At 41.8% G+C, this 115,022-nt stretch overlaps 2 protein-coding genes across 11 annotated transcripts; one reads left to right on the plus strand and one right to left on the minus strand.

Annotated features, from left to right (window-relative positions):
- The first annotated feature begins 44,162 nt into the window (after positions 1-44,162).
- Positions 44,163-107,284, plus strand: AP1S2 (adaptor related protein complex 1 subunit sigma 2). Of its 9 annotated transcripts, XR_004643823.1 has the most exons (7): positions 44,163-44,320; positions 45,672-45,850; positions 51,047-51,155; positions 51,964-52,101; positions 64,349-64,440; positions 80,744-80,752; positions 82,453-85,587. XR_004643823.1 is itself a non-coding variant. In XM_034756328.1 (6 exons), exons 2-5 carry the CDS (start codon positions 45,672-45,674, stop codon positions 64,391-64,393), a joined length of 471 nt encoding a protein of 156 aa, XP_034612219.1. In that variant the 5' UTR covers positions 44,163-44,320; the 3' UTR covers positions 64,394-64,440; positions 82,453-85,587. The 9 variants fall into 9 exon arrangements, 8 of the variants coding, with proteins under 8 accessions (XP_034612219.1, XP_034612195.1, XP_034612227.1 ...); XM_034756328.1 differs by lacking the exon at positions 80,744-80,752; XM_034756304.1 differs by lacking the exon at positions 64,349-64,440.
- ZRSR2 (zinc finger CCCH-type, RNA binding motif and serine/arginine rich 2) lies at positions 85,678-114,275 on the minus strand. Of its 2 annotated transcripts, none has more exons than XM_034756292.1 (12): positions 114,256-114,275; positions 111,624-111,703; positions 111,049-111,124; positions 110,220-110,328; positions 106,857-106,943; positions 103,533-103,571; positions 101,695-101,810; positions 99,336-99,549; positions 95,044-95,099; positions 94,662-94,771; positions 92,984-93,467; positions 85,678-86,078 (listed from the first exon to the last, which is right to left on the minus strand). In XM_034756292.1, the coding sequence occupies exons 1-12, from the start codon at positions 114,258-114,260 to the stop codon at positions 86,075-86,077; spliced, it is 1,380 nt and encodes a 459-aa protein (XP_034612183.1). In that variant the 5' UTR covers positions 114,261-114,275; the 3' UTR covers positions 85,678-86,074. The 2 variants fall into 2 exon arrangements, with proteins under 2 accessions (XP_034612183.1, XP_034612175.1); XM_034756284.1 differs by lacking the exon at positions 114,256-114,275 and adding an exon at positions 113,361-113,479.
- Positions 114,276-115,022: the final 747 nt, after the last annotated feature.

Raw genomic sequence — 115,022 nt, forward strand, 5'->3', positions numbered from 1 at the left:
AGGCTATAGAGGGCACTGGTGCAAGAATAGGTTAGGCGCTCCCTTCACAATTTAAAAAAAAAAAAAAAAAAAAAAAACCACCACACACCACCATCGAAGATTTTGTTTACCTTTACCACCTTGGAAAAAGAGAGCATACTCATCTTATCCATAGACACAAACACAATATGCAGACTATCCACACCCAGAAAAATTCTGTTTATACATTTATACAAAATACTCACTGGCAGTGATGTAGTGCTAAATTTTATAGTGCAGGAGCCGTGCAGAAATGATCTCATGTTGATAATTCTGTCATGCATGAAATAATCTCCAAAATGTATCTTGTGTGTGATGTCATCATAAGCTAAAGCATCCCTATTCAAAGCCTAATTTTTTACCAGTAAAATGTATGTAATTAAAAATCTGCACAATAGCAATTGAGACATCACACATTAGTAATAAATACATATACCACATCCACATAAAACATGCACAACTCATCTTTCATATGCCAAACTTTAAGCTAAGTAGCAAGGCACATCCAGAGCACACATGTTGTTAGGCAAAAAGCCCAAAGCCTTCAGTCACAATTGTGTTAGTCCAGTTTAAAGTTGGCACAGCTCTACTGGAACTAAATGAAAGGAGTTACACTTCTGTAAAATGGGAATAATGTAATAGGGAATCAAGCCCCAAATCTTTATACCTAACCCCACAATTTTGCCCATGGAAAAACTTGCAATTTGAGCACAAACATTTGCTTTTCATTCACCAACCATGTGGCTGGGCACCAAATGCCAAGAAGTGTTATCACAATGTGACAGAGGCCCATTGGTGGTTCACTACTCTGTCAGCAACTCTTGTCAGGCCTGACATACTCACAACAGCTAACACATTGGTTTCATAATCTGTAACTAAAAAGGTGTCATGTGAATTATTATATACAAACTGATCACAAATTTCCAGGACTAGTTTTTTGTGCAAATTGGGTGTGTACAAAGAATTATAACTAAGTGCTAGAATTATGTTCTTAAAATGTGTTCGGCAAGCAATAAATAAGTCCAGTCCACCCTAGATGAAGGAATGCGTATTTGCTTTTCTGACCAGCGTGGCCATCAGGCAGCAACAATGAAGGCAAATTTACATATAAGATAAACAAAGCTATCAAGCAGGAGAAAGGACAAAATGATGTTACACCCCAACAGCAGGGCAAAGAAACTTGGTCTGGGCTTACTTTTCAAAGAACACATTTCAGAGGTTTGCGGGGCCATAAGAAGGGGAGAGATCCCCACAGTTATCCATTACTGGGCATCCCTTTGATAATCTGTGTCACTTGTCTCTGGATCCTTTCCAGTTTCTCTACATCTTTTCTATACATTGGTGACCAAAATTGGACACAGTATTCCAACTGAGGCCTAACCAGAGCTGAGTAGAGTGGTACTGTCACCTCCCGTGACTTGCCTCTGTTAATGCAACCTAAAATTGCATTTGCTTTTTTTGCAACTGCATCGCATTGCTGACTCACGTTGGGGTTGTAATCCACCACAACTCCCAGGCCTTCTCAGCAGTGCTGCTGCCAAGCCAGTTATCCTCCATTCTGTATTTGTACATTTGGTTTTTCTTCCCCAATTGAAGCAACTTACATTTGCCTTTGTGAAATTTCATTTTGTAGCTCTCCAATTTATCAAGATCCCTTTGAATTTTAGCTTCTTCACAGTGTTTGCAATCCCCACCCCCAGCTTTGTGTCATCTGCATGCTCTCTATTACTACATTCAGGTTATTAATGAAGATGTTAAATAACATTGGACCCAGGACAGATCTCTGTGCAAACCCACTTGAGACCTCCTTCCAATCTGACATCATTCCATTAATAGCTACTCTTTGTTTGCGGTTATTTAATCAATTATGTATCCACTTAGTGATAGTTCCGCCAACCCCACATTTCTCCACCTCGTCATGTGGGACTGTGTCAAAAGCCTTGCTAGAGTCCAGGTATATTATGTTCCCCACTTTCCCCCTGGCAATTTCTCACTTGCAATGTTATATTACCTTACACACAGCACTCATTACATGGTTCATACTGAGGTACTAAAAAACAATGCCAAGCAGAGTACACTACAACAACACACATTACTGTGGCTCACTACTGAAATGGTCTTTCAAAGCCTTCTTGAGCCATATATCTCCCTGTTGAGCTGCTCTTATTGCCCTAGTATCTGGCTGCTCAAAATCAGCAGCCAGGCATTTCCCCACCATGCTCCACCCCTGCAGAAACTTCCCCCTTTGCTTCACAGATAGTATGAAGTGCACAGCAGGCAGCTATAATAGAGATATTTTTTTCACTAAAGTTTAATTGCGTGAATAGACAGCACCAGTGCCCTTTCAGACGGCCAAAGGTACATTCAACAGTCATTCTGCACCTGCTGAGCCTCTATTTGAAGTGCTCCTTGCTGCTCTCGAAGTGGCTGGTGTATGGCTTCATGAGCCAGGGAAGTAAGGGATAAGTTGGATCTCGCAGGATCACTATTGGTATTTCAACATACCTAATGGTAATCCGCTCATTTGGAAAGAAAGTCCCTGCTTGCATCTTTCTGAACAGGCCTGTGTTTTTAAAGATGCATGCCTCATGCACCTTCCATGACCAGCCCATGTTGATAAAACATCCCCGGTGATCCACCAGTGCTTGCAATACCATAAAAAAGTAGCCCTTTCAGTTTTGGCAAGGTGGTCTGGTGCCAAAAGAGGGATATGAATGCCACCTATCACCCACTGCAGTTCAGGAACCCCCATTGGTGTAAAACCATTCAGAATGTCCTGCAGGTTGCCAAGAATCACAGTCCTTTGTAGCAGGACAATTAATGGCCCTGAACACTTGCATCCCTTTCCATTCTGCTGAAAGAGTGTTCCTCCAAGCCCTCCGCTCGTTATTCACAGCACCAGAGCAGTGCGGGATCACTTGGAATGTGTCCTCCCATATTCTCTTGCTTCTTCTTATGTGGCTGAGCTGCTCCTCTGGTGTGGATGGAGGGATCCTCAAGGCCACATTTCTAGCTGCAAAAGAGAATGCACAGAGGTCCTATTATGAGTGTTTTCACTCCCCTTGATCCACACAAGTTACAAACACTACCTTCTCACTTCCCCTTGGGATTCATAGAGCACAGCGGCAGTCCCAGCCACGGTGAGTACAGCCCTGGGGGAAGGGGGCTATTTGGGACAATGAGGGGGGAGCACATGGGCATCAGTATATGCGGATAGGGCAATTTAATTAAATACTGGCACCATTTTCCACAGGTGGTGGTGATTTTAGCTGAGATCTCACTTCTAAGGGTAGTGGAGCCTGAAAGGAAACAGCTCCTGCATGCATCTGGCTGCAGACCAGGTCTGTATGCTGCTAACCTGTGTTCTGCAATGGTGCCTGCTGAAGTAATTGCTGACTGGCATGGGAAAGTGTCCTACCACGATGGGAGGAATAAGGCAGTCTTCCCCAGAAACCTTTGGCAAGGGATTGCAGACTGCCTCCAGGAAAGTTTCCTTTAAATCTCTATGGAGAATTCATGGGACATCCTGGGGCATATAAACAAACTATTCCACAGGACCCCCTCTGCCTAGCTGCACAGAGGAATAAGAAGCAGAGAGCAACTGTATCTTCATTGGTTATTTCACTACCTCTTCTAGCATGATCAAAAAATAGTAAACAAACAGATGTGTCCCTGCAATATCAAAGCAACCTGCATAATTACCAGAGATTCCTTTCTCTGCATCAGACTTGTCGGTGCTGGACTGCTGGGAGTGGCTCAACTGCTCCAGCATCAGAAAGAAGTCCTGGCTTGCTGTGCCATTGGATCCCCTGGTTGCCGGTCCCCCATACTCCTCCTCCTCTTCCTTGTTCAACACTTCCTCCTCACTGTACAGGCCTGTGACTCCAACTTCCCCAAAGTATCCACAGGTCTCTTGGTGGTGGTGGTGGAGGAGGAGTCTCCCCCAAGGACAGCATGCAGCTCCTTGTACAAGCAGCATGCCTCTGGCTCTGCACCAGAGCAACTATTTGCCTCCTTTGCCTTCTAGTATGCCTGCTGCAGCTCCTTGATTTTCACGTGGCACTGCTGCATGTCCCTGTTGTAGCCCTTCTCCCCCATGCTCCAAGGGATCTGCTCATATATGTTGACATTTCTATGGCTGGTTCAGAGCCTGAAGAATCTCTTCTCCCCATAGGCCCAGGAGATCCACTACCTTCTGTGTACTCAGGTCAGGAGTGCGTTTGCTATGTGGCACTAGTATGGTCAGCTAGGCAGTTGCTAAGTGAGCTCTCCACACCAACCAAACCGGAAATGGAATTTCAAAAATTTGCAGGGCTTTAAAAGAGGAGGGGTGCGTATCTGTATACCTGGTCACAGGGCAGCAGAGTTCAAAATGATGACCAGAGCGGTCACAATGGGGCATCGTGGAACACCTCTTGGAGGCCACTAATTTCAACGTAAGTAAGGCAGTGTCTACACGGATACTGTGTCAACCTAACTACGCCAACCTAAGCACTATACCTCTCATGGAGGTGGAGTTATTAAGTCAGCATAGCGGACGAGTTACCTGGGTGGGAGCAACATTTTAGTGTAGATGCTTACAGAGTTAGATTGATGTAAGCTGCCTTGTGTCGACCTAACTCTGTAGTGTAGACCAGGCCCAAGTATCTTGGGCATCTGGCCCTTAGACACTACAGTGATGGGCATCTCTAAAAATAGAGAATTACTGGAACTAAGAAAATGCTGTATACAGGTTTGGACTCACCCAGCAGCGCCTCCTACTGGTTGCTTCAGGGAATCAGCTTGTCCAGCATCCAGAGCGCCCTCTGCAGGCCAGTGATCTACCTCTCCTCTGGCCCCATGCCCTTCCCAGGACCCAGTGCCCCTGTTACTGGGATGCTGCCCCCTGGCAGTACTCCACAGATCTGGGACTCCCCTCTCTGGGGAACCCCCACCCATTATCCCCACCTCACCTCAGTACCAGGCCACTGCCAGTCACTATCAAGTCCTCACTCCCTGGGGCAGATTGCAGTATCAGCCACTCATCACTGGCAAGCAGGGTTTGGACCTGCTGCTTCTGCCTACCCAGGGCTGTCCCTTTGCAACCCCAGTACCTAGCTGGCCTTACTCTAGGCCTGCAGCCTGGGGTTTTTCCCAGGCCAGAGCTCCCCAGCTCATTTAGCCTTCCTCCAGCCCTGCTTCCCTCAGGTACCTCTCAGCTCCAGCCAGCCCCTCTCTCTCTCTAAAACAGAGAGAGAACTGACTGGCTTTCTGGCTGCCCTGGCCTTTATAGGACCAGCTGAGCCTTAATTGGGGCGTGGCCTCAGATGAGCCTGACTTCCCACTTAGCCAGGGAGCTGCTTGCCCCAGCCTCAGCCCTCTCATGGGCTGTTTTTAGCTCCTGCAGGCACAAGCGGGGTGACTACCCTGCTACATGCTGTTACCAGCCTTTTGTTTGTCTAATAAATATTTCAAAAGAATGACAATATCAAAATAGTCACAGAACACCCAGTCCACATTTTTTCCTAACAATGAGTAAAAGTGATCCAAAAGAAATGCGTATACACCACTGAACACAGGGCTATTCAGGAGAATGGAGGTAGATTGAAGACAATGACTATATCTCACCTCTCTGGCTTTGTCTTTGCTACATTTTATCATGTTAGAACACAATGGTGTAGAGTTGAGTTAGCTAATACATTGTTAACATGATGTGTCAGTCCAGTTTGGCAAGGACAAGTGAGCATTGGGTCAGCTAGTCCTACTTAAGCCCTGGTCCCGGTTATATTTTTGCTTCATCAATGCTGAATCCTGAAGGCCAAGTTTACAAAAAGCAACGTATGCTATAAAATGTGATGTTTTCATATGCCCTTTCTGGCAAGAAATTTTAATGTCTATAATATTCCAGCAACTTCTGAGAACAAGATGTCATACTACTTCATGTTTAACTATTCACATAATAGCAATTCACATGGCCTTGAATATTCTTCTAGAATGTTGTTGTGCTCTTTATTTGGTAACTTATTATACAGTATCTCAGTAAGCAATTAGGACAAAGCTGGCCATCTCAGCGTAATCTTCTAGCAGGACTTCAGTGCTAGGAGAATAGAGAAACTACAACTGTCCCTGCACATCGGGGTTCCAGTCTTGGTCCCTGAATACAAAGCAGCAGTCTGCACTTGCTACCGAGACAGGGCTGCCTTCCCAAGACTACTTCCTCCTCCTCATCAGTAAAACAAAGTCTGTGCTTTTCTCTCCAAGACGGAATGGAAGTGAAGCCCTCAGATGGCTGAACACAACCACAGCTTGGATCCTTTCCTTTTCAGAGCAGAGGGAAGGGATTACGCCCCCTTCCCCAGCTAATTCCTGACCCATATGCAGGTCTCAGCAGTGGCACTGGAACCCTTTTAATAGTGGCACTGCTGAAAGCCAGCCCCCTTACCCCTGTCTGTGCCCCTCCTCCCAGCTGGGGCAGGAAGCAGTGCCATGTCTCCGGGAGGGGGGGGGATCCAGACAGGGATAAGGGGGCAAAGGCTGGGGGTGGGCACAGGGCCAGGAACTGAGCCCTGGGCATGAGGCCCACAGCCGGGACCCCGCATATGGGGCCGTAGCAGAGACCTGGCCATGGGGCCAGTGGCTGGACCCCATGATTGGGGGGCTGGGTAGGGGGCTTGGGCATGGGGCCAGTGAGCTGGGCCAGTGCCCCAAGAGTAGAGCCCCAGTGTGGGGCCAGTGGCCAGGAAATGGGGCCAGACACTGGGACCCGAGCCCAGGGCCAGGGAGCAGAGTCCCAGGCATGGGGCCAGTGGCCAGGAGGCCAGGACCTAGGACTGGTGGCTGTGGATGGAGGCCTGGGACTGGGGCCAGCATGGGGCCTCTATTCATTTGGGAAGCAAAGACCCACAGTGAGATGATTCTAGGAGGGCAATCCTTCCCCGGTTTGTTGCTTAGCGAGGTAAGATAGCTAACAAATCTCAAGCTTCTGAATATAAACTGATTTACTGTTGGTGTCAGGAAGAAGTTTTCTTCCACCTGCCCTCCATAGACAACACAGTCTAATTAGATTGGTTCGTTATGTGCACACACACACACACACATTCATGTTCTGTGGTGTAAAAGGTACCGGCCATTGTTAGATGTATAGTGAGTTAGATTAACTAATAATCTGATCCAATATGGTCACGTCTTTGTTGATTAATGGCCTTGGCGAGACATGTTATTTGTATCATATCATAGTTGTGTAGGCCACTATACATGGGACAGCAAAACTCTTATTAAAGCATAACTGTAGGTGCTTGCATTATTATAGAGCACCACAGAAAGTTAGCTTTGTTTAACTAAGCCCCATTTACCCGTCATTTCCCACATATAATTCCAAAGCAAGAACTAGACTAATATGTAATTCAACACAATTGAAGTAGTTTGGTACCCTCCTACTTTAGATTGCCACACTACCAGAGTTCTGATCAGCAGAAGCGTTGGAACTGGATACCCTCAATTTAAAAAGGGAGATGGGGTGGAGGGGAAGTGTTTTCTGTCAAAGGGCTTCACCTAGGGAATAAGTTTTCCTCCCTTATTCTGACCCTCAGGACAGTCTCCAAGGTGCATTGGCTTCTGGGAAGGGTGGGGGCTTGATGGGAGTTAGTTCTTCATGATGGTGGTCAGGTAGGGAGTTGTGTGATTGGTATAGGGCTCTGTTCTATTGATTATTGGGGGTAGCTGCTGTTTAATTCCATTTATGTTTTTGTAACAGGTAGTGGGGTGCCTAGAGCCTTGGCAAAATAAACATTCATAAGAACTGATGACAGTCTGAATACACAAATCCAACAGCTACAATTGCAAAGTCATACAAAAACAATGTTGAGGGGCAATGCAGAGTTCCTTGGTGCATAATGTATTACAGCTGTTCAACTTGCAACAGCCCAAGTGAAGGCCCAATAAGGTTAGAGACATCTGCTGAAAAGCAGCACTTCTCTATTAGAATATGGATCACTGAAGTAAAGCCTGCTCTAAACCAACTAATAAACATGGATGCAGATATTTTCACTACTGATGCACAGAATACGATTACTTCCCCACTGTTTAGGCATCCCAGGATATTGGCCTTGAACCTAATTTATATTTTTCCAAGGTAGAGTTAACCAATAGGGACGCCAAGGCCCAGGGTGTAAACAACTGTATTTCTGCCTGTTTATGCAAGATTGCCTATATTAGTGTAACTGCCTTCAAGTAGCCCCGAGTGAGAAAAAGCTGAATTTCATAACTGATGGCAACTGATGTATCCAGCTTCATTAAGACAGCCATGGTTTTTCATTTCAGCAAAGGTTCAATCAACAAATAAAGCCCTAATCAAAATTGAGCTTGAAATTAAGGATTGGCTGACCATCCCTTGACATTACGGTACTGTAATAAAAGAAACTGAAGATGATCCATATTGGGGGAAAGGCATCCAAATATTAAGGACAAATAGACAATGGTCATTAAGATTTTTGTATCTCAGCAGTTGCAAATTAGAGAGCTTTATTCAGCTTCAGTTGCCACCTTTCTTTGCCCAGTTCTTATCTCATTTCCTGTTATTAAAAGGGAAGAAAGATACTGTACATTAGGGTAACAAGTAGCTTTTCTAGAAATGTATATGAACATTTTTCTTTTAATGCACAGACAATATGTGAGAGTGCCTTCAGTCAAATACTTCATAGTTTATGGTTTTCAACCCATTCCTAGCAAACTAGTATTTATAACAAGTGCTTAGAAAGATCACCATGGCACTACAGTACTATTTAATGTTATTTTCATAGACTATTCAAGGCTCTTTGCCATTGTCATTTATTAAATGTTTCCCAGCCAAATTTGTAAAAATAATGAACAAATGGAAAGTTCTTTCTACTCAGACTTCAGAGTGCAGTATAGCCAGCTTCTCTGTGAAGATAGCTGGTGCCTTTACTGCCCTCTGCTGGTACATACCAAAAGTGCTCCCTCTTCAAAATAGCTATAATATTTTTGTACGCAGTGTAATTGTAGCCTTGTCAGTCCCAGGTCAGTTTTGTTACTGGCAGTCCAAACCCTGATGAATGCCACAGCCTGAACAATAGTTTAAAGGGAAAAAAAGATGTGCAAATATTAGTACAATCAAGAATTACATATCTTAATTAAAGGAAGTCAGGACTGAGTAGATTCCCAACTAAATCACCAAATAAAGACCCCCTTGCTTGGAGGCCTTTTAGCAGGTCCCAGCCGCTGCCCACATACTCCACCACATTGCAGAGCCAGTACCGACCTCCCGCATTACCCTGGGGGAGGGGTAAGGGCATGGTAGCCCCACGGTTAAGTCAATATGGTTGCGCTCAGCCACAAGGCTGCATAGTCAAATGGCCAGAGTCAACGGGACCATCCCTTGTCTGCAGGGAAGCACGGCCCACTGGCCAGAGTCAATGGAAAGGGGGTTTGGTGGGCTTCCCCCTCCCAAAAGGGGGGCAGCTGGGTAGGAGGACCCAGGCCCTCCCTGCTCCACCAGGTCCCAGCCCAGGGCCCTGGTAGTGGCAATGGGGTTTGCCAGAAAGCTGGTGGGGAATCCACCTGCAACACACCATCTGCTTCAGGGACATTGACTAGTCCCTCCCTGGGCTGCTTCCTACCATGGCTCCTGTAGCTGAAGTCAGGGTGCCTTCGGGGTCTCAGGGTGCCTTGGGTGGCGATTGCAGTCTCTCTAGGGCATCTGCTGCTCCTGTGCCAGATGTGCCCGTTATTTTGGGGTATGCTCATTTATTAGAGTTACATTTCTGGGGGGGGGGGGGGTCTGTAATTCTATCAATGTACTGCTTGTGTCACTTGAGTTTTCATATGGAGCTCTACTTCTCCCTTCTGCAAGTTCCCGCCCAATGGAGCTATCCTGCAGGAACTAGGTTCCCCAGGGCTGGGTTCCTCCAGCCCCAGAACCAGATGAACACACACACACACACACACACACAAAGTCTGAGTGGACCAGGTCACTCAGGACTCTCAACCTGACCCCTTATATGTCCCTGGATTCAGCGGACTGGGTCAAGCAGCACTTTCAAACTACCACCCTTATATGCCACATGTACTGCACCGGAATAGAGTAAGCCTGAGCAGGCTGGGTTGAACAGCGCTTTCAGGCTGCCACCCTTATATGCCCCTGGACTCAACAGTCTGGGTCAAGCTGCACTTCCAAGCTGCCACCCTCTTATGCCCCACTTTCACGTTACAATTGTACTGGTAGTGTCCCACTTGATGAGCAAACCCCACAGTATTTTTGGGCACTACAGGGATCTTTAGCTTAGGTAAGAGGAGCGTTGCTGCAGAGTAAATGGGAAAGCAAAACACACAAAAGAGTAAAGTTCACACAGAGAGAGAGAGAGAGAGGGAAGCAACCAGCTTAACCATAAAAGTTATTTATTGAATAATAATGATAACCACACAAGGAACCTAAACAAACATAACAGCTACATTATTAAAGATCACAAAAGTCATATATAGGAAACTATACCTGATCAAACAAATCAGGGTTAGAAAGTTATACCTGAGGCAGAAAAGAAAACAGAGAGAGAGAGCGAGGTCTCACCACTCCATGAAGCTTGAACTGGCTGGGGTTCCCAGGTGATGGTGTCAAGTATCAGGGGGTAGCCGTGTTAGTCTGTATCTACAAAAACAACAAGGAGTCTGGTGGCACCTTAAAGACTAACAGATTTATTTGGGCATAAGCTTTCGTGAGTAAAAACCTCACTTCTTCAGATGCATAGAGTGAAAGTTACAGATGCAGGCATTATATACTGACACATGGAGAGCAGGGAGTTACTTCGCAAGACAACTCCCTGCTCTCCATGTGTCAGTATATAATGCCTGCATCTGTAACTTTCACTCTATGCATCTGAAGAAGTGAGGTTTTTACTCACGAAAGCTTATGCCCAAATAAATCAGGTGATGGTGGTAGCTCAGGGTCCTGAGTGCTGGATACAGGCAGAGACCCCAGCACGATCAGCCAGGAGAAGCTGAAATCCCAGTGGAACTGATGCAGAGTTTGGATCCAAGCATCAGAACACTTACTGGAGTGTGAGTAGGATTTTTTGTATGGAAACAACAATGGTTCAAGGGAGAACACTAGATTTGTTTATGGGTAAAGTGATGACTCAAGGGTTTTCTTTAGGCTAGACAATAGGAGCTGATCACTTTTGGCTATGGGCGGTGTTCCTTCCAGGGAGCTCACATTGCAATCAGGCAGCTTCAGTATTTTGGATATCAATCAAGGATTCATTATTAGAATTGGTCTGATAACTGCTGAGCTGGGTGTGTGCAGGTGTAGGTTCATTAACATCTGGACTAGAGATCCCCCAAGATAAAGTGCTTCCCTGCTTTTCTGGTCCCAGAGTTCAGTGCAGTTCTTGCCTTGGAATCTCTGTTCTCCATTCTGTATGCTAATGGAGATGCCTCCCTGTCCCATCCTTGATGCAGATGAGGCTAGGGGAGGTGCCTTAATCCTACCACCCTTGTCAGGAGGGGTTTAGGTGTGTCTCCCACCGCCTTTTCATTGCTTTCTGTAAGTCTTTTCTATTATCAGTTTTGGTTCAAGCAGAGGCTGGGGGCGGGGTGTCCTTTATGAGTCAGACAGGCTGGATACTGCGCCCTGGTTCCCCAAGAACACATACTTGACTGAGATCACTCCCTCATCCAGGTACCTGGCTGCTCCTCAACTGGAGCTGGCGAGGCGCATCCTTCCTCCTCAGCGGTCCACCCGGACTGAGTTAGGCTGCTCCCTTTTATACTGCTGCAGCATTTGGAGTATGCCCAGCAGGGTCGAGGAGGCGTGGCTTCTGCTGCTAAGAAAACTGCCTTAACGCCTTCTGCTCCAGTGCGGGGCCAGTACACCCAGTCACAGGTCCCCATTACCTTAGTATCTGAGCACCTTAGTACTAGTCAGTGGTACTAGGGGTTGACATTTAATATAAGCTTCCTGTTGATATTTGCAGACTGGGTAGGAGTAAGCTCTCCTTAAAATCAAATACCAGCAGTGTTTTTGCATGCCTTTATATGTGTACATGCATGTTTATACAATACAATTCCAACTGGGTTGTTCTGTTCCTGGGGGTCATGCATGATTCTGTGTGTTAGTTATATGTTAAATTTTTACATAGTAGATTCCAGCGCTTGGCTGATTTTGCTACCTCTAGAATTATACAAACAATGCTCAGCCTGAAGTAAATGTCTCAATCCGCTGTACATTAAAAATAATGGATGCATATATAAAAGGTTAACACATTGCAGACATTCATTGAAAATGAAAAGTGGATATAATGGCATTTATAAAACCTTTAACCATAAATATACATAGCATAGCTCAGAATAAATAGGAAATTGCTTTTAGCTGCAGGAACTGTACAGAACTTTTGTTGTTACTCTAGAGCTCCTATTGTGATTTTACATGCATTTGCTCTTGAAAGGAGTGTTTTTGAGAACAGCAATTGGTGTACTCCACCTCACATAAAAGCCCCATCAATCTTGACTCAAAGTGAGAAGAAATACTGGGCAGAATAAGCAAGGGCTGTGCGTGAGCTATGCAATGTTGAATTAATGGATAAAACTTTCATAAATGCCATTATATATACACAAGGCTTTGGTAATTTTATGAGTTGCCCAAAGCAAAAATTCTGAGCTTGAATTATTCACTCAGGGCAGCATGAATTCTCTTCTCCCCTGGGAATCAATTTTCTGAGGTTTCCTCTTGGTTGTGCCATCTTCCATCAGTCCATTGTTCTCTACACTGTTTGAGGTTGGATTGCTATTCTATAGACACCGTGTTGCCCAGTAACCCTTGACAAGATCTCTTAACAAGCATCAGGGTGACTGATTCTCCACATGCTTTCCTCATTTCTAATGTGGATTTGCCATGGGAGACTGTGAATTTGCACAATTTTCAGTCAGATTTTGCTAGATTACTGTCAGACACAGAGCTGTCATCTACTTATCATTCATTATGCTCTAAACAAATTTGAAATGGAGGCATATGCCAAATTCTCCCAGACTGATCAGTTATGACTGTAAGCAAGTCAGTTCAGAGACTCAGAGGGGGCAGGACAAGTCAACATATGGCTGTCTGATATTCATTCATTTTTCAAAACATTGAGCCAGATTCAGTTATATGCTCTGGTTGCTTTGTTCTGCTTTGGCAAAATAGGAGTTGAAAACCTAGTTCAACCAGCTACTTAAACCAGGTTTATTGCTGTTTTGCATCAGTGGAGTGATTTTTTTGCATCAGTGGAGTGATTTAAATAGCTTTGGATTCTTTTTCTGGTTTACCAATTGAATTCCAACTGGGGACTGGACCTGTCCCTGATGTGTATTGAAGGCAGCCATCTTGATACATTCCTTACTCCTATCAAATCATCTGAACTAACCTAGTTAGCTAAAAACTGTTGTTTTTTCTATCCCCCCCTGTGGCTATACTTTTTAGTCACAATTTACTATCCATTTTTCTATTTTAGCTAGAGACAAGCCCAAGCCACGAAGCTTGCTGTTGGATCTGAATTTCACTAACATTATAGGTTGTTTAAATATGAACTTTTGCTTTGGGCCCCTATCTAATTTTAAAATGTAAGACAACCAACACTAAATTGCTGTTGCTACCTGTTTACTTCTAGGCCTTGTTTTTGTTAAACCACCTGTACCAACACACCTAGGGATATCTACAATGCCTATTAGATCCCTGCTCTCCTCCAGGAGATACCACCTGCTCTCCAAGCTACTATCCTCCTTATCCAAATCAACCCTAAAATAGGAATAAGTAATACTAATCAGGGTCTTGCATCAGTTAGGCAGTATGTTTCATGCTTTTCCTTATAGGTATGACTCATACTTCTCGGTAGCTGTACCAAAGGACAAAACACCCATAGGTGAGGTAAACTGTGTTTGCACAATCATCTTCCTCTGGGTACATTGCCAGGGGAGGATAGTAGACAGATCTTCACCTGCTTTTGGAGCTGTGCTAGCCAGACATAGAACCTATAGTGTGGCCTATAAGATCTAGATGATTTCAACAAACTAACTTTGCATTCTAATTTGTTGTTAAAAATTTCGTTGACAGCTGATTCCAGGAGGGAGAGGGATAGCCTGTTCCCCTGCAAGTGACATCACTTGAAACCTTGGCTCCCTCTGCTTCAGCCACTTCTGGGCTGGGGAGAAAGCCCCTGTAACAGGGTTCCACTCACCATGCTGGTGCCTCCTGCTGGTCGGCCTGGGGATTAGCGCCGCAGGTTGGTACCCCCTCTCCTGATGGTGCTTAGCCTGCTCCCACTTCTGCTACTGGACCCACATCACTCCAAGGACAGCAGCATCATTTTCATGACACAGCCCTCTAGCTGTGTCACAATCTGTGCTCCCCTCTTCTGGAGGTGAGTGCTGTAGTCCAATTGTCCCGCCACTTCCCAGTGGCAACTGTAGCCAATTGCCTGTCCACTTCCCCGTGGCCCCAGCACCCTCTTTGTCCTTGCCTCAGGGCCTCAGCCTGCAAATCCCAGCAGCCAGTCAGGAGCCCTCTCTAGCTCCCCTGGTTCCCTGCTAGCAGTATTGCTCTGTCCGGGGTGCTCGCTTTTTTCTTTCTGTCTGCCAGGCACCCACTCCTCCATCCTTAAGCTCCAGGGAGTAACTGGCCCTGCTCTGCCCTGCAGCTCTTCTTATATGGGCCTTCCCATATAAGGGAGTCCAGGGCTCTGATTGGCTGCTTCTCTCAGCCCCTCTCCTATTGGCTGCTTTCTGTGTAGGGCTCTCAACCCCTTAGAGGCCGGTGTGGGGCCAATGCCCCATCAGAGCCCCCTTCCCCTTGTGGGTTACATTGCTTGGTGGGGAGCCCTTTAGTTATGCAAAACCTTAGCTTACACATTTCACCTCCTGTTGCAGGTTGTGGCTCCACCCCCACTGATGACATGTGACTTTGGTTTTTAACATGTTAATGGCAGCCCTCCCACCCACTGACTTCTATCAAAAAAATAATAATAATCAAGACATTAATTTAGGAGAAAGAAACAAGTAGCCTTAATCAGACTAAGCCAATTATTAACAACTTAGTTGATCTGATATTCTTTACCTGTTTTAAAAATCCCATACACCAAAAGTATATTTTAATTAATTGCATTTTATATTTTTGGATAGTTTGACTGAGTAAGAGCAGCAGGAAATCAAAAAGGTTATATGCAGGAATTGTCTTCTGTTAATTGAGACATAATGAACTCTTTCTTCATGTCTTCCCAGTCAGTCTCTGAGGCTTTGTCCAGTAGATTAGAAATGGATTGAGAACCCTAAGCAAAAACCAATTAGACTTAGCAACATTGCTTCCACAGCAGTTTGTTAAAGAAACTATTAGAGAATGTAATGATGGAATCTGAGACTTCATCAGTCACTAGTTATTTCAATTCAAAGGACAGAGGACATTTTAGTTAATAAACTAGATAACTTCTACCCTTATGAATCACTTTCAGGAAGAGAGTATATAAGAGTAATGAGCTATGATAGAGCTATTAGTGCATAGCTAATGAGTCTCCAGTGTGATTGATATGTGTATTTTCTACACATGAATGGACAAACTAGGAAATTGCTTTTGATTAGTCCAAACGGAAGAATGTAGATGGACACAGGAATGGCATTAAAGCAGTGGTCCCCAAACTTTTCAGGGTCGCAACCCTCCTTACCCCTGTCTGTGCCCTGCCTCCCCCAGAGCCGGGAGCAGGACTGCAGATCCCGGGGGGGGGGGCAGGCTGAGGCTGCGGCTGCAGCTGGGGGCAGGGCTGGAGCTGGGTGCGGAGCCATGGCCGAGCTGGGGGCAGGGGCTGTGGTCGGAGCAGAGCTGGGAGTGGAGCAGGGCTGAGTGGCGCTCCCTTCCTGCCACCCTGGGGCTGACCCATGCCCCGCTCCGAATGTTCCTATGCACCCCCCTATACGGGCATGCCCCACAGTTTGGGGACCTTTGCATTAAAGGTTGGTGTAGTGGGGTTATCTATTCAGTCAGCAGACCTAGTGGCCAGGGACCAGGGGTGCACCATTTGTATAGTGGGGGTGCTGAGAGCCATTGAACCAAACTGTAAACCACGTATATGACAGAAACCACTTCAAGTCAGGGGGTATGGCAGCACCCCCTGCACCCCTAGTTCCAGCACCTATGCCAGGGACTGCTGCTCTAGTCTCTCTTTTAGTTCAATGTGTCCAGTACCCCCTGAATGGGTTCAGTTGGGTCGGCTTCCTTGTCAGGAACCCCCTGTCCCAGGGCTAGGTGTAGGGGAATCTGGGGTGGGTAGGGGCTCTCTCCCTTCTCTGGGTCCCAGTGGGAGAGCACAGGAAGGCCTATACTTGGCCCACCTCCCGCTCACCTTCCCCTGGGCCACATCATACCTCACCCAATGCTTCAGTTTGGGGTGTGGCTGCTGTTCATTTATAGTCCTTTGCTCCAAACCTCAGCATTTCAGGGCTGATGCAGGCAACCCTATAGTGTCCTGCACATGGTCCTTCCTATCCCTGGAGCGGTGTTTCAAAAGACGGGGAGAAAGACTTACAGACAGACCTGCTTGGTAAGAGCCGCTGCTGTCATCGTCGTCGTCATCGTCATCATCTCAGGACACCACTCCTCCAAGAAATACTTTCTCTCTCTCCTCCCCCTGCCCAGGCTACCGGAACTCTCTATACCACTCCTTTCCCCACAAGCATGATCAGCAGTGCCTGAGGGGCAGATCTTTCCTGACCCAGTATGGCTCCAGCCTTTCTCTGCCTTAGTCTGAGCATGGGTTTGTAAGTCCCCTCACATTAGGCTACAACTTTGTTAACTCTTAGACTAATGTTGTGGGACAGCTGCTCCCTCAAACTACCAGGCATTAATTGGGTTTGGTGCGGTGTCAACTAGCCTTAAGCCAGACACCTACACGAAAGGAGAGTCAGCTGCCTTAGCCCAACCTTTCTGAAGGAAAGACAAGCATCAGTTCAGCTGCTGACTCTTCCCACCAGGGCAGACAGGGCTACAGATGAAGGGTGTCTCAGTCTCAGCAAAGTTATGACCTTCTCAACCTCTCTGGCTGCTGAGTTCCATGCCACATGTGCAAGGATTTACCCCAATAGGTGGTCTCCAAAGCATTTTCCCCACACTGGCTGCAACAACAGTTGTTCATTATTATACTACCTTTTTGTTGTTGCTATCTCTGTCCTTATCATTCCACCAAGCAACCTCCTGGTGCTGTGAGAAGAAGGGGGTGGGGGAAGACACATGACATCTTGCCAATCTTCCCCCTGTTGGAAAAATTCCTTCCTGAACTCCAAAAAGGCAATCTGGTCAGACCCACAGCATGCCTGCAGCCCAGCTCCACTGGTGATAACCTGCAGAGCAGGACAGCATTTGAAAGTCTGAGATGGATCTTCAGTGACAAAGCAGCCACTCAGCTTCCCTGCCTTGCCCTACTTGGCCAATAGGTGGCCACTGGAGGCACAGGCTCCCCTGCCCGGCCTGGGCTCCATGTGCATTCTGGATAGGGGAAGAACGAAGGGTGGATATATCCATGTATGATGGTAAGAGTCTACTACAGACTACCTAACCAGGAAGAAGAGGTGGATGAGGCTTTTTTTAAACAACTAACAAAATCATCCAAAGCACATGACTTGGTGGTGATGGGGGACTTCAACTGCTCAGACATCTGTTGGGAAAATAACACAACAGGGCACAGATTATCCAACAAATTGTTGGAATGTATTGGAGACAATTTTTTATTTCAGAAGGTGGAGAAAACTACTAGGGGATTGGCTGTTCTAGATTTGATTTTGACAAATAGGGAGGAACTGGTTGAGATTTTGAAAGTGGAAGGCAGCTTGGGTGAAAGTGATCATGAAATGATAGAGTTCGTGATTCTAAAGAATGGTAGGAGGGAAAACAGCAAAATAAAGACAATGGATGTCAAGGCAGACTAGCAAACCCAGGGAGTTGGTAGGTAAGATCCCATGGGAAGCAAGTCTTATATGCTGAGTCCTATGCAATTACACGTTACATCTACAGTATTACTAGGTGAGTTTACATGATTACCATTTTTACAATAGATGCCTAAGGAATGAATAAAGATGACACATTTAAACTATGTGGGTGATTTGAATATAAAAAATAAAAGCCATTAATTTTTAAAAATGGGAGTCTCATCTTTCTTTTATGCCTCCATTTTAGTTCACTGTTTATTGAAAGAACTAGATTCTGCTATCCCCCTATTTACAGCTTGTTAAAGTGCTGCTTTATATACAAACAACTGCAGACAAAAACACGGCCTATATAACCAGAGAAAGAACAGATTTAGGTGACAAGAGTTCGCCTACTTTTATGTGATTAAGTCATTCTGTTATCATGTTACCACTGCCCCCATATTTTGCAATAACTGAAATTAATTTGTGTCAGTTCTGCAGTAGTAATTTACCAAGATGTGTGACATGTTCCCCCCAGGGCGCCACCTGGAACTGGGGTACCACTGAGCCCCTTGTCCCACCAGCCTGGGCTCCCTCTCACACGGTACTGCTGTGACAAGCTGCAAAGCCCTCCAGCCTGCACTTTCACCAGCATTCATACAGATAGGAACACATCCAGGTTCAGTTACATGGAGGCTATCTGTCCAGCCCCCGTAATGAACCAACAATAGAAAGGCTACAGCAAGGCAACTCCGAGCTCCCCAGGCACGCAGCCCCTCTGGAGTATAAACCCAAAATTAAGCTGTCTTGCGCTGCACAGGGAACTGTACAGCATAAGCTCATAAAGTTGGCCCCCTCCCTCAATGTGGAGAGGAATATGCAACAGTCTTTGCCCTTTGAGCTAAGATTCCCATACACTTCACTCCAACTCACTGGTTTAGATAACACAAAAACAAGTTTACTAACTACAAAGGATAGATTTTAAGTAATTATAAATGATAGCAAACAGATCGAAGCAGATTACCTAGCAAATAAACAAAAATAGAAGCAGGATGCAGATTCTTAAATGGCAAGTTGCATTTGCTTTACAGTTTGGAATCCCCATGTGTTTCATTCACAGGCTAGAAATCTCTTCAGCCCGGGTCCAGCATGTCTCCCAATTCAGTCTTTGTTCCTCAGGTGATTCCAGGAGTCTTCTGGGGAGTGAAGAACCCCAGATGATGTCACTCCCTGCCTGATATAGTTTTTGCATATGGCGGGAACTCTTTGTTCCCAAAACTTGGTTCCCAGATCAGTCTGTGGAAAAATACTGACATCCCAAGATGGAGTCCAGAGACATGTGGTCTGGTCACACATCCTTAGAGAGTCATAGCAGCCATTACTTGGAGGCTATCTGTAGCATTCTCAGAAAGGCTCCTCAGGTGGGAGATAAGCTTCTCTTAAGGCCTATTGTTTTTTCCTAATGGCCCATTGCCCTGAATAGGCCCTTCCCAACCAGCTATCTAGACTGAAGGTATCTTGTCTAGTGGGTGTTACCCAGGTGTAACTACATTTGAAATACAGATACATAGTAGGGATGTAAATATTATTTAAAAAGTTAACCATTTAAATGATTAAAATTATATCATTTAAATGGTTAACAGTTTAAAGGGAGAGGGGCTGGGACCACTCCTGCTGGTGCAGCTTGGGCTGGGACCACTACGGCTGGCTGGCATGGCTGAGGCTGGGGCCGCTCTGGCTGGCCGGTGCAGGGCTGCTGGGGTTGGCAGGCTGGACGGCACAGAGCTGCTGGGGTCAGTCAGCCAGCTGGCTGGTGCACGGCTGCTGGGGTTGGCTAGCTGGCCCACCTGGGGGGTTAATGGTTAAGGCAGGTTAACCAGTAAGACTAATGCTTGCCAGCTAACAGGTTAATATTTTACATCCCTAATATGTAGTCAATATTCATAACTTTAGATACAAAAATGATACATGTATACAAATAGGATACTCATTCAGCAAATCATTACTTTCCAATGATACCTCACATGACTTCTCTTGCATAAAATGCATCATAATTATGCTGTAACATATCATAATAATATCACTATGAAGAATATGGGGTGCAGTATCACAACATGTACTAAGGTTTTGTCAGAATTTGTAAATAATCAGAAGTATTTTGCATTGACAATGATTCTGGATTGGGAACTAATTAAAAATTTTACTACATGGTTATTAATAACCCCGTATAAGCAACCTTGCTGGTCACTGAATTTTGAGTAAGTTAGACCCATCTTAATATAATGTTGGGACAAGTATTAAAAAGGAGGCTTTCAAAAAGGAGTGAGGCTGATTTTTGAAGTACTTGTTCTCCTTACAAGATCTAAAGAGCATTGGAAAGGGCTTTCCAGTGGTGTTGAGCCAGATAGTTCCAGATCACATAATTTATTGTTTCTTTTTTAAACTGTAAGCAAGCCAATAAAAAAAAAAAAAAAGGGAAAAAGAATCCACTGTATGTTTAGATTGCTTTACCATAGTGGCTCTCAAACTTTTTTACTGGTAACCCCTTTCACATAGCAAATCTCTGAGTGCAACCCCCCTTATAAATTAAAAACACTTTTTTATATATTTAACACCATTGTAAATGCTGGATGCAAAGTGAGGTTTGGGGTGGAGGTTGACAGCTTGCTACCCCACATTAATAACCTTGCGACCCCCTGAGGGGGCCCAACCCCCAGTTTGAGAACCCCGGCTTGACCATAACAAGTTAAAGCAGCTCAGAAATTGACAAAAATTAAGTCACTTATTTCTCAAACCTAGCCACAAGATGGCATCTCACTATCACAGAACGTTTAGCAAGGGGAAATATATTTTTGAAAGAGAACTAGGCAATTACCAATATAAATATAACTAAAGTCAAAGCAATGGAGATTGTTTTAATGGCAATAGTGTCCTAATGTTTTTAATTGCCACCCTTTCAAAAACTGAAATTGCAGTCTGAACACACCATTAATATAACGAGGGTACTTTGAGGATTTTTAGGCATTTTGATCATTAGAAACTATTTGCTGACTTTGTGGTAATGGATTGCTTTAAAGTAAAAAGTTGGCAATGACTTCCTAATATTTTAGTATTATATAATTCTCAATGACTGAAAAAGTATCTTCAGATCCAATATAAAATGAATTAGGCAGATTTATGTGCAAAATTTCCAGGCATTAACTGGCAGTGAAATGTAAAGTAGAACTAGAGATCAATTTATTGTTTTGTAATTATATTATTGTGGTACCAGGTTTCACTGGCTTTTGAATTGATGTAATAGGGAAGATCAGCTGTTTTTAATTAAAGTCTATCTTGATTAGACCTGACCAAAAAGATGGAATTTCCCTCCTGGGAAATTAAAAAAAAAAAAAAACTTGGGAAGACTTTGTCTTTATTAGGGATGAAAAAAAATCAAAATTTTTAATTTTTTTCGGCCATGCAAAACTTGGTTTCAGGAGAAGCAAAACAGATGTTTTCATCTTGATCCTACCTGCCCAACTCCCCACACAGCTGCCTCCACATGCTACTTGACTCCCCAGGGATCAGGCAGCCCAGGAGGCAGCTGCCAAAGGGTTGGGTAAGTGATTCCCTGAGCAGTTTCCTCAGGGAACAGGCTGCCTGGGGAGTCAGAGAGCCTAGACTGGCAGGAAACCAGGGTGGCTAGCTTGGTTTTCATCATAAGTTTTGACAGAACTGACATTCGCTCAGAATGTTTTGGTATGTTTTCTGATGGAAAAGTGTTCCGAGAAAAATTTTTTGACCGGCTCTAATATTTTGATAAATATCTGGGGACTTATATATACTTTAAACCAAACATTGTTTAAAATATAAGGCCTCTAGTCGTTTTATTCCTATCATAGTTATACAGCACCTCGAGGATCCCAAAGCACATTATTAACTATGGACTAAATGTAGTGGTGCGATTCCATGATTATTTAATTTGGGCTAGGACTTAGGCAGATTCTGTGTGGTGACTCTGTACAGCATGGGCTGTTTTGGTCTGCCAGCTTGGGAACTATAAGGTCTCTGTGTGTCGTGCTGAATCAATAAAGAATCCCCTTTGTGTTTACTACACCTGAATGCTGTCTCTTCTCTATCATGAGAGGTACTGTTGCAATCCCTGTCGGGACTTGGTGGGAGTGTGGGGAAGCAGATTGCACCAACCTAAAGGATGGTGCAGCATGTGTACCCCCCTGCACACTGGGTCACTTGGGGAAGGATTGTGCCTCTGTGAGTAAGTCCTTCCTCACACTACTCCTGTAATGGTGCAGGTCTGCACTGCCCCTGGCTCACGCTAAATGCCCCAGTTGGCATCGCTTCGCCACCACTGAACTGCAGTCCCTTCCAAGCTGAAACACAACTTTTTTTTCCCCCCCAATAGCACACTGCACAACAGTCTAGGACAGCAAGTATACTGCATCCAAGTGAAACTGCAGGGAGAATTTAGCCACGCAGGCTGTAATCATCCAAACTGGAACAAAAACAGGATTAACAGGTCTACTTTTTCAGAATGTAACATGAGATCTTTAATGACCATCAGAGGTCAGGAACTCAATTTAATGGCTCATCAGAAAGTCAGCAACTTAATCCCCAATAAAATCCTGGGGTATTGGTTCACCTACTGCATCATCGGCATTGGTTCCTGTAATAGCTCTGTTTTGCTGAAGTCTCTCATTGAAGTACTGGACATATTTCATGCTGCAATTAGCTTCTGAGATCTAAGAAACTAAAAGCACAGGGTGCTATGGCTGCAGCCTTCTTCAAATGCAGCTTGTAGAAGTGCTGCATCATAGTTTTCCCAAACCAGGGCCCTTTTTTAGCTGCATAAGGGACTTCTTGTTCCAAAAAAATACAGTGAATGATGTGTGCAACTCCTATTATTACTAATGGAAGGTGGATAATGTTTCCAAAAAAATACATCTGTTTTTGGGCTGAATAGTCACAATATGTGCAACATAAGAAGGGTGGTTCCGTGGTTAGAAAATATCAGGGGAAAATAATCAAAACAGTCCTTTCCTTTCTTACTGTCAATTCTTAAACATTTTTATCTGTTCCATTAAAAAAGGGTTCTCCGTTGTTTGCAGTAGGACAGTAATGACGTGCAAGTTAACCAAAACAATTACCTGTTTGAGAGCTATTGCTGTTAGAGAACTGCCCAAATGATATTGTTATAGAGACTGTCCTAGATGCAATTCCACATTAGAACACACCTAGGGTGACATTACTGACAGTGTAATCTCAGTAACTACAATGACTATACTTTATGACAAGTTTCACATCTGAGAATATCCTTCGATAGTTTACAATACTGGATCAAGATCTTTCTCATAAACACTGCTAAGAGAACTATATTCAGAATTATTAACTTTTTTACTTATAATAGTGTGGCAATTTCTCAATATGCTTCCTCTGCATTGTGTGTTTTTATTTTAATATTAGGATTGTCTTGCACTATAGTTAAAGCCTAAAACACTCAGTTCATCCATGATGCTGGGGAAAATCCTGCCATGGAAAATAAAGCCTCTTAATGGAAAATCTGTGGTATTTTAATAGCACTGCCTTTGTCACCAGGCTTTCCCTGAGCTTCTTACAGACCACCGCCAGCATCTTGACAATACAGGGGCATGCACTTCTTTCTGGCCCACCCCTTTGCCCAAGTATTTTATGTCAGGTTCTTTTTGGTCCCTGTTCTGCTTCTTACCATAGTTCAGAAGTTTGTTTTCCCTGCCTTTGGGTATAATCTGCACTGGATACCCCAAGAGGAGACCAAAAGTATCTCAAAGGAATGTTTGTTATAAAATCCAGATTAATAAATTCACAGCTAGTCTATGGTCTAGGTGACAGTCTAACAAAGAGGTAAATTGTGCTATTTAAGCAGAACCCAGGATAAGGAGAGCCTGAGTGCACTGCCCCAGGAGGAGCATCAGGAGCCATTCTGCCTCAAGCTGGTGCAAAGAGACAATAAGATGCCATTGGATCAGGCCCTAAGAGAGTTTTATAAGGGATCCTGTTGAATCAAACGTAAATGGCTAGATTAACTAGCCATAGGAATGGTTAGTTAACGTCTGCGCTCTGTTTAACATTACAAATGCTGTACTTTGTAAGCTCAGGAGACACTGTGCTAGAGGAGGGGTTTCTCAAAAGAGGTACTCCCCAGAATCATTCTACCAAAAGGCATTTTATTTAGCCGAGCTTCCCCTACCCCCCTGAGAGGAATCCTCCAAAACATTTTCCCTTGCAGACATTTTTCAGACTCCTTTCCCCAGAGGGTTTCCTCTGATCCCCTTAATAGAGGATTTTATTGATGATACAATTTTAATGTTTACAAAGTACAATCTCATTTTGTTTGATTTGTGCCACATCTTTTCTTTTAGCTAGGCTCACCTTCCCCAAGAGGAGGGCGGTATACTTGACATGTGCATATTGTCTTTTGCTGCTCTGGACTACACTAGATACTGGTTGTGTGTGTGTGTGAAACTCATTTTACTGTAAGTTTATCTTCTTGGTGCATAATACCAGACAACATTCCCATTGCCTGAATAACCGTGCAGTCATTATGAAGGCAGTAAGAACTGAATTGCTAGCTCTGTGAGTAATTACTGTTAGATTTTGCCTCTTAAGATTGCAAAAAGGATATTGTATTATTATATACAATTATCTTCACTTAGCTACTATCTGACTGTTGGCCAAGCTATTAATGTACCATTATGCTTCATATGGAATGCTATTATTTTCAGCTGAGCCGGAAATAAGCAGACACTGAGGCCATAAATTACAGTGTTATCTTCGTTGCCATGCATCTCTTTTTATATGTAGCCATCTTCCTTGTCAAGGGTGAAATATACTTCAGTGCAAACTAGTAAGTTGATATCTGTTGATTCACTGGTTTGCAATACTTACCTTGAGTCTTCATCTCCCTCGCCCTTAAGTGTGAACATAACACAGCAGGTTGTTGGAAGGTTCTGGACATCTGCATTCCCCCTAAACATGATCCGTCTTTTACTAACAGCAAATCCCTACAAGTGGGTGTGACAGAGCATCATCCTGCTCCTGTCTCTTTTCTAGACACAAACGGGTTGGAGACCATCTACTGGTCAAACATATTGTGCAATTTATTTACTGCATTCTTCCTACCAGCTTTACAAATGTGTACAGCTCTGTAATTACAAGCCTACGATCCTTAACTCACACTGCTAAGAAGCAGGGCGACAGAAGATATCTTTCCCCCTAAGCAATCTTTCCTGGCCGTGACTGTCAAAAGCCTGCTAGTCTCTCTCCTCCCACCTGACCACTTCCTTCTTGTCCCTTTTCCACTTTCTGGGCTAATTAGCCCTTTGGGCTCTCCTCAGCCCATCCCAATCTATCAATTAAGCACAGCTTTGCCCCACAGGTTTACTCCAGAGAGATTTAATTGGTGATCCAGTGATGAGTGCGCTGTGGGATACATGTTGCAAAGTCATCATCTATATGGGTAGGGCAGAAGCAACAATACAGTGGGGACCAAAGATACAGTTTCACTCCTGATGTTGGAGTTTCAGAAACAGAGGAAGAGGTTGAAATTGCTTTCAGTTTAAGCTGACGTGTCAGTTTTCACATATACTATTTTTGGGGTGTATATATGTAATTTTATTAGAGTTTGGTGTAGCTCTCCCATTTAGGGTGGCAAGTGTGAAAAATAGGGATACTTTTTAGGGGGGGATATAGTTGCTTATATAGGACAAAGCCCCTAATATTGGGATGTCTGGTCACCCTATCTCCCCTATACATGTGTGTTACAGCAGCTGCCAGTCATTGTTTCCCAGGGGCTCCCACTTACTCTCAAAACTTACTAGTCTGAGCCTGCTGCACAACACAGTTGCCATTTGATCAGAAACACACACCTGAGACAGCTAGCAAATTTCCCTATTCTGGTCTAGTCAGCAGGATTAGCCCCATTGTATGATATAGGTATTGTTTTTATTATTAGTTAGTTATTCATTATTAGTATTGCAGTAGTGCCCAAGCCCAGAGTTCCTAGTAAGGATGAAGGACCCTTGAATTCGCTGCTGTCCAGACATGTAGGCAGGCACAGTCCCTACCCTGAAGAGTTTGCCATCTTGTATTTGTGTGTATAAACTTAGTGCCAGTGAAAGATGCCAGTTTGACAGTCCCGAACAGTAAAGTTCCCTCTCCACAGAGTACATGAAGCATGATGCCAGCTTTTCAATGCTGACATGGCAGCATGGCTCATGTCACATCTGGAAGAACCACTGCTGGGAGCAAGAGGTCAGTCCTATTTTCAAGCCTATTCTGAGAGTGGCAATAAGCACTCCAATGGTGGAAGGTGGTTTTGGGATGTGACCTGGACTAGGAACACTGACTCATTTCACACATGCCTCGAAAAACCATCAGGGGGTAACAACTTTTTGTCATTACTACCCTGGGCTGAATTTGAATTGGCAGCTCAGATCTGAAATGCTCCATATCCTATAACCAGTCTCCTACATCTTCCAGTCTTCCAAAATGATCCTCCGGGATTGCACTAGACTTCCATTTCAAATCTTTCTGTGCGACTTAGTCCAACGTTCCCTTATTTAATCTTTTTTTTAGAAAATGCATAAAATGATTTGCCACTTTTCTCTCCACTACTACACAAGGGAGACACACGACACAATGCCTTCAATTTTCAATTTTTCTTTCTGATTGGACTATTCACAGAGAGTAAAATTTACCCTCATGCAGTGGGGCAGCACAAGGCATATGAACCAAGTACACCTTATTTTGAAATCTTAAATGGAATTTAGATGGTGCACAGACTTTGTGCTGGCTTCTGCCTGGGACTGAATTTAATCCCTAGAACGTCTTTCATCAAGCTCTCAAAATGACTATCTGCATTGCCCCTTCTAGACTTGTAGCAGTCAGTAGCTCAGTGGTTTAAGCATTGGTCTGCTTAAACCCAGGGTTGTGAGCTCAGCCTTTGAGGGGGGCCACTTAGGGATCTGGGGCAAAATCAGTACTTGGTCCTCCTAGTAAAGGCAGGGGGCTGGACTTGGTGACCTTTCAAGGTCCCTTCCAGTTCTAGGAGACAGGATATCTCTATTAATTTAATATTACTGCATAATAGAGCTCAGTTTTGTAATAACCTCACTGCCCTGGCACAAAGCAACTGCACACTAGCCATGATATCTTCTTTACCAGGGAAAATTGACCATCAGGTGAGGAAACATGCACCTGGTCTTCCTTGCCATTAGAGAGCTTTAAAGAATGGAATAAAACTTAGGAATTCTTTCCATTTCACGGTCTCCCTTACCACAGTCAAAGCTCTCCTTTCATTGCCCTCCACGCACTAGCCTATCAAACTTGGTAGGAAGCAAGTCCCATTAAGAAGACTGCATTCCCCATCTGACCGCATGATTCTGCCCTGTGCTACTAGGCCTTGACCAATGCATCATTAGTGGAAGAAAGTCAGAAACAGACTCAATTATTTGGTCAAATATGGGAGGCCAGTACTTCAAAACTACAAAGTAGGCTGTTGAGAAGGCTCAGTCCTTTGGCAATGACCCCTTTCCCTGCAGACTACTTGCTGAGTTGAACCTAAGACTCTTATTACAGATTCATGAATAATTTTAATCTATCTTGGCAGCTTCCATAAGCACTGCAGTCATCTGGAAGAAAAAATCCTCAGCAGTCAGTGTAAAGTAATACAGCCATGCTTTGTATTTGTCTCTCATAGATCAGGATACCTGGTGGAAAAAGAGAGTTTGCATTTTTTATATATTAAAGTTCATCAGAAAAATGTTATAGTTACAGAAAAATGTTTAGTGTATAATGCTAAATAAGATGCAATAACTGTTCTCAATATTATGTCTAGCAGAAAACTAACAAAAAAGTATTTATCTGAAATGTGACTAGTCCTTGTTGTATTCTAAGGGTAATCAAAGGTTTACTAATAAAGTTTCAGAAGTTAACAGCATTTTAGCAAGAAAACCTGGCAATCAGACACTCATTTATTTCTTCATTTAATCTTTTCCCCTAGACGTGGGTTTTTCATTGAACACTTAGAAGCAGTGTTTGTTGTGGACAAAGGGCTATCAGATGGCAAACCAGATCCAAGAGTTTTATTTCCCTAGGACATTATGGTGCAAGATGGTATCAGGGATCACAAGTAACACTTCTTGGGATAGGTACTTGAAGCACTACCGTCTGCTATCTAATACTACCGTCTGATATCTAATACTGCTTTCCTAATGTTACTTTTCCCTGTAAGAAATCGTTGTAGATACAAGTGAGGTTACACTGTCACAGTTAGGGAGGAAAGTGTCCATGAGAGCGTGAATGCAAGGGAGATGTATTAAAATGTGTAATCTCTGTTTTAAAATGTGGTCCAATCCACAAAAAAAGTTTGGTAACCTATCAAATAAGAAAAAAAAAATCCTTAGGATGCAAACCTTTTAAAATGTCAACCCTTATTTTTATACCTTGCACAATAAGATCCTGGCACGTAACTAGGGCTCTGAGGTGCTACAATAATACAAAATAAATGTAATAATAAATTGTTATTTGTAATTGGTGGAGTTTAGTCCCACTTTGACACATTTCTGAAATGAGCTGTAGGTAAAGATATCTTATAATTCACCCCACAAAAATGAAAATAAATGACAAGTTTTTGTCACTGAATGAATAGATTATACACTCTTGAGAGCAGCTGAAATAAGGTGTATCAAAGAGCTCTATGTGCAATCACCATAGAAATATCTATGTAGTCAGAAGTAGATAAAACAAAAACCTGCAACATACTTAAAAAGAGCCCTCTGCCTGAAACAGAGCAACGGAAGAGGGAGTATTTAAATCAGCTTCTATTTATTTACAAGTGTTGGCAACAGATGGTTGCCAGCATTTCATCAATACGTCTGCTTCAAAGCAGCAAACTAAAAAGCTGTAACAAACAGCACAGTTTATACAATGACTCTCCTCCTCCAGCCCACTCCCGTGTGCCTTACCAGAAACAAGTGGTGTAATTCGTCAGAGAGTGAAGCAGTGCGAAAAGGAAAGAGATGCAGTTATGTAACCCTTCTGCCCATCAGAGTTGGCAGCAACAAAGGCCGGGTTCAGTTTCTGGGGGTTCCGTTTCAATAACACAATGCAAAACCGGCTCGAGTCCCCACGCAGTGACCTGGGACAATTACATACCACCCCCCGGGCGTCTCTAAGAGGCAATACTTCCCCTGTCACAAGCACAGAGTCTAAGTGTAGCAAAAGTGTAATAAAGAAGGGAAACAATGTGACACTATGTTGGGGAAACACCACAAAAAGGATTCATAACACAAACTATGAGCAAAAGACCCACCCCAAAGTAAGTTTGGCAGTGTCCTTTTCCCCTCAGGGTCATAAGTCCAGCAACCCAACAGTTGCCCCACCCACAGTTTCTGTTCTTGGTCAGTGCAGCCCCCAGAGTTCAGAAGTTCATCTGCAGAGTTTACCTCCCAGCCTGGGTGGAAGTGGGGGGAGGTATGAGGGCATCTTACATGCTCCGCTGCTCGGGTGGATGGCCGCTGGCCATACCTCTCCGCAGGGTTCTGCTGCAGTCTTCACTTTCAGCTGCCCTGCTGGCCGCTCCTCTCCGCTAGCCATCCTGCTAGCCACTCACCAATATGTCTTCAGCCCCCCCCCCACCCCACTTAACACAGCTCTCAGTGATTTCAGCTCTTAGTAACTTCAGCTCTTTAGTGAGTTCAGCTGTTAGCAAGGGGGCCCCAGTGCTGGCACACTCAGAACCGCTTGCCCAAAGTAGGTCTAATGCTTAAAGACCTAGGAATCAGTGATTTCAGCTTTGCAGCATGTAACAAGACTTCTAATGGAGTCAAAATTAGCTCTGTTATTACACAGTGGAGAGAGAAGGAGTCGACATGTTTAGGGCCCACACTACCAGACACACATACCTGTCCCCAGCCTCTCTCAGTTCACTGGGCTTTGGAACCCATTTCCCTTGCCTAGCAAGTGATACTTAGTTGAGGGCAAGTCCCTCTGTCATAAAATGCCAAGTACAGTTCTACTGTCCTTGATTCCATAACCAGGATAAGGATAACAACACTTTATTACTCCTGCCCCGATAACAAAGAGACTGGGGGTCCCACAGCAGTCAAAATGATCATTTGGGCAGGCAGTCCCTTCATGCTAGGCAGGGTGGCTGTGCCCATGCAAACAAGATCAGCCCCTGAAGTCCTTTTCCACAACTCACTACCAGATGTCAGGGTAGAGCTCATTCTGACTGCTTACAGTTATAAAACACGGAAAACACCATGCTCTTCCACAAACCAGAAAGCAAGAATATCCTGAACACGATCAACAGCTTCTCCTCAGTGATGTCTCCTCTCAGTGCTGGTTTTGTGCATAACAAATAGTTTGGGGAGGATTTCTCTCTCCCCCAAATACAGAGCCTATCCTACAGTAACAGGGAGTGTATAAATACCTACTGTAGCTAGAAAGAGTCCCTCTTCTGCCTCTTTTTGTAAGGCAGTATGTTTAGAAGATAAACCAAATTAGCCTATATATGTCTCCTTTTATACCCATTTATTTTCAAGTAATACACAAACTGAGTAATCTAAGTCCATCCTTCAGGTGAATTTGGATTTCAGTATGGATGCCTGTGGCACACTTACTTTTGACAATTGTCTTGGCTAAAGAAAATACATAAATAGAACTGGTGACCTCATATTATTTTAATTTTACCAGACTGGAGGCCTCATACCTCACATGTTCATCCTCAGAGTTAGATCAGTTGCCATATGGGAGTGATAGGCTTGGGAACTTTCCTTTGAAGTTATTCAAGTTAATTCAGCTCCCTGCTCCCATAAACACTAAATTAACTCATACATTTAAATTTAAAGAGAAAGATTCAGTCCCTGTATGCACCTGGGAGACACTGCTTTTGAGGACAAAGTGGAGATAGAAGAAAAAGTCAATTATATCATCATAAGTGAGAGAGACAATGTAATGAACAAACAGCTGTTTGAAAATGGAAACAGATGAATGTTTGCTTTGAACCTCTCTTATCTATTAATCTTCTGTAAATATTTAATTTGGAATTGATTGTCCTGTTCCAATGTTAGCATGTGGCAAGCAATAGATCAATCTCTCATTAGTTCAGTCCTGCAAGTCAATCTAGGGCCAGAGTATCACTCACATCACAATCTGCCATAGCCTACACAGCCTGCTTGGGGTCAGATGCCTCCATTCAGCAAGGTATTTAGGCATCTGCCTAACTTTAAGCATATGCTTTGCATTGGTTTCAATGGCATTGCTTAGTGCTAGAAGTTATACATATGCTTCAGTACTCTGCTTCATAGGTGCCATCGTCAGTAGCTGTGCATCATAATAAAAGAGGGAATCTTAAACTGAGCTAAAATATAATTGAAGCAAGTTCAGATGATTTGTGAAAAAACAAGCTATTGAGGGAAAGGTAGCAAGGTTGGTTTTATTCTGCTTTTCGTGTATGTTTGATAAATCCTCATTAACACACTAGATAAAATAGGGTACTTCACTACTTGGTGACTGGGAGTGTAATTAAAAGCAGATATGTTGTGAGAGTAGACCCAGCACAGACCCAGTTTTAGGTTAAAAAAGGAATTTGTTTGTACAGGTTTAGGAAGAGACTGCCTGACTAGCTCAGCACTTCCCAGAAGAAACTGCCTGAACACGTTCAGAGCCAGAGGGAGGTGCACAAGAGGTCATGCTCTGGTCAGATTCTAAGACACCCCAAACGGTAGACAAATAGATTTTCATTGTGAATCTTTCCACTGGAGTGATATGGGAAGGAGCCAGTGCCTTGCCACTTTATGGAAGAGCTCTGACATATAACAGTATCTCTGTAGCTATCTGCAAGAAGCAGAACTATAGGCTCTAGCTACAATGTATTTTGCTGCTTTCATTAGAAGTGTTAATAATGTATACTTTTAAGATATACCAATATATATTACCATTAATAATGTAACTTCCACAACGGATAGGGGAAGTAATAATCTCTTTTGTGCTTTAATGTAACATACCAGTGCTCTGCTCCCACCTGCCACTCCAAAGACTAAATTGTGGAACCTACACTGGTTTGAAAGAAGAAAAATTTCCATGGACAATATTGTCAACCCCGAGTGTTCAGAAACCATGAGTTAGACCCAAAAAAGCATGAGATTGGCTTTAAATATCATGTGATTAAAAGAAAAGAATAAATTTCCTTTTTATTTGCCTTTTAGTTTATGGGCCTTTACAGTTCACTCAGATCACATTTTAAGGTTTTTCTCTGCAACCCTATGGTCTTGAAATGTAGCTTTTATTTTTTGCTTTAAGAAAGGCAACAAATGTCATGAGACTTGCATTAATTGCAAGAGTTGGCAACACTGCGATCTGGATCATTTAATAACAACAAAAGACAAAGCACATAGTCCATTTTACTTTGCAAGAGCCCATCAGCCAAAAATATCCCCGACTGACACTTTCAGCATAATGGCCAGCATGTTGCAGAACTCTTTTAATGAACAAACCTGTTCCATTGCCATTAATTGCATAGCTTATATAAATGCCTTCTATGTCTCAGTACCCCTCATTCTTGGGACTCTCTGTTCCCTAACTGATGGCCGCCCTTTTTTGGACTAGATGGCGGGAAATTTTGTTTAAAGAAAAATCATAATACCTGGTGTCTAGGTTTTCTCCTGTGATTGCCCCCTTCCAACAACCACTTTTTGCTGCCTGTATTGCATTGAACAGAGCACTCAGCCACAGAATGTCAGAGTAATTTTGGATGTCTGTTCTCTCTGACAGTCACAGGAGAATATGATAGTTTCTTGGTCAAGAATTTGAAATAGATGTCCCCAACGGATTACTGCTTCCTCAACTATGGGAGCCAGAAAGACCTCTGTGGAGGCACACCTTGGCTTGAGTATACCCAAAGGCATTTTTGTATTTATGTTCTCATTTTAAACATAAAAAATATGTAGAAAGAATTAATTTTGTAACTCAAATGCTGCTAATATTGTTATCCTTGTTTGATAGTTTAGCACCATCTGTTCATCCAAATTAAAAGTTTCTGGCAAATCATCTCAGGGAAAGTGGCTTTTTTGTTTCTCCATGCAGCAGACAAACTCTTAGTGTTACACAGATCTGGTTGGGCAAAGAAATATGTTTTTAAATTGATTGGTTTAAATCTGTGTTGTCTGAAAAAAAATGACTTCTTAATGTAGTGACAGCTGGGCTGGCTCCCTCTGGCATGTTTTCAGTTCACATTATATTGAACCTGGATCATTTGTTTTATAACTGGCTGTAGCACAACAAACAGATCCTTCTAATCTCAGGTAGGCACAAATTGCACATAAATTATATTTGTGTCCATGGGGATACCTTTCCAATGTTTTTAAAATCATGCCCAAAAAGAAATATAAAATGGCCACATGCTACTCCTCCATTGAGACATATACAATTATAAATGTGCATCAACTGGAATAGTTGTGTATTCCAAGATGCTATTTTTAGGCTGTTTTTATTAAGAGTTGAGAAAACTACTCTGCTTATTAATCTCTATTTCTTATTGAAATAACTGTATTCCACTTATTGAAACCATAACTAGAAAATTAAGATTCTATTCTTAATTTGTATTACAGTTACACCTAGCGGCCCCAACCAAAATAGTGTCCCTATTGTACTAGGCAGTATGCAAACACAAACAGAGAGATGGTCCCTGCCCTGAAAAGCTTACAGTCTAAATAGAGAAATCAGATAAAGGGTGAAACAAAGGTACAGCGAGATGAAGTGATTTGCCCAAGGTCATTCAGCAAAAAAACAGACAGCAGATCTGAGTTCCAGTGCAGTACTCTAGCTACACTGCCTAACAATAGTTATCTAAGTATTTCTGAAGCACATGGCATGTAAGGGGCATGATATAAAATGGGTAGTATCATGGGTTATGCTACTTTCTTCTGTTTCACAGGAGGAGCACCTGCATGGTGCTAGTCACTACAGTGGTGAATATGTACCATGTAGCCCCAAATATGTATTTGAAAAAGACTTTTTAAATAATCAGTTTGGCAGGAATTGAAGAAATGTTGATGCTGTCCAAGGCTAGAACAATGGAGCCAGAGCAATACACAAACTTCCCCACATGGCTCAGGTATGCTCCTCGTTCCTGACCTACAGCCCTTAAGCTGTTCTAATGTCCCGCCCTGCAGGAAGTACTTTAACTTACTTCCAGGGAGAGAAGAACTAGCTGAAGTTGGATGGATTCGTTTTTTTATACCAAGTGGAGAGCAATAACTGTCAGAGGGTTTCTCAGAAGTACTCTCTGTCTATGGCTAGTCCCAAGGCTCTGGGCATTCTGTGCTGAAGGAGGAGGGAAGAGAACCATTACTCTTCTAAGTGCTGGGTTGTTGTGGTTTTTTTGCTGCAATAAAGCTATTAAATTTTAATAAGCAATCATGTCTTTGGAATTAATGAGCAACTCAGGTTATAAAAGTCTCTTAGTTTACCAATCATTCCTGTTCCCTATAACAAAACACAACAAAATGCTATTAGGGACCTCAGACTTGGCATTGCAACAGCAATAAAGTGCCAGATACCAGGATGTTGGTTGTTTTCCTTATTAATTTTTATACAAGACCCACATTCCCAGTCCAATCTAATAAATTCTAACTAATTAAAAAAATTAACATAAAGCATACCTTGCAAAACAAGCAACTTCATCTTTAATTTGTGCAAGCCTCCTTCCTCCCTCTCCATGGCCTGTTATCTTCTTTCCCTGCATCACATCATGCTGGATGAAATCTAGACAGCAAAATCCCCTGGCCCTGGAACCCCAGCTGTTGTCCTTCTCCCTGTGAAGGACCATGTACACTTATGGAACCAGATGCAAATGTTACATAATAATGTGAAATGAGAACTAGAGAATCCATGTTTTTTGTTGATTGTACGTTTTGAATTGTTTAGAAAAGTGTGGCCATTATTGTTTTATGGAGCTGGAAGATGCAGCCTGCTTAGTCCTTACTAGCTTCGTTGGAGGGGGCCATAAGTGTTGCTAACACTTATGACTACATATATACTCTTTTTAGTTCCTGCCCAGTAGTCTTCAACCTTCAACCAGAAGAATATACCCTGAAGGCTTGCTTTGTGTTTTACAAGGGGAAAAGTATATTAGGGTTACAAAAATAAATACTATGGAGAAAGCAGGCACATTAATAAAAGAGAGGGATAAAACTAATGTCTTAAAAATACGAGAGGTTCTGAACTCATTTTTAAAAATCCATCTTGTTAAAGCTGGCTATGACTATGTCTACACTGCAGCTGGCAGCGTGTCTCCCAGCACACATAGACAGACATGCGCTAGCACCGCTAGGGGTCTAAGGGGTATATAGCCAGAGGGGTGGCAGCTTGGGCTAGCTACCTGAGTACAAATCCACCCCCTGGGTACGTACTCAAGTGACTAACCCCAAGCTGCTGCCTTTGCTATCCCTGCTACGCTGTTATTTTTAGCGCGCTAGCTTGAGCAGAGCTAGCATATCTGTCTACCCAGCACACTCCCAGCTGCACTGCAGACATACTCTGAAAGATGGTAAACAAAGGGTAATGATAAATAAGCAAAGTGAAATGTCATGTCTAAAATTAGATTGTGCCATGTCTAAAATTAGATTGTGAGCTTTTGGGGCCAGGACCTGGGTTTTAATTCTACAAAAGTCCTAGCACACTGCTATGTAAGTACTTATAAAAAATAATTACTGAGTTATGGAAAGAGTCAGTAGCTGGTTATTGCTGGGTTCGGTATTAGGCCTGATCTTAATTAATATCTTTACTATTAATTAGAAGTGGGTGTCAGCATCTCATTATGAAATCTTGCAGGTAATACTAAATTGGGAGGATTTGCAAATATCAGTCAAGATAGAGAAATAATACAATGAGACCTAAAGAGAAGAGAAGTAAGGATAGGAAATAGAACAAAAAGATGATTCATCTTGAAAAATGCAAGCTAGTATAGTCAAAGAAACAGACATCCAGTGGGTGAGAGAAGGCAGGGATAGTACCATTGAAAGAAATCATGAACAGACCGGACAGCAAATCTGACATTAATTTGGAGTATGACCTGGGAGCTAAAAAAGTCAAGGAAATTTTGAGGCCTGATCTTAGTAACACTAAAATGTGTGCATAATTTTAAGCTTGTGAATAATACTCAATGAACTAGTAACGTGCTTGAGATAAAGCATGTGCTTAAGTGTTTGTAGGACCAGGCCCTTGGTCTGCACACGCAGATAAGTCACTGAGCAGACAGATAATAGATCTTCTTTATATGGCTCTGGTGTGACACTGGAATAGTGTGTTCACTTCTGAGCTCTGTATTACCAGAAGATGCTAATACATTGGAAGCTGTTCAAAGAAAAGCAACAAAATCGACCAAGGAGTTGGATTGATGATTTTAGAGGAAAGATCAAAAATGAGAAAGCTGTATTGCTTGCTTAAGCAATGACTAAGGAGAAAATACAAATATTTGAAGGGTATATATGGCAAGGATGGAGAGAAATTATGTAGTGTATAGACAGTAAAAAGAGTAATGGGATTTAATTTAGGAAAGAGACAATTTAGGCTCAATATCAGAACATTTTCCTGAACAGTGAGATATATTAGACTAGAACAGTCTCCCAAAGAAAGGGGCTAAACCCTATTCGGCGGGACTTCTAAAACTAGAATGGCCAAAATATTATAAAATGTATTGTAGGGAATAATCCTGTACTGGCAAAAGGTGTACTGGGTGATTTAACAAACCGGTATATAACTTCGCTCTTTCTTTTACTCATCAAAAATAAATAAATCCTGGACTCATGGAAAGACAAGTTCAAATGAAGACATGATGAATGCAAAATAAACATTTACATATTTTGGAGACATGTGCCTTAGATAGTGTCTCTGGCCTAAATCCACAAAGTTACTTAGTTACCTAAGCCCCAGCTTTAGGCACCTAAGTCCCAGGAATCATGCTAGAGTCTACTGCAATCCACATAATGCTGTTAGGCTGCTGCCTAACCCTGTTGTTGTCTAGACTCTTTCGGTGCCTACATTTTCCAGGTAGAAGTTCCCCAGGTACCTATGTTTCTGCCTCTTGGCATGTGCACTGCTGCTTCTCTCTAGGCCTCTGCGCACCCATCTGCTGCCTAAGCCTCAGCATGATCCACAAACCAGGGGAAGATAGGCGGAGGAGTGCCTATTTGCCTGATCTGATAGTCATGCTCAGAGCATGCTAAGGGATCAAACCTTGTTCAAAAATTAATCTGTGGGGGGAGAACAGGAGGTAACATTATAACTTTTAGCCCAATGGTTAGCACATCACCTGGGATGTGGGAGACCCAGGTTCAATTTCCCCTTCTGCTTGCAGGGGAGAAAGGATTTGAACAGGTAGTTCTCACAAGGCTGCACTAATTCATGGGTCATTTTGGTCACTTTCACGGTCATAGGATTTTAAAAATTGTTAATTTCATGATTTCGACTATTTAAATGTGAAATTTCACAGTGTTGTAATTGTAGGGATTCCGACCCAAAAAGGAGTTGTGGGGGGGTTGCAAGGTTCTTTTAGGAAGAGTTGCAGTACTGCTACCCTTACTTCTGCACAGCTGCCAGCGGCGGCACTGCCTTCAGAGCTGAGTGGTGGCTGCTGGATGGGAGCCCAGCTCGGAAGGCAGAGCCACTGCCAGCAGCAGCAGCGCAGAAGTGAGGATGGCATAGTATGGTATTGCCACCCTTACTTCTGTGCTGCTGCCTGCAGAGCTGGGCCCTCAGCCAGATGCCGCCACTGTCCGGACAACCAGCTTTGAAGGCAGCAGCGCAGAAGTAAGGGTGGCATGGTATGGCGTTGCCACCCTTACTTCTGCGCTGCTGCTGGTGGGATGCTATCTTCAGCGTTGGGCACCCGGCCAACAGCCACCGCTTTCCGGCCGCCAAGCTCTGAAGACAGAGCAGATGTAAGGGTGGCAATACTGTGACCCTCCCACCCCTAAAATCACCTTGTGACCCTCCCTCCAACTCCCTTTTGGGTCAGGAGCCCCAATTTGAGAAATGCTGGTCTCCCCTGTGAAATCTGTATAGTACAGGGTAAAAGCACACAAAAGACCAGATTTCACGGTGGGAGACCAGATTTCATGGTCGATGACGTGTTTTTCATGGCTGTGAATTTGGTAAAACCGTAACTATGGGATATTCTGACATGGGGCTCCCTCCATCTCTCCTGTTAGAGTTGTTCAACTTTGAATAATGACTTACTGGGCCAGGGAGTGAGAATGACTGTATAACCGGTGGTTAGAGCACCCACTCAGGCAGTGGGTGACCCAGGATCTAGTCTGTGGTTCACAAACTGATTGCCAACCTCAGGGCAGACTGTTACAAACCAGGGCACAAACCCCGAACTGGTTGTGTGTTCTATAATTAGATTTCACCAACCTAGGAGTAAGTGTGAACTCCTAAAGCACTAAAACAGCCTTACCATGGAGTCACAGACAGTCCCTCTGGGTACTCTGCTCTATATCTTGCCACTCAAGCAAGCCTGTCTTTATGATAGATAGTCCCTTAAACCAAAAATCACAACAATATTCAGGTTACGACCAATCACTTACCCCAAGTCAATTATACCCTAGATCTCTCCTCAAACACAACACTTTGGCCAACCCTGTAATAAACTAGCTAAAGATTTATTAACTAGGAAAAAGAAATTAGAGTTATTTACGAGGTTAAAGCAGGTAAACATACACACACAAATGAGTTAGGGCAGGTCTACACTAAAAGCGCTACATTGGCGCAGCTGTGCTGCTGTAGCCTATCTGGTGAAGACACTGTATGTCAATGGCAGAGCGCTCTCCCATCAGCATAATTACTCCACCTCCACAAGATGTGGAAACTATGCATCTCCCACTGACATAGCGTCGGTGTTGACCGCACTTAGGTCGCTGTAACTTGTGTCGGTCAAGGGCGTGTCTTTTTCACACCCCTGAGCGATGTTAGTTAGATCTGTAGACCTGCCTTAAGTCTTAGTTTTCAAAAGGTGATAATAACTGCTATATATGCAAGCTCTATATGTACTCTAAGGCTAACCCAAAAATCACCTTGTACTCCTGGAGGAATTCTGTGCCAAAAAATTGAAAATTCTGCACACAATATTTTAAAATTCTGCATATTTTATTTGTCAAAATAACACAATATAATCACACCAGTTTCAATTATTTTGATAATTTATTTCAAAATACTTGTCAGCAAGTATGTCTGTAACAATGCAGACAACAAAAAAGATTCAGGAATTTTTTTTTGGCAAATAGATTACTTACTAGGTATATTAATACAGAACTTTGAGTAATAATTCATTTAAACTACAACACAGAAATGTATTTCCTGCACCCCTCAGAAGCAGTGCAAAGGCTTGGGGAAGTCAGGGGTATTGGAGGACCTGAGAGAGAGGGAAGAAATTGCTGGGAAGGGCCCTGGGAGTGAACCTGGAGGGTTGTTGGGTGTGGGTGGGAGAAGTATGGAACAGGGTTTTTTTCTTGGGGAGGGGAGAGAAGATTGTTAGGGAATTGGGGATTCCTGGCTGACTCTTAGCCTCTCCCATTCAGTCAGGCACATCTGCCCCATTCCCCATGTGTCAGTGCCCTCCTCCAACCCCCTATCCCCATGTGTCCTTGTAGCCCCACTCAGCCACTCCTCCTCCCTCATCCCCATGTGTCCCTGTGCCCCCACTCATCCATCCTCTCTCCCCCTTTCCCCATGTGTCCCTGCACCCCCACTCAGCTACCCCTTCCCCATCCCCATGTTGCCCTGCACCCCCACTCCCATTCAGCCCCTGCCCCAGTCTATCCCCTCCACTAGCCCTTCTGAACCTCAGTTTATGTGACTGCCCCAGCAGTCTGTCCCCCCATATCCCATGCCTCCTTACCTGGCCCCACGGGGAGGGGACCATGAGGAATACAGCCTCTCCTTCTCTCTTACTGCGGCTGGCTGAATCAGCTACCCACTGTTCTGGCACCACAGCAGCCCTGGTGGTGCACTGCCTCTCAAGCAAAAGGTATTTTCTGCAGAGAAAAAAAATCTGCGGGGGAACTGAATTCTATGCATGTGCAATTGTGCAGAATTCCCCCAAGAGTAAATTTGGTGAACTCTTGCTTATGTTCCAAATTCCAAGCAGCACAGTGATAAAGTGCTTTCTAGTTAGTGTTTTTATTCCCTTCCCCCAGAGTTCAAATTGATGGGACAAGTGTTAGTGCCTGTTTCCTCTTCATGAATATGGGGGGAGGGAGGGGAGGAAAGGGCAACCAACAAATTCTTTGTCCTTTGATATTTCACAATCGCACATTTGGTTTCAAAAGGCCTTCTTGTGAAACCACTTCACATTCATTAATGTTTTTTTCCTGTTTGGTGAGTTACACAATTGCAGAGGTTTACAATGCAAACACTCAATATAGCTTCATACTACGTGCTAAAGATGTTATAAGTCAGATCAATAATGCAGCATCCTACAAGCATTTCATCAAGTCTAAACACATTCTTATCACACTAAATACATTCTTATCAACTTAACATCTATTTTAACAATGCTAACAAACAGGTAAGCCAGGATGGTTTCCAGCTATGCATTTGTCAGTGTTCATTGAGGCTTAGGGACCTTGGCATGAGCTGGCATCTAGTCTGCCAGCATCACAGGACTCTCTCAATCTCTCCTGTTGAAGCTGTTCCACTTTGAATAACAACTCAGTCATAAGGCCAGAGTTGAGAATGACTGTATAGCTGGTGGTTAGAGCACCCACTGGGGAGGTGGGTGACATAGAGTTCAGTCCCCCTGCTCCAATGACCCCTTCATTATTTATAAAAGGTGACTGTGAAACAGCTTCAGCAGGTAAGATTCAGTAAATCCCACATCAGCACACCCATAACTTAATGGTTTGAGCACATGCCTCCATCAAGCAGAAGGGAGAACTGAACCTGGGTCTCCCACCTCTCAAGTAAGTGCTTTAATCAATAGGCTAAAAGTTATAAGGTCACCACTTCCTCTTTTGACCATTTTGTGTGGAATGAGCAGGTGTCTCACTCATTCTCACTAGAAACAATTTAGGTACCTAAACTGCCTGACTCCAGGAGAGGGGTTCCTAGCTCCGGATTGCAAACAGAAATAGGGACACTCCCTGCAGCCTGGATTTAGGCACCAAACTCCTTAGAAGGCTTAGGACACACTGCTCTCTTTAGTATCTCCCACTCGTAAGTGTAGACAGCTTCCTGTCTAGCATGCTCGTGTAACCCACACACCTTCTGTCCCATCCAGTGGCACCGAGACCGCTTAGAGAGAGAGAGAGGAAATGAGTCTGCTCTACAGCCTTAGCTAACAGTCAGTTGGCTTTTAGCTCATGCAGTAGAGCAGGGGTGACCAACCTGTGACTCCAGAGCCGCATGCGGCTCTTCAGAAGTTAATATGCGGGTATTATGTATAAGCACCAACTTCAGGGCTGGAGCTACAGGCACCAACTTTCCGATGTGCTGGGGGGTGCTCACTGCTCAACCCCTGGCTCTGCCGCAGGCCCTGACCCCACTCCACCCCTTCCTGCCCCCTCCCCTGAGTCTGCCGTGCCCTCGCTCCTCCCCCTAGAGCCTCTTGCATGCCACGAAACAGCTGACCGGGAGGTGGAGGGAGGGGGAGGCGCTGATTGGCAAGGGTTCCAGTGGGCGGGAGGCACTGGGAGCGGGGGGAAAGGGGGAGCTGATGTGGGGGCTGCTGATGTATTACTGTGGCTCTTTGGTAATGTACATTGGTAAATTCTGGCTCCTTCTCCAACTCAGGTTGGCCATCCCTACAGTAGAGGCTCATGCACTAAGCTCCAGAAGTCCCTGATTTGATCCCACCCACCAACAACTGGGGTCTGTCAGCGTTACACTTGCTTTTGTGGATTGCATTTTTGGGTGCCTATTTCTCCCCATTCATTGTATAGGGAGTCTAGGTGCCTAACTCAGGCTTTGTGGATCCCAGTGTTGCTCCAATGATTTTCTAGGCACCTAAAAATTAGACATTGTGATGCTGGGCATTGCAATGCCTAGGTCCCTTTGTGGATATTGACCTCTCTCTTCTTTGGTTTAATCTTCAAGTTTGTAATCAACTTTTCCATTCAGTTTAGTTCCACACATTCTTCCCTCTCCCTATGTTAGGTTCTAGTCTTACAATTGCCACCTGGGCTATAAAAAGAAAACGTATATTTGCAATTTTCCTCAAGTACTTTTGATTAAAACATCTTTTGAAATGGCAGGAAACATTTCCAAATACTGTTTTCAGTATTTGGAAGTTCTGCAGTTCTGCTGCTACAAATGTTTTCTCTCCAAAAGCATATAATTTATTAAAATAAAGTATGTTAATAGTAAAAAGCTATACAAAAACTGACACTTTCCAAAGTGATTGAAGCTACTGGTAAGGGAGTGAGCGATGTGTAGTGGTTAGAGCATAAAATTGGATTCTAATCCCTAGTTCTGCTAATAATTTACTGTTGGCCAAATTATTCACACCTTTGTGTGGCTTTCTCCATTTAATATTGGGGGGAAATAATTATTAACGCCATTGGAGTGTTGAAATTTAAGTTGTTTCTTAAAGCACTTTGAGTTGCTTGGATAGAAGTTGCTTTAGAAGGGCAGTAGGTACATGTAACATTGACTATAGACTATAGTTTAAGACTAAATCCATCCTCTATTTTATCATACCCATTTTTGCTTTCTCACATTCCTTCTATACTGAAATTTTCCATGTAGGCTCTCAGCCCAAAGGTGCATAAAAGGGGGGAAGGGGTGAGAAAAATAATTTGAGCTGTTTGAGCTATGTGAGTGTGGAAAAAACACTTCCTCCATATACTCTAATCAGAAATTTTGCACTCTGACATAATTCAAACCTCTGACCAGAGGACCTTGGGATTACTTTGTGAAGCTCATTGACACTCAAAAAAAAGGTGACTTTTAAGAAAATCTGTTGAGTAAGTTTAAAATTATGCATGTCTAAATTCAGCAGTTTTGCACATGGACACAATGTATTTCCAGTTTTGTAGACTCACTGTAGCTATTTATTAAAAAACAAAACAAACAAACAAAAAACAGTACCCCATTGATTTCAGTGGAATATATTATCTCCAAGAAAATTCATTTCAAGGAATTTAGTTAATATTTCTGGAGGAAAAAAACTAGGGATAAAAGATATGGGGACAGTGCATTTTAGGGAGTGATACAAAGGAGAACGGCGTGCTGTGCCTCAGGAAGGAGACTGAAATGGAGGCACTTGCACTATAAAATATACAAGATGCATAGCGTGGATGGTGTAGAGTTGTAGAGACAACTGTAACTCTTAGAAATGTCTGACTTTATGAGTAGATGCTCTCGCAAACTTTAATGTGGCATTAACACTAGTGTGTGCATTTTAATTAAAAGTGCAAGGCATTAGACTCAGCTGCTCACCAAGGAAGTCTTTGTTCTCTACAACTAAACCTTGTACCACGAGCGGGGTAATAACTATATCCCCTCTTCAGTGACTGTGACTGTGCCCGCCCCCAAGGGAACAACTGGAAACCACCGACTGCCATTCGCCACCCTGATACAGCCGCTGAAATACCCTGGCCTGGGGGCAGAGGAAACACGTGTCTCACACGCTGCCCCACGGCCATTAACACTGGTCTCCCTCGGGGCCGGGCCTGCCCGACCCTCCCCATCCGAGCGTGACGTGCTTTAGGGAACACCCCTGGGATTCATATGTGTTTAGATTACACTAGGGAACGCTACCAGGTGCGCATGCGCAGTGAGCAATTCTAGCATTCAATCACTTCCGGCTTTGTGGGCGGGTTAGAGGGGTTTATCGTCAAGCTGCTGATTTACTGAGGCCATTCTCCGATCTGTGTCTCCCTCGGTGATTGGCTACTGCAAAAAAACGCTATGTGTGTTTGATTTTCTGGTTGGCTGCCGTAATCCCTACTTCACCCCTATTGTGGATCTGTCATGCTGATTGGCTCCTTTCATTTGCCAGTGTGCCTGGCCCGCTGATTGACTGCTGCACGGCTACCACACGAGCTGCTTATATGTCCCGCTCGCTGATTGACTGGTCCAACCGTTTGGCCCCTCCCCCCAAGCCGGGTGCGCGCAGCCCCTGCGCCGCCTGTGTTCGCCGAGCTAATAAAGTTTTGTGGAAGAAAAGCGGCGCCTCCTCTCGCTCCTGCCCCGCCCTCTCGGAGCCGCTCGCCGCGCCCGGCCCCTCCCTCCCGGCTCGGGCCCTGGGGCGGTTGTTTCTCGCCCAGCTGCTCGCGCGCCAAGAGCTCGAGCCGGAGCCTCCCGGCGGCTCCTCCGCCCGCCCCGCTCGCCGCTGCTGCCTCCTCCTGCGGGCACGGTAAGCGGCTCCGAGTCCGGCCGGGGCGGGGGGCTGCTCGGGGAGAGTCCCCGGGGTATAGACCCTCCCTTCCCGGCCGAGACCGGGCTCCGCGCCGCTCCCTCCGCTGCGCAAACGCGTGTGGCCGCCGTGATTTAACGGGACCCGGGAGGGTGGCACCCGGGACTGCGCTGTGCGCGCGACGGTTAAACTGCTGCTCTGCCCCCGGGGAACGGACTCTAAACACCGGGGGGGGGGGGTGATGTCGCCTGCCTGCCGCGGGCTCCCCGGTCCGGCCGGGCGAGGCTGTGGCGGAGGCAGCGCTCTGCCCCCGGGCGGCTCCGTGGCTGGCGCTGCCCGGCCTCGGGTTGGGTTCCCTGCCGCCGCCCGTGAGGAGCCGGTGCATCCCGAGGCTGCCGCCTGCTCTCCCGCCCCGCCGTGCTGTCGAGCCGGCCAAGTGCCGGAGCTCTTGGGGTGGGGGCAGATCCGGGTCAGGGCTGAGACCCTTAGCGAAGCAGACCCGCCTGAAAGGCTAATTGGGCTTCGCCGGAGCTCCCGCTTGTTCTTCAAGCTCAATGGACATTTGAGCCTCCCCCCCCCCCAAAAAAAAAATGCAGGAAAAGGTGCTTAACATAAGTGCTTTCTCAAACTCAGTAGTAATATCTCTGTGGGGGAGGGACAGCAGCGCTTGGCCAATCTCTTCATCTTTATTCCCGTTTCCCCATCTGTAAAATGGGGGAAAGACTTGCCACCTCCCTGGGAGTTAGGAAACTTAATCTGTGTCTTTAAAGTGCTTTGACATACTCTGGAATAAATTAATATAAGTACAAAAAGTATTCTTAATGCAATACCTATAATCCAGTTGGCAGTGAATTTGGTATCAGAAATCATGGGTTTTGACATTAAGGGGCTGAAGGTGCAGTTTCTTAATTTGTCTACAGTAGACCAGCTATGTTGGTGACAATAAGTATCAGCGAAAGGTGCCAGTGTACTAGTGCTGAGCATAGTTTAGCTGAAAACATAGACTAATGCGTTCAGCATCTGGTGGTGTTAACCTCTGTTTCTGAAATTCCTGAACACTGTTTCTTTGTCTACACGTTAATCTTCTGTAGCCCACTGTTTCACTCATTGTGGACATCTGTTATCAGCAGTGCTTCTTTTTTCTAGTGTAGAACGTGCCTTAGTTAAGACAGTGGTTACACCTTTAAAAGTATTTTGTAGATATACTAGCTTTTGGATGGCTGTCATTGACACTTCTCATTTCTTTTCCTACTTTAAAACATTTTTCAACTAATAAAACTAATTTTAAAATATTTGCATTTGATACAGCTGAAGGACAAATTCATTACAGTTTTATTTGTTAATTCAACAGATGCAGTTTATGTTGCTTTTTAGTCGTCAAGGGAAGCTCAGACTTCAGAAGTGGTATGTCCCGTTGTCTGACAAAGAGAAGAAGAAAATCACAAGGGAACTTGTTCAGACAGTGCTGGCCCGTAAACCGAAAATGTGCAGCTTCCTGGAGTGGAGAGACCTGAAGATTGTCTACAAAAGGTGGTTCTGTCTCACTAAGCTTGTAATTACTAGACATCAAAAAAGATGTAATGAATAGCAAAGAAAATAATGAAAGTGAAATGTTTTCTCCCTTATGATGATGAAAACAGGCTGGTTTTGGGCTTTTTTTCTTAAATCTTATTTAATAACTTAGTAGGAAGCATCCATGTGTAAAGAGCCACTCATGCATTTAGAAATGTGCTGAAGAACAAAGGATAGATTTTCCTAAACTTAAGAAAGAATGATTCTTTCCGGTTCTGTGTTCAGCTGCCTAAGTAAAAGGATGAATACAAATATGAAAAATAATGTATGATTTAATGGCTATTTAGTATGACTAAATTCTATAAACATGTTTACCTCAAGCAGTGGGTAACTATAAATTGGTTACAAATATAATTTGGGCTCAAAGGCAGCAGATATATGAATAAGAAAAGAATTTTGCTGGCCATACAAAAAAGTATTTTTTCACTTTGAGAAATCAAGATCAGTTTTCTGTGGGTGAAAGTACTGTTTATTTTCTTAGTCAGAAATCTCTTTGTACCTGTTTACTTGCAAAATGCTAAGGTTGTGCAGCTGAAATGTTTTGATTCTGCTGACCTTTTAAATGTAATACAAAACAGCTGTGAAATTGCTTTTCTCCTACTAAAAGCTAATTTTATAAAAGGAGTTTAAAAAAATTGCAAGTTAATTGATGTCCGGGAAAGTAATTTAATTTTTCCTTTGTTTTATTTCCTTGTTTTTCTTCAAGTTTGGGTAGTCATGGTCATCACACAGCTGAGGGAACACCACTAAGAGGACTGGATTTAAGTAGTGATAAAAAAACACTTAGTGTGATAGTGCCTTTGGGCTTGGAGAAAGTGCATTCTTCCAAAGATAACGATGAAACCCATAAGGAATAGGAGCAAGCTCTGGTGGCCCAAGAGTCCAAGAGCAGCCTTGGAAACAATCCTTCATATTCAGGGAGTTCTTGTAGTCTTTGTCCTGGGCAGGCAGCCAAAAGAGAACCAGACAATCTACAGAAACTGACAAACCTTGGCAGGGGTCACAATCCTTCTTAGCAAGAGGTGCTTCATCTTGGTTGCAAGTTTGAGGATGCTACAGAGAATCCTGAGCCAATCCTCTACCAAGGTCTGCCTAATCTATCCCATAGTTTGGGGACAGTTTGATTCACATTGGGTGAAAATCATGACTTGTTAAAAAACATAAAACGTTTAACATTTTTTAGTTTCGTGTTGCTGGTTCTTCGTTTTTCTTATTTCATAATCTAAATTGCTGAAATGCATGCTTTATACTTACTTATTCTAGAACTACCTAATTGTGAGAATTTCAGATATTAGAGCAAGGTAGTAGGTTCACTTAAATCAAAGCGAATTTTAAGCAATCAATTTTAATGTTTTTGCCTTTGTACTCCTAAAGAGAGGTTGTTTAACTGATTGACAATACTTAAAACATGTTAATTTGCAACTAAATACAGTCTTTACACCAGGGATCTCAAATTCAAATGACCGCAAGGGTCACATGAGGACTAGTACATTGGCCCAAGGGCTGCATTACTGACACCTCCCCTCCGCCGCCCTGGGCCCTGCCCCCACTCCACCCCTTCCATGAGGCCCCTTCCTTGCCCTCATTCCAGTCCCTTCCCCAAAATCCCCACCCCAACTCTGCCCCCTCCCTGCCCTCAGGGGGTGCAGGTGGGGTGTGGCGGGGGCTCAGGGCAGGAAGTTGGAGTGTGGGGTGCAGGAGGAGTGAGGGGTACAGCAGGGGGCTCTGTGCAGGAGGGGTGCAGGGTACAGCAGGGGGTCGGGGTGCAGGAGGGGTGCGGCATGGGGCTCAGGGCAGTGGGTTGGGGTGCAGGAAGGGTGCGGGGTGCAGCAGGGGGTTTAGGGCACAAGGTCGGGGCTCGGTGCGGGAGGGGACTCGGTGCGGGAGGGGACTCGGTGCAGGAGGGGTGCAGCATCGGGCTCAGGGCAGTGGGTTGGGGTGCAGGAGGGGTGCAGGGTGAGGCAGGGGGTTCAGGGCAGGGGGTCGGAGTGTAGGGTGCAGGAGGGCTGCAGGATATGGCAGGGGGTTGGGGTGCAGGAGAGGTGTGGGGGTCGGGGTGCAGGAGGGGTGCGGCATGGGGCTCAGGGCAGTGGGTTGGGGTGCAGGAAGGGTGCGGGGTGCGGCAGGGGGTTTAGGGCACAAGGTCGGGGCTCGGTGCGGGAGGGGACTCGGTGCGGGAGGGGTGCAGCATCGGGCTCAGGGCAGTGGGTTGGGGTGCAGGAGGGGTTTGGGGGGGCAGGATCTGGCCTGGCGCGTACTGGGGGCAGGGCAGGCTCCCTGCCTGCCTGTCTGCCCCCACGCTGCTCCGGGAAGAGTCTGGAACGTGGGGAAGGGGGGCAGAGGGTTCCCTGTTCCCGGCCAATGGGAGCTGCTGGGGGCGGTGCCTGAAGCAACTCACAGCCCCTCTGCCCCCCCTTCCCCATGTTCCAGCCTCTTCCTGGAGCGTTGTGGGGGCAAGGCAGGCAGGCAGGCAGGGAGCCTGCCCTGCCCCCGGTGCACGTCCAGCCGGAGCCGCTCTAGGTAAACACTGGGGGAGGGTGGGGGGCTGCCAGGGGCTCGCGGGCCGCAGAAAAATGTTTGAGACCCCTGTTTTACTAAATTTGGTGCTGCTTTTTGCAAACTTAGGAGGAAACGTTATATCTATACACATTTATTTAAGCAGTTATATAGCTTACTTTACATTTATTCAGATGCTTAATTTTTTATTTTGTATTATGTTAGTAAACAATGAATAATGCGTTTATTTGCAAGATTAATTTTTTTACTTGTTCGTTTTGAGCTCTTTGGATAGGAACTCAAATGCAATTAAAATGCAAGCAAAATTTTAAAGATTTTAATTAGTAAACTAAAGCTACCTTAAATATGCTGGATACATTAAAACAAAATTAATCAAAACCTGCTTAAAACTAATTGATTTATTAAACAAAGTGTTACCTGCAGTTAGTGAATTGAACTAGTTGTTTCTGGTCACCGTGTCCTTCAGGATTTTAGAAATAGCAGATCTCAGCCTCTCACATTTAGTTTTTATTCATAGTTTGGAAGAGAAAACAAGCTTTACTGCTTTTCAACGTTCGAATGCTTTTTAACTTTGAATTAACTAATCATTGAACTTAAAATAGTTAAATAACCTGAAATGAAGAAATTATTTTCTCTGCATCTGCAAAAGAGGCTACTGCTGTCAAAGCTGAATTAGTTTTTCAACAGACTCTGGTTCCAGGTGTGTAGCCAACGATGTCTACCAGTTCAGTGGTTTGACTTTCTTTAAAACTTTGGCAGTAAACATATACTGCTTAAGCCCCAGGGCCTCATTAACATCGTTTTGTTATGAGAGCAATACAAACTCAAATACAAATTTGGTAAGCTTATAGCTTGTGCCATATATACATTGAAATACTCAATGTTCACAAATCAAGAAAGCTGAAATGCTTTGATCAAGGCTGTAGCCCTTCATCATGGTTTGTAGTGGCAGGACATCCTCTGAATGAAGTGTTTTAAGAGGAAAATCTGAAAATATATTTTCACATATGTCAGTGAGAAAAAACACAGAAATAAACTCTTGCACATTCTCATCTCCAGAGGACCCACTCTAGACTTGACAAGAGATTTAGCTTGCCCGTCTCAGGGCTTGTTTTGGATATTTTGAGGTCCAAGATAGGAGAACCAATATGACTGCCTTCAAGCATTGGGGCCTGATGAGGGCATGTGCCTTTGTTTATTCCTTCAAAAGATTACAGATGTGGCCCTTACAACTGTGGTTGAATCTGGTGTAGGTGCTTGCTGTTCATTGCTTGGATATGGAAGTGTGTTTCTTCAAGAGGTCAGGCTTGCTCCTGTTTTGATTATTTGATTATTGCTGAATGTTTTGAAGGACAATGCTCTTTTCCCAGCCAGCATATCATTATAGGTACCTTTGCCTTCAGTTTGTGTTAGGGAGTTGCAACTTAGAAGCTTTTGTACTTAAATATATTTAAATTTTCCCCTCCAAACTGCATGTTGTAGAACTTGAACATGCATTCTAGTTAACGCTTGCTTTAACCTAGTTGAAAATACTAGACCAGCAGGGTTTCTAACCTTAAATTTGCCTTTAAATGTGGTTATGAAGGACAAACAGTCTTCTAAGAAGAAAGGTCCAGGTGATATAATTTTTGCATTGTTGAAAAGTAATTTGATGTATTAAAACGGAATCTCAAAGGGTTGCGTGTAGTTTTAAAATCTGTATTTAGTTGTGGACGCTGTATTGTGACCAAGTGTTATGGAGTGGAAGTTCATTTGTTTTTGTTTTTTTGTTTAGTGACACAAAAGCTGTTTTGTCTGAAACAGGTCAAATTGTTTGTTTAATTATATTTAAGGCCTGTCCTTTTAAGAGCTTATTACTCATTTAACTTGAAATGAAGGTCTGCTATTGTCATGAGATTCAAATTATCCTTCAGCATTGGAAGGGAAACAATTTAGCTGAACATAGCAATAATCAGCTGACATTAAAATGAATGTGGAGAAAGTCATGTGCCTTGAGTAACAGAATAGAAGTATTCAGACAGATTTGCTTTGAGTGCTAGTAATTAGAGTAAGCGTCAAATGGTTGTGCTAGAAAAACACAGATATTTTTCTCTTTCCAGACTGATGTTTTAATGTTAATGTTTTATTTATAATTTAGATTTTCAAATCTTATCTATTGGATGCTTTCTGTACTCTTTTAAAAACCAAGCCAGTAGAAAGTGATTTACCCAACAACTGTGTATAAAAGACATAATTTGTTTTGTAATGCATTAAAAAAATCCTCTGAGTTACTGTTTTTCTTTCTGTTGAATCAGGTTTGACAAAACAAGCTTAAAAAAAAAGAAAAAATTGAAAAGGCCATTTCAATTTTCTAACAAGCTCAGTTTGATGTGAGAGAAGCCAATGGTTAAAAAGGCCATAGAAATTGAAATATTATTTGATCCATGGAGGTGATTGCTCTTAGTTCTTTTTAAGGAACAGCAGTCATACTATGTGGGCAAGCTTGCAGTGCTGCTGCCTCTAATCTGTTACTTCTGAGGATACACAGATCTTAGTTTCCAGGACTGAGAACAATCTGTCACCTTTCAGGAGCACTAATTTAACTGACATGGGGGCTGGTGTTTTTATAATAACATAAAGATAATTTTGTTGTTGCAGATATGCAAGCCTTTATTTCTGCTGTGCTATTGAAGATCAGGACAATGAACTGATAACTCTGGAAATAATTCATCGTTATGTGGAACTACTTGACAAGTATTTTGGCAGTGTAAGTTAGTGACTCTGATTTTGGTTTCAGTTTTTTACAGAATTCCATTATGTATTTTTGTTAATATAGTAAGTGCATCATCTTCTTGCTTAGTGTACAAGATATTTTAAAAGTGATATGTTTTCTGCTGGACATGGATATCTGATATATCTATATCTGGCAAATCTTACATCACTTGTTCTTCCAAACCAACCTGGTAACTAACCTATCTTCACAACACCTTTGTCAGGGGAGGAGGTGGTTGTATGTCCTGTTCCTCTCTCCCCCCAGGCTCCTTCCCAATCTACTTTCCTTCAGCTGCAATTTCAGGAAAAGTTCTGTGCAGCCCCAGTCTAGAGCATACTCAGTGCAGATAGAATTATAGTTAGCTATGTTGAAATTCAAGCAAATCTCTACTAGCAGATGCGAACTGTGGTTTTTCAGATGCATGTGATTTGGCCCAGTTTGGGTGGATTCTCATGGGGACAGTGAAAGGCGCATCCCTGACACAAAGGCCTCCCTCCTGCCAAATTTCAAGTCCCTGCTCCAAAGCATGGGGGTACCAGAGCTTGTCAGAGAAACAGTCTCCAGAATTTTTTAACGTGGGCAAGATGCATTTCTCATTAGCCTCATTCTCAGAAGTGATGGAACCACTTTGGCTGAAATTCTCCACAAAAAATTCAGCCTTAAGAAAATGCCTGAAATGGAAATTTTCAGTTAGTTTGGCAAAGTTATGAGTAAGTGAAAGAAGAATCTAATAATAGGAAGTGTTGGGCAGCCTTAATAAGGCATGCTACCCCCCCATCACAACATTTACTCTGCTTTTCAGGTGTGTGAACTTGATATCATCTTCAATTTTGAAAAGGCTTATTTTATTCTGGATGAGTTCCTGTTGGGAGGGGAAGTTCAGGAGACCTCCAAGAAAAACGTTCTCAAAGCCATTGAGCAGGCAGATCTGTTACAGGAGGTAAGCAAATGGTACTTCTCCTGCCTAAGCGCCAGCATGCTGTACTCTGGCTAATGAAGGCTCTCACTTTTCTAATATGGTAGAAAGCGCTTTTTAGCATGCTTAGCATGTAATCTCCTGTTAGTTTTTCTGTTTGTGTAGTATATGTACTACCACAGTATTATCTTTCAGCTTTTTTATTCTTTTCACCTTGTATTTAGTACACACGTATGTAAAGCTTCTTTTTAAAGCTTTAGATTTATTTAGAGATTGTCCCTATGTTGTATGTGTTTTGCTAGAATTGCAAGCTACCTAATATTTATAGATGTTGCTCTTTTTAATTTATCCATATCTCTTCCTTAGATTTCTTTGTTGCACTTTAATAATCTTGATAATTATCACTATTTTTTTGTCATACCTGATGCATGTGTGCTTCTTTACTGTTTCACTGCTCAAATCCAGAAGCTAGACTCTCTTCTTTGAGCCTCTTTCAGGTATAGTTAATATTAACTATTCTAAAGGCATTATGTCTTAATGTTGTAGTTTAATTTATTTTAAAATATAAATGTTAGAATAATAGTCAGTAGTCATAGAAATGTATAGAATGAAGTAGAAAAGACATTCAAAACTTCACCATTATTCAGTTATTGAAATAAAAATATTTCCACTGTTCATTTCTGACTTTGGAGAGCCATTAAAGTATGAACTCAGATCTTAAACCCAGAGTTTAGAAAGCAATTTTTTTTAATTGTACCGCAAAATCCCTAGTAATAAAGTAAATTTAAAAAAGCCCTCTTGTCTCTACCAGCCCCTGTGTATTTTATTATTTACTAACGATGTTCTCAAGGTTATAACATTGAACTAGCAGTTCAAACCCTGCCAATGACACCTAGTAAGATCGTGGGAAAGTCACTTAACTTCTCTGTGCACCAATTTGTGACAGGAATGTACAATTTGCCCATCTCATATGCATGTTAAAGTTTAAGGCTTGTAAAATGTTTAGAGGTCACTGGTAAAATATGCTATATAAATGCAAAATAGTATTTGAGCTTTGTCCTATGAACATTTTAATGGGTTATTATTTTGTCTTGTGAGAGATCTGTTTCTGTTGATCTATCATGTGAGCACTCCATATTTCTGAGGTTCTCCTTCTGCCATCCTTGCTATTGCCCTAGGAACATCTTATTGCTAAATTATAGGATTGAAAAATCATCCCATCCTTTATTCTCTACTCTCATAGTTTAGTTGCATTTTGTAATCCTATTACTTGAGGTGAAAGTAAGAGGATGACATACCAGCTAAGACTCATTTATAGATAGAGGTGCTAATAAACTGTGATGTATCCTTTTTTGGTTTGGGAAGCTTAATTATTCCTATATTCAAAGGATGCTCTGAAACCTTCCTCTCGTCACTCCTTTATTGTGGTAAGAGGGGAATTTCCTAATGAGGTGGATATTACAGGCCTACTGACATTTTAGCTGTTTGGTACTCTACTAATGCTATATATTGTTATGGCATACAGAAAATGTTCCATGGGTTTTTTCATCTAAAGCTTTTGCTTTCCTAGAATCAAAGAATTGCAGAAGTTACAAATGGGAAGTGACCTAGTAAATAATCGGTCTCCCTGCAAATGCATGATTGTTCCCTACAATGTCAGCATTTTGCAGCATTTTGTCCAGTCTAGTTTTAAAAATTACAAGCAATGAGACTTCCTTTGGGAGGCTGTTTTATTGTATCCTACAGTCAGAAATAATTCCTAATATTCTGCCTAAAATTTACCTTTAATTTCATTCTACTACCCCTAGATTATTTTGACACTAAAAATAAATAATACAAAATAAAAAAATTGCCTCCCTTTTTCATTTTTTACAATGGGAAATTTTCTCCTTCCCTCCATTTTCTTTTTAAATGTGGACTTTGCTTCTTTGAAATAGTGTTTTATTTATTTATTGAATCCCCCCCCCCCCCCAAGCCTTCTGATTTCTTTTATGATCTCTGGGTTAACTATTTTCCTGATTGTGACCAATAAGTAACAAAAATCTGTATCCTTGTTGCTTTTGAAGTTTATTTTACATTGTGATGGTGGAAATGTAATTGAGATTTTTGTCACCGTTTGATAGATTAATGATGTCATTTAAATATAAAATGGCACTCTTTATATGACTGCTTTTTTTACTTCAGTGGGAGTTCAGTTTAAGGACTTCAGGATTTTAAAGAGGTTTAACACAAAATTATATATTTTAGTGTAGGATCTTTCCTTTCATGCTAGTTGATGCAAAGTGAATCCAGGGTCTGACAATGAAGAATACTGAAATGTTGAATTCATGTGTCACCATTGGAGGATCTTTTTATTTCAGTGAATTTCTGTTTCTCTGAATAGTTCAGAAAAAGTCCACAAGAATAGAATACATTCTTCAGTTCTACCAATCCCAAGTTTTTTCAAACATCAGTATGCTTTTTTCTCACCAGATCCGCTCCTCATATGCACATTATATCTCAAAGCTAAAGATTTTCTTTGAGCCCTAAATGGATTGTTACTTGACAGTCATTTAAAAAAAAATTAAGTACTGTATTTTTAATACATTAAATGTAATGCATGTATCATTAACTGGTTAGTGTTTCTAACACATTTTGATGATGATTAGCTGTTCAGAAATGTTTATCACACAAAGGAACATCATTTTACAGATTTTAAGTGGGAGGAAGCAGTGGCTGTTGTGAGTAATATTAAAAGGAAAACATGCACAGGCAAGAGTTGTTTGAAGAGTGAATTGGCCTCTTATAGGCTTGTCCGTTTGTATGCCCCTGGCAGTTTTCCAGGAGATGCTTTATACTGTAGAGCACCTTTTTTAGAGTGTCATGTACTTAACCTTTCCGTGCTGTTATAATCACTTACAAACATTCAGGGCTTGTCTACACTTAAAATGCTGCAGCTGTGCCTCTGTAGTGCTTCAGTGAAGACAGGAGGGCTTCTCTCATCAGTGTAGGTACTCCACCTCCCTGAGAGGCAGTAGCAAAGTTGATGGGAGAATTCTCCCATCGACCTATTGCTGTGTACACCAGGGGATAGGCTGGATTAAGTGCATTGCTCAGGGATGTGGATTTTTCACATCCAAGAGCAACATAGTTATACTAATGTAATTTCCTAGTATAGAGCAGTCCTCAGTTCAGTTAGCGCTCATCTCACTAATGTACTGATTTTGGAGACTTACATGCTGTGGTTTCATGTGTACTTGATGCTCATTTTTCTTCAGTGTTCTTAGCTCCCTTCACACTGACAACACATTGAGTGTTGGCCACTAAAGTTATCAGTGATACACAGCTCACCCTCATCTTTGAAAGAGCTGCAACCCTGACGGTAGTTTGACATTCTATGTGTGGAGGTGCAGAGGGGCACATTCTTTTCCATTTGAAAAGAATACATTTTTTGTCATATTATGGAACTGCGAAATAAAATTTTTCAGGTCTTGATGTGATCAATTAACCACTTTACATTATAAGTATATTTACAAGAGCCAGTTTTCCATGCCACTTTCAACTATTCTTTTTTTCTCAGGTTGGCATTGAAATTAGTATGGTATTCCAGAAAATCTGTGGCAATTTCTAATCTCTGTATGCACTTTTTTCTTCTGTGTGGATACTGCTTTTTTCATTTTATATTTTATCTTTGTTTCCTGATGTAAGCATCAATTCAGCAAAGCATTTAAGCACAATCTTAAGTAAATCCTGGTTTAGTAGAGCACTTAAGCATTGGGGTTCACTTTAAGTTAAGGAAGTGTTTAAATGCTTTGCTGAATCAGGGCCTTATTTGATAATCCACTGCCTGTTTTATTGCAGTTACCAGTCTATTTAGTAACTCAAAACAGTTACTGAGGCATACTTTTGTTAAAAGACAACATTTTGCTCTTGAGGTCATAGCTCAACTCTTTGCCTGTGGTGACTTTTTTCTTCCATAAGCATAAAATGCTATGGCGTTTGTGCGCATTTATGCATCTCATATTGAACAGCTGAAAAGTAATTTTACTTTTCCTTATGCATCATAGTTTTGTGGATGAGTAAAGGTCATGTGGCCAATTTCATGATTGTTTACAATTCCAGCTAAAACTGCTAATGGTTTTTAATAATACTTGACATTGTAACACATAAATAACACAAACAATATAGTTTGCATTGTTATTGTAGCATGATGATACCAGGATTTGAGAGACAAGGTTGGTAAGTTTACATCTTTTATTGGACCAACTTCTGTTGGTGGAAGAGACAAGCTTTGGAGCTCCACAGACCTCTCTTTCAGGTTTGAAAAAGGTTAATTGCCTATTTCATTTTAAGAAGTTTCTTGCAATGTGTGTTAATCTTATTCTTAACAATCTGTCCAACCTTGTATTTAGCTGTGATATTCTGGCTACCTTTTCCAGATCTGAAGATGAGCTCTGTGAAGCTCAAAAGCTTGTCTCCCACCAACAGAAGTTGGTCCAATAAAAGATATTGCCTCACCCACCTTGTATCTCTGAGTATAGTACAGAACAATAATAAAGTATCAGTTTTTCACTTAGGACTATAGGAATTGCCATTCAGTAATTCAATGATGGCCATTAGTATGAGATACTGTCTCCGACTAATACTGTGCAAACCTACATAATAGTCCCAATACAAGTATAGTTTCAGATACTATTATATACATTTAATAATATATAAAGAATAAATCTCATTAAACAAAACCGTTACCATCAGTGTTTACTAAACAAAGAACATAACTGTTAAAGGCTTGCCAGCTGGTGAGATTTTTTTGTTTTTTTTTCCTAGTAACCACATTTCAAAATAGTTTTGTAATCTTTTTTTTTTTTTTTTTGTAGGTGAACTTTTCTTTCACTAGAATTTCCCAAATCTTGTTCAACCCACGTATTATCACTGGAGCATATTTATTCCTCCAGGGGTCTTCAGCAGAACAGTTGGGATATTTCACTGTAAATATTGATGTTTATGTTCAGTGGAAATTCCAACAGTCTGGACAAAAGATCTGTTGGTAAATCACAATTGGTTACTTTTTGTTTCCATATTTTTATTCATATAATTGTCTAATCCTTTACTAAATATTACTAAAGTATGTGCTTCATTAAAATCAACAATTAGTTGTATTTTTTATCTTTTTAAAATATCTTGCATCCTAATTTCAGTTAGTGACTTCTTGTCCCTGTATATGAGGAAGAATAAGTGTATTTTCAATGTTATTCCTCTGTCTACTTTTTTGAAGGTAAATACTTTTTTTGTGGGGGGGGGGGGAGGGGTATTAAAAACCTGCTCCCCCACTGAGATAAGCAGCTTGCGTGTGGAAGTGGAGGCTATTTTGGAACTGCCATGAGAATTTCCTATCAGAGGAAGAACTTCTCGACTGGAAGCTGTCAGTTTGAAAGAGCAGCTATATGTAGACTGTAGGATTGTGTATGGTTCTAAAGGCTGTAATATGCCTTTAGTAGTATATAACCGATGTGCATATAAATAATGCTAGCAAAAGCAATTTTTAAAAATAAAAATCCCCAAACATTTTAACCTGTATAAGGGATCTCCACAAATGGGTGAGAACATAATTTTTCACCATCTCTATTAGAAGACCACCTCTGTAAGCAGCTGCTTTTGTTTGTCCCCCTTGATTGCTTAAGATAGTTCTACTGTGTCCTAGTAAACAGAGGCTGAAAAACTCAGCCACTGGTGAGTGGAGCACTTTCAGTATGAATGTGGTGACTTCACATTCAGTTTATGCAGAATCTGATCTTTCTTTTAAAAATATTTCTAGTCCTTATAGTTATGAACATAATCCTAAAGTATAAACCAATGAAATACTGTCGTCCTAACTGTTGTCAGATTTCGTGCTTCTGCTATTGCTCATATTCCACAAAAGCAAAAGAATTAATGAGAGTAGCATTCTTGACTAATTAATGCAAGCCTGCATATCATGACAGTATTATTGGGAAATGTGTTCTTCATACATAACTCCCACTGACATCAGTGGGAGTTGTGTATGGGACACATCTCACCATCAGACCTTTAGACCTCAGTCCTTTAGAAACTTTATATATATGCTTAATTTCATGCAAGGATTTCTTTTTCACTGAACATTTTATTTGTATTTTATAAATTGTATATACTCAATCAGAAGCCGGTTCGTTTGTAAGCCGACCGCACCCCAAGATGGATAAGTAAAAATGGAACATTTTTTATGACCCAATCATAAGCCGACCCTATAATTCGGGGGTCAGCAAACTTTGGCTCCCAGGCCATCAGGATGAGCTGCTGGTGGGCTGAGATGGTTTGTTTACCTTGAGCGTCCGCAGGCACGGAGGTAAACCTAAGTAAACAAAGTGTCCCAGTGTGCCAGCTGCTTACCCTGACGGGCCGAGGACAGCAACTGGTGAGGAATTTTTTTTGGGGGGGGGGAGAGGGGAGGAAGCTGGGGGTCAGGGGAGTAACCCCTGAGCCACCTCCACATGACCCCATCCCTAGCCCGCGACCCCCACGCTCTCCCCATCCCATCCCTTCCCACCTTATCTGGGGAGGATGTCTTTGACCTGGCTGGAGTTGCTCCGGCAGGCTGGGCAGCACAGCCGCAGCCTGCTCTGCCGGGCCAGACCCGGCGGCATGGCCGCAGCATGTCCCAGCTGGCTGGGCTGGGTGGCATGGCTGCAGCCTGCTCTGGCTGGCTGGGCCGGGCGGCGCGGCCACAGCCTGCTCTGGGGGGCGGGGTCGAACCCTGGAGCTGCAGCTGCTTCGGAGGCTGGGGGGAGAGCAGCATGGCCAGAAGCAGAGAGACTCTGGCCCCGCCTCTTCCCTTCTGTCTCTGCTGGCTGTGCTTCCTCTCCTTGCTCCCTCTGTTGGGGGGAGGGGATGTGTCCCACCTCTCCCTTTCTCTCTCCCCGTTCATAAGCCGACCCCCTTCTCTGGTGCTTCCCTTTTTTACTGAAAAAAAAAATCGGCTTATGAACGAGTATATCCAGTAAGCTGTATTGTAGGAACACTGGTGGAAAAGCAATACTGTGTGTGTCAATGGGAGGCATTCAGCTAATGAAGTGTCTGAAGATTGGGCAACAATGGAAATCTATATATTGGTTGGGAGACCTTAAAAGTCCCAGGGAGATGTAGGAAGTGGTGGTGTTGATTAAGTAGACAGCAGTCTTCCCCTAAACCCAATACTGAACCATTGTCCCAACATGTCAGGAGGGTGAAGAATGCAGCTCTGCATTTTGGAGGTATAGTCTTCAGAATGAGATGTGAAGTAAGTTCTGATCAGCTGTACTTGTTGGAGATGCTAAGGCATATTAAGCAACAGTAGAGGTGTCAGCCAGCCAGCCACAGCAGGGCTGTGTTATTGCCCCAACCCTTTTTCCCATCTATCTTGCCATAAACTTGCTGCTTCTTTGTGATTGCCGTTCTTTTGGGATAGAGTATTGCATGGATGGCCAGCTCTTCAATCTGTGACGTCTTCATTCTAAAACTAAAGTCACCAGGACTGTTGTTACTGACCTTCAGTATGCTGACAGCTGTGCTATCCTCACGCACATTGAGGCTGACTTGCAATCCACCTTAGATCTCTTCTCAGACGCCTATCATAGCTTGGGACTTTCCCTCAACATTAGGAAGAGTAAGGTGCTCCTCCATCTTGCCTCAGAACAAGTTGCCCCTGTTCTCCAACAAATTGTCATTGGTGAACCCCTGGAAAATGTTGAGCATTTCCCTTACATTGGTAGCCACCTCTCCCAGACAGCCAATCTTGATGTGGAGATTGAACATAGGATCCGTTGTGACAGCGTATCCTTTGGAAAGTTGCTCCGTTCTGTCTTTACTGACAGATCTGTGGATGGAATCTAAGATCCTGGTCTACTTTGCAATAGTCATCCCCACTCTTCTTTAGGGAGCGAGACATGGGTGACATGCCAAAGCCATATTAAGCATCTGGAGTCTTACCAACAGCGCTGCTTTAGGTAGATTCTCTGTATCGGATAGGAAGACCATTGTACCAATGCCAGCATTCTCTCTGCAGCTAACATCACCAGTGTTGAGGCAAAGATTATGAAACATCAGCTTCGCTGGGCTGGTCATTTTGTACGGATGGCTGATACTCATCTTCCAAAGCAATTCCTCTTTTCTCACTTAGTCATGGTAACAGGACCCGTGGAGGACAGAGGAAATGCTACAAAGACACCCTGAAAGTATATCTTAAGAAGGGAGGCATTGACCCACAAATTAGGAAGAGCTGTAGTGGTGGTGTATCATACCTCAAGCCTCATCCTGTTTTGAAGAGAATTGCCTTGCTCAAGAGGCTGAGAAAGAGCATAGGAGGAAGGAAAGGGTACAGCATCCAGGCCAGCAGTTGTGCTCTTTCCAAGCAACCACCTGCCACATATGTGGGAAAAACCTGTAAAGCACGAATTGGACTCCTCAGCCATCTTAAGTCTCATCAATGATTTTTCCCCATGGCAGACATCATCCTCGTTTTGAGGGATAGCTAACAAACAAACAAGTGTTAGCCCTGGTGTCCTGGCTAGATATAGGAAAGATGATCTCATGCCTATGGAACTGTTTTGGGACATGTTTGGGTCATGAGATTTGGGTTCTATTGAGGCTGTGCCATTTCCTGTGATCTTTGAGCAAGATGTTTAATCTCTTTGTGCCTATCTGATTATACGTTTTGTGAAGATATATTCATTAATGTTTGAGAGGCGCTCAAATACTATGGTGATAAATGCTGTAGAAAAGCCTATATGTAAATAAAATACTTGAGTACAATTTGGGAAACTACATTCATCCTACTTAACTTTCCCCTGAAGTCTCACTTGCTTTCTTGCATCTTTTAGTGCAAGATGTGGCTGCATCTCAGTGCTAGGGTTGGGGGAGAAGTGTATTATTTTTTGTGAGGCACTTGGGAATCCTCTCTGTAGGCTCTAACTGTGAAATAAAACAGCTTTTGCACAGCTTGTTTCTTGAGATTTGGGTAACTTGTTACAAAATATTGAATTCAAAAGCAAAATGCAACAGCTTTAACCCAAATTAAGTCAATTATTTAAATGTTTGTTTTCAAGCTTATAACTTGAATAGACATAAATTATTATATTCTTTCCTGCCCGATTAGTTACTTATGATGGAAGTAAATGTTTATATTTTTAAATCTGTCCCCTATGGGCCAAGAAGAGATTGCTAAAACAATATCACTTTTATGAACAATTCATGTTTAGTCAAATTTTGTGTCATGTGGGTTGAATTAATTGTAATTCAGTTATACTGTGTGCTGTCATTGGGTTGTACAAAATTTATAAATAAAACACTTCTAAGATAATTTATTTGGTAACATGGCATATATGGGATACATGGTAGTGTGGTATCGAGGTTTGATCAGCACTTATTTGCAATGACTTGCAGAAATATGGCCATCCCAAAATTGTTAAGTTCTAAACCATGCCACGTTATCATGTATTCTTCGTATGTGTCTGTTTTATAATTACTTAACTCTTCATAGCATTATATCTGAGCATATAAAGTATGATTTATAATCTTTATCCTGTTTTTATATTATTTGTTTTATGATTGGCTGGATGTTTGACTACTCTGCTTATAGTTGAATTTACGTAAAACTTTTTTAAAAAGTATATAAATTCACTTTTATACTTTTCATTAACTGTTTTTGAGACTACTGTTAAAATGTCCTAAACATATCATAGAAGTAGAGCTGGCTTTGTGATAAATAAATTACAAAAGTATGCATATGCGCAAACTGCAGGAATATTGGAACATCACCCTGTTGGTTAGTATTACTTAAAACAATAGAGATCAAGTTCTCAATTTGTTGGAAGAGGGGCAGGCTAAGCTGGTATTGCTAGTTTAGTGTGGAATCTATATTATAAAAGTTATTTAAAAGTAAAATCAGCCTTTTAATGCCATTAACCATGCTTTCTTCATGAACAACCAACAAACTCTTTCTCTTGTGTCTTTGGAGGAATGGGAACCACGGTAGATGAAAAGCTGCTGTGCGAATTTCTCTAAATAGAAAATAAGTTTTTTAGTTAGGAAACATGATTGCAGAGAATTTTCACTTAATGTGTGCTGCTTCAGGTTTTCAGGCAGTTCCCTAGATCCCTAAAATCTCCTTATTTCACCAATTCTGCCTCCGAAAAAATTTGTTTAGCTGTGTAACAATACTCCTCCCCCTCTTTTTTTCTTCAATTTTGTTCACATGGAATTGGATAAGGGAATACAGAATGTAAATGTCTTTTTATGAAGGACATTATAAAAAGAAGCTGTGTCCTCAAAAGCTTCATATATTTAAAAATAAAAACAAAATAAATTCTTAATGTCACATATGCCAGCTGGAAAATTTCTTCCTCACTAGTGCTAGAATTAGTGTTCTAGAGCAGCTAGCTGTGTTCAAAGTACTACAAGAAATCCCAATGATAATGCTTCCAATTTAGAGGCTCTCAGACTCATTAATACTAACTGGGAGTCCTTGCCATCTGATAGCTGTTCAGTAGCCTCTGTAATATGAGGTCTAGTGAACAGCATCCACATTACAAAACTATTATCATGTAATTATTATCAACAATCTCTGTAGACTTGCCAAGGAGTCAGTATATCTGCAATCTAAACTACCAGTTCATCCCTAGAGATGCTCTATTCCAGAACAGGCTTGAGGCATGCTGTGACAAGGCAATGTGAAGAAGCTTGCATTGCCATTGCATGTATCATACTTATTTTGAGGATTTTAGCTACTAGGGTTATCCGTCAATATGCACAGTAAGTTCACTGATCAACTGGAGAACACTCTCTGCTTTACAATAAAGCTGCTACTACATCTTGTCTCTCCAAATCCTGTGCTTCCTGTTTAGAGACTTTCTTACAATCTACATTTCATTATATTTTATACTTTCCTTGAATCAACACCATGCTGAAGAGAGTAATATATAATGTTTCATATGTACAGAGGCTTTTCAGTTGCATGGAACAGCTTGCCATGTAGTGTTCTCACCCTCTGTTTGTTCACGTTATTGCTAAAGATGTGTTTCATGAGGCTTCAAAACACTGGTGGGGGGAAAAATTAAGTTAACACTGCATCTGCTTCCCATTGTCTCCTGTTCTGTGCGTCTTATACTGCAAGTTCCTTGTGTTAGGTACTGTCTTTCTCTGTCTTGTACAGTACCAAGCACATTGTTGGTGCCCTTTTAGCAATAGCTTCTGTCATGTCTATCACTACCCAAAAGAAGAAATTTTGACCAAGAAGATATAAATTCTAATGCTGAATTTTAATGTTCGTAACAAATAATTGCAGAGATTTTTTTAGATGTTATGCCAGAGAATCTGTATGATTGAATATAGAAAGAATGTTTTTTAAAATCAGTAATCTAAATAAATTTGATAATCCATTGACATTTGTACTTAATCCATCTACTGTTTTTAACATTTTGCATATAGTAATGCGACCTGAAAATAATTGCTATGAATTATTACCATACAGAATTCATTTGTTGATGATGGTAACCAGAGGAGAAGTGATGTAAAAATGTGGTTGAGTGAATTCTGTATTAAAATACTTGCTCTAAATTGCAACAGAGAGAGTATGGTAGCTAATAAGTGAACCTATGATGTAACTTTTGCTTTATACAGGCATAAAACACCAATTTTGCTCTAATTACAGAGCAGTATTAATGGTTAAAAAAATCAGTTTTCTGTGTGAAATACAACCACAGGGATTAAATATATACACAAAATTGCTATAGCTTCCTACTGATATTTTATAAATCTTACGGTTATAAGTAGTGAACAATTGATATTACAGTTCTTTCTTGTAAGAAAAAGCTCAGTTGGGTTCCTGGGTGGTGGTTAATCTTAAATGTGGGTTTCTAAACAACTTTCAGTAAGCTCCTTTTTTTTTTTAAGGTTTAAAACTCCTCTATCCTTAAACTTCATGCTTCTGTTTAAAAAAATATCAAAATCAAACCACAGTGAGCTTTTTCTTACAATGCAACTTATTGGGATCCTCCAACAGATGTTCTTCATCTTTGCTAGTTGCGTTTTTCCTAGCAGTGGACTTTAGTTAATCTAATGAAATTATTTGTTTTCTTGAAAATCAATAGCAGCTGAAGTACACTAGTGTTATAAATAACTGATTTTATTTTTTGCATGAAGTTCAGAATATTTTTCTTAGTGTATCTAGACAAACACTCCTACGAATAATTTGTTAAAGTAGTAACTATGAAATTTTCACTGCTGCTTGATTTTGTGTTTGTAGAGCCAGAATGAAGACTGGGGAGGTTTGTCTGAGGATATCTTATGATTAAGAGCAGTCTAAGGCTTTAGCCCTTTTGACCCCCCTCTAAATTGGTAACTACCAGATTTACCATTTTGGTGGCATGGATTAAATGGGTGCTATGCAGAGACTGTTGCACGTGTAATGAAGTCCTTGCCTGATGAGTAAAGGATATACACAGAAATTATGGGTGATGGGCTTAATCTTCTGCAACATTTGCATGATGGTATTTGGAGAGTGCTTTGGGTGTTCTGTTTTATTTTCATTTTTATACTAACAGCATCAGTTTGAAGTGTGATTTTTTTTTTTTTTAATGAGCTTTGTTTTGGTGTTGGTAATTAAGTGGGTTAATGGAGTTTAGAGAAGTGGTATACCAAAACTAATTACTAAACAGATGTTTGGCTTTGTTTACTTGTAAGCAACCCACTTAAACATGTGTTTACTGGAAAATGCGCTGTTACCTCTGGTAGGCAAATGACATGGGCCCCTGTATAGAATGGTGCTGCTGCAATTGACTGTATATCTAATACTGGGTGATGCTGCATGAGAGAACAAACTTATTTGCATATATAGTGCATTGCAACATATTTTTGTGCAGGCCCCTAAAAGAGGAATACATTGTGGCAGTGTTACAAAGAAAAGGTAAGACTGTCTTCAAAAAGCACACACAGGAAAAATAGGTCACTTTGAAAACCTATTAGTAAGGTCTTAGTGTTTAAATCAGTTACATTACATAAATGTAGTTAAATATATCAACTTTTATTGTGTACAGATGCCACAGGGAATATTTTATTTCAGGTGTAGTTTCAGATGTATAAAGATTAAGACTTAATTCATTAGACCAGTTGAATGTAAATGTACACAAATTTTGCAAGTAATGAAAGGAAATTTCATCTTTAAGAAAATACATTTTGCAAAGAATGAGTTCAGATGCGCAGCTTGCCTTTTATGATGAGTCATAATTCAGGTTTATGTATATGATACATAATTATTTTAATAGTTAAATTTTCTTTATATGATGTCTTTTTTTGCCTTTTAAGTAAAATTTTGCTTGCTGTTCATTTGATGACTCCTGTGATGGCATCCAAGAGTGCTGGTAAAGTTTTGACATCAAATGGGCTGGATTGCACTACAATATTTTATCCTACATTAACGGCAGCAATTATGATTTACATGATGCTGAATGCAGTTTAATGGTCAGGGTAGACAAGGACAAAACGTTTTTTCACGTCAACTGACTGTTAGTTTGTTCTGGTCTACAATGACCACTAAATTGCATTCAAAATCATGTCAGTTAAACACAATTGTTGGCATCTGTGTTTAAACAGTAAAAATCTTGTGGACCTCATAGATTCAATTATTACTCATTTAGATTTAACATTATTAATGACTTTCACTTGAAATTTATTTGGAGGAAGGGAGTCTTTTTATTTTTTTGAAAGTGTGAGTTCAATGTTGTAAAGTGTGTGGGAAGAGGGAAGGGTACTTGATAAATTGTGTAGGATGAAGACTTAGGGCACATAAAAACAAAAACTTGGATTAATTCAATAAAATTGATAGGCTGGTTTAAGGGAAATAGAGAATAAACATTCATAACAATGCATTTGTTTACTGGGAATATTTTTGAAACTTAGTTGGGTGGAGCTCCATGTGAAAGCCTTACAGCACTTTTTTCATGCAGTTAGTTAATTGCCATGTGGGATGGAGCCCTTATTAGAATTATTGGCACTTACTATATCTTATTAAAACAACCTCCAGTGTGGCCTTTATATAGTCCTACACATCATAGGAGGGTAGTTATTTATAATGATATATAGAAGTTGCATACTAAATTTATATTTGAAGGACATTCATCTGGGACACGGGTACTCAAATTAGGGGTTGTGCGATCACCCTGCCTTTCCCATATTATATTGCTCAATAGGAAATGGGTCTTGACTAGATCATGGGTACCTGGGATGGATGAGAATTCCTAGAGGTAGTTTGGGGCTACAGTGTGGCAGATGCTGAGTATTACTAACCTAGAAATTTTACACGTCCTAAAATACTGATGTGTGACGAGAGTCACTTTTTTGTTTGAAATAAAACTATAAGAAGTGTGTCTTGTAATACATTCATTGAGCACAACCAACAACCTTTGTAAATATTGCTAGGAGAACTTGGTCCGCCAAACAGGAGTATCAGGTTTCTTTTTCTTTTTGTACTTTGTTGTACTTTCCCATCTCTCCACTATAACAGAAGTCCCGTATAAGGATGTGACCCTTATGGCTTGGCTAGTGTTAATTCTGTGATTGTAAAACTTTGGTGATCCCTGATTTGTTATGTTTTTCTCAAGTGGAGACTTACAAAAATGTTCTGTTCCAATCTATGTTGGGCAGTTAGACTATGGGCTTTTGAGGAACCTATATAATTTGTTGTCCTGTTTGGCTACTTTATGCAATGTTTCTAGGGTCTGATGCATATTCGTACATGTAGTAACTGGGGCACTGCATAATCTGAGTGTCAGTAAGTGGAATGTAATCTATGTTCTTGAGGGGTATGTGTGAAAGAGCATATTCTATAGTATAGATGCAGAGTTTCTCCTTTTGTTGTTTTTACTCAATGTGTTACAGTAGTATGCATATGCCCCTATCAGGGCCCCATTGTGCTAGATCTGTGCAATCACATGTTAAGAGACAGTCTCTGCCACGAAGAACTTAGTCAAATTTAAGACGAGGCTACAGTTGTAATGAATAGTTAGAAAATATAAGGGAAATAATGATAGGAAAAACGAGTCCTTGTGTCACCTTAGAGACTAACAAATTTATTTGGGCATAAGCTTTTGTGGGCTAAAACCCACTTCATCAGATGCATGGAGTGAAAAATACAGTAAGCAGAATATATATTATAGCACATGAAAAGATGGGAGTTGCCTTACCAAGTAGGGGGTCAGTGCTAATGAGCCAATTCAGTTAAGGTGGAAGTGGCCTATTCTCAACAGTTGACAAAAAAGGGAGGGGAAATTACTTTTGTAGTGCTAACGAGGCCAATGCAATCAAGGTGGCCCATTTCCAACAGTTGACAAGAAGGGGTGAGTATCAGCAGAGGGAAAATTACTTTTTGTAGTGACCCATCCAGGTGATGTGCACTAGATGATTTTGAGTTTATATGTATGCAGTAAATATGCATACAGGTCCCGCTAGATGCATACAGGTCCCGCTAGATGCAGTAGAAGTTGTGCTTGCATATCTGAGGGTAGCATTTGCAAATGTTAGAGTAATGGTCATGACTTAAAAAGAACAGGAGTACTTGTGGCACCTTAGAGACTAACAGATGTATTTAAGCATAAGCTTTCGTGGGCTAAAGCCACTTCATCGGATGCATAAATTGGAACATACAGCAAGAAGATATTTATACATACAGAGAACATGAAAAGGTGGAAGTAGTCATACCAACTGTAGGAGGCCAATCAATAGAGATGAGCTATTATCAGCAGGAGAAAAAAAAGTTGTGAAGTGATAATCAAGGTGGCCCATTGGTGTGAGGATACTTAACATGGGGAAATAGATTCAGTTAGTGTAATGACCCAACCGTTCCCAGTCTCTGTTCAAACCTAAGTTAATGGTATCTAATTTGCATATTAATTCAAGTTCAGCAGTCTCTCTTTGGAGTCTGTTTTTGAAGCTTTTCTGTTGCAAAATTGCCACCTTCAAGTCTCTCACTGAGTGGTTAGAGAGGCTGAAGTGTTCTCCCACTGGTTTTTGAATGTTATGATTCCTGATGTCAGATTTGTGTCCATTTATTCTTTTTCATAGAGACTGTCAGGTTTGGCCAATGTATATGGCAGAGGGGCATTTCTGGCACATGATGGCATATATCACGTTGGTAGATGTGCAGGTGGATGAGCCCCTGATGGCGTGGCTGATGTGATTAGGTCCTATGATGGTGTCAGTTTCCACTCTGAGTGTGATTTTTACCCTACGTGTATTGCTTACTAATATATCCCATAACAATCACAGTGTGGGGTATCTTTGATGAGGCGGAATAACATTTTTGGAAAGCTTTAGTGTGATATAGTGGATGTTTACTCCCTTAACTGTAAAGCTTGTGTAAATCATTTGGAAAATACCATTTTATCAATTAACTGGCAGGTGTGAAGTGTTGCATTCTAAAGGGATTATCACCTTTGTTCCAACCAGATCAGGGAAGAGGTGGGAGTGGGTGAGGGGGAAGAAAGACACCCACTGAAGTCTGATTACAGTGAATGAAGGTTCAGCTGGTACTTTTGCTTCCCCAGTTGAGAGTGGAGGAGGCGAGGGGTCACTACTGTTGTCTTGCACGCTTTCCTTGGCTGGTGAAGTGAAGACTAGGGAGATGACAGTTTTACTTCACTGTGTAAAATTTTTACATTCTTGCAAAATAATGCTTTAATTGCCTAACGATGGAACCGCAAAGAAAGCGAACAGTAGCAGCTTTGTATAGAGAAATATCTTATGAAATATTTCCTGGTGACTCAATCTCTATTTGTTAAATTGATCTAAGATCTGATGGATTTCTGTATAATGTCTCTTTAAACAAAATCTCACTGTTGTAATAATTGTTTTGTTTCTTGTATTTACATGGCTAGGATCTGTAAACCTGTTAAATAAATTGTGTGTGTGTGTGTGTGTATGTATAATCATTAATTTTGCAATCTTATCTTCAGGTGCGTTTTGCCTTGAAATCTCTTCCAGTTGACAGTTGTTAATGAAGATTTCAATCTTAATCAAAATTTCTTACTGTTCCCCCAAAGGTAGTTTGCTTCTTGGACCAAAAACACTCCTGAAAAATGGACTACAGTTATTACCAATTTTATACTGACTACTGATTTGTTGCTCCAGTTTTGTATTTGTTTAGACTAGGAAAAGTGGTCAAGGTTAGCCTGAGGTTAGTCAACACATTTCCGCTCACAGTTTAACACATTTCTCTCTCCTACCTCTAAACCCCTACCAGCAAAACAAAACCCAACCTTAAAAATCATCCTCTATGCTACACAGAATATTGATCCCAAAAATGGAGCAGTAAGAGACTCAATGAAGTCCACTAGGGATTTCACTATTGTTATTGATTTTATGTAGAAGGTGTTCAGATACTACAGTGATGGTGTATTTATCATCATTTACTGCATACATATTTAGAGAGCTCATCTCAACTTTTCCCTGATCTAGACACAATATTGTCTCACTTTAGCTAGTATGGACATCAATCAGCTAAATTGAGGCAAAAGTTGTTAACCTGTATATCTATGCTTGGGAAAAGATTAAGGTTAGGTTGGGGTTAGCTAGATATTTTAGCTAACATGAATTTCATCTGAACCACTTTCCTAATGTATACAAGTCCTTAGTGACAGGCTGGGATTTTCAGAGAAGCCTTACTCGCTTAGGTTCCTTTGAACATCCTTCCTGTAAGAAAGACTGTGTCATTTGAAGTAGTAGTCATGATGCATTAATTTCCAAATAAGTATTTGAGAAAGAGCAATCTGAAACCAAGCTCATGATGTCAGGCAAAGTGTTTCTCGGAGTTTAAATTTTCAAAAATGACTAGTGATTTTCAAGTGGGTGGTTGATGTCACAACCTGGACAGTTGTGCTGCAACTATACGAATACAAGTCTATTGTGAGTAGACCTAACTGCTGGGTTCCATGTGCTTCTAAGCCCACAGGGTCTGGGTAGAGTCTACTAATTGTTTCTAGCTCTGGGTCTCTAGGTTGCACTCCCAGGCTCAGACCTTGTGTCTGAGTCCTTCCTTGGGACATGGGACTCCACAGTGCAGCCACTTAGGTCCTGAAACCAATGTCTCAGACTTTCTGAGCCCCCAGTTGCTTAGACATGCTCTCCAGCGTTCCACCTAGGCAGTAGCTACTCAAGCTTCTGGTTTAACACCTTGAGGGACAATGTGGCATGGAAGCCAGGAACATGGGCTTAGCCAAGGAATTTCTTAACCACAGTTACTCTACTCGTAAAGTATTTGAGAGTAACAGGTCTTTGAGAACAAGCCTGAGATACATCCCTCCTGGGCCTGATCTAGTTCCTTCTGAGAGTCTGAAACTTGTCAGTGTTCAAGCTGAGCAGAGTCCTTCCTGCACATCTGGCTTACATGTGGCGATGGTCAAGCCCCCTGCTTGAGAGCAGCACCCCTTTTTAAATGGCTCTTTAAATGTTTCTTCTTTTGCCATGTGGCCAAGCTGAGAAGCTGCAGATCCATCAGCTGTGCTAGTGCCATTGTGTAGAAAATTCATAGTTCCATATATCATAGATTTACAGGATCTGTGCCATTCCCTAACCTTTAGACAGTCCCAGGGGAGGATATGTTCAGTGTCACACTCTGCCACAAGGATAGGCCACATAGCCTCAGTGGCTCCAAAACTGTGCTGCTGGGCTCCAGCATTCCTGTTTCTCTCACTGTGAGCTATGTCCAGCGAGTCCCACTGAAGTAGATTCCTGTTCAGAGACTTTTACTCCATTCAGGGACCAATGCATTTCAGCAAATATTTGCTTTTCAAAACAGAGTAGGGTTCTTTGAGTGATTGCTTATGTGTATTCCACAATAGGTGTGCGTGCTCCCCACGTGCACCAGTGCCGGAAGTTTTTCCCCTAGCAGTACCCATAGGGGGGAGCGCCCCCCACAACCTCTGGAGTGACGCCTGCCTGGCGTGGTGTAAGGGGGGCTGCGCTCCCTTCCCCCCCCCCCCCAGTTCCTTCTTGCCGCCAGTGAAGGTGCGTCGTAACTGCTCTGCTCCAGCTTTGCTGTAGTTCATCTCCAGAACTGTTCGTTCATTTAGTACCCGTAGTTAGTTAGCGTAGTTAGTTTAGTTAGTCAGTGAGCCCGGGCCGGGGCACGCGCCGAGCCCCGGCATTTAAGTCGTGCGGTTCTTGTCAGCTGTGTGCACCACGGTGTTGGTAAGCGGCAATCCGCCAGTGCCATTGACCAGTCAGCACCCCTCCCCGTCCATGGGCGCGCCAAGAGGGCCAAGAAGACTCCCTCTTTGCAGTGGCACCAAGGGAATTCTGGAACAGAGGCTAGGCCCATGTCGGGCAGTCCTCAATTCCCACCGGGCCCTAGGTGTCTGACTCTCATAGAGCGGAGTAGCCTGGCCCCTTCGGAACAGGCCTCTCCGTATGTCCGGGTGCTGTCCATGCCTGAAGTTCTCCAGGCAGCCCGGGACATCTTGTCCATGCCGGTGCCCAGAGTGCCGCTGATGTCAGCCCCATGCTCCAGAGGCAAGCCTCCACTGGGCTTTCCGCAGTCGCCCCCGGGTTGGTACCGGTCTCGGTCGAGGGAACGTTCTCGAAGCCGATCACCGCCCAGTTCTTGGGTCATATGTCGGCGTGCACGTATGTGATCCGTCACGCCAGACTCAGGATGAGGCCTCTCCAGCTCTGGTTGGCCTTGAATTTCTCCCAGGCCACGGATAGGATGGACAAGGTCCTCACCGTGCTGGATGCTGTGATTACCTCCCTGCGATGGTGGTCCACCCCAAACAACATGCTCCAAGGGGTTCCATTTAGGGACAGGGCCCTGTCGCTGGAGCTGGTATCGGATGCATTGGACCTGGGTTGGGGGGCCCATGTGAGGAGCTTTCAGAAACAAGGCCTGTGTTCGGCCCAGGACCTGACCCTTCACATAAACGTCAAGGAGCTCAGAGTAGTGCGGCTGGCGTGTATGGCATTCCGCTCGCACCTGGAGGGCAAGGTAGTCAGGGTCCTCACGGACAACACGGCCTTGATGTTCTATATCAACAGGCAAGGCGGGGCCCGCTCCTCTGCCCTTTGCCTCGAAGCCCTCAGTCTGTGGGACTTCTGTATAGCCCACAACAACCACCTGAAGGTCTTCCGCTTACTGGGCACCCGCAACAAGAGGGCAGATTGCTTGAGCAGGGACTTCTCCTCGCAACACAAGTGGTCCCTCCACCTGGAAGTGGCCCACCGGCTCTTCCGAAGGTGGGGAACTCCCCAGGCGGACCTATTCGTAACTCGGCAGAACCAGTGATGCCCCCGGTTCTGCTCCGGTGGGGTCTGGGGAAGGGCGCTATCTCCGATGCCTTTCTCCTATCTTGGTCAGACCGGCTTCTTTACGCCTTCCCCCTGTTCCCTCTAATCAGCAGGGTCCTGGAGAAGATAAATTCGGACAAGGCCTGAATTCTCCTGATTGCTCCGGCGTGGCCCAGGCAGTATTGGTACGGGACCCTCCGCCGTGGCTGTTGCCGCTGTGCCCAGACCTGCTGTCACAGGACCAGGGCCGCCTCCTCCATCCCAACCTAGCGGCTCTTCACCTTAGAGCGTGGCTGCTCATTGGTTATGTGGAGAGGAAAGAACGTGCTCAGAGCAAGTTCAGCGCGTCCTCCTTGAAAGTAGACGGCCCTCCACTCACCACGCTTATTTGGCAAAGTGGTTCTAGTTTTCTAGGTGGTTGGCAGACCAGGGTGTCTCCCCGGTGACCGCCCCGATCCAGCTTATCCTTGATTACCTTCTCCATCTGAGGGTCCAGGGCCTGGCGCCCTCATCCGTCAAGCTGCACTTGGCGGCCATATCGGTCTTCCATCTGCCGGTGCAAGGACACACCATGTTTTCCCATGCTATAACTGGCCGGTTCCTTAGGGGTCTAGACTGTCTTTTCCCGTATTCTAGACCCCCCAGTTCCACAGTGGGACCCAAACCTGGTGTTGGCTCATTTCACGGGGACCCTGTGTGACCCACTGGCCACGTGCTCCTCGTCTCACACCTTGTGGAAGGTGGCCTTCCTGATTGCTATCATGTCAGTCGGGCAAGTCTCAGAGCTCAGGGCCCTGACCTCTCAACCGCCGTACATGGTCTTTCATAAGGACAAGGTCCAGCTCCACCCACACCCCGCATTCCTCCCGAAGGTGGTCTCCGCCTACCACATGGGTCAGGACATTTTTCTACCAGTCGTCTTCCCCAAGTCTCACCCATCCAGTGAGGAACGCCGCCTCCACATGCTCGACATGCGGTGGGCTCTGGCTTTCTACCTTTCTAAGCTATTCAGAAAGTCCTCGCAACTGTTTGTCGCCTTGACTGAGCGTGCGAGGGGCCAGCCGATTTCCACTTAGCGGCTTTCCCATTGGATTACTTTGTGCATCCATTCCTGTTATGAGCTGGTGGGCGTTCCCCCACCACCCATTGTGAGGGCACACTCGACCTGGGCACAGGCCTGTTTGGCTGCCTTTGTGGCTCACGTCCCCATCCAGGACATTTGTAGGGCCGCCACATGGTCTTCAGTTCACACGTTCAACTCGCACTATGCGATCGTCTCCCAAACCAGGGATGACGCCGGGTTCGGCAGGGCTGTCCTCTGTCCTGAGAACTTGTGAACTCCTACCCACCTGCAACAGATATAGCTTGGAATCACCTATTGTGGAATACACATGAGCAATCACTCGAAGAAAAAACAGGTACCTTTTCTGTAAATAGTGTTCTTCTAGATGTGTTGCTCATGTTTAATCCACATCCCACCCTCCTTCCCCTCTGTCAGAGTTGTCTGGCAAGAAGGAACTGAGGGTGGGGGGAGCACGCAGCTTCCCTTACACCACACCAGGCAGGCGCCACTCCAGAGGTCGCAGGGGGAGCTCCCCCCTACGGGTACTGCTAGGGGAAAAACTTCCGGCACCGGTGCACGTGGCGAGCACACACGCCTATTGTGGAATAGACATGAGCAACACCTCTCGAAGAACACCAGTTACCGAAAAAGTAACTTTTTTTTTTTTTAGTAGTCAACTGGAATACAGCATCAGGAAGCCCTTAGGTTAGCATAGAGGAAACAAACGTTAAGGCTTATTCCATATTGGCACTGAGGCAAAAATAAAAATAAATCTAATTTGGAAAGTACAAAAAACAGCAAGGTAGCAACTGGATAAACCATCAAGTGAAAGATTAGGGCATTCTTATTTGTCATGTACCAGTCCTGCAAGAAATTGAATTATGAGTCTTTATATTCAGAGGTGACCCCCTGTGCTAGAGAGAAGTTGGCACTTTGCTGGGAAGATCTTAAATTAATTGGTGAGTTCTTCAGAGGAGAGTTAGGGAAATGAGGTCTTGTTGGGTTCAGTAAATCTTCCTACTCCCTGACCAGAAAAAGCTGTCAAGTGCCTGTGAGATGAGGGATAGCCCAGCCAGGTGGAATAGTGGCAGGTGCTGGACTAGGGGAGGTGAACCCAAGACTCTTCAATCTATACCCAGGAGGAGAAAATGCTATACATTATTTATGGCTATTCCACATATCTTTCCCAAATCTAAACTGGGGCAGATAATTTAAATGTACTTACCAAAGAGAGACTGTAAAGTTAAAATTCATATACCATTGTTAAAAAGCAATTTCTTTAGACTTGTTAATAAAATATTCAAATAGGCAGTCTATTATCTTGCAGTGCTTCCCCAGTCCACTAACTTGCACCACTCAGTCAGCACAAGGGAAGCTGGAACTTTCCATAAGTACCCTGTAGGGGAATACCCCTTGCGTGGGGGAGATCTCAGTAGGTGTAGAGCTAGCGCCTATGCCTCCTTTCCCAAAGGCCACAGCACTAGGGGCCAGTGCTAGAATATGCTTCAAGATCTCAGCTGCATCACTGTAGCACTTCAGTGTAGACAGTACTTATGCCGATAGGAGAACCCCTCCCATCAGCATAGATAATTCACATCCTCGAGAGGCGGTAGCTAGGTCAACAGAATAATTCTTCTGTCTACCTAGCACTGTCTACGCAAGGACTTAGATTTGTTTAACAACACTTAAGGGTGTGGCTTTTTCACATGCCTGACTGACATAGGTAAACCAGTGTGATTTTTCTAGTGTAGACCAGGACTGTTTGTTAGTTTACTTCTGTTTTGGGTTGGGCAATGAGAAAGTTTTCAAACTTCAAGACCTATCATGCCACACCATTTTTACTAATTTAATCAGCGCAGTTAATATCTGAATCAGAATCCATTATAACAGGGGTAGGCAACCTATGGCACGCGTGCCGAAGGCGGCATGCAAGCTGATTTTCAGTGGCACTCACACTGCCTGGATACTGGCCACCGGTCTGGGGGGCTCTGCATTTTAATTTAATTTTAAATGAAGCATCTTAAACATTTTTAAAACCTTATTTACTTTACATACAACAATAGATTAGTTATATATTATAAACTTCTAGAAAGAGACCTTCTAAAAACGTTAATGTATTACTGGCATGCGAAACCTTAAATTAGAGTGAATAAATGAAGACTCAGCACACCACTTCTGAAAGGTTGCCGACCCCTGCATTATAAGTTTAAACCAACCCACATACCACTTGGTTGTTGCTCTCCTGCCAATGGTATATGTACCATAGTTTTAGAAGTGATGAATTAGTCAAATTCACTTGTTTATATTCAATTTCTAAATAATTATATGCTGCAATGTTTGGATTGCAAACATTGCGGAGTAATGTTACTTCCTCAAGAATGGTTTCCTTGGAAATTGGGAATTACACATTTTTATTTTTTGTCATTTGTTAAAACATTTGACATTAAACCGAATTGGAGATATTTAAAGACCAGTTATATGCAGGGTGTTACAGATAAGATTAGCAAGTGCGGAAGCTTTTCTCGTAAGTATTTCCATCCCTTTTTAAGAATTTTGCTTGTATTAAGATTTCTTTTCTTGGTGACTCCTGGAATGGAAAGTGAAATAATGTCCTTAATTGGCATACAGTAAAGGGTAGTAACTGATAGGGAGATTTTCAAAAAATGCCTGACGGACTGAAAAGTAAATATCCTGTCAACTTTCAGTGGGACTTCTGCTCCTAAATCCCTTGAGCACTTGAAATTCTGATCCAAGTGTCCTCAAAACATCATAATGCATTGCATAAAGTGAACATGTGTTGTGAATGCTGTATGGGGTTTTAACAATATACTGCAACTGAAGCAGTTTTTCTAATATTCTAATGTTTCATATTCATAATGCAGTCCAAGAGCAAACTGTTATGTTAATAATCAAGAGTATTTTCAGTGAAATAGTAAGATTTAATCTGTGAAAAGTTTTTGATTACAACACTGAGTTAGGGAAGTTTTGCAATCATTAAACAAAAGTGCCCTTTTGAGAGGAGGAAATCTCGATAGTATCTGGCCCCTCTTCATGAGACATGCACATATTTTAAAACCACAGAAAAATGAATTGTTGCAGCTGAACCTCTTGGAAGTACAAATGGAATTCTAATATTTCTAGAATATTCCTTTAACTTCCTTTAACAATTTGTACTATGCTGTAGATAACTGTAAGGAAAAATATACCAAGCCATCATTTTGGTAAATTTCGTTGAAATTCAGTTCCTTTTTGAGTATCTGCTGATTAAAATATTTGTACCTTCAGAGGCAGGGTTTACACTACAGAATTTTATCAGAAAATTCTTATCTGCACTATCATTGTTTCAAATGCATTGGTATTAGTATGCAGAGCCCTAGTGTGAGCAAGGCTTTGTTGGCTGGAACTGGTGCAGATAAACTGTTTGGTGGCACGAGCCATAATCTGATTTAAGGTAGTTTATATGGGTCCTTTCCACATGTAATGCACAGTAGAAGATCAGATAAGTTTATAAAGCTCTCAATATCTAAATACAAACATTTTAGCAGCATATTGTTACATGGATGTTGTATACATAAAGGAGCTGTTCTAACAGTTTGAAAGGCAGTCATCAATCTATGAATGAAATTTGTGGTGGGTATATAAAGGAAAGAGAGGAAAAAAAAAAAAAGGGGCCACTTTTTCTCAAAAACCCCCCAACAACCCCACTTGGAATAATGACAGTGCTGTGTCTACATGAAGCTTTTTTGGAAATCTCACTGGGACAGTGCTGCTACTGGTAGTGGTGGAAGAGCTAATGCAGATAGATCTCCACCATGTTGTAACCCATGCCTTCTGGATCCGCTTATATTAGGTCTAGATGATATAGAGGTATAAATGCCTGTGCCCTGTCTTAATGCTCCCAGCATTATATCACCAGTGGAGGAGCATTAATGGTAATACAATGGTAAAATATTTTCCCCAAAGGGCTAGTGGAGACAAGGCTAGTGTGTAGTTCTATATTAGAGATAGTATTGTAAGAACCTTCTGGCAAGAATATTTATTGTATATCTGTCCACCTGTGTACTATGTGTAAGAATGTATACATTTCTTTTTGTAGCCACGTCATGAATACTTTAATGTCCCAGTGTACTAAATGACTTCATTCATCATGCATGCAGCATTTCAGAGAGGAGATAGACCTGACTTATTCATGGCAGAACCTTATCCTCAGCTTGGTGAAATCAATCATCTTGAACACAATAGACTATACCACAACCATTATCTTTGCTGTTGTACTTTCCTTCACCCCTTCTGTTTGTATATTCTCATGTCTCATCTTGATATAACTTGTTCTTGTCAGTATATGATCTCTTACTGTGTGAAAAGTTCCCAGTCTTATGTTTAACGTTTGTGTGGAAGTCATTCATTTGAATAAGTACATACTGTAACATTACTTAATCTTTTAAATATTTCAGCTGTGGTGTTACTTGAAAATACATATAAAATTGTAGTATACATCAGAAGTTTATACAGAGAAACTAGTGATCCCATGGAATAGTGTAAGGCTTATCTTTTTAAAGCGTGTATAGAATATATACATACATATGTATATGCTTTATGTATAGTTGTAAAACTGCATACATCTCTAATGAAAAATGCAAAAGTAAAATGCATTTTCCTCTACCTTTACTTTTAATTTACTTTGAAAGTATTTGTTGGGGGTAGTGGTGATTTACTGTTTATGTATAGAGGTAGTGGGGAGAAATTGTTACGTCTGATCGTTGGCATTTAAGCTAGATAATGTTTTTGTAATATCACAAAATCTCAGAGTTCTAACATTCTGATTTGTGTTTAAAGGTTGAATACACTTGAGCATTTGTCCTCCTTTTATCGTAGTAATTACTAAAATTGTTACCCAAGTACATTCCTTTGCAACCTAATACTTCAAAGTTGTAACATTTTGCTTTTAATATTCAGTCATTAATAGCATATTAAAATCTTAATGCTCATTAATCAGTATTTGTAGTTTGAAATAAGATGTATTGAATCACAAAAGAAAGACTGCTACTTTAAAGATTTCTATTAAAATAACTATCCTGAGTGTTATGCAGATCCAAGATGAAGACATATACTTCACCCTATATTGTCCACTAAAAGTGAATGTTGTTGCATTTATATAGAGCTGGTTTATCTTTAAGGCAAAGATTACATTCATTTAAATAGAAAGGAACTGGTTAAATAAATCGACCACAAACAGTTTAAAATTTCAAAAGTGTTTCATATGTGGTTATGTACTACATTTTAAATGTCTATTGACTTTAAAAAAATTGGGGGACATGAAAGGGGAATTTTTGGATTTAATTTGCAGCATTCTGGGATATGTTATAGAAAACTAGATCATAGGGATGGTTTTCCATTTCCAAGTTTGTTACTCTTTTTTGTAAGACATTAACAGTTTGTGTGAACGTGCAGTTGGTTAATGCTACTTTAATCTGCATTCTCTCCTGACTGTTGGCTTAAAATGCTATGCATTGAGCTGTAATGAGATGCTGTTTCTCTTGTTATCTGTATACAGCTGCTTGCTTTTAAATGACTAGATAATGAATTAGCTTCCTGGCATGTCTGAAATAAAGTATTGCATGCATTTCTGTCTCATGTGAATGGCTTTTTTCTCAACTCTTGGTTCTGGTATTTCAAATGTGTATTTGTTACCTCTGTTAAATTCTGTATTGCAGATGCCTTATAAAATGTCGTAAAAAAAATTCCATAACAGCTAGATAAAAAACGTATGGAAATGTTTTCTAAATCTAAAAAACACAAATAGAACTAAATATAGCATAGATCTTGTCCATGTTGTATTTAAGTCTTAAATTGATTCCTAAAGTTCATAACAAAATGTTTAAAAATATCAAAGCATCCTAAATTGGAATGATGAAGGCAGTTGGTAAGAATTCATGATAAAATGTATCTGTCACAAGACTATCACTTATCGCTGTTGTACAATAACCATACATCATGATTTCCTTTGAGGTCTAGTTCTAGATTTTTAATAACACAGTATCCAATCAAATGCCATTTAATTTTATTTGAGTCATGAATGAAGCAATGTGTTTAACTACACAGGATCAGTTGGCTGGAAGAAACTTTATTTTGAGGATAGTAAAAACTTTTACAATTTAAAGATTATCTGGAATTTGAATATACAGTGGTAGAAAAGTTCCTTAGTGTACAAAAATTGAAGTGGCAACATTAATCAATAGTTACCGTGTAGTTTATTGTGAAAGAAGTATTTTTTGGTCATTTAGGAAATAATTAATTTCACTTCTGTAGTTGTAGGTTTTCAAATCTATTATAATTAAAAGTTAGAATCACAGAAATGTAGGGCTGCAGGGGACCTAGCAGACATCAAGTCCAGCACCCTGCTCTGAGGCAGAACCAAGTAAACCTAGACTATCCCTGACAGATGTTGAAAAATTGCATTAAAATAAACAGGATAAATTTGGTCATCAAGCTCCCACAAGCTTGCATGAGAATTTAACAGTTCTATTTCTCTTAATCCAACCATAGGAATAAAGTTCAACCCTCATTTAGAATCTCATTTTCCCCCCTCTATTATAGAATAGAAATTTGCATAAGTATTTTTAACATTTTTATAATTGATAGTATGCCAAGGCTGTTTTACACCAGCTTCCATGTCAGTACGGGTCTGGGAATATTTAAATACTGCTTCAGTGGGAAAACACATCTGTGGGTGTCACATCGCTGGAAGTGAGATTTTATGTCCTTGGCTTTATTAGAAAGGGGTAAATTTTATTGAAAAGTGAGTGGACTGAAAAAATCCACAGGATTTTGTCTAATCAGATTGTAATAGCGTTGAGTGATTTTAGTCTCCTTTTCGTACTTAATTTCCAGCATTATTGATGGAGTTGTGTATACACTGAGTGTAGAATGGACCTCTTGGGTCAAATGTTGGGCTTAAGCTACTCAACAGTGTCCTTGCAAAGTACAAAAATACACCTGTTTCAAGTGAAGCGGAACTGTCTTAATATTTAACTTTGTGCCTTTAATAGTAAATCAGTGTATACACATGCGTTAATCTGAAGATTAAAAACTTGATCATTCTACGTATGACGCATATAGAGATTAAATGACTCATTTCTGAAGTGCTAGTGTTACAATACTAAACCACTTGAATCAAATAGGTACAAGACTAGTCCACGGATACTTTTAAAATGATCTAAATATTCTGTAAAACTAAACTTTCTGAGGATTTGCGGTTTAATTGTAATCTTTCTTTTTCTTGCTTCATGACATGCCTTGTCTTAGGATGCTAAAGTAAGTTTTGTTTTTCATTCTCTGGGTTGCTTTAAAATGACATTGGTTTTGGTTTCAGAAAGAGACAGTATCTCTTTTCATTGACTATGATGATGTTGCTAGTAATTGTGGAAATGGACAGCCCAGTTTTTCTAATTGGCTAGATCTTCTTCCAGTTGCTTAGAAATAACTCTTCAAATTCCGGAAATGAAAATCGGATATAGACTTTAGTACAGTAACTCCTCACTTAACGTCCTCCCGCTTAACCTTGTTTCAAAGTTACGTCACTGCTCAATTAGGGAACATGCTCGTTTAAAGTTGTGCAATGCTCCTTTATAACATGGTTTGACTATCTGCTCTGTCCACTTCTTGTAAGAGCAGCAACTTGTGCAATGCTCCCTTGTAAAGTTCCTCTTCTCCGCCTGCTCCCCCTCCCTCCCAGCGCTTCCCGCACCACCAAACAGCTGTTTAGCAGTGCTTAGGACTTTCTGGGAGGGAGGGGCAGGAGCAGGGAAGCGCTGTATCTCCGCTCCCCCCCCCCCGAAAGTCCTAAGTGCCGCCAAACAGCTGTTTGGCGGCACTTAGGACTTTGTGGGGGGAGGGGAGGGAGGGAAGGAGCAGGGATGCAGCTGCTTCGGAGAGGAGGTGGAGTGAGGGTGGGAAAAGGTGGGCCTGGAGTGGAGCGGGGACAGGAAGAGGTGGGCCTGGAGCATCCCCTGGCAAAGTCGGTTCCTGTTCTTCTCCGGGGAAGCTGCTGCAAAGGTGCTTCCTAGTGTCCCTGCCTGCAGCGGGCTGTGCCTGTGTGGGGTAAGCCAGGGGCACTTCCCAACCCCAGTACAGTACTGTACAGTATACAATGTCTTTTGTCTGCTCCCCAAAAACTTCCTTGGAATCTAACCCCCCCGCATTTACATTAAATCTTATGGGAAAATTGGATTTGTTTAACATCGTTTCACTTAAAGTTGCATTTTTCAGGAACATAATTACAATGTTAAGTGAGGAGCTACTGTATATATAAATATATTAAACACATTTGCTTTATTTGGTACAGGGAAAAGGTTGTCTTTGAAAATTTAGTGCAGTACCTTTAGGAAAGAACTGGTTCCAGAAGTTTATACCTGGCCTAGAATACTACAGCCCCAAATCTTGGGCTTCCCTTCACTTCAAGATTGGCCATTTCATCCTTCTCAAGTAGTTTTTGTCCAGTATACAATAGTGTCTCTAGCTGGGAGGGCTATTTTGCGAATTAATACTCTTGATTTTGCATGACTAGGACCTGTTGCTTCCAAAACTTAGGAATTTTAAAGGATTTAAAGGATATTGTATCTGTACAGTACATCAGCCATTTCATTTTTACTTGCGGGTTTTCTGGCGCTCTCCATAAAATATCACAAAATGAAATAATATTGAATCCATTACAGATTTTAAAAAAATTCATGTCTGTTTTGCTAAGTTGTGACTTGTTCCATGATGGAAGGTCTGTTGATTTATTTTCTTTTTAGTGTTGAGGTCACAAAGCTTACAAGCCATCCCTATAAACCATGGCAAACTTCTTTTAATAATCCTTTTAGAAATGCATCTGATGTCAGACACACAAACTCTCACATTTTCTCTTACAATTTTTTTTAATTATGCACTTTCCATATTAACTTTCCACATATGAGCTTGTTTGCTAGGAGCACAGGATCTGTTTACCACTGTCTCAAATTTTCCCTCCACAGGAAGCAGAGACCCCACGTAGTGTACTTGAAGAAATTGGACTCACATAAATCTCCTTTGAAGTCTTCTGGTGTTTCACATACTGTAAATGTTCACTGCCATCATTTTAATGTTTAGCTAATGGTGTAAGATGCTGTTTGTCAGTATTATTGTTTTGCTAAGTTGCTTCATTCAGGCCTACAAGAAAATATCCCATTTAAAGTTTTTAAAAAAGGGAACAAAAATGTAAAACCTCCAAAAAGGATAAAAGAAAGGGATTTCAATTCAAGACCTCTCTCTTTGGTGCATTTGAGAAAATCATAGGTGACGACTTCAGTAATTATACTGTTTTATAAGCAACTGTGACTTAAGGAAACAAATGAATCAGCTTCAGTACATATTCATGTTTAACAGAAAGGAAAGTACATGTGACAACTTTAAATGTGAAATGTAACAATGTGGAACTTGGTTTTATGCGACCAAAGACTTTTGTTCATCTACATTTTATGTCAACATTTGTGAAAAATCTGCTTTTTTCAGTTAATACAGAAAGATTGGGAATTAACTGTTTACTATGGAATTTTTTTTCATTATACCAAAGAACCCTATTATGATCTGTATATCAAACTGGTATGAGCTGTTAAGGTGGCTTCATTTTTTAGCAACAGAGCTGCAACCAGACCATTTGATAGAAATGGAAATATTCAATACAAAGATTTTACACAAAAGTACATGAGTTAAGGTATTAAAGGGAATGCCAATTATTTCTTACAATCTGCATATTGGAACCATCCTGTTTTTAACATCAGTATTATTGCTTAACCACTGTGGATTTATACCTAGATTATGTACTTTGCCCTTCTGACTATTCAGATGAGTAGATAGATAATGTAAAATATGCTGGGGTAGCACTTGACATCATGGAGAGGAGGGGATAACCTAAAGGGAAAGTTAAAAATGTGCAATTTAAAAGTTAGAGAGAGAAGGTGGGTAAGGTAATATCTTTTATTGGTACAACTTCTGTTGGTGAGAGAGAGAAGCTTTTGAGCTTACTACATGTCAGGTCTGAGAAATGTACTCTGAGGGTCACAGCTTAAATACCAGGAGGAACTGCCCCTTCTGTGGCTCTGCCCAAAGCCCTGCCCCCTGCCAAGCCAGAAGCTGGAGCAGGTTGGGAGCCGCGGACTCTCCACCTGCCTGGGGCTTGGGGGGGGCCCTAGAGCAGCCCATGGTCTGTGTCCCTGCCCAGCGGGCCCCCTGCCGAGGATAGGTGGAGGGCTTGTGGCCCCCCACACTGCCCGCGTGGCTTTTACCCCAACCCAACTCCGGGCCTCAGAGCTGCAGCCCGGCTGTGGGAAGAGCCACACAGCCAGTCAGCTCCGAGGAGCTGTGGACCTTTCACCTGCCCTGGATGGGGGGCCCAGGGCTTCTCTTTGACCCTCCCCCCCACCCCGGGCAGGTGGAGGGTGGAGAGTCAGTGGTGCAGCACCTCCTGCTGCCCACGCTCTCCAGCTGCTGGCCCTGGCTAGGGGGGCCTTCGGTGCAAGAGGAGGGGCAGGGGCTATGGCAAAAAAGTGGACAGGACAGGCCCATCTGCTTTCAAAAAGTGGGAGGGCCATAGCCCCCCCCCTCCTATTCCAGCACTGATGATTTTAGTGGGTTATAGATTGTTGTAATAAACCATAAATCCAGTGACAATGTGGGTGAAAACTTTTCTCAAAGCGATCACTCTATATCTGACCTTTCAGTCCTCATCCTCAAAGGAAACCTGCACAACACTTTCAAAAAGTGAGCCTGGGAGCTTAAATTCATAACTTTGCTAGACACTAAAAATCATGGACTGAACAGACACATTGAATTTATGGTTTATAACAACAATCTATATCCACTAACAACCCCCTTACCCAAGCTGCCTCTCCCTGTATTTCTTCCTCCCCTGGAACTGAAAGGGTGTTAACGGGCCACTTCACCTTGAATGGTCCATTTGAAATATGTATTAACTGCTTATGCTATCTGTTCCACATTGTGTTTAGCTGTGACTTTTAAGTACATTTCTCAGATCTGAAGAAGAGCTCCCTGTAAGATCAAAAGCTTCTCTTTCTCACCAACACAGTTTGTTCAATAAAAGATATCACTTACTCCACCTTGTGTGTCTAATATTGTGTGACAGACATGGCTACAACACTGCATATAACAATTTAGAAGTTTTTATTTTGAACCCTAGAAACAAGACTAATGGCTTTGCATTTACTGGTATATTATGGTATGCTCAATGGGGGCATAAGCATCTATTTTAAAAATATTTTATTAACCTGCTACATTGATATACATTAATGTCCTGTCACCGTACATGCAGGTGACATCCATTGTGAAATTACTAAGCTTAAGCAAACAAGTGTTTGTATACAGTACCACCAACCTAGTTTACGCTGAGGTCCTATTGAAAATTACTGAGTGAGTTTCAGCATGTAAATGAACAAATAATCAAGGGTAATACACCACAAAATGTACTTTGTTCATTTATTTTGACAGTTATAGGTGTTTTGCAATATAGTCTACACTTTAAAGTATTTAGTCTTATGAGATCTCTGTACAGAACTCTGTTCTGTTGCTGAGAAGTTAGTGCCATTTTTTCTGCAAATTATATGTGGAGTAGCAAAGTTCTACTGTGTGTATCTGCAGTGATCACAAGGTGAGTGTTTTTCTAAGCTTGCTGTTATATTGGAACTGACCATAGGCTCCATAACATTTCAGTTTGCTCACTTGACGTAAGCAGTACCACACATTTGCAGTATTCATATCCACTCATGTCATGTACAGAACACAGGCCTCTCAAATCACTAGAATATCATGTTTGTATAAGGTACACGAGCGCCTTGTTCTGCATTTGACTCATGTAGAATATGCAAAAAAAGAGGATACACAACTGGTATGGGATGGCCTGCTGTTTGTGCTGTTGAAGTGATTGACATTTTAAATGAAGGAAATTCAATCTGAAAGCAGTTTTATATGTGTTTAAACAAACATGTTTCTAAGGTTTACGCTGTCACTTGTATGTGCTAGGCTGGATTAAGCTTTGTTGTGATTGTGTCAAAACCTGTGACCACTGTCTTAGTATCACATTAATTTAATTGTAATAAATGTTCATTTTTACACCATTTCTGTGTGCTTATATATAATCAAAGGTTTAATATTTTTGCAGGGGGAAGGAGATGATAGGTAAAAATAATGCACAATTAAACATTACATCACTTGATTTGCATCAAACTTTATTAAAAAAAGTGTAATATGTACTCAAGATTCCATTTATTTACAGCTATTAACAACTTTACAGAAAACAATAAGTTAGCAGGTAATTGAAAGCTTAATCACATTAAACATTTACTGTAAAGAAACTTCATCTAAATGAATATTCAGGTTAAGCTATAGTGCTATTTCATCTAAGAATTAAAGCCAAAAACACACTTACTGAAGATGTTTTGGATAATACAAACTTAGCATTCAATTTCTTGACTATAATAAAGGGCAGTTCAGTACAGTATACACAGTCCTAATTTCAGTGAAAGTGTTTCTCTAACTGGGAGAAGCCGCCACTCATTTTTCAAAAAGGGAGCACTAAGATTCTTGTCTGAATTCCACTTGGCTTTACCTGAAGGAAGAAAGAAATATGGAAAATCATTAGTATCCTCACTTTAAAGGGTTTCTGCCAAGGATAAGATGAAAGCAAGCTTAAGTGCAAGAGTAAGTTTCTCTACTTAATTGTCCTTTTCTACTCCAGCTATTGTCATACAATCTGTGCTGTGCTTGAAATACTGAGCATTGGACTCAGAGTTTTCAAGCTGAATGCCTCGCAGAATATTTTTCCAAGTGTTGAAGGATAGACTGCGAAACAGCATTTAGGGGTATAAATCAACCTCAAACTAACATCACTTCTCTAATTTATAAGCAGGGTTCTGCTTATTCTGCCATGCTGCAAAATTTTCCTCTATGGGCCAGCTGCCATGGAAATCTAGTTTTCCTGGCAGTTTGGACTCTATCTTTTGATCTCATTTGGTACCAGGACGGTAAAAGTTTTGTTCTGCCTGCTTGACTTTACTTGCCTTATAAAGCAGAAGGATGTTCTGTTTTGTATTCATATTTCAGTGAAGTGAAAAACCAGAATCTTTACAAGGTTGTGTTAGATTTCTCTGTCCAGGGTATGGTAAACTAGTGCTGCCATTTATCTGTGACTAACTAGAGAACTTGAACATACACCCTTGCACCCTACCTTCCTTCTCTTCCCTCAAAGCAACCCTCTCCCCCAAAAAATGTTGCTTTAGCCACTTGTCCCCCTCTTCTACCAATGTGTTCTCTACTTGCTTTCCCTTCTATTCATATCCTGTGAAGCTGGAACAAGGGCGAGGGGCATATGGACTCCATAGCTTATAGAAGGGATGCTGATTTTTGCAGCATGCTAAAGTGGAGCGCTGTAGCTTGCTAATAATCTACCCCACAAAGGCTTTTTTGAAAGAGATTCATAGATAAGGCCTTGAGAGACCATTAGTATCTAGCCTGACCTGTACAACACAAGCCATGCCACTTTCCTGCATTAATTCCTGCTTGAACTAGAGCATATGTCAGAAGAATCCAGTATTGATTAAAAATGCTAGTGATGATCTACCACAGCCTTGCTAGCTTATGCAATGGTTAATTACCCTCCTTGTTAAAAATTGCATCTTTATTTCTAGGGCTGTTGATTAATCACAGTTAACTCATGCAATTAACTCAAATTAATCCTGATTAATCACAGTTTTAATTGCACTGGTAAACAATAGAATGCCAATTGAAATTATTAAATATTTTGGATGGTTTTCTACATTTTCAAATATATTGATTTCAATTACAACATAGAATACAAAGTGTACACTGCTCACTTTATTATTTTTGATTACAAATATTTGCACTGTAAAACTGATACAGTATTTTTCAATTAATTTCATACAAGTACTGTGGTGCAATCTCTTTATTGTGAAAGTGCAACTTACAAATGTAGATTTTTTTTGTTTGTTAGTTACATAACTGCATTCAAAAACAAAACAATGCAAAACTTTAGAGCCTACAAGTCCACTCAGGCCGCCTCCTTGTTCAGCCAATCTCTAAGACAGACAAGTTTGTTTACACTTATTGGAGATAATGCTGCCCACTTCTTATTTACAATGTCACCAGAAAGTGAGAACAGGCATTCGCAGAGGACTCTTGTAGCTGGCATTACAAGGTATTTACATGCCAGATATGCTAAACATTCATATATCCCTTCATGCTTCAGCCACCATTCCAGAGGACATGCTGATGGCATTCATTAAAAAAAAAATGTGCTAATTAAATTTCTGACTTTACTTCTTGGGGGAGAATTGTATGTCTCCAGTTCTGTTTTACCTGCATTCTGCCATATATTTCATGTTATAGTAGTCTCAGATGATGACTCTGCACATGTTCATTTTAAGAACACTTTCACAGCAGATTTGACAAAACACAAAGAAGGTACCAATGTGAAATTTCTAAAGATAGCTACAGCACTTGACCCAAAGTTTAAGAATCTGAAATGCCTTCCAAAATCTGAGAGGGACGAGGTATGGAGCATGCTTTTCAGAAGATTTAAGAGACATGTTGTCTGGAATGGTGGTTGAAACATGAAGGGACATATGAATCTTGGCGCATCTGGCATGTAAATATCTTGCAACACTGGCTACAAGAATGCCATGCGAACGCCTGTTCTCACTTTAAGATGATGTGAACAAGAAGTGGGCAGCATTATCTCCTGCAAATGTAAACAAACTTGTTTGTCTGAGTGATTGGCTGAACAAGAAATAGTACTGAGAGCTGCTGACATGCAGTATAGCTGCAGTTTTTATTTTTTGAGGCAGAGTACAGTGAATGACAGAACTGAGACCAGTGTCTCTCACTGTTGAACAACTGTGTAGCCTTTAATACAATAATTGTGGTAATGCACAAGATGGTCATCATCTGTGCTGAGAAAATGACTCTTGCCTTTAAGCATGAAAGGCAAAAGTTAGACCTGAAAGATTACCAAAAATGTCTTAAACTTTTCCTGCTACTGCTATGAACTGGAGAACCGAGAGGGCCAGAAGAGATGAAGGGCCTGATTTTCCACTACCCTGCATCTGGCTCAGTAACTCTGAGCTTTTCTCTGAAGTATAGCCATGAAATTAGTGACATGCTCTGAAGAAATGCAGCAGCAGTACAGGAGCCCTGTTTAAAGTACACTCCACCAGGATTATGTCTCACTTTGGGGTGGGATCTTGTCAATAGCCTACACTCACTACAGACTGCTTGAAATGCCCTTATTCTGGGTGTGTGTGTGTGTGTGTGTCTGTCTTAGAGTGTAAGCTCCATGGAGCAAGGACTGTCTCTTTTTGTACAGTACCTAGCAAACTGGAGCCCCTCAGTGCTACTGTCATATTCCTTTAGGATACCACATGATAGGAGCTGTACTACTGCATTTTGTAAAAAATCTTCATGAGCTGTAATGGCAGTAGATATACACATCACAGAAAATCCATCCTCTGAATTTAGTTCCTTGTTGAGCCCTTTTGCTATTTCCCTTGCAAAATTTAAGCTTACATTAAAAAAAAAAAACCTTCAGTTTTGATTTCAAATAAAAATAATCACTCACTAACCTGTAGTGAATTACAAAAAAGCCATGCACATGACTGTTTGTGAGAAGGCTTCAGAATCATTCGGACCTCACTTAGGTGTTATGGGAAACAGTAGTACTGAAACATGAGGTATGAAAGCAGTTGGAAAATGAATGCTAACACCTCAAAGCTGTAGCAGCAGACTTGTGGCAGTCTAGTTTCTGGTGCTGAATGCATACCCAAATAGCTTAAATGTGGAGGAAAAATACAACAGCACCTGCTGAATGCACTATTGCTATTAACCACTGATGCACGGTCAAAGCTTTAGAAGCAGCTGCACCCTCAAGTCAAGGCTGGAATAAATATTTCTTTTTCTATTTAATAGTGTGGCTATAAATAAGTATCTGCATTATGGGGGATAGGCTCCCAGCTCCTCTTGAAAAAATCAGTGGGAGTTAGGCACCTAATTGCCCTTTGAAAATCTCTCCTTAAGTATTGTATCTAATTTATACCCCAAGATTGTACTGGTTTCAAACATCCATTTGGAATGCAAATGAAGATTTTAAACACTAATAGCACCCCATCTATCAAGAATAACCTTGATTTCTAGAAGTTATTTTATTACTGCTTCGCATGCTCCACATAGGAAAGCGTATAAGGAATTAGAATGAGGAAGTCATTCCTTGTGCGTTGGAGGTGGCACTATGTGAAAGAAAATGTAGAATCAAATAAAGTAAAAATCTTAAATGAATCCACATGTTCCATAGAATCTATATGGATAGTAATTCCATGCTCTAATAAGAATATAACAGTAGGGATCTATTATTGACCACCTGACCAGGACAGTGATAGTGTCAATGAAATGCTAAGGGAGATTAGAGAGGCTATCAAAATAAACAACTCGATAATAGTGGGGGATTTCAATTATCCCCATATTGACTAGGTATATGTCACCTCAGGACAAAATGCAGAGACAACGTTTTTCAATACTTTAAATGACTGCTTCTTGGAGCAGCTGGTACAGGAACCCCACAAGGGGAGAGGCAATTCTTGATTTAGTCCTGAGTGGAGCGCAGGATCTGGTCCAAGAGGTAACTATAACAGGACTGCTTGGAAATTGTGACCATAATATAATAACATTTAACATTCCTGTGGTGGGAAGAACACCTCAACAGCCCAACAATGTGGCATTTAATTTCAGAAAGGGGAACTATGCAAAAATGAGGAGGTTAGTTAAACATAAATTAAAAGGTACAGTGACTAGAGTGAAACCCCTGAAAGCTGCATGGACACTTTTCAAAGACACCATAATAGAGACCCAACTTAAATGTATACCCCACATTAAAAAACACAGTAAAAGAACTAAAAAAGAGCCACTGTGGCTTAACAACCATGTAAAAGAAGCAGTGGAAGTCAAATCCTAGTGAGGTAAATAGAAAGGAGCATAAACAGTGCCAAATTAAGTGTAAGAATGTAATAAGAAGTGCCAAAAAGGAGTTTGAAGAACAACTAGCCAAAAACTCAAAAGGTAATAAAATGTTTTTTAGGTACATCAGAAGCAGGAAGCCTGCTAAACAACCAGTGGGGCCCCTGGACGATCAAGATACAAAAGGACCACTTAAAGACGATAAAGTCATTGCGGAGAAACTAAATGAATTCTTTGCTTCAGTCTTCACGGCTGAGGATGTTAGGGAGATTCCCAAACCTGAGCCGTCCTTTGTAGGTGACAGATCTGAGGAATTGTCACAGATTAAAGTGTCACTAGAGGAAGTTTTGGAATTAATTGAAAAACTTAACAGTAACAAGTCACCGGGACCAGATGGCATTCACCCAAGAGTTCTGACTATAATGTCAATATTTAAAAAGGGCTCTAGAGGTGATCCCGACAATTACAGACTGGTAAGTCTAACGTCAGTTCCAGGCAAATTAGTTGAAACAATAATAAAGAATAAAATTGTCAGACACATAGAAGAACATAACTTGTTGGGCAAAAGTCAACATGGTTTCTGTAAAGGGAAATCATGTCTTACTAATCTATTGGAGTTCTCTGAAGGGGTCAACAAACGTGGACAAGGGGGATCCAGTGGACATAGTGTACTTAGATTTCCAGAAAGCCTTTGACAAGGTCCCTCACCAAAAGGCTCTTACGTAAATTAAGTTGTCATGGGATAAGAGGGAAGATCCTTTCATGGACTGAGAACTGGTTAAAAGACAGGGAACAAAGGGTAGGAATAAATGGTAAATTCTCAGAATGGAGAGGGGTAACTAGTGGTGTTCCCCAAGGATCAGTCCTCGGACCAATCCTATTCAACTTATTCATAAATGATCTGGAGAAAGGGGTAAACAGTGAGGTGGCAAACTGTTCAAGATAGTTAAGACCAAAGCAGACTGTGAAGAACTTCAAAAAGATCTCACAAAACTAAGTGACTGGGCAACAAAATGGCAAATGAAATTTAATGTGGATAAATGTAAAGTAATGCACACTGGAAAAAATAACCCCAACTATATATACACAATATGATGGGGACTCATTTAGCTACAGCTAATCAGGAAATAGATCTTGGAGTCATCGTGAATAGTTCTCATGATAAATTCATGGATGTTAAGTCCATTAATGGCTATTAGCCAGGATGGGTAAGGAATGGTGTCCATAGCCTCTGTTTGTCAGAGGGTGGAGATGGATGGCAAGAGAGAGCTCATTTGATGATTATCTGTTAGGTTCACTCACCCTGGGGCACCTGGCATTGGCCACTGTCAGTAGACAGAATACTGGGATGGATGGACTGTTGGTCTGACCCAGCATGGCTGTTCTTATGTAAGTCCTGACAGCACTATAAGTATTAATTACTCTCCTATACATACTTTATTAATTTCTTCAGCCACTCTGTTCCTTAGTTAACAGCTCCTGTGTTTTGGTTTATAGCAGGGGTAGGCAATCTATGGCACGCGTGCCAAAGGCGGCACGCGAACTGATTTTCAGTGGCACTCACACTGCCCGGGTCCTGGCCACCGGTCCGGGGTGCTCTGCATTTTAATTTAATTTTAAATGAAGCTTCTTAAACATTTTAAATACCTTATTTACTTTACATACAACAATAGTTTAGTTATATATTATAGACTTATAGAAAGAGATCTTCTAAAAACGTTAAACTGTGTTACCTGCACGCGAAACCTTAAATTAGAGTGAATAAATGAAGACTCGGCCCACCACTTCTGAAAGGTTGCCGACCCCTGGTTTATAGTATCCCTGTAGTAATCTTTAGTCCTTACTTCACTTCAAAAAATAACAACCCACTTTAGATTACCATGCCTCAACATTACTGCCTTGATTTATGCCCAAGCTCACAATCCCTACAGCTAGCAGAAGGAGCACAGTATTGAATATCAAGTGGGCTACCACTGAACCAACCACCTGTGCACTCCCTCTTGGTATTTTTGTTCTCTGGGCTTGAATCGCTCCTTCCCTCAGCAGGACCACCTCAGTGCTGTTCATATATGCAGTACTGGCTCAGTGTCACTCGCAGGTGAGGCAAAGTGACATTCAGAATCTTAATTTCACCCCCATATTCCTGCTGTGCAAGCACTGTGTGCAAGCAGCAACACAGGGAGCTTTCTTCCACGGTGGGGAGAATTTGATCCCTGATCTCCAGCTGATCGTAGGATACATTCAGTTGTCTAGTGCAACAGGAAGGATTTATACAAAATATTGAATTCCCATGACCCTGTGGTAAATTTAAATAATTAAATCTGTACCATCTTTCTTAAACTCTTAATTCCTCCTTGGATCATACTCATTTTAATACAAGATATACCCTAATGTAGTACAACATTATTCTTGGTACAGAGTCATCTACTGCACACATGGTATCTTTGGTAACACTACAGTTGCTCAAGTGGCAACTCCTCAAAGAATTCTCACTTTTTGGGGAGGGGTTCATTACTTCTTCCTCTGCTATTTGACCTCTTTTTGCCCCGACTCCTGGACCGAGAGGAGCTTCTACTTCGGCTTCTACTACGACCACGTGTACAACTACGGCTTCTGCTGCGACTACGACCTCTCCTCTTCTTCCCTCTACTATGTGACCGCCTTCGTTCCCAACTTCTTGACCTGCTAGACCGCCGTCTTTTCTTGCTCTTGTAGCTACTTTTTTTCCTCTCTGATTCTCCATTTCTTTTGTAAGAATGATCTGGGCTGGGGCTGCTCCGTCTTCTTGACTTGCTGTAATAGTCCTCGTGATAGCCTGTTCTGTTTCTCCTTTCAGAGTTTTTAGCTGACTGATTGGTCCGTTCAGGAGAAATATGTATGTCTCTATTGGCCTCCCAAAACTCATTGTGTGGATTTCTGAATACGTGAAGAAAGTTGCAGTGTTTCCCTCTTGGGCATTTCTGTCTTTCAAATAAACCTGCAACAGATATTTTTATTTTTTAAAAAAGAAGGTTACTGGTAATATTATATAAAGGCAACAATTCTATTTTTTTTAATGTAATGTCGGCCATTTTAATTAAATATGTATTTTAAAAGATTTGTTGCACTTAATCTTTTGGCTTTTTCCACTATAGATATTCATACCATGCCTATCAGCCTCATCTAAAGGAAAAACATACTTCAATTCTTTTCAAAGATTATACTTTAACCTTAATCATGAGACACATCCATCCTGATATTAGTTTTAGCTTTCAAACATTCTAGTATGTCTTATGCTAAAGTGAGCTAGTAATTTTATAACTTAACTTTCCTTAACTAGTTATGTAAATTGGGCAGGGCAGGTGTTAGTTAAATCTCAGGGATTTTAGGTAAGACATGAGTAAACCAGCCATTAATCTGCATGGACTGGCCCCTTATAGCCTAAGGCTGGGTCTACACTACCCGCCTGAATCGGCGGGTAGAAATCGACCTCTCGGACGCGACAATCGATCCCCGAATCGACGCTCTTACTCCACCAGCGGAGGTGGGAGTAAGCGTCGTCGACGGGAAGCCGCAGACGTCGATTTTGCCACCGTCCTCACAGCGGGGTAAGTTGGCTGCGATACGTCTAATTCAGCTATGCTATTCACGTAGCTGAATTTGCGTATCTTAAATCGACTCCCCCCTGTAGTGTAGATGTAGCCTAAGTGCTATCCTGGAGGTAAGAATTTTCTGTTCAAGATAAATACATTTCGGATTGTAGCAAGACTGAGGTAACAACTAAATATAGTTAACACTGATCATAATGAAAAAGCTATGTTTTAATGTTTCAGAATCAATTAGGTTGCTGGCCTAACAGATATCCTGCCTATTGTACAATCATCTGTTATCCCAAAGCACTCTTCCTAAAGGTTGAGGGTGTTACTGCATCCTAACTACAGTCAGTTTCCTAAATCCCCCCGGCAGTGTCAGTTGGACACCATATACACTTCCTGCCCAAAGCTTGTGTAGTTGAGTTAGTGCATGTTTTCAGTTTGTCGCCTTGCACCACAAAAGGTTTCTGTACTGTAATTTTATGTGGATCTCTCGGATTTGAAAGCCTGTAAGACATCACTTCTTAATCTTTCAGTTTTCTAATAAGCCTTTCAGTAATGAGAGACTTTCCCTTTTATAAAGGTTTATCCTGACATACCACATATAGCAGTTTTCCACCTTGTCACTGGGCAAAATTCACACTGAAGCTGTCGTCCTGCATACCATCGTCCATTGAATAGAGTAAGGGCTTCTTGACAGTCTCGCTCCCTTTAATTTAAAGATAAGGCAGCATGTAGCATTAGTGGGATATCATTTAAATTCTGTTCTCTACCAAATTTGGACTCTTACTACAGTGTGGGGAAGAATCACTTAGATAAAATAGGGTTTAAGTGACATTCAAATTTAAGTAAAATGGAAATATGGAATTAAACCTTTTAGAACCCAACAGGAAAAAGTAAAATTTTATACTTGGGTACTGCTTATGATCTAGGAGTATTTAACTTTCAAGCATCATAAAGAGTTAACTGCAAGGCACTTACGATTGGTACTGAACATATACATTTCCCCGCAGGTGAGGCTCAAAGTTGCAGCTGACCTAAGAGGAGATGAAATGTTAGATTAAAGCTTCTGAAAAACTGAGAGATCCACATAGCTCATTAGTGATGGAACTATACTCACCCCAATTTAGCTCATACCTAGGGTGACAAGAATGTAAAAGTATTTTATTTATCAATTCTTCTGGCCTGGTTTTCACATACAGGTTTAATAAAACTGAACACTTAGTTTTGATTAAATAGAAGTTTGTTTAAAAAAAAAAAAAGTATTTGTGGTATGTTTGAACAACATTTAAAATGGTTTGCTTTGATGTTAAACATAGGACTTTTCTTTTCCCCTGTAGCTGACAGCTTTTAGTTGAACACAGACACACACACGCATCTCCTCATACTACACCTCATGCTCTGTTAATCAGGTTCTGTTTTATTCTCTAGAATGGCACCCTGGGTAGGCAACACTGATGTGTCACCACATGATTAATCCTCCTGGTTACACGGTGTTCTGGCCAGCTGGACTGTAAGAAGGCATCACCAGTATTACAAAGGCAGTCAACACCAGCTGGACTTTTAATAGCTAACGATAGTTAGTAGTAATAAATGCTAGAAGTGCTGGAGCTGCTAATGCGCATCATTAGACACAAATAGCACTTATAGGAGAGGAAAAACTGACAAGACAAGGAGAAGAATGAACAAGGAGACGGAGAAAAACAAGAGAGGTGAAAAATCAGATATGAAAAAATAGCTACAACACATATTTCATCAGACAAGCAATGCTGGCACTGGAAAAGTTTGATATTTTGGGAGGTGGTGGGAGTAACAGTAAGAATGAAATCCCCAGAAGTGTAAAAAAATGTTGGGGTCACCACCCTTTTAAATATGAGATATTCCAGCTCTGAAGTGGGCACTAAGCACTAATTCCTAAATTCACATAAATCCATCTCAATCTGACTAGGAATAAAGAGAAGGACAGGAGAAAGAAGGCTATTATGCAAATAGCTCTTAAATATTTAGCCCCTGCTGTTGTTTTCTTTCCTGTACTGTACCAAAAGTTGATTTCATTCCATTGAAAGTGATTTAAAAGCTCTTTTGCTGGCATGGTTTTGTTGCACAAATAGATTTCTCTAATCTTTGTGAAATTTTACATAAAGGCACATTATTTCAGATTTAACTTACTGATCAGACGTAAGTTACCCAGGTTGAAAATGCTTAGGATAGGAATTCAGACAGATATAGGTGAAATACTTGAATAAAGAGAATGTGATATTAGCTTATTAGTAAGTAGTGATACAGTCAACATTTCTGGTTCAGACACTGTAAAATAACTCAAAGCCATTAGATCCAGGGTAGGCAACCTATGGCATGCATGCTGAAGGCGGCACGCGAGCGGATTTTCAGTGGCACTCACACTGCCGGGTCCTGGCCACTGGTTCGGGGGACTCTGCATTTTAATTTAATTTTAAATGAAGCTTCTTAAACATTTGAAAAACATTATTTACTTTACATACAACAATAGTTTAGTTATATATTATAGACATATAGAAAGAGACCTTCTGAAAACGTTAAGATGTATTACTGGCATGCAAACCCTTAAATTAGAGTGAATAAATGAAGACTTGGCACACCACTTCTGAAAGGTTGCCGACCCCTGCATTAGATATAGAATGGCCCCACAGCAGCATAATACAGACAAGCTTTTACCAATAGTGTACCATAGATCACACCATTGACATGCAAGAAATAAGCCGTGTGCACACTAGGGAATTTTATAAAAATACTGACCCGTGCAAGTTAACCAATGGTAGCTTTAGTGTTGACAATGCTCTTAAACACTTGAAGCTGATCACCATGTTAGTTAAACCTGATGAAAAGCAGGTTTAATTGCCATGGCAGTACAACTGGGACTGGCCTTGGGAACACTGTCTATACCTGGACTGGTGGGAATTTGTTGTTGTCTTGTCCCACAATAATTATATCAGGCATGGAATCTGCGAATGAATTAGGTCAGTGTTTCTTAAACTGGGGTTGTCGCTTGTGTAGGAAAGCCCCTGGTGGGCCAGGCCAGTTTGTTTACCTGCCCCATCCGCAGGTCCGGCTGATCGCGGATCCCACTGGCTGCGGTTCGCTGCTGCAGGGCAACGGGGGCTGCTGGAAGCGGCGGCCAGTTAGTCCCTCGGCCCGCGCCGCTTCCAGCGGCTCCCATTGGCCTGGAGCAGCAAACCGCAGCCAGTGGGTGCCGCGATCGGCTGGACCTGCGGACGGGGCAGGTAAACAAACCGGCCAGGCCTGGCCCGCCAGGGGCTTTCCCTACACAAGCAGCAACCCCAGTTTGAGAAACACTATATTACGTGACTCCTACAAAGTTCTTTGTAATGGCTTGATGCAAGGTGTCAAATCCATACAATATTACATTCAAAGGCATAGATGGTTGTGAAAGCCTGCTCCTGAAACATCTTGCAGAGTGCATATATCTTGGTCCTGTGTCTGCTGATGTTCATTCCTACAGTGTCCTTACTCTCACAATAGTGGATGTTATTTTCTGAAATCCTTTGATATCAGAAGATCTTGTCTTTCATCCATTTATTTCAGCTAATATTTTCCTTGATAAGGCATCAATAGCCTCAACCATTGTCATTCCAACGTGAGTTTCGGATCTTCCAACTTTGGCCAGATCATCAGCTAACCCAACTCCTGTATGTACTACTGTGCAATGAAATCCCATAAAAAGTCAGTGTATTGCCTTGCTTTCTGATCCCCCAAGCCTCATTATCAACAATGCAATTCACAGCGTTCAGGTGGGAATTTTGTTTTGTAATACAATTCCCAACAATGGACTGGTGTATTGTACAACAGGAGAAAAATATTTTTGAGGAAAGGAAAGGTAGAGAGTCCAACTAAAGGAAAGAGGGTGGAGGATAAAAATGGAAAACAATCATGACTGGTCATGAGAAGATATTTCTCTTTCTTGGAATAGATCAGAATTAAGGCTGTCAGAAAAGAAAATTGTGGTTTTTTTGGTTCAAAGGTTGTAGCCAGAGTTGATTAAAGTTGCAGTTTTGGTGTGGAGGGCCCTGTGCTCTAGAGTTGGCCTCAGGCACAGAGCCCTCTGAAGGCCTGTGGGGGGCTGCAACTGCTGGGGCTCCGCTGTCCCAAGCCCTGTGCCTGTGGGAGGCACAAGTCCCAGCCCGGCCCCATTCACTTAGGCCTCCCCAAGCCCATCCTCTGATGCAGCTGGGCAGCCACAGAAAGCGAAGTCCTCAAGATCACACAGAAGCTCCTTCTTGGCAGGCCTAGCTCACATCACTTGGTGGAGGCAAAACTGCGTCAAGACAAAGTGCAAGGCCAGCACCAGCAGGGCTGAGTGCAGGCAGCAGCACTCACCACAGAGCTTGGGTGGTAAGCAGGACAAGCCTCCTGGGAAGCCTGGCCTCAACCAACATGGATCCATGGTCCCATCCTTCTCCTCATTGGCCTCCGCCCCCACCTGCTCATGACAAAGGGGCAGCCGGGCCAAATTTGATTGAGTGGCACTGCAACCTGGTGCAGGCGGTCCACCACCAATCAAACTTGCAGCAACTATAAAAAGCTGGTGTTTGGTCAAAGCTGCAGTTTCTGCTACAAATTCTACCATTTCTAACTGGTCAAGTACTATTCAAAAATTTTACTTTCATACTAGTTCAATTTGTCAAACAAATATTTTTCTGCTCTTCACCAAGGCCTAGTAGCAAGTTACATTTTTTAAAAGTGAATTAAACAGAAAGTTGACTGTGTTCTAAATAAATCAAGCATATAACCATTTTACTCCATTAAATTGCCATGGGCATAGATTGTAAGGGGAAAGGGGGGGAGGTGAGGGACGCACTGCCATGGCAGCACAGCTATCTTTACTTTGGCTACAAGGCTTAGTCCTTGGGCTAATAGGTGGTTGGTAAAATTTTCCAGCCCTGAAAATGATCTGAGAATCTGCTGGATTGCTCGAAAGCTTAGTAAGATGGAGGCTGAGAAATAAGCAGATTGTTTCAAAAGGTAATTTTATAGATATGTTGTGAGTTTGTCCCAAAATAAGTTTTGGGAGGGATTTCATCTGTAACTTGAAGAAATACAATCCTCTGGGATGACACAGAGATTAGTTTAGAGGTACCATCAGAAATATGCAGTTTGAATTGAGAAACTGTACATTAAACTTAGCTATGGCATATTCCACAACTGAGATTTACACTAGTCAAAACTGGCAAAGGAACAATGAGAGGTGATGATTATCATTGGGCTCATATGCATACCTTGAATTGAATAACCTTTCCCACATTCTTGAACTCAGGCAGTACATCTTCATAGAAGTCTAAGAACTGCTGGTACGTTTCCTCCTCACTGTATTCAAGACTCGCATCTGTATCATAGTCATCTCTTCTACACTGCTCCATTCCAAATGTAACAAACATACCTCTGATCAGAAGCGTCTGACTAGATGTTGGGTAGTTATGTTTGCGGGAACACCTATATAATTTATGGTAAAGAAAAAAACACCCCACTTTCAGCAAAGGCTACACTGCTAAAGCTGCAAACATTTGCTATTTCTAGACCCACTAACAGCTCTGAATTGCAAGAAAATATTCTAAAAAGGCGCTTCATTAGTGTAATGATGGGAATCAGCATATTTCAAGGAGTAAAGCAGGTCATTCAAGACAAGTTTCCTGATAGTTTTAAAGCATCCTGCCATATACAAATGCCATCAGTGTTCACAAACACACAAAAAATCATCAGTTAGAAATTTCAAAAATGATGAAAGGCATTTATTCAAATGCTGCTATTTTGAAATATCTGTTCAATTTTTGAAGGGTCTTGCAAGACATTTTAAAGTCTTACTTCTGTAAGAGCCCCTCCTTTCTTCTCTGCAAAATTAAATAACTCTTATTGAAGTAAATGAAACTACTCTCATCCGATTGGGAAGGGGAAGAAAAATTAGGCCTCAGGTTGTGAACATCTGCAGCTATGGAAGTACCACATTTTACAAGTGACAGTTCTGCACAGAAGTTTTATTTTAACCTGCATCACATCATATTGGTGGCCATAAGTGACATTCAGATGCTGCAATACAGTGTTCACCATAACAGCCTGAAGCTCAGTGAGACATCCTCAAATAGTAATCTCCCTGACTTGCTTCTGAATGAGAAGGGTTTCACTATGCTTTAGGATTTCTGCTTCAAATACTCCCCTGTTCACCCAGGTAACTGAGTCAAAAAGCTCTGTCTAAAATGTGCTAGTTCTTTCTCGGAAGCACACTTCAGAGGATACATCTTAAATATAATGCAGTCATTTATTAAAACTCTATACAAATCAACCTTATATGATAGGAAACTAAAATTGGAAAATATAGAAACCATGTCACTATAAAGCTAGTAGGTTCGTTCATGATATAGTAACATAGAACCCCGTTTATCCAACCCTCCATTTTCCTGCTCGTTGCATTAACCAAACAACCAAGACTCCAGGGCCAGAAGTGTTGCTAACTAGTGCTGCAGCATTGCACTCTCTCATTCTCCAGATTATCCCGCTTTCTGATTATCCGATCTGGCCCCGGTCCCAATTAGATCAGTTAAATGGAATTCTGTTACACTGGATCAGACCAATGGTCAATCTAGCTCAGTATCAAGTCTGACAGCGGTAAAGAGCAAACACTATAGAGAAAGGTACAAGCCCTGTAACAGACAACTATGGAATAGGCTGTCCATAGGAAGAGAGTTTCTTCCTATCTCCAAGCAATTACTGATTGACATATACTCAGATCCTATCTACTATAAATATGTTTTCATTTTTGACACGAGTCTAACTTTGAAACCTACTAAGCTCAACTTCAACATGTAGACTTCTACTGCTTATTTATGAATTATACAAAAAGGCTTAATTTCAGGTTTAATTTTGTTTCCTTTCAATTTGATGGTATGACCCCTTCTGGTATTGCAAGATGGTAAGAACACCCTCTGACCTTCTGTACCATTCATTTGATATATTTCCTAACAGAAGAATGTCAAAGAAAGGCAACACATGTGATTCAAGTTATGGGAACACATTAGGGCTTATTAAGTTTTCAGAGACAATAAGTAAGAGATTAGAGCACTTTTTGAGAAAGGATACTAAATTAGATGGATCATGTGCAATGATCATGTGTACTGTACAAATCAGATACTGGAAAGTCACATGATACATCCAGTCATGCAGATGTACATTACCTTGCTTTTGTAGCTGTTTTAGGTGCAGTGTCTGCAAATTAATTAAGACATCTGACTAGATATATTCTTTTGGAGCTGCACCAATAATAATAGGAAACTGGATATACTCTGATGGCATAATGATCTACCACTACAAATGCTTCTGCTGAGTCAGTCAGTCAGATCAAAACTGGGACCACACTATTAGCAATTTGATGTTCTAATAAAAAAAAAAAAAAAGATAACCCAATTCGGACTGTGCACTGCTTTTACTCTCAATTCACAGCTGTATAACTGAGAACAGAATCCTATCCAATAAGTCTACAGGAAACCCACCAAGCAATAGAAGATAACCTGATCACAAACCTGTAAGAAATCCCAAGGGAGCTAACCCCTTTAAACCATGTTATATTCCCAACATTTGACCAGTTACCTGTCTCCAAATCTGCAGGATCCTGTTTTGATATAAAATGGGCAATTAGCTCTATCTTTCTCCGTTCCTATGTTCTCTGGGGGTTCTGGGTTATGCCAGGTAGCGCCATTTTCCAGCTGTTTAAAAACATCATTAACATATTACCTTAACGAGCAGAACACAGTAAAAATGAATAAATAAATGTGACAGCAAGGAGTCAAATTCAATACTTATGTAACTCAATGTTATCTCCTTTGACACCCAGGTGACTTTGAACCAAGTATTTTAAATACTGCTCTGTATGGTCATCCAAGTGCCTCTAATCTATCCAAAGATGGACAGCTCTTCCTTGGAATCTCTACACAAAATGAACTTAAGATCACAAATGGAAATTTTCCATTTGCCAGAGTCCGGGATACATTAAGTTTTTACAAACAATGACAGTACTCAGTCCTTACACTGGATTTACACCCTCTAAGAGAATTACAAAAATTCTTTCTTGCATTAGGGTAGCCCACCATCCTAGCACAGGGGGATCCTCAAGGAAGAGACCCAGAGAGCAAAGGAACCCCAGGACCGGGAGAGTGTAACGAAGACACCTTTGCACCCCCTTTCCTGAATTGGGCTGAATGCTTTCTGGCAGGAACTGAGGGTTGGGTCCATTAATTTATCCTTACAACAGCCCAGTGAAGTAGGTAAACAAGTAACACACACACACACACCATCCCCCACCCTACCAGAGCTATGACTGGGATTAAAACTCAGGAATTCCCCATTTCTAGTTCTGTACTCAAGCCACTGGCCTGGGACTCCTAAAATGCAGTATTAGATTACCAAATTGCAAATGTTTGTTGACTAGAAGCAAAGTTGGAAGCACCCTTAAAAAGGTGAATTTTACCCATTTTAATAAGCAAAGCAGTTTGAAAACGTGTTGAAGTAGCACTTCTCACATCAAATAAACTGAAAGCTATGATTATGTACAGTTGGCACTTCTACTGGTGATAGCACCATTTGGGAGAGGGCAGGAGCAGAATGCCATTTGTGGCTTCCGCAGTGGTAGAACTCACCAACTGAAACCTTATATCTTTCAATTTCAAACTCCAATATACTACATTTTCCCTTTGTTTCTCTCCCAGAAGTGCATTTAGAGCCTTAGACAGTAAAAACAGTCAAAGCAATATTCCATCCAGATTTTGTCAATTAGAAGTTTAGTTCCTTTGCTCAGTCTAAATATAACTGAGAATCCAACACTATTCCAATGTGGTTAATAGCAATCAACTCTGAAATGGGTAACTATAATTAAGTTTACTTTTCAGATAGGTGCAAGAGTCTATTCAGTGCAAGAACCTTTACAAACCTTTACTGCCTGGGTGAGATAAAATGAGTTGTTTTCTTTTAAAGAAATGGAGAGACTGAATTCAGGCACTGAGATCTAATTTAAGAACATTCTGCAAATTTTCTTAATACTTTTTACCAATTCGAGATCTGCACTCTTCCAGGTACTCAAGTGGTTCCCTCTTTATTTCAGAATCAGTACTCTCTCCTGCTGCAGTGCTTTTATTCAAAGAAAACATGCCATCATATCAAGTCTTCAGTGGCCCAGAAAGCAGAATCCCAAAGTCATTCTAGACCTTGCTCTCCTGCACAGCTGCAATGCTACCAAGTAGCCACAAATGTGCTTAATTATATGTTCCAGCTAGTAAATACATGGTTTATGGCTAATGGAAACCATTACATATTAAATTATACAAGGCCATTAGCTTCTCTTCAAAAGAGATGAATATCATTCCAGAAGACAAGAGTCAGCTGGTAGTCAATAGTCATCTTTCAGTTCTTTATTGAAAAGAGACTGAACATACCTGACTTTCAGCTTGATCCAGCATCTTCTGCACAGCTTCCTATAAATGGTGCAAACACAGGACTAGTGAAAACCCTGAAGGGAAGTAACTCATCTGGTTTCTTTAGTTAAGAACCTAATTTGTAATATTTAATGACTATACACGCTAATGAAGTGCGGTGGTTTGTTTTAAAAACACTGAAAAATGATTTTTTGCTTTGCAATAAGTCAGCCCCCCTATAATGTTGTTAAAGGATACATCTGAGAAGACTTCAATGTAGATGAGTGTTTTCTAATATCTAAATGCTAGAGCACTTCACAAAGTTACTTTTGAAACTAGTAGTTTTCTTTCTCTACTTTTGCTGCCACTGAACTATATGTTACTTTGCACACCTAAACATATCTGTGGCACTAAAACTCTGCTTGATAAGTGGGCATAAATATAAAATGGAATTCAGGAAAAGCCAAGAAAAGTGACCACTTAAGTTTAAAATGCATTTTTAATATTAATAAGTTAGCTTTGGTTTTTCCTAGTAATAGGTCTCTTTGCATACACACTGCCCACTCAGTAACATCTATAGCAAACGTTTTGGACTTTATTTTAGCTCTGATGTTCTCAAGCTTTTTTATGGACTGAACCACGTATTAATAACGAATGGCTCATGGACCCAACTCCCCTCCCAGTCACAATCATGTGGACCACTTCCCGTCCGAGTGTTGATCATATATAGTTCCAGGACAATTACAGCAATCGTTTACATCGAAGAGCAATTTTAGGAGAGTATGTAATGTATTTATATTGATCTTAATGCAATTTAGCAGCTGAAATAAGGTGCAGAGTCAGCACCATTTGACCACGTAATTGTCTGTGGACCACCATCAGGTGACCACGAAGAATTCTGGAACCAGTTTTAGCTAACAATTCACAAATTTCTGATGGCCAGAAACAACAAATATGCACTCCTTTTAGTTTAAGCATGACATTTATTCTGTCAGCTCGGTATTGCTCTTCTACACGGTCTACTGGATCCCAGGAATTCACAACTAACATCCTATTTCTACCACTCTCTTCCCCTTTAGTTCTCATTTTAATCTTTCTATTGTTTTCTCTTCTCTCCATTTCAGTCCATCCCACTATGTTTGAGGTTCTCCTCATACCTTCATCTTGGTTTGGACATCTAGAATCATACACAGAAGACATGTATCATAGCAACTTTCTGTTAAGTGGAGGGAGAGGGGGAGTGGTGTATGGAACTGCTTTTGCAGCCAGACAGCACAATATTCCCAGCTCCTGTTTATCCAGGGAATGAGGGACATCATTCTGCCCCAGCTGGGTAAGTGCTGACTCCTGAACCAAGTCCAACCACCATTTCCTTCTTTTACAGTCTCCACTCTTTCATTCCATTTGGATCAGTCTTCTATCCTCCTAGTCTACTGTCCACTTCTACCACTAACCCCCATTTTACTTTATCTAGATCAGTGATTCTCAAACTTTTGTACTGGTGACCCCTTTCACATAGCAAGCCTCTGAGTGTGACCCCCCTTATAACTTAAAAACACTTTTAAATATATTTAACACCATTATAAATGGTGGATGCAAAGCGGGGTCTGGGGTGGGGGCTGATAGCTCACGACCCCCATGTAATAACCTCACAACCCCCTGAGGGATCCTGACCCCCTGTTTGAGAGCCCCTGATCTAGATGATCATATCTGTGTCTTGGTGGCTGCTGCCACCCATATCACTTCCTCAGTAGTTCCAAAAAGAGACTGACAATTCCTGTCAGTGTTACTCTTTTGCTTCTACTGGAGAAGTACAGTAACTCCTCACTTAAAGTCATCCCGGTTAACGTTTTGTTATTAGGTTGCTGATCTATACAGAACATACTCATTTAAAGTTGTGCAGTGTTCCGTTATAAGATTGTTTGGCTCGCCTCGCTCCGCCTACCCGCCTGGCGCTCCTGCGGGGAACGGGTTTGGGGCGTAGGGGCTTGCCCCAGTCTGCCTGCCCAGCACTCTTGCTGGGGAGCGGGGTCGGGGCACGGAGGCTTGCCCTGCTCCACCCGGGGAGTGGGCAAGCCCCCATGCCCCGACCCCCGGCAGGAGCGCCAGGTGGGCGGAGCAGGGCAAGCCCCCGCACCCCAACCCTGCTAGGCTCCTGTGTCAACCAAGCTTCACAATCATTGGTGAGTACGGTATTAAATTGTTTGTTTAAAATTCTTTAAAACTTATACTGTATATGTATCTAATGTCTTTTGTCTGGCAAAAAAAATTTCCCTGGAACCTAACCTCTCCCTTCCCTCCCCCCAACACGTACAATAATTCTTATGGGGAAACTGGATTAGCTTAAAGTAGCCTTTTTCAGGAACATAACTACAACGTTAAGTGAGGAGTTAATGTATTATGTACAGTAGCCTCAGTGCTATCTTCCATTATTAAAAGCAGGAGGGAAATCTACTTGTATTCTCTCCTCTCCTGCTGCAGCTACTTGAAGATGGCGGTGGGCTGAATCACATCTTTGTTTCTGGTGAAGCAGCTCTGAATGAAACTGAGTAGGATCAGATCAGTTTTCATCTCTTGCTGCTCTGGAGAAGTTGAAATGAGATGGATGAACTCCAGAAAGTTGTGATCATCCTTCCCCGATGACAGCAATGGGTCAACCTCACTTTGGACCTTTGCAGGAGGAAATCCCGGGGGCAGCTACAATCTCTCTAAATTCTAAGCAGATACTCTACCAAATACCGTTTTTTTGGTTAAATTAATTATACAGCTGTTAACACTTTTCAATATTGTGTTCTTCCCCACCCAACAATTTACGAAAAAGATACATCCTGATGAATGAGTCAGGTAAAGAGGACCTGTAACATCTTTTGAGTAAGAACACTGTTAAGGAACAGCAGCAATATAATTCCAGATCAATGTAAGGAACTTTTAAAAAATGATTATATTAAGATTGCTCAGATGTCTGATAGGGAAAACATACAATACTATGTTGAGAGTTATCTTTAACGTGTCACATGTTAAGTGCACCTGAGAGAACGGGTGCCAGCAATATACCTTCATATTTCCCCAATGCAAATAATTACAGGGGAAGTGTAATACAAGAAGCCATATGTTGCTACACAAACTGAAGGACTAAGGCTATTTTTGTTTAATTTTTATCCCCAATATAAGGCTTCATTAAAATAAAATACAGAGGGTCTACTTCCAGGTCTCAGAAAAACACCCATCAATTATTTCCACTCCCCATTTTCTAACTCCAATAAACAGATGCATAAAGATAAGACTGTTACATCTGGTACTGTAAGAGGATATGCAGTGTGTTTATCCTCCTAGTGCAGGCATCACCTCTCTTTCTCTCTTCTCCTGTTGCTTCTGCTCCTCCTCTTCTCTCTCCTTCCTTTGCTGTTCTTCCCATTCTTCTTTTATCTTTCTCTTTATGAGAAGAAAGAAACTGTTCATTTTTCTTGGTAAGTGATTAAAAGAATATTCTTTCAAAAATACAATAGATACACATATGTACGTGAATGAGAAAACTATAGGTAAATCCAAAACCATCACCCAGGGTGGACTGATTTATATCAAAGCAACTTAAATTGTCAATTTTAATTATGTTTCAAATCACCAAGCAATAAACCCTGATTTAAATCTTAAATTTTAATCCTGTTTTGCATTTATACATCTTAATTATTTTCCTAAAGAAGTGTTGATTCTCATTATTTAGTAACCATTATAATTTGTTGATTTGCAACTAAATGTAGCCTTTGGTACTTTTTGCAAACCAGGCTACACGATATATATCTATATACATTTAAGCAATTATACAGCTTAACTTACATTTATTTCGATTCTTAATGTTACCATTTTTTACCATATAAAAAAATGTAAAGTGATGCATTTCTTATTTACTAGATAATTTTGTACCTGCAATCTGTGTCAGGCTTTATTTGGATGGATATTTGAATTCAATTAAATATGCACAAAGACAGCATTTTAAATTTTTTGTTATTAAATAAAACTACCTGCAATGCACTGGATACATAAGAAAAAGATTAAAACATATTTTGCATTTAAACTGATTTATTAAACAAAGGAAACAATCTGTAAAGATTTCAGAGTGGTAGCCATGTTAGTTTGTATCAGCAAAAACAACGAGGAGTCTTTGTGGCACCTTAGGGACTAACAAATTTATTTGGGCATAAGCTTTCGTGGGCTAGAACCCACTTCATCGGATGCACGGAGTGAAAAATACAGTGAGCAGTATAAATATTACAGCACATGAAAACATGGGAGTTGCCTTACCAAGTGGGGGCGGGGGGTCAGTGCTAAGGAGGCCAATTCAATTAAGGTGGAATTGGCCTATTCTCAACAGTCGACAAGAAGGGGTGAATACCAAAAGAGGAAAAGAGTGAATTGAACTGATCACCAAGTCCTTCAAGATTTTAGAAGTACTCAATCTTATCCTCTCACACCAAGATTGGTAGAAGAAAATAAGCTTTCATGCTTTTTCAACTCCCCATTGGTTTCTTAACTCTGAATGAACTACAATAATGTAACTGAATTTGCTGAATAAACTGACATGAAGACAATATTGTCTATGCATCTGCAAAAGAGCTACTGCTATCAAAAGTTGGCTCAGTACTTCAGCAAACTCTGATTCCAGGTGCTCAGCCAGTGACTTCCACCAGTTCACTGGTTGACTTTCTTCAAAACTTGGCAGCAAGCATGTATTGCTTAAATATTTTTATTTAATTTAAATTTTAATAGATTGCAATAAAACTAGTGTGATGGTCATTCCATATTCTTTATGAAAATATGCTTATGATATGAATGTGACATAACTGAAATATACTTTATGCACGATGGCTCATGTGAGATATTATTGGAAAGGTTATCATTTATTGAATGTGATTATCCAATTTGTATGCCTGTATCAGTTCTGTATCTGAAGTTAGGAATATTGACTATATATCTGTATTTCAACTATGCTACTTCGGATGATACCCCAGCTAACACTTCAGGTACAACAATGAAAAAGCCAGACAGTGCTGATGGCCCATCAGCGAGAGACAATGGACTGTAAAAGAGCTTAGTCTTCCTGTGAACACGTGGGTCAGCCTGTGAAGAATGGCTACAGGGGACCTACAGAGACATGTGACCATGTCACTTGATACTGGAACCCATCTTGAATTCTTTACTTTTTCAGGAGAAGCTGGGGAGGGGTGTCAAACTAGGAAACAAAAGACTCCCGCCTTATGCAAATCCTATTTAAGGGTGGGGAGTGAGGTAAGCCAGGTCATCAGTTCTCCCCTGCTACTCCACCCAAGATGACTACTGGAAACAACTAAGACTGAACTGAGGGAAAGAACTGGGACCCAGGCTGGAAGGGCGTCTGACCTGTGAAGAAGATTATTAGAACCATATTTAGGGTGAGAACTTACATGTAACCAGTTTCTTTAGTGTATTAAGCTTAGTCTGTGTGCTGTTTTATTTTCTTAGTAATCTGCCTTGTTTTATCTTCTACCTCCTTAACTACTTAAAATACATCTGTTATAGTTAATAAATTTATTTCTGGTTTACAATATAATCCAGTTTATGTGATTTCTAAATGGGGGGGGGGAGAGAGAGAGAAGTTGTGCAGACCCTTCTCCACATTGAGAGAAGAAGCGAATTTCATATAATTTTGGTTTCAGAGTAACAGCCGTGTTAGTCTGTATCCGCAAAAAGAAGAAGAGGAGTACTTGTGGCACCTTAGAGACTAACAAATTTATTAGAGCATAAGCTTTCGTGGACTATAGCCCACTTCTTCGGATGCATATAGAATGGAACATATAATGAGGAGATATATATACACATATACAGAGAGCATAAACAGGTGGGAGTTGTCTTACCAACTCTGAGAGGCCAATTAATTAAGAGAAAAAAAAAAAAACTTTTGAAGTGATAATCAAGCTAGCCGAGTACAGACAGTGTGATAAGAAGTGTGAGAGTACTTACAAGGGGAGATAGAGTCAACGTTTGTAATGGCTCAGCCATTCCCAGTCCTTATAATTTTGGGTTTGTACTTCAAGGGGTGTGTGTGTGTGAACATCTGGGTACTGTGGCAAGCCCCTTAAGCTGAGCCTTCCCAGAGCAGATCTCTGTCTCTCTGTGCAGCTGGGTGTGGCCCTGCAGGTGTGCTGGGCTGGAAAAGGCTGGGGAGCCTAGCCCAGCAAGACCAGGTAAAAAGGGGCCCAAGCTGGCAGAATAGTCTGACTCAGTGATGTCCCAGCACACCAGGTGACATCTCAGGGAGTCCAACCTGTCACAAATAGGCCTTAACATATCTGATATTCTCATTTCAAATTTAAATTTTAAGTCAGCACAATTTTTAACAATAAACCTGTATTTATTTATTTTTTAAAATCTGATTTTTAATTTTTTTTTTAAAATAATAACTGAATTTTATCCATCCTGCCATCAACCATGCTATATGTTGTAACCTTTCCAGAACTGAGTTTTTAGATTTATGTCAAGGGTGGCCAGAGCATTGGATAGATAGCCTTTGGTGAGGAATGATTTGTATGTTTTTTTAAGATCAAAACTGAAAAAAATAAACATACTAGACTTCTAAGCATTATGTAGCTGCTACGCAACAGAAAGACATTAATATTTTCCCCAAATGATGGGCAGCATAGTACAGTGAAACATTGTTCTCAATTTATACTTCACCTCCTCTTCCTCCTGAAGTCTTCTCATGGCCTCTTCCTTTTCCTTCTTGAGCCTGAAGTCTTCTTGAGCCTTTTCTTCTCTCAGCAACCATTCCTCATGTAGTTTTTGCCTACCAATAAAATCAGATGCTAATTAGCAAGAGAAGTCCAATGTTCATCAGTAATTTGTAGACATACTTTTGTTTATATTACAGGAGCCATGGTTGCATGCTTATTAAACATAGTTATAATAATTTAACACAGCAAGATATTACAATTTTTTTTCTTAACATTACATTTTCCCCAAAAGGTGCTTAGTCACGTTCTTTTGATACCAAAGTGCCGTTTTGATTCTGGAAAAATGTAGGAGAATTGAACAGAATTTTAGAGAGTTATACTTCCGTTTCTATTCTGTTGCCAGATTATATGAGTTTCTTGGGATATGCTTCCAAATAGATGAACATTAATTCTGGGCAGGACTAGAACATAATATAATATGTTCAGCCATATGTTTGCGGGCTATAATAGTCAGCCATATGTTTGTTGCTTATCCTAGGAGCTAAAACTAGGCAAAATACACTGATTTAAATTTTCCAATTTAGTGATTTTGGATAAATTGTTGCATATGTTATGGATATAAGGAAGTCCAGTTTATCTGAAATTGCTGAGCACAGGAAACTCAGTTGGATTCACAGTTAATTTTTCAGAGAAATTTGACTGTACACTACATAATATGGATAAAAATAGATTTTTATTTACAAAATATATAATTGTCAGAGATTTCAACATTAAATAAAAGACTAAACAACAATATTATTAACAGATATTATTTTAAACTCTAGATTATTTACCTTTCAGCCTCAAGTTGTTTTTCCTCTTCTTCCAGTTCCTCCTCTTCAGGCAATGGTTCACTTTTTTCTGTGATTTCTGAGGAAAAAGTAACATGTCCCTGTACATGCAGCTAAATATAATTTTTCTCTTGGGCTTCACCACTATATATAACAGAAATGCTATAATATAAACGTTCAAATTAGAGCTACACTTCTTTTTTTTAATTAGTAAACATCAAAAATACCATTTCTTCAGAGATATTCTTGTGTTAGTGTACCTGCTTTCCTTTACTTTTGTAGACTTAAATTTAAGATTCATTTAAAAAAAACCTTTAAGAACCTTCAAAAATATTTACTACATATTGTTTTAAGTCATCTGACACTGTATGCAAGTAATAATGCACTACGTGCTCAGATCGCCTAAAGGAAATTTCTATTTTATAAATCTCATTCTTCTGGAGCATCATTAAAATTGTGTCTTCTGGTCCTTCAGATAATGTGGCTCACATTTTAATGTTCCTTTCCTTTTCTTTATGACAAGGAAAAATAACTGGTACATCCTTACAAAGTAGCAACAAAAAAGACTTATCTATTACCTGAATCTCTTAATCTGGCAAGTGCTTGTCTCTTTTTCTTTCGTTTTTCTTTCTTCAGAATAGCTTTGTATTTTTTATGGCTAAAGATGGTAAAGTACATCACTTGTATTATGAAAGGTCATCAGAACATTTTTATTGTATAGTTAAAAAATTCAAGTTTGTCATCAACACAGATGTTGATAGTCATAAAATCAAATATGCTAAATAACACCAAATATTCACAGAAGCAGTATTTCTATAAAAGTTTCAGACAGTTTAAAAAAAGTACCAAAACTTGTCTTTAGAACTCTGTCTAGAAAGTAGTAATAATTAAGGTTACATTTTAGTCATGGGTATTTTTAGTAAAAGTCATGGACAGGTCATAGGCAATAAACAAAAATTCACAGCCTGTGACTTGTACTATATATCCCTAACTAAATATTAGGGAGGGGGGCGGCCGGGACCCGCGCTGGTGCTGGGGGAAAGGGGAGGTTGGCGGGGCTGGCAGGCTCCCTACCCAGCTCTGCGCCGCACCGGAAGTGGCGGCATCCCTCAGCCGCTAGGCAGCGGTGTGCCCACACAGTTCTGCATGCTGCCTCCTCCCCAAGTACCGGCTCCGCAGCTCCCATTGGCCAGGAACCAGTCAATGGGAGTTGTGGGGGTGGTGCCTGCAGATGGAGGCAGTGCACAGAGTCCCCTGGCTGTGCCTCCTCTTAGGAGCCGAGGGATGTCACCGCATCTGAGGGATCCACTCCCCCCCCCGCCCGAGGTAAGCACCGCCCAGAGCCCTCACCCCCTCCTGCACCCCAAATCCCAATCTCCAACCCAAACTTCTGTGGACTCCGTAACTTCTGTGACCTCCGTGACAAACTCGCAGCCTTAATAATAATAATCATAGTTGGGCTAAAAAAATGAGAACCTCATCCTCAAGTTCTCTGCTGCTTTTGACATGATAATACTGATCACACACGCCTTATCACATTCTTCTTTGGCTTATGACATGGGGGAGATGAGGCTAGCACTGACAGTTTTTGACTCCACCTTCTTCCAATTATTTTCACATCTCCCCAATTATTCCTCCGGCATCTCTTTAGGTAGGTCCTCTTCCTCCTCTCTTCTGTTATCTGTGTGGCCCTTAAAACTCTGTACTTGCCCTCTTCCACCTCTAAATATTGTCTGGGTGTATAAATACTACAGATAATTCTCAGATCGACCTTTCCAATTCTAATTTCTAGCCAATAGTACATCTCAGCCTGCATCTGACAGCCCTTGTCAATGTGGCTCTCCATCAAGATAAATTTACTGCAGCCAAAACTGAACTCATGATAATTTCCTTCTGAAAGCCTCTCCCCTTCTCCAATTTCCTGCCACTGTTACCAACATCTCCAGCCTTCCTCTCATTCAGGCCTGTAATGGGGCCTTTTGGAGAGAGAGAGAACGAGAGAGAAGAATCATCTCTGACTTCTCTCTTTCTTGCCCCAAATATTCAGGCAGGATCCAAAATTGTTGCTGCTTCAGTCTCCATAACATATCTACGGGGGATAGAGAGGCGCTAACTGCACGACACACACGGACGAGGCAGGGATCGTGTTTATGTCGCTGCCGACCGGGGGGGGGGGGGGGGGGGGGCCCGCCCCGCGGCTGGGGGGGGGGGCTCTGGGGGGGGCACAGCAGCCCAGACGGGCCCGGCACCGGCTCCCCTGTGGCGCCAGCGTCAGGCAAGGCGAGAGGGCGTCACGGCAACGCCCCCAGACTCACCCCAGCTTTTCCGGGGCCGCCCCGCGCAGCAACATGGGGGCCGCCATGTTGTGTAGGGACCGGGCCGTCACATGATACGAAACCGGAAGAGGATAAAGCGGCTCCTTCCTTCCGTTTCCCTGGGTCGGGCGGAAGCAGGGACCGGTGAGTAAAATGACGCCCGCACAGGGACAAACGTGCGCATGCGGAGAGGTAGTGTCGGCTACACAGGCACGCTGGCTCGCGGGCTGCGGTGCGCGTGGGCGGCGTGCTGGGGCGGAGCGAAGGGACGGGGTGGCAGGCGGCGTTGGTGCAGTGATTTGATCCCAGACGGGGTGTGGCGTGCTCGTGCGCGCGCCTCTTTCCTCGGGGACCCATGAGCCCCTCCGCGCGCTCGGCGTGTCACAAAGGGCCAGAAATACCCCTGGGGAGGGGTTAGCCGCGCGGGCACAGGCCGGTCCGGAGAGACGCGAGGCGCTGCACGTCACGGCCACTCGCCCCCCTCTCTTTGCTTGGCCAGATGGTTGGGTTCCTGCGCTCGCGCGCGCCCGCTACTGCTGCCGCTGCCCCCGCCGCCTGTGTGCGCCGGGCCACTGCTGCTGCCGTGACTTGCGGGCAGGGGCCGAGCTGCGGAAAACAGGCCGAGCAAAGTGCGCGTGCGCTGGGGCTATTGTCGCACCTACAGAAGGTGAATTGTTTGTGCCCAGCGCCTGTGGCCGCATATTTTGCACAGAATGGATCTCAAAACTCTGTGCATTTGCTGGGGGCCCTGGGGCCTCTTTCCAAGTTACTGCCTTGCACGTGTGCATGACTGACTTCTGGTCATAAACTGCTCCGTGTGTACTTCCTGTTTCAATACCTGGCTATCGCTGGGTTGGGGGGGAGTGGGATTCTTACCGGTGCTAACAACTCTTACCCCATAGTCTCTCTCACACACACGAGGAGGGTTTCCACATCCAGAACATTTCCAGCAAGGCATCCTCTCTGTCTAGATATCCCAGAGGAATTCTATAGTCCTGGACAGATGTGCTCTGTACAGGGTGGTAGACACTACATTTGAAGTCCCTTCTTCTTAGAGGGCCAAATGGTGTTTAGCCACCCGAGACTGAGCAATAACAGGTCTGTGATGCCCTTAGATGTCTGGGGCTGCATGTGGGCTACACTGACTGGCTCAGCGTGTGTCTACTCTACGCCAACAGGTGCGGGTAACCCATTGAACCCCATTCGTGTTGGGGATCGGGGATTGCAATTATTCCCCATGAACGAGGAATACATTTGAAGTGTCTTTCGGGGCGGGGGGGAGGAAGAGGTTATATCTATTGTTAAGACGGTTTGGAACTACATACTTCTACACAAGTCTGAGTGCAGGATCTGGGCATGTGCAGGAAATCCAAAACTTGGAATGGAGCCTGGTCAGGATGGTTGGAAGCTTCTAAGGCTGGTACATTTTTCCTCTTTGGAATCGAACGTTTATACTTAGGTTGTGGTTTTCTAAATATTATCTAAATAGCATTGAAAGAAAGGAGGCAAAAGCCTGTGTGTGTGTTTTGTTATAATTATGGCACTAGCTACACCTTTGTCCCTTTTTGCTTTGCTGAGAGCACCCACCTCAAGTCTTGAGTCTCTCGTCCCTACCTCTTTTGGGGTGGAATCTTCTTAAACTGTTGGACCGGGACCGAGATA

This window comes from Trachemys scripta, chromosome 1 (assembly GCF_013100865.1).
Source record: "Trachemys scripta elegans isolate TJP31775 chromosome 1, CAS_Tse_1.0, whole genome shotgun sequence".
NCBI classification, from domain to species: Eukaryota; Metazoa; Chordata; order Testudines; family Emydidae; genus Trachemys; species Trachemys scripta.

Excerpts from the sequence above, each read along its gene's own strand:
- AP1S2 (XM_034756296.1), top strand. The coding sequence starts at position 45,672 with ATGCAGTTTATGTTGCTTTTTAGTCGTCAAGGGAAGCTCAGACTTCAG. Across the intron at positions 51,156-51,963 it reads TTGACAAGTATTTTGGCAGT|GTGTGTGAACTTGATATCAT; the intron begins GTAAGTTAGTGA and ends TCTGCTTTTCAG. Across the intron at positions 52,102-105,992 it reads AGGCAGATCTGTTACAGGAG|CTACTTGAAGATGGCGGTGG; the intron begins GTAAGCAAATGG and ends CTCCTGCTGCAG.
- ZRSR2 (XM_034756284.1), bottom strand. The coding sequence starts at position 113,407 with ATGGCGGCCCCCATGTTGCTGCGCGGGGCGGCCCCGGAAAAGCTGGG. Across the intron at positions 106,944-110,219 it reads GACTTCAGGAGGAAGAGGAG|AGAAAGATAAAAGAAGAATG; the intron begins GTGAAGTATAAA and ends CTTCTCATAAAG. Across the intron at positions 103,572-106,856 it reads AGGAGAAGAGAGAAAGAGAG|GAAGCTGTGCAGAAGATGCT; the intron begins GTGATGCCTGCA and ends CACCATTTATAG.